We start from the raw sequence: 144,179 nt of genomic DNA, 5'->3' as shown, positions 1-144,179 counted from the left end.
AGAGTAATGTATATTGCCAGTCTGTAGAATAACTTGAGTTTTCCACCCATAAAATACTGTATATTATTTGCCTGTGCTGTAGTGTGCTTCCTTGGACAATGTGCCTTGCCAAACTATTGACTGATGTGTTATTGCCACTCAATGGAGCAGCAAGTGTTGCCACTGTAACAGGATGGTTGGCCGACAGCTAGTGCAAATCTGTGAAACATTGTTTGATACCAGTATTGGAGTAACATAAATCACCAGTCAATGGGGCAGTATATATTGCCACTTTGTGGAATCGTGTTCACTACCAGACCCAGTATTTTGAAATGCCAGTCTATTAAGGATGAATCTTATTCTCCTGTAAGCAAAGATTTAGCACTTAGTTGATGGTGGTACAACTGTACGTGTTGACATCAATGGAATTAGAGTGAGTCATTTATGTTCTATTGTTTATTATAAGCACATAGAATCCTAGAATCCCTACAGTGCAGAAGGAGGCCATTTGGCCCATCGAGTCTGCACCAACCACAATCCCACCCAGTCCCTATTCCCGTAACCCCACTTATTTACCCTGCTAATCCCCTGACACTAAAGTCAATTTAGCATGGCCAATCAATCTAACCCGCACAGCTTTGGACTGTGGGAGGAAACCAGAGTATCCTGAGGAAACCCACACAGACACGGGGAGAATGTGCAAACTCCACACAGACAGTGACCTGAGGCCGGAATTGAACCCAGGTGCTGTGAGGCAGCAGTGCTAACCACTGTGCCACAGTGCCACATATCTGACACTTCTGAATTTGTATCTCATTGAGTGTTAAAATGCGCTGGAAATTAAAAAAAATAAATGCAATCTATTTAAACTTCATTTCAAGGTTTGCACTGGACATTCATCCTTTGAAGTTGTGAGATGAATTATTGGAACAGGAGATTTTGGGCAGGTCGTATTCTTGAAAATTCCACAGCATGTTCACAGTATAGTAGATATTACAGTAATAATCCAAACTTTCACAATGGAATTACTACAGCTCTGTATTTGTATCACCATAAATAATAGCATCATTGAGTTTATAATCCCATCATTATTCCTTGAACTGTTTACAAGGACATTAAAATGATTGAGCGGAAAAACACCGCTCCTTTGTGATAATATAGAAACATAGAAACTAGAAGCAGGAGTAGGCCATTCGGCCCTTCGCACCTGTTCCGGCATTCACTTTGATCATGGCTGATCATCAAATTCAATAACCTGATCCCACCTTCCCCTCATATCCCTTGCTCCCTTTAGCCCCAAGAGCTATATCTAATTTCTTCTTGAAATCAGACAATGTTTTGGCCTCAGCTACTTTCTGTGGTAGTGAATTCCAGAGATTCACCATTCTCTGGGTGAAGAAATTTCTCTTCACCTCAGTTCTAAAAGGTTTGTGGACTCCCCACCATTGAGGACATTCTTTCTGAATCTACCCTGTCTAATCCTGTTAGAATTTTCTAAATTTCTCTGAGATTCTCTCTCATACTTCTAAACTCCAGTGAATACAATCCTAACTGACTTAGTCTCTCCCCATATAACAGACCTGCCATCCTAGGAATCAGCCTGGTAAACCTTCACTGCACTCCCTCTATAGCAAGGACATCCTTCCTCAGGTAAGGACACCAAAACTGCGCACAATACTCCAGGTGTGGCCTCACCAATGCCCTATACAATTGCAGCAAAACATCCCTATTCCTATTCTCAAATCCTCTTGCTATGAAGGCCAACATACCATTTGCCTTATGAGAAAATGCTGGAAAATCTCAGCAGGTCTGGCAGCATCTGTAAGGAGAGAAAAGAGCTGACATTTCGAGTCCAGATGACCCTTTGTCAAAGCTAAAAGGCAGAGAAAATGGGAGCAATCTATACTGTAGGGTGAGGGAACAGAGGGAAGAGTTTGAGATTCCAGTATCCGCAGTAATTTACTTTCATACCATTTGCCTTCTTCACTGTCTGCTATACCTGCATGCTTACTTTGAGCGATTGGTGCACGAAGATACCAAGGTCTTTCTAAGTATCCAACTCTCTCTATTTACACCCATTCCAATAACAATCTGCCTTCCAATTTTTGCTAGCAAAGTGGAGAGTGGGTGTGAGATAAGGGCAGCTTGGATAAAATAGTAAACAAGAGGGATTACAAGGCAGAAATCAAAAATGATACTGGTGTAGCTTTGCCCCAGACTCCCTGACTGCAGATCATGAACACAGCAAACCATAACCATTCTCCAGATCTTGGCCTACTAAAGAGCACCATCCCTGATCTGTGCGCATTCTTCAATATGTTGATGGTCTGCTTGATCACTGCTAACATCTGCTGGAAATATGGCATTGCTGTTGGGCTTTAATGTAAGGTTTCTGACGGATGTCATCACCAAGTTTACAGTGTCACCTAGCAACCATCCGTGAAGTCTGCCTCCAGGTCTGAAGAGAGCAGAGAGCTTGGAATGCCGCCATCCTGGGAATTTTGTGCACATCTGCAGAAACAGAGTTCTGTGATTGTACAACAGCTGTACATTGTCGGATTGGAAGCCCTTGCGGTTGAATAGTCACCCTGGTTGCTCCAGATTGCCGCAGGAGTGGAGGAGGGGAAAAGTTGCGCATTGGACAGCAGCAGGTAACAGGTGGCCATTTGGTCCAGCAGGCAGCAGGTCTTCTTCACGGAGGCTACAGATGACTGCCACCACCTGATGTGATAGCCTCAGCTTCCTGAGACATTAACATTCAGATAGATCATAGAATCATAGAATCCGACAGTGCAGATGGAGGCCATTCAGCCCATCGGGTCCGCACCGACCACAATCACACCTAGGCTCTATCCCGATAACCCCATGCACTTACCCTAGCTTGTCCCCCTGACACTAAAGAGCAATTTATCATGGCCAATCTACCTAACCTGCACATCTTTGGACTTTGGGAGTAAACTGGACCACCTGGAGGAAACCCACACAGACATGGGAAGAACGTGCACAGACAGTGACCCAAGCTGGGAATCGAACCCGGGTCCCTGACGCTGTGAGGCAGCAGTGCTAATCACTGGGCCATGGAAGCTGGTCCTCTGGTTGTAGACTGTGTTTGGTATGAGATGAACCTGTCGCAGGTCCCTCCTCTGCTGTCCAACTACAAGTGAGTGACCGGCAGAATTCAGGTGCTCCTGTTACTGGTCGCCTTCACGCTCATGTGAAGTCCAATCTAATGCTGGATAAGCAGTATTCATTTCAGGTCTGAGAAAACCTTCATGCAGTAAGTAACCTAACGCCAAAAGTACTGTTAACAGATCCTTTTCCACTCGCAGTTAGGAGCAGCTGTGAGTATTGGGTATTTATGTTCATATTTTCATGAAAGTGATTCAGCCCCGTCAATTCCTGCTGTGCATTCACCTGGCTTTCATTGGCCAGTTTCCAGGAAGCTGGAAAACCCATGGACCTGCTGTTCAACTCAAAAGTGTCTTGAAATAACGCTGGAACTGAATGATTCATGTATGTAATTGACAGCCTACCTCTCCGATGGGATTGTGTGCACTCAAATGGGATGCTGAAGCTGCCAGGTTTATCTCAGGGTCCAGATGACTGGGGGCTGAACTGAGGCAAGGACTGTCCAATCCAGCAGGTAAATGTTTTTCCTGCACTGATTTCAGATGGCCCTGTCTGGACCAAAGGTGATGAAGTGGAGTTGGTTGACAGCTTCAAGTTTCTAAGTGTCCAGATCATCAACAATCTGTCCTGACCCCTCCACGCTGACACTATAGTTAAGAAAGCCCAACAACTCCTCTACTTTCTCAGAAGGCAAAGGAATTTTGGCATGTCCGCTACAACTCACATCAAATGTTACAGATGCACCATAGAAAGCGTTCTTTTCAGATGCATCACAGCTTGGTATGGCTCCTGCTCTGACCAAAACCGCAAGAAGCGACAAAGGGTTGTGAACGAAGCCCAGTCCATCACGCAAACCAGCCTCCCATCCATTGACTCCTTCTACACTTCTCGCTACCTCAGAAAAGCAGCCAGCATAATTGAGGATCCCACGCACTCCGGACATTCTCTCTTCCACCTTCTTCCGTCGGGAAAAAGATAAAAAAGTCTGAAATCACGTACCAATGACTCAACCGGGGCGGCCGGTGGCACAGTGGTTAGCACTACTGCCTCACAGCGCCAGGGATCCAGCTTCAATTCCCAGCTTGGATCACTGTGTGGAGCTTGCACGTTCTTCTCATGTCTGCGTGGGTTTCCTCTGGGTGCTCCGGTTTCCTCCCACAGACCCAAAGATGTGCTGGTTAGTTGGATTGGCCATGCTAAAATTCTCCCTCAGTGTACCCAAACAGATGCTGGAGTGTGGCGACTGGGAATTTTCACAGTGACTTCATTGCAGTGTTAATGTAAGGCTACTTGTGACAATAAGTAAACTAAAGAACAGCTTCTTTCCTGCTACCATCAGATTTTTGAATGGTCCTATCACGTATTAAGCTGATCTTTCTCTTCACCCTTTTGGTAACTGTAACATTATATTCTGCACCCTCTCTTTTTCTTTTCCCCTATGTACTCTGTGAACGGTATGCTTTGTCTGTATAGCGTGCTAGAAACAATACTTTTCACTTTATCCCAATACATGTGACTATAATAAATCAATCAATCGATCAATCAGTAGGTGTTCATTGCTCCAAATCGTCCATCCCAGGGCCGACACTTCTGCCCCACTCAAGCTCCATCCCAGGCAATCTCTCCTCCTGCGATCTGCTGTCCATGATTTATTCCCTCCTCCCTCCCCCATCACAAGATTCCCTCTCCGTCCTCTCCCTTCCGCCACTGGCATTTCCCCCTGATGGTTGGCCAGCCCCTCCATCTCACCAACTGCCAGCAGGAAAACAAATTCAAATGAGATCCTGTCGTTAAATTCGAGGACCCCTCCACCTTCCCCAGATTCCCTGGGATTGCCAGCCACTGAAAGTCAACCCCATTCTCTGCCTATGAATAGACAGACCAATAATGGTCCCTTTGTTTGTCTAAGTTGACTGGGTTTGACAACACATTGTGAATTGTGGGTAAGAAAAATTCTGCTTGTGGTATCTCAGCTATGGGAGAAAATTTGAGCTATTTAAAAACCCAAGCGATGACAAAGTGATATTTGTGTTACTGAAATCGGTTGTCATTTTTCATGGTTATTTAACACAACGTAACAAAATTATGAGACTATCTGGTGCTGTGTGTTATTGTCCATTCACTGTTGTTGGCAGATACAAAGTTCCTCGCAGTCAACAACCCTCCCAAGCACAAAGAACCATAAATGACTTTCAAAATTTTTGTGGGTCTTGCAATCTGTTGTCAGAATCTAATGTTCCAGTCTCCTCAACATGCAGAGTCAGTTCAATGCCTCATATGAATCATAGCAAAAATATGCAGACACACAGAACTGGCTCTGTATTAATGCACCCATATTCCATTGGCCTCTTGTGTTGACATAGTACAGGATTATCTAAGTTTATGTTTATACACAGGATCATTTAACCCAGCCTATATTGACTGGTAGTGACTTATTTCTCTGCTGTGATATCATTCTCTGACCGGAAGATATTTACAGAGTACATCATAACAGAAGGGTTCCGGCTTTGTCCTAAATGGATGGCAGAAGATGATAATCCAAGGGTGAAGGACAGAGCCTATCCTATCCTTCAGGGCTCCGGTTGAGTGTTAGTTCTCCCTGGACATGTGCACAGAAAGTATTGACACTGCTTGTGGTCCTCTTTGACAATCATCAAGGATCCTAAGTTACATGAGTTCAGACAATCGCAGGCCCACAGCCGGGAAAATGAATGTAATTCATGAATTGGCCTCAACTCACACCTGGCCGATTCCACTCAGACACATTGAGAGAGGGCACAGAAGGTTCAAATCATAGAATCTTACAGTACAGAAGGAGGCCACTTGGCCCATCAAGTCTGCACCAACCACAACCCACCCAGGCCCTATCCCCATAACCCCATGTATTTACCCTCCCAGTCTTCCTGACACTAAGGGGCAATTTAGCATGGCCAATCAACCTAACCCACACATCTTTGGACTGTGGGAGGAAACCGGAGCACCCGGAGGAAATCCACGCAGACACGGGGAGAATGTGCAAACTCCACACGGATAGTGTCCCAAGACGGGAATCGAACCCGGGGTCCCTGGCGCTGTGAGGGAGCAGTGCTAACCACTGTGTCACCGTGCTGCCTTAATGTTCAAGTATAATATGAAAACAGCAGGGATGGAGCAGGGGGCTGAAGTGGGAGCTGAGAGATAATAGTCAGCGTATTATTCATGGAGGGGGGAGCAGGGGAGGGGAGCAAGCAGCTCACGAAAGCAAAATTTGCGCGAAACTGACTCGCTGAACGTGAGCCCAACCTGCAGCCATAATGTACTGTGGCTGGGCTAAATTGACTGCCAGTGGGACTCACTCCTCCCTCGTCTCCCTGGGTTGGAAGTCCCATCCCTATGAGCTGCCAAATAATCAGATTGGTTGGCAGCTCCAGCAGTCTTGGCAGCATCAAGAGCACATTAATGGGCACGGCTGGTACTGCAAACAAGCCCAAGAACATGGTCCATGAATCCTGGAGAGCCAGGGCCCTTAGGCAGGGAGGATTTTGGGCAGTTTGGGGAGGGGGGCCGGGGTGAGAGTGATGCGTTCTGTAGATTAGGCAGATAGAAGGAAAGGAGGGGGGCTAATATCTTAGTGGGGGCTGCCTCCCAATGTACAAAGAGCACCCGCACAGATAGTGTCTCACTACACACCCCTCCCCACCCCCCCAAAACAAGTGCCCTTTTCAAAGGTTTTTAAGAAGATGGCTTGCCTACCCTACTGCCTATACAAACCATGTTATGGCATGGGAAGTGCATTATCGGGGTCAATTGACTTGTTAACAAGCGCAATTGACCCTGAATTATTTCTTTAAATTAGGTGGGCTGATTGCTGATTTTGTGCCCACCCACCATGTTTCCGTCGAGGTACTTCTGGAATTTGGCAATTAAAACCATACAGTTTGCCAGCACAGATCTCTGGCAGGCTCCTGGCTGTTTAGCAATGACCCCAACCATTAGAACTTTGACTTGCAGTGCTACCTGCAACAACATGGGAAATATCTCAACCTGCCAGTCGAAGGGCTACCTACCAGAGTCCCATTCATCAGTCGAGCTAGTCAATGCCCAACGGTGCCCTGGAGAACTAACAATGCCTGGAATACCTAGAATTGGATTGGATTACCTAGCTTGTGGGTGGCACGGTGGCACAATGGTTAGCACTGCTGCCTCCCAACAGGGCTTCCTCCCACAGTCCAGAGATGTACAGGTTAGGTGGATTGGCCTCACTAAATTGCTCCTTATGGAATCCCTACAGTACAGAAGGAGATCATTCGGCCCATCGAACCTGCACCGACAAACAATCCCACCCAGGCCCTATCCCCGTAAACTCATGTATTTAACATGCTAGTCCCCCTGACACTAAAGGGCAATTTTAGCATGGTCAATTCACCTAAGCTGCACATATTTGGATTGTGAGAGGAAACTGGAGCACCCAGAGGATACCCATGCGGACATGAGGAGAACGTGCAAACTCCACACAGACAGTCACCCAAGGCCGGAATTGAACCTGGGTCCTTGGTGCTGTGAAGCAGCACTGCTAACCACTGCGCCACCGTGCTGCCCTTAGTGTCCGAGGATATGTAAGGTAAATATGTGGGGTTACGGGGATAGGGCCTGGGTAGGATGGTCTGACAGACAGTTGGTGCAGACTCGATGGGCCAAATGGCCTCCTTCTGCACTGTAGGCATTCTATGATTCTATGATTTGTTGCCTGGTGTTGCCTCAGTCCCATCAGCAGACGTGTCATCTTGGAGAGACTCCTGTTTTCCAATGCCACAGGAGTTGACTAAGGCAGTACTTCTTGGCAGCGACCAATATTATATAGGATCACAACAGCGGAGAGATTAGTCATCAGATGTTCCAGTCTGCTCCAACCTGCACTGCTATTTTTAACCATTGGACCGCTGGGATTAAATCTTTAAAAGTTCTTCAACATGTAATATATTTGTGTGGTTACTACTTTGCTGCCATAAGTTTTAAAAATAGTATTTTGTTTTTATATGCACATGAAATAAAATAGATTAAAAATGAATTTAAGCAAAAATGTAAATGTTTGGCTACTTCCCAAAAACAAAACTAAGAAGCGGGATTTTGTGACTTGACTAACTTGCTGGTACCCATTTAATACGTGGGGCTACGCAGATAGGGCTTGGGTGGGATTGTTGTCAGTGCAGGCTCGATGGGCTGAATGGCACTTTAGGGATTCTATAATATCGGTACAATTGGGCGAGGTCCCCCTGTTTCTTATCATTCCAAATGGGACATCCCAAACTGTTTGTAACCTGCAAATGTGTAGTGGATGTTCTTCACCTGTGACAGTAGAACTGGAACATCAGGCTAGCACACCGACCAAGATTGAAGTTGGATTTTCACCCCTTTTCTTGTTTATTCTTGGAAGGGGAGATACACAAACATGTCCTTTGACTAAAAACTGCTTTCCTTCAAAACACATGTACCCACATTTTGGGATATAAGTAATGGGAGATGGTATCTGCTGAGATGGTAATCAGCCTCCATTATCTCCACAGGATATTACTGTTCCGTGTTTGTATTGCATCTCTTCTTTTGAAGTGTCTCTGTCTGAAAAGGGTATGACATAATTTATCATCTTGCATTTAGCCAAAAAATCATTTGCCTTCGTAATCATTTGCTGCTAATTAAATTTACAAGAGAGCATCCACTATCGGCTGTCCTTTAGCCTGGGGATGATGTCTAATCCGGGCTTTGAGTTTCTTTTATGGATCTGCAGGTGACTGATCAGGCCAATTCTTGGCTCACAGAGTTTTGAGCACATGGGGCAGGATGTCCCATGAGTTTGCGGGATCCAGATTTGCTTCCTTTTCTTTTCTTCTCTGCCGCTGCTGTACCCTCAGTGTTAAAGTGACTTGAAGCATGATGCTGATTGATGAACAAGTTGGTGCCATTTTGAGCAATTGGCAGCAAGCTCCTCCCAGTCATTAAAGTCAATGCTGCAAATAGAGTTTCACATGGCTGGGATTTCCACCCCTACCTCCTGCCACCCCATTCCCGGGGCATGTTTTCCAGCAGTGGAGGGCAGATCACCATTGATTTCCGGCAGGATCTTCCACTCCTGCTGAGATTTATGGCATTTTGTACGGCTGGTCTGTCCCACCACCCTCAAACCCACCAAACTCGCTATGAGGAGCAGTGGGGGGGCGGGGGGGCGGGGGGGGGGCGGGGAGGAGGGGGGGCATTGCCTTCAGCATGACTGGAAGATCCCACCAGACAGAAAGGGCTGGAAAATCCAGCCCAATGTCTTTGAAGCGTTTTATTTGCCTTCCCCTTACCCCTCTGGCTCTAAGAGTTGAGAAAATGAGACTCAACAAAGAACAAAGAAAATTATAGCACAGGAACAGGCCCTTCGGCCCTCCAAGCCTGCACCGGCCATACTGTCCGACTGAACTAAAATCCCCTACCCTTCAGGGGACCTTATCCCTCTATTCCCATCCTATTCACGTATTTGTCAAGAGGCTCCTTAAAAGTCACTATCATATTTGCAGATACGATAGCGAGTTTTAAGGGGCATCTTTTTGCAGATACAATCAAGGCCTGGCAGAGAAATACTTTTAATCTGGAGACAGTGTCCCGTCCATCACAGTTGATTTTGCAGGAGTTTTGCCTGAAAGGAGTATAATTCAGCTACTTCCAGCTTATATGGACAGAGATTTTAGCTCTGTGCTTTTTTAGTTTTTTGTTAAACAGAAGACTAGTGGTTTAACTGGATCTAAATTCTCGGTTGGAGTTTTCGGACTCATCTAAACTGGGACTGTGTCCAAAAATGTTGATGCTAAACTTGTACCTTCTTGCATCTGTCAAATCCGACATCTACGAGCAAATCTATTTGTCAAACTTAGCAAAGTTTCTATGGTTGGCCTCCGCTGAAGGTTGTCAGTTTGAAACTTTACCACAATTGCAGCTGTCCCAGCTTATGAGCTCAGCCCAAGGAATGGTGTGTGTTATGATGTATTACTGCTTTCCCCCATCCTCTGAGCCAGTATGTGTGAAGTGCATGTTACATCTGCTGGTACTGGCCCACTGTCTGAGAAATGTGTAACCCTGGGCTAAAATAAATAAAGGTAATCGGAGCAATGCCTTGATGAGTCATGTTGGAACTTGGCCATTTGTGGTACACTCTCTTGATTAAGTGTAAAGATTTTATTAATAGATGAAGCCATCCTCCTGTCACCCTTTCTCCGACCATCACCTCCCCGCATCCCCAAAAAAGGCCAAATCTGGGTAGTTTTCAACACCTTTGTTGAATTTCCGTGAGAAAATAAGGATCATACTTCCAAGCCCACTGAGTGTGCGCGTGCGTGTGTGTGTATGTGTGTGCGTGAATGTGTGCGTGTATCCGCATGTGTGTGTGTGTGTATGTGCGTGTATGTGTGTGTGTGAGTGCGTGTGTGCGTGTGTGAGTGGGAGAGAGTGCGTGTGTATGTGCGTGTGTTTGAGTGTATGTGTATGACTCTGTGTGTGTGTGTGCGTGAGAGAGAAGGAGAGAGTGAAGCACTTATTATTTCTCCACTTTTTGCAGTCTAAGCATGTTCACAGAGGGACGACTTGATGAATGGATGTTGAATGAATGACTTGCAGACGGTTTTGCCTTTACCGTCTCAGCAAATATGGAGAAAAGGCATGTTGAGTATGCAGACGAAATGGATCCTTGCTATTTGAGAATACTCCTGGAGGTTGCTGTTCTGTGCTATTTATTGACGAACGTCACAGAGCCCAGTCTGGAGTTTGTATATGTGGCAGTGCAGGTGACATGAGAGTTAATGATTTTCAGATTCAGTTTGGATTCAGCATTTAACCAGTAGGGCTTTTTTAACTCCTGCTTAGATGGTACGGAAAAAAATAATAGAACTTCGGCAAGATATTCAGGTGCTCTGCAACCATGGCCCCCACATGAGGGAGCCAACACCTTCAAGAGAGGAAAGGAAGATGTTGAAGAAAATTGAAGATAAAAACTGTGAAGACTGTGGGGGTGATCTTACCAGCCGTTCATGCCACGCTCCCACTGCAGCGAGGTCGGAGAATTTGGCGCCCAACCAAATCTGCGTTCACTGCAGTGGGATGAGAAAATCCCGTCGGCGTGAACGGCCGTAACATTCCGGCCTGTGAGACACTGGCCGAAATTTTTCAGCCATTCCCGCGGCCGGTGACCCTTTGCCGTGGGTTCCCTGGCAACAGAGGGTGCAAACAATGGAAAAACCCATTGACAGCCGCCGGCCAATGGCGGCTGCCACCCCTGGCACAGAAGCACCATGAGGGCAGGAAGAAAATCCCACCCTTTAGAAAGATTGTGAAAACTAAATGGAAGGGGCATGAACATTACCTACACGGGGAACCCTATTCATTGACTGTATTTCCATTGAACATGATGTCTTGGTGATTTTGATGCTGGAGCTTATTAACATGCCATTCCTGCACTCCTTGCCCAGAAAGTGTGTTAAGAGCAACTGATGAGCTCCAGAAAATCAAATGATCCATAGCTGCCTCCCAGCACTCAGGTAAGTGGATCCTGAGGAGTCTAGAGTAGGCAAGGTTGGAGGCAGGTAAGGGGTGGTGGTGGACATGGAGCTTGGAGTAGGGGTATGCCTAAAGTTTCCTTGGGAGCATTAGGAAAAACATCCTCCTGACACAAAAAAGAGTGATAACCTCACATAAATATGCCTGAAGAAGGCCTCTTCAGCTTTCCAATCACCTTCGCCTTGTGGATAAGGCAGTTTTCTTGCTCTGGTCAAAGTTACAATTACCACTGGGGCCTGATAATGTCATTGGGCCCTCGTTTCATATAGAACTCCACTAACGTTCTGTGGGTTGCCTGTTCCTTACTCCAGAAATATCAGTTAAAATAGGGTGGCATGGTGGCACAATGGTTAGCACTGCTGCCTTACAGTGCCAGGGACACGGGTTTGATTCCCGGCTTGGGCCACTGCCTGTGCAGAGTCTTCACATTCTCCCCGTGTCTGCGTGGGTTTCCTCCAGTTGCTCCGGTTTTCTCCCACAGTCCCACGTGTTGGTTAGAAGCATTGGCCATGTTAAATTCTCCCTCAGTGTACCCGAACAGATGCCTGAGTGCGGCAACTAGAGGATTTTCACAATAACTTCATTTGCAATGTTAATGTAAGCCTACTTGTGACACTAATAAATAAACTAAACTAAAATTGGAAATGTTGGGATCTGGATGACTTTCTCATAGAAAGAATCATAGAAACCCTACAGTCCAGAAAGAGGCCATTTGGCCCATCGAGTCTGCACCGACCACAATCCCACCCAGGCGCTACCCCTATATCCCTACATATTTTACCCGCTAATCCCTCTAACCTACGCATCTCAAGAGACTAAGGGGCAATTTTTAGCATGGCCAATCAACCTAAGCCGCACATCTTTGGACTTTCTGGACATTTTAAGTGCCCAGTTTCTAATAAGCAGATAAGACAATCTCCACACCCTAATTTAACAGTAGCACAGACCTCTACACACACATACACACACACACACACACACACAGTACAACATTCACATGCACACATATGATGTCCAAAGATGTGTCGGTTAGGGGGATTGGCCATGCTAAATTGCCCCTTAGTGTTTAGGGAACCAGCTAGGGTAAATGCATGGGGTTGTGGGGATGGGGCCTGGGTGGGATTGTGGTCGGTGCAGACTCGATGGGCTGAATGGCCTCCTTCTGCACTGTAGGATTCTATTCTATCTATACAGTCATTATGACAAAGAAATTCTACCAAAACTAATTGATTAATGAGTTCACATTTGCAAAATAAAAATTGCTGAAAAGAATTGATGATTGAAGACTTTCAAAATGGCTTCAATTTTATGCCATACTTATTAATATCCACACTCCAGAGCGCTGTTTCCTTTGTAAGCTCTTCCTTTAAGTACTGCAGTAAACTATTCAATGTATCAGCAAAGGGAACAACAGCCAGTCTGGCTCAATTTTCAGCTAATATCACAATTTCTATAGAGACCAATTTGTAGTCAATTTGTACCTGTTCTGCCACAGGTCTGGCCTTTATAACCCAGTGTTGCTATTTACCTTGCAGTTGGTAATACTGATTAGTTTAGAAATTATAGTCTTTGCACTGTGGAAAGGTTAACTGACATTGTTTAAGGATTTGGAAACCTATTAAATAGGCTTGTTAACCTCCATCCCCCCACTCACCGCCTGCCACCACCACACACTCTACTGTTTCCTGGAGCTCTGCACTTCAATATTCACCTGGCAGCAGAATCAACAATCCACAAAACCAACCTTGTGAACAACAATGAGATATCTAAAGAGCCGAAACAGCCCAGGGCATCCATTTAACAAGCAACGTTATTGAAGAATGGAGTGTTGCAGCCAAAGAAAAGTCAGGCTTAGTGACTAGGCCTTAACTGGCAGGAATTAGGAGTCGGGAGTTGACAGGTAAACTCTATGGCCCTGGTTTTACCAGCACGGCGATTTCAGGGTGGGCGAGACTCGCAGAACGGCATTCCCCATGGGCCTCGGCCCCAATCTTACAAGCCTTGGGCAGCCGTGCCAGTAAAATCAGGGCCTATTGATGGAATTCTCCCATCCCGAATGTGGTGGATTTGATTGTGGGCGGGAGTGGATCATCCAGCAGGAGCCAAAGAGTAGGAAACCTGCCCCTGTAAAATCACGGGGGCGATTCTCCCCCAAAAATTCCAAGTGTCGAATTCGCAAAAAAACTGGAGTAAATCCTGCTGGTTTTTTCAGCGGGATTTTCAAAATGAATCCCCCCACACTCTGTGCACCGCAGAGTGCCTCAGTGTGAATCTCGCAAAGAGGTCGGCAGCATAATGCTGAGTGGGCCACTGCGCATGCGTTGATCTGTCAGTGCTGAGATCGGTGTATGTGCAGCGGTCCCTGTCTGACAGCCTCCCGATCGCTGGCCAGCCCCACAACCCTTGCATCTCCAGCCCTCTCACCTCCACTTCATGGCCTGATTGCTGGCCACCTGGACGTTTCTGGCCCCAACCCCGACCACCCCCCACCGCCCCATGTCAACTCTGATCTCTCTCCCTCATCCTGATCCCAACCCCCACCCCACCGACAGCCCTGACACCCCCCCCCCCCCCCCAACCCCAACAGTCCCAACCTGGAGCCCCAAAAGCCCAGCAAGCTGCCCCCACCCCAATGGCCAGCCCTGGTCGCTGGCCTCCCTCCCTCTGTCACTCAGCCCAAAGTGCAGAGTGGCAGCGGGACCCCATACCCCCACCCAGAGGCTCTGCCCCCATCCAGCGGTGCCCTATCAGGCCCTGCCCCATTATGCCCCAACCCCTTGGCACTGCCCTATGCCCTGCTGGGCCCAGGGGCCCTCCAGTGTTCCTGGGTTGGATCAGTATGGCGCCTGGGGTTGGTGAGAACAGGGGTCTCCTTCCCCCTAGAGACACACAGCAGTGTCTATCTGGACAGCACTGTGCTGTGGGACTCAAGCAGCCACCGCAATAAAGGTCCAAAGTTCAACTGGGGTTGGAGTGCAAGGTGAGGCTGGGGGAGGAATTGGGCGGTGGGGTGGAGGGGGGGGAGGTGGTGGGGGCAGGTGATGGGGTGGTACTGGCCTATAATGAAGACAAGGGGGAGGACAATGTGGAACGAATGAAGGGTGAGTCGGGAGGGGTGCTGGAGGCGAGGGTTCACAATGGTAGGCAGAGGGGTAAGGAGGTGGCTGAAGAAGGTGAACAATGGAAGGCAGAGCGAAGGCTGAGTGGAGGGAAGCTGCATGCAAAGCTCATAACAGGGGGGTCAAAGGAATATCACACTGTTTATAGAAATAGGGATGGACAAAGACTCCAGATGCAGTGCGTAGAGGCCCAAGGAGTGCATAGGTGCCTTATAGATGATGGGCTTGGGGGAGGATGATTGAATCACGGAACAGACATCTTCTTTCGGCTGTTAGCCTTTTCCCTCTGGGTTGCTGACATAGTCTGGTGAACATGATGTGGAGATGCTGGCGTTGGATTGGGGTAAACACAGTAAGAGTTTGAACAACACCAGGTTAAAGTCCAACAGGTTTATTTGGTAGCAAATGCCATTAGCTTTCGGAGTGCTGCTCCTTCGTCAGATGGAGTGGATATCTGCTCTCAAATAGGGCATACAGAAACACAAAATCAAGTTACAGAATACTGATTAGAATGCGAATCTCTACAGCCAACCAGGTTTTAAAGATACAGACAATGTGAGTGGAGGGAGCATTAAGCACAGGTTAAAGAGATGTGTATTGTCTCCAGACAGGACAGCCAGTGAGATTCTGCAAGTCCAGCCTCTGATCTTTGGGTAAGTGTTCTCCAAGGCAGCCTTCACGACACATGACAGTGCAGAGTCGCTGAGCAGAAACTGATAGAAAATTCCGCACACATGAGGACGGCCTAAACCGGGATCTTGGGTTCATGTCACATTATCAGTAATCCCCATAGCTTGCCTCCTGGACTTGCAGAATCTCACTGGCTGTCCTGTCTGGGGACAATACACATCTCTTTAACCTGTGCTGAATGCTCCCTCCACTCACATTGTCTGTATCTTTAAGACCTGGTTGGCTGTAGAAATTTGCATTCTAATCAGTATTCTGTAACTTGATTTTGTGTCTCTGTGCCCTGTTTGAGAGCAGATTTCCACTCCATCTGACGAAGGAGCAGCGCTCCGAAAGCTAATGGCATTTGCTACCAAATAAACCTGTTGGACTTTAACCTGGTGTTGTTAAAACTCTTACATAGTCTGGTGAAGACAGCTGGGCTGGAGAGAGTGATATGAGTGTGCTGGACTGGTGTTTAAATATGGCACCGGAACCATCGAACACGACAACTGAGGGCGGGCGGACAAATCAGCTGCCGGCCCACCAAGAGAGTCGGAGGGGAACTCGCTTGTGCATAATTAATGAGGTTTCAAGCGCAGAATCTGGTACAGGATCCTGCTATTCTGACCAGCGGGAAAGGCACCACCGGAGCTGCCTGTCTCCCGACAAATTTAGTCTCAAAGGAAGGGGTTGGGGGCTGGGGAGAGGGTCTCTGCTCTGTGAGACAAGGGGCAAACCACGGACCTGAAGCTCGCGAGGGAGTGAACACAATAAGAAGTCTCACAACACCAGGTTAAAGTCCAACAGGTTTATTCACTAGCTTTCGGAACAAGCTGTTCCTTCGTCAGGTGAGTGGGAGTTGTGTTCACACACAGGGCATATAAAGACACAAACTCAATTTACAAAATAATGGTTGGAATGCGAGTCTTTACAGGTAATCAAGTCTTAAAGGTACAGACAATGTGAGTGGAGAGAGGGTTAAGCACAGGTTAAAGAGATGTGTATTGTCTCCAGCCGGAACAGCGAGTGAGATTTTGCAAGCCCAGGCAAGTCATGGGGGTTACAGATAGTGTGACATGAACCCAAGATCCCCGTTGAGGCCGTCCTCATGTGTGCGGAACGTGACTATCAGTCTCTGCTCAGCGACTCTGCGTTGTCGTGTGTTGTGAAGGCCGCCTTGGAGAACGCTTACCCGAAGATCAGAGGTCGAATGCCCGTGACCGCTGAAGTGTTCCCCAACAGGAAGAGAACACTCTTGCCTGGTGATTGTCGAGCGGTGTTCATTCATCCGTTGTCGTAGCGTCTGCATGGTCTCCCCAATGTACCATGCCTCGGGACATCCTTTCCTGCAGCGTATCAGGTAGACAACATTGGCCGAGTTGCAAGAGTATGTACCGTGTACCTGATGGATGGTGTTCTCACGTGAGATGATGGCATCCGTGTCGATGATCCGGCACGTCTTGCAGAGGTTGCTGTGGCAGGGTTGTGTGGTGTGGTGGTCACTGTTCTCCTGAAGGCTGGGTAGTTTGCTGCGGACAATGGTCTGTTTGAGGTTGTGCGGTTGTTTGAAGGCAAGAAGTGGGGGTGTGGGGATGGCCTTGGCGAGATGTTCGTCTTCATCAATGACATGTTGAAGGCTCCGGAGAAGATGTCGTAGTTGCTCCGCTCCGGGGAAGTACTGGACGACGAAGGGTACTCTGTCCGCCGTGTCCCGTGTTTGTCTTCTGAGGAGGTCGGTGCGGTTTTTCGCTGTGGCGCGTCGGAACTGTCGATCGATGAGTCGAGCACCATATCCTGTTCTTATGAGGGCATCTTTCAGCATCTGGAGGTGTCTGTTGCGATCTTCCTCATCTGAGCAGATCCTGTGGATATGGAGGGCTTGTCCATAGGGGATGGCTTCTTTAACGTGTTTAGGGTGGAAGCTGGAGAAGTGGAGCATCGTGAGGTTATCCGTGGGCTTGCGGTACATTGAAGTGCTGAGGTGACCGTCCTTGATGGAGATGCGTGTGTCCAAGAATGGCCATGAGGGAGATGATGACAGAAAGGATGAATCCATTGTCGATGAGTTGTAAGGGTTAAATTTTCGATTCGGTCTGTTATCAGACGTATGAATCGCGATGGTGCAGTCACCTCATGAGGGACTGAGGCCAGTAGACAAACTTCATGCTGCCTTTTCAACTCAATGATGTGGAATTCAGCTAATCTCTGAACACACTGTGGGAGCCCAGGTCGATTTTTTTGCTAGCCTGGTCAAAACTAATCTGCGCTTCTTAAAGGTAGCTGCATCTTTGAAAAAGGAGGCACATTCCTACCTCAGCAGCTGGTGGAACTGTTTCTAAAAGTGTTTCAGAGAAGGACTAAAAATACAAATAGTGGGACTCAGGCTGGGGAAAGGGCTCCCAAGTTCACTGGTGGAGGGATTAGTCTCGGAGATGCAGAGAGGTCATTTTCTACAGGAGGTCTGGAGGCCCTTCAGGCACATATTGCAAATGAGAGCAGAAGGCAAGGAATCTAGCCCAAAGAACCAGGTTTCAGTTCCAGAAGAAGGAGAATAACCTCACGAGGGTGATCAAGGTCAGTGAATGCATTTTCAAATGCTAGCGCTGACACATTTCGCCACTGACCTGACCCACTGTTTGTTGTGCTACACAACCCATTGCTCATCTATCAGCAATCAGGACTCAAGACTAATATTCCAAGGTTCCATCTCACCCTTTTACATTTACCAATGCCACCAACCTCATATCCACACCTTGCACCTATCACACACCTCCCAGCTATGGCAGGCACATCACCCAGACACTTTACACCACAATCACTGACATTATTTCCTCCCTCTTGCAGCACGTAACAATGCGGGGGGGGGGGGGGGGGGGGCGCAGGGAGGGCAGCAGAGAACCAGCAGGGGACAGGCATGCCTACATCTTTGATTTGATCTGATTTGATTTATTATTGTCACATGCATTAACATACAGTGAAAAGTATTGTTGCTTGCGTGCTATACAGACAAAACATACCGTTCATAGAGAAGGAAACGAGAGTGCAGAATGTAGTGTTACAATCATAGCTAGGGTACAGAGGTACAACTTAATGCAAGGTAAGTCCATTCAAAAGTCTGACAGCGGCAGGGAAGAAGCTGTTCTTGAGTTGATTGGTACGTGACCTCAGACTTTTGTATTTTTTCCCGACGGAAGGAGGTGGAAGAGAGCATGTCCGGGGTGCGTGGAGTCCTTAATTATGCTGGCTGCTTTGCCGAGGCAGTGGGAAGTGTAGACAGACTCAATGGATGGGAGGCTGGTTTGCGTGATGGATTGGGCTACTTTCACGACCTTTTATAGTTCCTTGCAGTCTTGGGCAGAGCAGGAGCCATACCAAGCTGTGATACAACCAGAAAGAATGCTTTCTTGAAGCCATCCAAGATGGACTGAGCCATCTTGGAGGAGATGCATCTATGACTGATTGGGCTAGCAGAGATTGAAGTCATTTTATAATGATCGTCACTGGGAACATCCAGAATGATGTTACACTCCTGACTGACACACCTTCTCAAATCCCACTTCATCCTCATCTTGCTCTCTGGCCTGAAGTGCTGTGAATATGAGCTGTTGCCTGAAGGAAACCCATGCAGACATGGGGAAAATGTGCAAACTCCGCACAGACAGTGAGCCAAGCTGGGAATCGCACACAGGTCCCTGGCGCTGTGAGGCAGCAGTGCTAACCACTGTGCCGCCCCCGAGAGTTGGGATCTGCCTGTGGTGAGTTATTAGGCACCAGTGGGCTGTAGCCAGAACCAGGGGGAAAAGATAGTGTTTGTCTGCCAACTCCCTAGCGGATAAGATTGCAGCCAGATTCTGTTGCAGGGACTCAGGTGAGGAGGGCAATGGGGCAGCATGCAGAGAAAGGTGGATGGGCATGCACACAGCATGCTTGGTGCAGTGCCAAGGAGAATGGAAGAATCCAGCTCCAACTTGGTACAAGGCTTTGCGCAGATCTAGGAGGCCAAATCTTTCCCATGTAGAAGTGGTGACCAACTTGCCATTTACAGACCCAAATGTGACTCAGGGTGTCCTCGCTCGAGGTGATGAGTGGCTTGGAAGGGAATTTCCAAGTGGAGATGTTCCCAGCTATCTGCTGCCCTTGTCCTTCTCGATGATAGTGGTTGTGGATTCGGAAGGTGCTGCCTCGGTTCCTGCAATGCATCTTGTAGATGGCCGGCATGGTGGCACAATGGTTAGCACTGCTGCCTCACAGCGCCAGGGACCTGTGTTCATTTCTGGCCTCGGGTCACTGTCTGTGTGGAGTTTACATGTTCTCCCCGTGTCTGCGTGGGTTTCCTCCGGGTGCTCCGGTTTCCTTCCACATTCAAAGATGTGCAGGTTAGGTTGATTGGCCATGCTAAACTGACCCTTAGTGTCATGGGGATCAGAAGGTAAATAAGTTGGGTAATGGGGATAGGGCCTTGTGGGATTGTTGTCGGTGCAGACTCAATGGCCCGAATGGCCTCCTTCTGCACTGTAGGGATTCTATGATGATGCACATGGCTGCCACTGTTCATCGGTGGTGGAGGAATTGAATGTTTGTGCAAAGGGCAGCAATCAAACGGGTTGCTTTGTTCTCGATGGTGTCGAGCTTCTTGAGGGTTGTTGGAGCTGCACCCATTCAGGAAAGTGGAGAGCATTTCATTATGCTCCTGACTTCTGCCTTGTAGATGATGGACAGACTTTGGGGAGTTTGGAAGCGAGTTATTCGCCACAGAACTCTTGGCGCAATCTTACTGCCCGTTCATGCCACGTTCCCGCTGCAGCGAGCTCGGAGAATTTGGAATGTGGATGGGCATGCACATAGCATGCTTGGTGCAGTGGTGTTAGCCAAGCCTCTGTTCACTACGTCGAAATAGGAAAATCACGCCGACGTGAACAATGGTGAGATTCCGGCTCTAGCCTTTGACCTGCTCTAGTAGCCACAGTATTTTTGCTCGTCCAGTTCAGTTTCTGGTCAATGGTAATCCCCAGAATGTTGTTAGTGGGGGATTCAGCGATGATAATGCTGTTGGATATCAGGGATGATGGTTTGATCTTCTCTTGTTGGAGACAGTCATTGCTTGGTACTTGTGTGGCATGAGTATTACTTGCCACTTGTCAGCCCAAGCCTGGATATTGTCCAGTTCTTGCTGCATTTGGACATAGACAGCTTCAACATCGGAGGAGTCGCGAATGGTGCTGAACATTGTGCAGTCATCAGTGAACATCCCCACTTCTGACCTTATGATGGAAGAAAGGTCGTTGATGGAGAGGCTGAAGGTGGTTTATATCTCTGCTGAATGACTAGCAAAGCTCATGATGGTTTAGGCAATATAGTGATTGGGAGTGAAAATGGTTTCTTGTTGTTTCTCTAGGTTCATCAATGAACAGGTCAGGTTTCTTTTCATCCAGGCATGTGAGACCAAGATGTAAGCCTCAGATGGAGTCTCCATGTCATCGAATCATAAAATCCCTACAGTGCAGAATGAGACCATTCGGCCCATCGAATCTACACCGACCACAATCCCACTCAGGCCCGATCCCCATAATCCCACGTATTTACCCTTCTAATCCCCTGACACTAAGGGACAATTTAGCATTGGCCAATCCACCTAACCTGCACATCCTTGGACTATCATTCATCCCACGGAATGGACATGGGGACAGTATCTTCACTTACCTTGGTCTAATTTGCGAGGCTATTGAGTCTCTGTGTGGCATGTTTTGAGATGGGGCAGAGGTTGAATTTATGTCACTTCCTGCATGCTTCAAAGTCTGAAGCCTCCTCTCTTCAGGTTTGATCCCCTCAACCTCATTACTCCCAGAGCATCCATCAATACAGGAGGAAATCAGGGAGGAGACCTCCCTGTTGGTGACCATGCTCCCCATCCCCAGCTGTTCCTTCCTTACTCATTGCTGCCTTGTTCTGCTGCTATCCCCCAGCAAAACTGTGCACCTCTTTAATCCTCTGCTGTGCACCCGTGAATTTCTTTGCAGTTCAACGGTGTGCAGGCACTTCCATACTTCCCTGATGTTCAGGTCATTTGAATGGCTTAGTGGTGGGGTCATTTACGTGGAATTAAGTCTTGCTCTGCAACTAATCCATGAATGGGAAAAGGATCCATTTGAATTTCATAAAAATCTGGAATTAAAAGTCTAATGATGTCTATGAAACCATTATTAAGTGACAATGGGAGACAGTGGTGTAGTGGTTTTGTCACTTGACTTTCAATCCAGAGATGCAGGGTAATTCTCTGGTGACCTGGGTTCGAATCCTGCCACGGCAGATGGTGAAATTTGAATCCAATAACAATCTGAAATTAAAAGTCTAGCGATGACCATGAAACCATTGCTAACTGTTGTTAAAAGCCCATCAGGTTCACTAATGTCCTTCAGGGAAGGAAATCTGCCAATCTTGTCTGGTTAGGCCTACATGTGACTCCAGATCTACAGCAATGCAGTTGATTCTTAATACTCATTTCAAGGACTGCTGGGGATGGACAGTGATGCCCACATCCTGTGAATGAATTTTTAAAAATCCCAAATGTCTGGAAACCAAGCTCCCCACTTTCCATTGGGTGTGAGCTCTTAAAGATTTGCATGACAAAAATTGGCAAGTGGTCTTTGCATCTTTTATTCTTTGCACTGTTACTTCTAAAAAAGTTCATTCACTACTTGTTTGAGTAAGGAAGAGCATCCTTTCTCTCTGTCAGTGGAGGATTCTGCTTCATGCTTCAGTTGTGGTAGGCACAGCACAAAGTTCTTGGTGTTCAGGTCAGTGGTGGGTCCAATTACTGGTGGATTCATGGTGGTTGAGTGATTACATGCTCTGGTAACTGTCGTGGTGTGTGGGCTAGGGGTGGTGGGCAGGTATGCCTCTGATCCATGTTGGTCTGGTAGGAATGAGGTGCAGAATGCATTTAGTGTGGTCTGAAAGAGCAGAAATTATTGAGGAGACATTGGCTGAAGCATGATAAATATCTCAAATTTTAGGGCTTCTGAAGTTGAAACCATGCAAATAGCTCAAATTCCCATTTCTAATTAGGGCTGAATAGCAGTGTTAGGAACAATTCAAGAATGTGCCATAAATGTGGCTTCAGACTTGCAGAAACTGCAGAAAACTGAAATAATTTGATATCTTTGTTCCTCTTAAACTGGCACAAGACTGGGAACGGTTAGAAAAGGCTGAGACTAACATTATAGGTCTGAAACTGAGTTACTGTTTTTATCGATTGTTGCCTTGTGCTCCCAATGATCCGCGTGGACCAGATGTGCCCATCACGTACAGATGCAAAACACTGCAGATGTTGCAAATCTGAAACAAAAACAGGAAATTAAAGTTTATTTATTAGTGTCACAAGTAGGCTTGCGTGAGCACCGCAATGAAGTTACTGTGAAAATCCCCTGGTCGCCACACTCCTGCACCTGTTCTGGTACACTGAGGGAGAATTTAACATGGCCAATGTAACCTAACCCACACACCTTTCAGACTGTGGGAGGAAACCGGAGCACCCAGAGGAAACCCACGCAGACACAGGGAGAACGTGCAGACTCCACACAGACAGTGACCCAAGCCAGGAATCGAACCCGGGTCCCTGGTGTGTGAGGCAGCAGTGCTAACCACTGTGCCGTCCTGGAAATGCACAGCATCAGTGGAGACAAAAATGCGATTAATGGGTTCGATTTTATCAGTCCAAGATAGCGGGATTGGGGGAGGGGTGGGGAGGCCAGTAAGATAGTATGGAGCTGCATGAGAACCTCTCCAAGGAAGCGGGAAGCCTACTTATGTTATCTAAGGCCCTATTACTGACTATTTTATGGGGTTTCCAGCAGAGGTCCCCTATTGTATGGGGAGGTTAGCAGCTTCTTGGAGGCAGCCTCCTCTAGATACTCCAGGGAGCCATTGGACTTTGAGCTGCAAGCTCCGCATTGTGGGGGGTGGGAGCTTTGGGCAGGAAAGGCAGGGCCCACACCCCCAATAATGCCTCCCCCTGGAGGGGGTTCTCCCTGCGAATGGTGGAGCCCTTGGCCATCCTGAATTTTAATTTGCACTTACCACAACGAGGCTCCCCCCCTTCTTCTCCCTCCCCACCCCCACCCCCTCCTTTCCGGATTCTCCAACCTTCCCTCATCAGTGACTCCTTCTCCTGGTGGGGTTGCTGTAGTTTTAGAGGGACCATAGAACCATAGAAAATTACAGCTCAGAAACAGGCCTTTTGGCCCTTCTTGTCTGTGCCGAACCATTTTATGCCTAGTCCCACTGACCTGCACTTGGACCATATCCCTCCACACCCCTCTCATCCATGAACCTGTCCAAGTTTTTCTTAAATGTTAAAAGTGACCCCGCATTTACCACTTTATCCGGCAGCTCATTCCACACTCCCACCACGCTCTGCGTGAAGAAGCCCCCCCTAATATTCCCTTTAAACTTTTCTCCTTTCACCCTTAACCCATGCCCTCTGGGTTTTTTTCTCCCCTAGCCTCAGCGGAAAAAGCCTGCTTGCATTCACTCTATCTATACCCATCAAAATCTTATACACCTCTATCAAATCTCCCCTCAATCTTCTACGCTCCAGGGAATAAAGTCCCAACCTATTCAATCTCTCTCTGTAACTCAGCTTCTCAAGTCCCGGCAACATCCTTGTGAACCTTCTCTGCACTCTTTCAACCTTATTCACATCCTTCCTGTAACTAGGTGACCAAAACTGTACACAATACTCCAAATTCGGCCTCACCAATGCCTTATATAACCTTACCATAACACTCCAACTTTTATACTCGATACTCCGATTTATAAAGGCCAATGTACCAAAGGCACTCTTTACGACCCTATCCACCTGTGGCGTCACTTTTAGGGAATTCGGTACCTGTATTCCCAGATCCCTCTGTTCAACTGCACTCTTCAGAGTCCTACCATTTACCCTGTACGTTCTTCTTTGGTTTGTCCTTCCAAAGTGTAATATCTCACACTTGTCTGCGTTAAATTCCATTTGCCATTTTTCAGCCCATTTTTCTAGTTGGTCCAAATCCCTCTGCAAGCTTTGAAAACCTTCCTCACTGTCCACTACACCTCCAATCTTTGTATCATCAGCCCTCTGATTAGACAGTGGATCCTCAGGCGGCCAGTTAGATGGCGCACTGTCAGCAAGTATGACTCAGGACCCACATTTTGTCCCAGGGTTCCTTAAAACCGGTGCTCAAATCCAGCCCAATGTTTCAGGTCAACAAACTGTCAATATGCAAATTAAATGCAACAATCCAACCAATCTATCTTTAGATTTCAACTTCTCATGGCAAATACAGTGATTATCTGTGAGACCTACATCAAATATTAGTGGTCAGGTTTGCAGAATGGGTATGTCAACATTGTTTAGAGTTTAAAGTTTATTTATTAGTGTCACAAGTAGGCTTACATTAACACTGCGATGAAGTTACTGTGAAATTCCCCGAGTCGCCACACTCCGGTGCCTGTACGGGTACACTGAGGGAGAATTCAGCACGGCCAATACACCTAACCAGCCTTTCGGACTGTGGGAGGAAACCGGAGCACCCGAAGGAAACCCACGCAGATACAGGGAGGATGTGCAAACTCCACACAGACAGTCACTCAAGCCAGGAATCGAACCTGGGTCCCTGGCGCTGTGAGGCAGCAGTGTCACCGTGCCGCCCCATTGTACATTGTAAAGAGGACTGGGGTCGAGACTTCCTCTGACGGAGGAATCAGACCACTGCTTTTGAGCACATGTTCTTGAATTCTGCCCTGTTCAGTCAACCTGTTCGTGTTTCTATTTCAGACCCACAGCTACTTTTTCTTTTGTCTCTGTGGTTTTAATTTCCCTGATTGCTCTTCTTATGTTCTGATGTCAACATTAGCTGGGACTTTCCGACCCTGCTGTGGCGGGACTCGCTGCCAACCAAACATTGGGCCCTGCCTTTCGATGGGACTGGAAGATCACGGCTGTGGGCTGGGGTCACAAAATCCCAGCCACCATCTCTGCCATCTTTCACCTCCTGTTTCTCTTTTTAATTTCACCCATTCTTCTCTCATGTATTTTTCATTACCCTATCTTGTCATAGATCTGCCTTGTACAGATGCAGTAATAAGTCCTTAGAGGCAGACTTTCCTTCACCAAAATCCCTTTATTTACAAGTCTGGCAACAGCATATAGAGTGCTTTCTGTTAGTCATCTACACTAGGAGTCCCAGAGGAATTGACACTCCTGATTATGATGTGGAGATGCCGGAGTTGGACTGGGGTGGGCTCAGTGAGAAGTCTCACAACACCAGGTTAAGGTCCAACAGGTTTATTTGCTATCACGAGCTTTCAGAGTGCTGCTCCTTCCTCAGGTGACTCAACTGAGGTGGATCACCCGAGGAAGGAGCAGCACTCCGAAAGCTCGCGATAGCAAATAAATCTGTTGGACTTTAACCTGATGTTATGAGACTTCTTACTGTGCCCACTCCTGGTGAAGTATAAAGCAAGAGGCTCCCTGATTGGCCTATCAATTTGGCCCTTAATCAGGGAGTTCATACTCTAACAGGCCCACCTCAATTGCCTGATTAAAGTCTTCACAGATCATAAAATCATACAGTAGAGAACAGGCCCTTCAGCCCATCGAGTCTGCATCGATATAAGAACATAATAACATAAGAAATAGGAGCAGGAGTAGGCCATCTAGCCCCTCGAGCCTGCCCCGGCATTCAATAAGATCATGGTTGATCTGAAGTGAATCAGTTCCACTTACCCGCCTGCTCCCCATAACCCTTAATTCCCCTATCGATCAGAAATCCATCTATCCGTGACTTAAATATATTCAACGAGGTAGCCTCCACCACTTCAGTGGGCAGAGAATTCCAGAGATTCACCACCCTCTGAGAGAAGAAGTTCCTCCTCAACTCTGTCCTAAACTGACCCCCCTTTATTTTGAGGCTGTGCCCTCTAGTTCTGGTTTCCTTTCTAAGTGGAAAGAATCTCTCCACTTCTACCCCATCCAGACCTTTCATTATCTTATATGCGTCTATAAGATCCCCCCTCAACCTTCTAAACTCCAATGAGTACAAACCTAATCTGCTCAATCTCTCCTCATAATCTACACCCCTCATCTCCGGTATCAACCTGGTGAACCTTCTCTGCACTCCCTCCAAGGCCAATATATCCTTTCACAAGTAAGGGGACCAAAACTGCACTCAGTATTCCAGCTGCGGCCTCACCAATGCCTTGTACAGATGCAGCAAGACTTCTCTGCTTTTATATTCTATCCCCCTCGCGATAAATGCCAACATCCCATTTGCTTTCTTGATCACCTGTTGTACCTGCAGACTGAGTTTTTGCGACTCATGCACAAGGACCCCCAGGTCCCTTTGCACAGTAGCATGTTGTAATTTTTTTCCATTTAAATAATAATCCAATTTTCTATTATTTCTTCCATAGTGAATAACCTCGCATTTGCCAACGTTATACTCCATCTGCCAGATCCTCGCCCACTCACTCAGCCTTTCCAAATCTCTCTGCAGACCTTCCGCTTCCTCCATGCAATTCACTTTCCCACTTATCTTCGTGTCGTCAGCAAACTTTGTTACCCTACACTCAGTCGCCTCCTCCAGATCATCTATGTAAATAGTAAACAGTTGAGGCCCCAGTACCAATCCCTGCGGCATGCCACTAGTCACCATCTGCCAACCAGAAAAGCACCCATTTATTCCAACTCTCTGCTTCCTGTTGGATAGCCAATCCCCAATCCACGCTAACACCAACTCCGTGTGCCCCAACCTTCTGCAGCAACCTTTTGTGAGTCGCCTTATCGAATGCCTTTTGGAAATCCAAGAACACCACATCTTCCGGTTCCTCTCCGTCAACCGATACATGTGAAACACCTGACCTCCCACCTAATCCCATTTTGCAGCACTCGGTCCATTGCCTTGTCCCTTTAGAACACTTCCTATTCTTACCGTTTCCACTTGTGATGAAGGGTTAGGTCCAAAAGGTTAACTCACCTATTCTCTCGGCACAAGCTGTCCGATCTGCTGAGCGTTTCCAGCACGTTCTATTTCTGTTTCAAATTTCCAGCAATGGCAGTTTCTTTTGTGTCTTTGTCCAGGTTTTTAACTTCTATCTCTAGCATTTCACCATGGTGAAGAATTTGCTTGGATCAGCTTCATTAATGGCTGTCATAGCTGTGAAAGCTTAAATTTGGCCAGCTCAATGCCTTCTAATTCTGAAAAGCTCAACTAAGCTCAGCTTCCTTAACCCTTTCTCAGGACTCAGTTTGTTGGAGCCAAGCAGCCCTGCTGTTTCTGCTCAAGGTTAGCAATCTGCTTCTTACAATTAGGTGACCAGAACTTTGCACAGAGTTCCCAGCTGGGATTTGACCCATCCCTTGGCAAATAAATAAATAGGGCATATTTTTACGGCTGGCGGGATTGAGCCTTCACATGTGGATGACATGAGCAGTGATATTCAGCCAGCAGGAATGGAGAATTTGAGTCATAGAATCCTTACAGTGCAGAAGGAGGCCATTTGGCCCATTGTGCCTACACCAACAATAATCCGACCTAGGCCCCATCCCCTTAACCCCATGTATTTACCCTGACACTAAGGGGCAATCTAGCATGGCCAATCCACCTAACCTGTACATCTTTGGGCTGTGGAAGGAATTCGGAGCACCCGGAGGAAACCCACGCAGACACGAGGAGAATATGGAAACTCCGCACAGGCAATCACCCAAGGCCGGAATTGAACCCGGATCCCTGGCGCTGCGAGGCAGCCAAGCTTAATGACCGTGCCGCCAAACTTGCATTTGTTCAGCCAAATCTCCATTCACTGCAGCAGAATCCGGCCCAGTAAGTTGGAAAGTGGGATCCTTCCTTGGTTTGCTTCGCATACAACTTTCTGGTTAACCGCTGAGGCCAGCTAAACGTGCTGCTACATACAATATGTGGGAGCCTGCATCAAAGATTAATATGTATTTATATTAGGTACATCATGATCTTTAGGTTAACATCGTGTTGTGTGGTCTGTATACCCATCTGGAATGGGTATGAAGAAGCTTTATATGCGGTGGAGCATGTCAAAGGTCAGACTCGGTTCATTTTCGGTTTGGTAATACCTTTCTAAGCAGCAGGGACTTCTCAACATTTACTTTTCTTCTTGATTTCTGAAAATATTTTTCAATATTTATTTTTAGCCGGCCCTTTTCTGCTTCACGAAATACATGGGGAAAGTTTGTGTTGTAATAAAACCACTGGACTGCAGAATGAAGTCGGCAGCATTGGCAAGAATTCAACAAAACAGATTAAAAGAAGACAAGATGTACGAAGGGGGTATTTGATACAAACTTTCCCATGGCTCAGGAAACAACAAGGCTTCCAAGTGTGATATGAGAGAAAAAGCTTCTTCCATACAGCGAGTGGTTGGGATCTGGAATGCACTGCCTGGAAGTGTGGTGAAGGCAGGTTCGGTTGAGGCACTCAAGAGGTCACGAGATGGTTACTTGAATAGAAAAAAATGTACAGGGGTATGGGGAAAAGGCAGGGAAACGGCACTAAGTCATGATGCTCGTTTGGAGAGCCAGTGCAGATGTGATGGGCCAAATGGCCTTCTTCTGCACTGTAACAATTCTGTGATTCTGTAAAGTACAAAATATGAACATTCAAATTAGCAACAGCAGTTGGTCTTTGGTCCCTCAGGCCTGCCTCGCACAGTCCTTTTGATTTGATTTTTGATTTTTTAAAAATTCACATGTATTGGTATACAGTGAAAAGTATTGTTTCTTGCTTGCTATACAGACGAAGCATGCCGTTCATAGAGAAGGAAAGAAGAGAGTGCAGAATGTAGTGTTACAGTCATAGCTAGGGTGTAGAGAAAGATCAACTTAATGCGAGGTAGGCCCATTCAAAAGTCTGATGGCAACAGGGAAGAAGCTGTTCTGATTGTGGCCTGAACTCCACATTCAGCCTCGCCCCCACCGATCACCTTTGAATCCTTTGTTAGTCAAGAGTCTATCTACCTCAGCTTTAAAACTATCCGGTGACCCTGCCTCCACCGTCCTCTGGGAAAGAGTATCGACAAAAGTCAGAGTCCCGTGGTTTTGAGTGGCAGTATTTCATAGCTGAAGTGGAAAAGATGGAAGAAGGCACAGCAAAGAGATCAGCAATCACAAGGATTGGACCGGCCTGACTCACCCATCTGCCACCAAACATATCTGCAAGTCTTAACACAGTTCCTTTGCTGTGGTCAAGGGTAATGGACTCTGCAGGCTCTGGGTTAGCATAAATCCAGCTGCAGTGCTGTGCCTTGAGTTGTCAGGGAAAACGCAGTTACTCTGCACATAAGATGGCAGCAAGGCCCATCGGCACCTCAATTTGACTGCCTCCAGCTCTTCTTTCTGGGTTGTTTGACAAGTCCAAATCAGCTATAAACACCAAGCATAAACAGAAATTGAGAACCACAGAAGTCTGAAAACACATACCAACACACTCAAGAACAGCTTCTTCCCTGCTGCCATCAGACTTTTGAATGGGCCTATCACACATTAAGCTGAACTTTCTCGACACCCTATTGGTGACTGTAACTCTATATTCTGCGCCCATCTTTTCCTTCTCTCCTATGTACCCTATGAATGGTGTGTTTTGTCTGTAACAGCTTGCAAAAAAACAATACTTTTCACTGTATCCCAATACATGTGACAATAATAATTCTATTCAATGCAATTCAATTCTCAAATGTGGATCCCTGAGCAATATCCGTACTCTCTTAACAACCCCCTCCCCTGCCTTGAATATTTTGTGACAGGCTACCTGTGAGACACCATGTTATGAAGATCCACATACACCGACTGCATTTCCTTTATCGATCCATTTGGTCACTTCTTTCAAAAAATCTTAATAAATTTGTCACGCATGACTTGCCGTAGTCTTGCTGTTCTTGATTAATCTGTGCATTTTAAAATGCACAATAATTTTAATTATGTATTGAAGAGTTTACCCATTCCTTCCATTACACTATCATTTTCATTTTCCATATTTATTCTTGGAATACTTCGAGGTAGATGTTGGCATTCTGGTAATACTGCTGGACTAGTAATCCAGAGGCCCAGGCTAATACTCTGTGTTGGGTTCAAATCCCACCATGGCAGCTGGTGGGAATGTAAATTCAATTAATAAATCTGAAATTAAAAACTAGGTGGCCATTGTCCATTGTTGTAACAACCCATCTGGTTCACTAATGTCCTTTGGGGGAGGTAATCTGCTGTCCTTATCTGGTCTGCATGGTGGCACAATGGTTAGCACTGCTGCCTCACAGTGCCAGGGACCTGGGTTCAATTCCGGCCTCGGGTCACTGTCTGTGTGGAAGTTGCACATTCTCCCCATGTCTGCGTGGGTTTTCTCCGGGTGCTCCGGTTTCCAGTCCAAAGATGTGCGGGTTAGGTTGATTAGCCATGCTAAATTGATCCTAGTGTCAGGGAGATTAGCAGGGTAAATATGTGGGGTTACAGGAATAGGGTCTGGGTGGGATTGTGGTCGGTGCAGACTCGATGGGCTGAATGGCCTCCTTCTGCACTGTAGGGATTCTATGATTCTAGCTGCAACGCACAAATCAGGAACGTGATGGAATATTCTCTATTTGCCTGTAAGAGTTCAGCCCCAACACACTCAAGAAGTTCAACACCATTCAGGACAGAGCAGTCCACTTGAATTGCACCCCATCCACCATGTTCAACATCCACTCCATCCACCACCAACAAACAGTGGCAGCAGTGTGTGCCATCTACAAGGTACACTACAGCAACTCACCAAGGCTTCTCCAACCGCATCTTCCAAACCAGGGCAGCAGATGCATGGGAACAGCACCACTGCCTGCAAGATCCTTTGCAAGCCACACACCAACCTGACTGAAAACTGCACTGACACTGGGTCAAAATCCTGGAACTCTCTCTGGAACAGCATTGGGGGTGTACCTACACGACATGGACTGCAGCGATCCGAGCAGAAAGCTCACCACCACCTTCTCAAAGGCAACTAGGGATGGGCAATAAATGCCCTAGTCAGTGACGCCCACATCCCTTGAGAGAATTTTTTTTAAATTGGGCATTGCTGACGATACCAGCATTTATTTCCCTTGACAAGGTGATGGCTGGCCTTCTTGAACTGCTGTATCCTGTAAAGTGCAGATGCTCCCACAATGCTGTCAAGTAGTAAGTTCTCAGATTTTAAGCTGGTGATTTTAGTTTCGGGACTGCATCGCCTCATGGATTCTTCACTCCCTTTGTGAAAAGAGATGTTACATATATTATTATCCAGTCCCCCAGTACAATTCGTATACTATCATCTTCTTCCATACAGCAGCCAAACGCCATGGTTTCTCACAGGAGATGAACAGCAGCAGTGAAGTGCTTCAGGCAATCCAAAATGCTGTCTTTCCAGCTTAGAACAACTTGAAGGTTAAATGGAAGGAGAGCTTTTTTAATTAGTGCAGAAGAAGGCCATTCGGCCCATCAAGTCTGCACCGACCCACAATCCCACCCAGGCCCTATTCCCATAACCCCACATATTTACCCTGTTAATCCCCTAGCACTGGGAGCAATTTAGCATGGCCAATCAACCTAACCCGCACGCACATCTTCGGACTGTGGGAGGAAATCGGAGCACCCAGAGATAACTCACGCAGACACGGGGAGAACATGCAAACTCCACAAGGACAGTGACCCAAGGCTGGAATTGAACTCGGGTCCCTGGTGCTGTGAGGCAGCAGTGCTAAATATTGTGCCATCATGCCGCTGCTGAGTGGGTGAGTATTGCTAAGAGGGAAGGAAGAATAGTGAGTGGCTTGACCACTAAGCAGCTTTGGGCATGGGGTGGTAAAGCATTGGCAAATAAGGATAACAAGTTGGATGGTGGAGACAGGGTGGCGCCCCATGAGCTGAGGCCCTGCAGCCGACAGAGAGTCAGAGGAAAGCAACATTAAGGTCTGGTGAGGCTATTGGGATAAATAACATTGCGAAAGACAGATCTCAAATCAATCAATAAAGGTTAGAGGAAGGGGAGAGGAGGGGCCAAATGGGATGAGTTAAACCTTATCGTATGCAATCTAAATGTCCACAGTTCCAGAAATGGATTTGAATTTTATGAACCTTTATTAGAATTAGAGCCCTGTATTGAGTGTTAGAAAAAGTCAGCAGATGCTTATTGCTAAAATAGTTTGTTACGTTTGTGCCTTTGAATAGATTAAATTTGGCATCGTCCCAGATGACCATAGGCTGTTCTCCCCTTTTCTGGTGAATTAACCTGAGAATCACCACACCTCAGGAAAGGGGCAAGGTTGAGAAAATGCAGCATTCATAGATAACTGCAGCTGGTACGGGAATTAAACCAGCACTCTTGGTGTCACTCTGCATCACAAATCAGCTGTCCAGCGAACTGAGCTAAACCAATCACATGCTGGTCACTAGTGGCGGGTTCCTCTGGTCCCGCTGCTGTCAATGGGAATTCCCACACTGCCAGGAAATGTGTAACAAAGGGTGTGCTGCCGGCGGGACAGGGAATCCTGCCAGCATGAACAGGTGGAGAACTCCAGCCCACGTATTTATGGGCCTTGTCTGGTGAAAATGTTTGAACTTATAAAGCTTCTTGTGGAAAATCGTTGGTCTTAAAACAAGGAGAATATACTTTACTTTCTTGGGTGGAGTAAGGTTGGGTCAGGGTTCAGCTTTGCAAAGTACAAAAGCAAACGTGTGTGTTTGTGAGCCAAACAATGTCCTTCCACATTCACTAATCTGTACCGTATAGGCATCCGTATTCTTGAGAAAATTCCCCATTCCATTAAGACAAACGGGGGTGTTGGGGGGGGTGGGGGGGAGGGGGGGGGCGGTGGGAACGACTGAAGGAATCAAGATTTCCTAACTGAAAGTGAAGGGAAACATTAGAGTTTTTTAAAAAAAAACGTCTGCTTTTATGAGAATTACATTTGTTAAAGCTGCAACTTGCGTGCACCAAAGGAGCAAGTAGTCTGCAGAGTTAATAGACTGAGTTCACATGTTGCATGTGGGTGGGTAAAATGCCTTCATGTCTGGTTCAGTGGCTTTCGTTCACATCACTGAATCAAGATGTGAGATATTATCTCGCTGTCGATTAATCACTTTTTTTTCTCTCTCTCTCTGTTGCTCTTGGAAGGAACTTGGAAGGAAAGCTCGCATCTTTTCAAAGCCAAATCATTTATCAGGGTCTGAAGCCCAAAGCTATTCCATTCAGAAAGCACATGTTTGGCTGTAAAGGGTGTGCTGGAATGCACTAATGGCTTTGTAGCTTTTAAAGAGGCGGAACTCAATCCTGGTATCCTTTGCCTTGGGCTTTATGGGACTTTCCAAAACTAAAAGCGACCAGATGGTTCGACATTAAAAATAACCAGAGAAAATTAAACTGAATGTCAACGCTTAACAAAACATCTACAGTAAATTCCACAGCCGACTAAACACAATACTCCTTATAACTCCGGGTCAGTAAGCTAAATCTTGTGGTCAGTCAGTAGAACCATCTGGAAAATGAATTAAGTTTTCACATGGGTTTCTTACAGCTCTCGTTCTCATCTCTGAAACTTGCTTAAGAAAACAGGCACTGACTTGTTTGTGAAACTGCATATTCTGACAGTTCGGTTGAGTACTGGAATTAATACTCTGAATTGGGTTTAAAGTATGAACAATTATGTGGCATTCCTTGTGCTTCAAAAAAAACCCAGCAGTTCTTGTTTTTAATTTTGCATGTGTGGTGTACGAGGTGGAAAGTGATTAAAGATGACAACTACACTGGGAAGTAATCCTATTTAAATGGATTGGTTTCTGGAGAGAGAATGGTAAAATTTCTTTTTTAGCCTAAGACAGTTATAGCAATAGTTTCAGAAACATTTGTTTCCCAGACGCAAAAAAATAGTCTTACAAAATAATCACATTAATGATTGTACCTTTTTTAATTCATAGATTCAAAATCAATTCAATGCCATCAAATTGTTAATAATCTGGGTCACCTCAAATCTTACCCCAGGCCGGGATTTTTCCCCTCATTGGCAAAGGCTGAGGTCAGGCGGGAAAAGCGGCGTTGAAGCCGCCGACGGCAATGGTGGCTTTTTCCGCCATATTGTGCCAAACCTTGAAACAAAATGGCAGTCACGTGTTCCGTGCCGTACTGCAGATCTCCGGGTGTTGGATGTTATCTCCCGCCCCGCCAGCAAATCAGACACCCGAAGATAGAAAGAAAGAATGAAATACCTACAGTGTAGAGGAGGCCATTTGGCCCATTGTGTCTACACCGACTCTCTGACAGAGTATCTGACCCAGGCCCTCTCCTCCACCCTATTCCCCTTAACCCTACATGTTTACCCAATCCATCTAACCTTGAGACACTAAGGGACAATTTAGCATGCTCAACCCACCTAACTTGCACAACTTTAGACTCTGGGAGGAAACCGGAGCACCCGGAGGCAACCCACGCAGAGACGGGGAGAACGTGCAGACTCCGCACAGACAGTCACCCGAGACTGAAATTGAACCCCGGTCCCTGGCACTGTGAGGCAGCAGTGTTAACCACTGGGCCTTTAATAATTTTTAAAGGCTGTCCCAGTGCACAGCTAGCAAACCAGTTCACCCAGTTCTCCCTGTCAGTCCTTGGCACTACTCTGGCATCAAGCTGGCACTATGCTGGCATCAAGATGGTATCACCCAAACATTTCCAACATCCATCCTGTTTTGCTTTTGCATCATCAATATTTCACCAGCCATAAATAAAATAATGCCAATTGTTGCTTGATCGGGCTTCAAACGGAAAGGTTTGAGAAATCCTCTAAAGGATTTGTACGCAAAGGAACAATGGTGATCAGTAGTGTTTGGACATTTTATTGAGGTGGACAGAGACACCACCACCCTGCTCCTCCCCATCAGAGTGTGGCAACTAGGGGAATTTCACAGGAACTTCATTGCAGTGTGAATGTAAGCCTACTTGTGACTAATAAATAAACTTTACTTTACTTTTACACTCAGATAACGCTCAGACAGCAGTGGATATTTCACTTGCTCAGAGGTTATCACGAACACCAGGGTCATTTGCAGCCATTGGACAATGCAACCCATTGAACAGTAATGCGCTGTGAGTGAATTCTATCCCTACATTTGATGGATGCCAGGACCTCTGCAGGCAAACACTGTTCCTAATGATTGCATTTGAGTGGAGTCCTGAGAGTGAGTTGTCCAGTGAGCAGCAGTTTCATAGAATCTCCCAACTAAAACACAGCAAGGCACGGTGGTGCACTGGTTTTCCACTGCTGCCTCACATCGTCAGGGACTCGAGTTCAATTCCGGCCTCGGAGCACTCTCTGTGTGGAGTTTGCACATTCTCCCCATATCTGCGTGGGTTTCCTCCAGGTGCTCTGGTTTCCTCCCACAGTCCAAAGAGGGTTAGATGGATTGGCCGTGCTCAATTACCCCTTAGTGTCAAAGGGATTATCAGGGTTAATATATGAAGTTACAGGGATAGGGCCTGGGTAGGATTGTTGTCAGTGTGGGCTCGTTGGGCCAAATGGGCCTTCTTCAGCACTGTAGGGATTCTATCCTTTCCTCCAGATTTTCTTTCTTGTGTTCTCCATTGGACCTTTCACTTTGTTATGGCATATCATGAGTAACAGCATTCCTTTTTGTCTGCACGCATCGGAAGCCTATTTAACTGGAATTCCCTCCCTAAACCTGTCTGCATCTCTCTCACTCTCTGTTTCCTCCTTTTCAAATACTCTTTCAAATGTACCTCTTTGATTAATAGGTCACCCCTTCTAATTTCTCCTGGCGTGACTCGTTCAGATTTTGTTTGATGTTTTGGAGCACTTTGCGATATGGACAGCTTTAGAAATGCAAGTTGTTGTAATTATTATTGTCGGATTTTGCAGGACAAACCAATCCACCCAGGTTCGATTCCCAGCTTGGGTCACTGTCCGTGTGGAGTTTGCACACAATCTCCCCGTGTCTGTGTGGGTTTCCTCCGGGTGCTCCAGTTTCCTCCCAAAGATGTGCGCATTAGATAGATTAACTATACTAAATTGTCCAATATTGTCAGGGGGATTAGCAGGGTAAATATATGGGGTTACAGGGATAGGACCTGGGTCGGATCGTGGTCGGTGTGGGTTCGATGGGCCGAATGGCGCTGTGGGGATTCTATGATTCATGGTACTTCCAGTGCACATCGCCAGTCAGAAGTAGGAAGTGATTTCTGCCTTTCCTGAAGCTGAATGGTTCATCCCTATAAGGAGAATTTCCACACGACTGGAGAATGCCAGATTTTTGACTTCACGTTAATTGTTTCCTCCCATCCATCTCAAATAAATTTCACTCCACGCAGATCACAATTTCTTGTTGATTTTGGTTTCATTAAAAGAAACCTGAATCATTTACTCAGCAGTTAACTGACTCGGCAGTTGAAATGGAAATTGACCTTGCGAGCGTAGTTGTAGCATTTTGATTGTTTTGCCTTCTTTAACTTACCATTGCGATTGAGGATATTCACAGGAGGTATCTCCATTAAACAGAAAAAAACACACAAAAAGCTCATTCCGTGAAGCCACTCAAGCAGCTGAATGTTAGGCTTGCTGTACAGTATTACAAAACTCCCAGGTGCTGACTCTGCTAGGTCAGCTGCCTTCACTTTGATCTCGGAACAATGTGTGACCCACCACCTCCAAAAGCTTCCCAAGCCAACAGCACAGTCGCTTGTCAATTGCCCTGATGAGCTGGAAAACCGCATTTGTTATGTCTTCATGATTATGTTTCCATTCAGGATGGGGGTAGTGATGTGGGCACGTAGAAGGATTGTTGTCTCACTTGACACACATTCGGAAATTGCATTGCAAAGACACATTTCCCGCTCATCTTCCTGGAGCAAGTGGAGACAGACCTCTGGGGCTCAGCTGACAGTGAAGTTTTAAACTTTGTTTATTAGTGTCACAAGTAGGCTTACATTAACACTGCAATGAAATTACTGTGAAAATCCCCTAGTCGCCAAACACCGGCGCCTATTCGGATACACTGAGAGAGAATCTATCATGGCCAATGCACCTAACCAGCACGTCTTTCGAACCGTGGGAGGAAACTGGAGCACCCGGAGGAAACCCATGCAGACACGGGGAGAACGTGCAGACTCCACACAGACAGTGACCCAAGCTGGGAATCGAACCCAGGTCCCTGGAGCTGTGAGGCAGCAGAGCTAACCACTGTGCCACCGTGAAGTTGCCTCAGAAAATGATTTTGGCTTACACGTTTCCTATGGCTTTTCCTCAACCTTTCTGCTGAGGGAAATTTTCCCCTCCTCATTTTTCCGCTAGTCGATGCAATCCATTCATTAGTTAGTTATCTTGCATTATGGTGAAAGGTCTTTTGCTTCCACATTTATTTTTGGCAGAATAGACGAACATTCATTGAGAATTGACTTTTTCTTTTAGGAATATCTGTTAATATTTTTCATTTTGCCTTTTCCAACTAAGCAACTAGATTTGGTTCATCCAAGAAAGGCCAATCTACCTGTCAAAGACAAGGGTACAATAGTGTAGTGTAATGTCTACCTTGGGCTATCAGCATTGGCAGCATTGTTACCTCTGAGTCAGAAGGTTGTGGGTTCAAGCCCCACTCTAATGCATGAGCATAAAAATCTAAGCTGACAGTCCAGTGTGGTACTAGGGGAGTGCTGCACTGTTGAAGATGCTGTCTCTCAGATACAACATTAAACTCTTCTCTCAGGTAGATTGAAAACAGTCTAATGGCGCTTTTTGAAAAGAAAAGAGCAGATGAATTATCCCTAGTATTGCGACCATCGCATTACTAAATAAAAACAGATTATTTGTTTTTGTCATATGATAACCGTAATCTTCCCGTCCCACCCCCCCATGAGAATTGTAGCAGGTGGGGGGGAGTGTAACAGGTGGCGGGGGGGGGGGGGGGGGGGGGGCGGGGGGAGAGGGGTGGGGAGCATGGGGCAGACCATTCAAAGGTCGTTGACCTCAGGCTGGATTTTCCGGATTTGGGGCGAGCGTGGCCAGAAGATTCTACCTGTTGTCTTTGGGAGCATGCCATGGGCGGAATCTTCCCATATTTTTTCCAGAGTGTCAGACTCTGACTGAAAGCTCTCCAGCTGCACGGTGCAGTTTTTAGACCAGATTTTCTGGCACTCAGTGGGTGCTGTGTCGCGCCGTCACTCTGGTGAGACAGGGTCTGATAGAGCCACCAAGGCCGGGTCCATAGAGATTGGGTGGGGGGGCCATCTTTAAAGGGTGCGCCATACAGCACAGAAAGTAAATGTCCCCCCTCCCCAATTGACATGACAGACCCCCCCCCCCCCCCAACTTACAGGAATTGGGCATGCATTGCTGCTCCCCCCACCCCCCCCCCCCCTCACCCCCTATAGCACAAGCAACGGGGAACTCTCAGCTCCCCAACAAAGATAATGGGAACCACCCACTCCCCACAATGGGGCTACCCAGAGAGTCCACCCCCTGGCACTGCCCTCTTCGAGGCGTTCAGTCATAATCTGTGTTTTGGGATGTCTCCACCTTGCTTGTGTTGCATCTCACCGCTCAGTCAGTGTGGAAGCAGTATAAAAACCTGGTTAAAATTACCTGATTACCTGTAAAAACTCACATTCCAACCATTATCTTGTAAATTGAGTTTGTGTCTTTATATGCCCTGTTTGTGAACAGAGCTCCCACTCACCTGATGAAGGGGCAGCGCTCCGAAAGCGAGGGGCTTTTGCTACCAAATAAACCTGTTGGACTTTAACCTGGTGTTGTGAGGCTTCTTACTGTGTTTACCCCAGTCCAACGCCGCATCTCCACATCACGGTTAAAATGACCATCCCAGTCTGAGTTAAATATCAACTCACTGGGCTATTCTGAAATGATTTACATGCAGCCGGCAAGGATGGCTTTTTTTTTCTCTGAACTGCTAAGTAGCATCTGGGAAAAAGCTTCAAGGGATTAAAAAAAAAGTACACAATACTCTGAGGGAAATGAAACTTGAAACTGGCTAGACAAGCGGACATCATGAGCAGCTGAGTCAGACTACGGGAACTGAACAAATAGTCCATGTGGATGTCTGGCAAACTCAAATGTTCATGATTGTACACCTCATCTGGTAGGCAGTGAGTCATTGGTCACATGGGGTGCTACAATAAGGAGAGTTTATAACCAGCTCCAGGAAAAGATCACCACATGTGAATGATCACACAGGTGAAAGCAGTTAAATGTACACCATTCAGCTGCTTACATTCACTTTAGCTATACACAATGCAAAGTGCTAAACATGGGTCACATAGAATAGAAATCCTACAGTACAGGAGGAGGCCATTCGGCCCATCAAGTCTGCAGCGACTCTCTGACAGACCATCTTACCCAGGCCCTCTCCCCCATCCTATTCCCATAACCCCACACGTTTACCATCTAACAATCCCATCTAATCTACCCACTCATCTTTGGACACCAAGGCGCAACTTAACATGGCCAATCCACCTAACCTGCACATCTTTGGACTATGGGAGGAAACTGGAGCACTCGGAGGAAACCCACGCAGACAATGGGAGAATGAGTAAACTCCATACAGTCACCTGAGGCCGGGATCGAACACGGGTCCCTGGAGCTGTGAGGCAGCAGTGCTATCCACTGTGCCGCAATGCCATAACTGTTTATGACTATTTCTAGCAGCATAAAGTTGCAGTTTTCACTTAAAGAATTGGGTAAACACATTTTTTTTTCTTCATTTAGACTAGGCGCATGAGAAGATTTATTCAATGGTAGAAAGCTTGAAGATATCAGCAGCAGACCTCTGTGCATACGCTGTGCTCAAAAGCAAATGTGAAACTAAGACTAGAAAACATGCCACACTCCCCTTCTTGTGATGCCATGCTGCTATTACTTAAAGGCACATTACAATATCTTTTGCCTGCGCAGAGTCAAGGGGGGAGGATGATTCCCCCATCTGCAGCGGGCTGAGTGAATCGCATGTTGCCCGATTCGTGGGATTTGCGCATGCATTCCCAACACACACGCATCTCCCAGCGGCGGATATCCAACGCAGTCGGGACCACGCTGGAAACCGGTGGGAACAGCAGATAAGTCATTTAAATCTATTTTTAATCTTATTCAAAGGTGATTATCGGGCCCTGGACTGAAGTCTCCGGGCCCGATAGCATCTCCCATCCCGCCAGTACAACTTCACTCCGGCGGAGTTCAGACTAGCTCCCCACTTTCAGGGGAACTAGCGGCCCAACCCCGCTGGAGTGAAGGGAGGGAACAATCAAGGCCCCACAGAAGGTCGGGCGATAGGAGGGTGATGTCGCCTGGGCATGGGCACCATGGCACTTCCAGCCTTTGCCCCTGGCCTTCCCCAAGGGGCAAAGTGCCCATGCCCAGGGGGCACCTTGGCAGTACTCATTGGACATGGGACAGTGCCAAGGGGGCGGAGCCTATTGTAGGCAGGGCCCTAGAGATGGGGACAACTGGGGGCAGGACCTAGGGGGTCCCACTGCCACTCTGCATTGGGATCGATCGGGGCTAAAGGGAGGCCAGCGATCGGGGCGGGTAGTGGGCTGCGGGTGGGGGTGCCTGCCGGGGGTTCTGCCTCCTGTGGGGGTGGGGGGGAATCTGCCGGGGTAGGGGTTTGTCACTGCTGGGGGAGGGGCTGGAGACCAGGGCGCTCCTAGACGGGGTGGGGGTCGGGGCTGGCCTGGGAATGCTCGTGGGGACTGCGATCGGGCCGTGGGGGAGTCGGGAGTCCCGGCATTGGCCAGCGATCGGACTGGTCAGCAAACTACAGTCTGTCAGTTCGGGGCCTCTGCACATGCGCAGAGTTCCGGAACTGTCAGACTCCGGCGTGAATAGGCCCCGCCCCCCTGAGCTTTTGCTGATATTCACGATTGTGATCTCTGCATTGCACAGAGTGTGGGAGATTCAAGTGTGAACTCCCACTGAAAAAACAATCATGGTTTACACCAGTTCTACTGCGAATTCAGCACTTGGAACTTTTTTGGGAGAACCTCCCCCAAGGGCACCGTCTCACCAAGTGTACAGTCCCCCTTTGTCCTGCAGTCCTCTTTTAGGGCCAGGATGATGCTTTGGACATAGCCATAACTAGCCTTCCACAGTGTACCCACTATTATGTTTGAGGTCTACTTACAGACTATAACGAGACCATGAGGTAAGGAGGTGTAAATCATACAGGAACGGTGTATACAATGTTGTAACAGTAGCACAATCAGTACAAGACTAGCAAACCTCACCCAGGGTGGAGCTGGTGTCCTTGATCACCTGACTCACTCTCTTAAAGGGTCATATGCCCAATGACATACATAACACTCACCTCTCTCCCTATGTTCAATAACTGACAGCTTCCAAAACCAATGTGCCTCTTTAGGTATCCCTGCCTCCCCCTTCAACAAGCTCTGTTTAGGTTTACTTGGTCTCAGTAGGGCGGAGAACAGATTCCTTTCCTGTCTTTACCCTCTGCCCTGGTGATTATTGCCTGCACCAGGATCACCGTGACATTGACATGCCTCTTATGTGTCCACCTGAAAGAATTGATGAGGGCTTGGTTTAAACATCTCATCCTAAAGGTGGATGATAGAACACCACTGCCCATCCAGATGAGCTACCTGTATAAGATAGGGTAGGTTTGTTCCACTGACACCTTAGCAACCTGATCCCAGAATATGTAACTACAATCATATTAGGTTTACTTCATTAATGGATGTTCCTGTGAATTCTGCGTGATTGCTTAACTGCACCAAGGTAAAAATATAGACACACAAGAATAAGTCATGTAACTTCTGGCACAAACTCACCAACCTGAAACACTAACTCTATTTCTCTTTCCACTGCCAGGCCTGCTAAGAATTTCCTTTTTTATTTCAGATTTCCAACATCTGCTGTGTTTTGCTTTTGAAGAAGTTTTGTGGTCCCTCATGCATTTAGACCTCTCGCAGAGGCTAGTTTTATACAACGAGTTTTATACACTTCCTCTTTTCTTCCCCATATGTTATCAATCCTCTTTTTAAATGTATTTCTTGATAAAATTGCCAGGATGTTTTTGAATGGGATAATTGAATCAGCATTAATCATCACTGCTGGTAAAGAGTTCCACATTCGGTTAACTCTTTCAACCTCCCTTGTTGTGAATCTACCTTGAGGTTGTGACTTTATTTTAAACCTCTCGACTGCCTTTTAAAGGATTGATATATCTGCTGGGTTGGATTGCTTTGATCCTCCTCTGTTTTGAGAAATTTTCGATACCTCTTTTTTTATCCTCCTTTCCAAAGTATTTTACTTCCCACTTTCCTATCTTCAAACTGCAGCTGCCACTTGTCTCCCCAATCTCACTGACAATGTCCTCTTGTAGTTTCCTGAATTCTACCCGACAGTTTGCTTGTTTCTGGAAGTTTGGTATCACCGTCTTGAAATTAGCTGGGGCTCAGTGCTATGCAACTGGTCATAGGATCATAGAAACCCTACAGTGCAGGAGGAGGCCATTCGGCCAATTGAGTCGGCACCGACAACAATCCCACCCAGGCCCTATCCCCGTAACCCCACATATTTACCCCACTAATCCCTCTAACCTACCATCCCGGGACACTAAGGGGCAATTTAGCATGGCCAATGCACGTAACCAGCACGTCTTTTGGACGGTGGGAGGAAACCAGGGCACCTGGAGGGAACTCATGCAGACACAGGGAGAATGTGCAAACTTCACACAGACAGTTATCCAAGCTGAGAATCAAATCCAGGTCCCTGGAGCTGTGAGGCAGCAGTGCTGAACACTGTGCCACTGTGCCACCAAATTGCCACCATGTCGCAATCACGGTGTGTGATTAAAATCCAGAGGCTCGAGATAGTAACTTGGAAATGCCAAGTGACCCTCGGCAGATCAGCTTCTGATTCCATTGTCAAGAGCTCCAGTTTTCCAATCCTAATAATGATCAAAAAATAACCAAGCCAATCCAGAAATAGTCACTGCGATTGTCTACAATCCTGAGCAAAGCAACAGCGGAATGGAATACCTGTATTATTAACCTGTAAACATGATGAATTTTCTCTTTCGAGAGGTACTAATTTGGGAAAGGTCAGCTGGACAATCCTTTTTTAAAAAATGTTATTCCTTTCTCAGAGTTACAAAGCCAATGCGCAGCGTGGACAGGGCAAGTCCTTAATCCATCTCCTTGTTTGTGCCAAAAAACCAATTCAAATTCAAATTGAACCCAATTCATTGTCCCCTCAAAAGAGACATACCAGATCCAAGCTGACAAAAACAGGCATTATACCTAATCTCATGCTGCCCACCATCTATAAGACACAAGTCAGGAGTGTGATGGAATACTCCCCACTTGCCTGGATGGGTGCAACTCCAACAACACTCAACAGGCTTGACACCATCCAGGCCAAAGCAACCCACTTGTTTGGCATCACATCCACAAACATCCACTCCCTCCACCACAGCAGCAGCAGTGTGTACTATCTACAAGATACACTGCAGAAATTCATCAAAGATCCTTAGACAGCACCTTCCAAACCCACAATCACTTCCATCTAAAAGGACAAGGAGAGCAGATACATGAGAACACCACCAGCTAGAAGTTCCCCTCCAAACACTCACTGTCCTGATTTGGAACTATATCGCTGTTCCTTCACAGTCGCTGGGTCAAAATCCTGGAATTCCCTCCCTAACGGCATTGTGGGTCAACACACAGCACTGCAGCGTTTCAAGAAGGCAGCTCACCACCACCTGCTCAAGGGCAACTAGGGATGGGCAATAAATGCTGGCCAGCCAGCGACGCCCATGTCCCACGAATGAATAAAAAAAACACTTGAGGGTGAATTTTCCCGTTCTGCTCGCCACGGGAATCATAGCAGGCGAGGGGCGGACCGTGGAAAGGTGCGTTGACCTCAGGTGGGATTTTCCAGTTTTGGGGAGAACACGGCTGGAAAACTCCATCATTGATCTTGGCCAATTGGGACAGCGAGACAGTTAGTCCACAGTGGAATGGTGGTGCCCTCAGGGCCTGGTCACGTACTGCACTCTGGTCACCAATATGTATTTAACAGCTTATATTTCTCGTCACGTGGCCTACTAGACAGCCGATCAAAAAAAATTACTTGCTATTTTCCTGATGCTCCAGGCATCTCCAAAATGAATGTAAGAATTTATTAAGTTTCAACATAACCCAAACAAGTCTGTAATTTTTTACAGACCTGTAAATTTCAATTTCAAATGATTTATGGGAGATAACTATCAACTTAATGTACGTCTAAAACAGTTTCAGTTTCTTTCCTGATAAGGTTCACAAAAGTGCCGACAATTTTATTTCTCTTCATTGTTAGAAACCAGCCCCACAGAGATGAAAGGAGTTAATTTAGTTTTATATTAAGACAAATATCAACATAAAAGACAACGCAATCATTTACAGGAATAGGACCATGTCTGGTTTTACTTTGCAGCAACAAGTATTTAATGGTTGAAAGCAGGTCTCTGAGGTTCACCCCATTACATTGAAATTGAAATGGACTGTGCTTCAGATCTGTATGTTATTACACACAGAGAACAATGCCCTTGCTTTCCATAAGCAAGAAATATTTTTTGCTTGTTGGAAAGTACAAGTGCTGTGTCAGATACTCACGTCTCCCGCTCTTCCACACACACACACCAGTTGTTAATTGCAGTAAATGCGTACCGCTGCCTGATCCATGGGCGGATTTTCCGCTTTTGGTTCAAAGTGTTGTCTCAGGTGGGAAAAGCTTTTCCTGCACTGCTGCCTCACAGCGACAGGGACCCGGGTTCGATTCCCGGCTTGGGTCTCTGTCTGTGTGGAGTCTGCACGTTCTCCCCATGTCTGCGTGGGTTTCCTCCGAGTGCTCAGGTTTCCTCCCACAGTCCGAAAGATGTGCTGGTTAGGTGAGTTGGCCGTGCTACATTCTCCATCAGTGTACCCGAACAGGCGCCGGAGCGTGGCAACTAGGGGATTTTCACAGTAACTTCATTGCAGTGTTAATGTAAGCCTACTTGTGACACTAATTTAAAAAAAAGCTTCTTGAGACCCGTCGGCTGCCCTGCTTTACCCACGCAAGCTGTCAGCAACCTTGGCTTTCAAGAGATTGGCACGCTGCAGTAAAGATAAAAAAATGAACCCTCCCCCACCCACAGGCATGGGACTACCCGCACAGGCACGGGCCTCCCCCACGTCCCAGGGAAACCCCCAACCCCGAACCTACCCAACAAAAGCTCCCCCTTCCCCTCCAGGCAATGCCCCAATGGAAATTCCTGGCCCATATCTTTGTTACCTCCAGGCTGATCTATTTCCGTGCTGTGTTGGCCAGCCACCCACCTTCCACTCTCCATATACTTGAGTTCTGTACTAGTTCACATCCAGTTCCCTTCAGCCAACAACCCTAAGGTTGCTAGTCCTACATTGTCTCCCAGTCTGGTTGTGCTTTGGGGCTGCATATTATGATGGGGGGGCCAGATGGCCCGGCCGAACTGCATGTGAGCCCAATGGATCTGTGAGAGACGAATCCAGGGTCTTGGACAAGAAGGGTTTGGGAGTTCAGGGAGGAAGGAAGGGAGGTGGGGTGGGTGGGATTGGCGTGTTTCACCCCACATTTTAAAAACGGCTGCGGGGGGTCACCTTCTTGTTGAAGCACCCTCCCAGTTATTTACCTTTTATTATGGCAGGATGCTTCTCTGAGGCTTGAAGGCCTCTGATTGACTCTTTAGCTTCGAGAGCTCACCCATTGCTCTTAACTGGGTATGAAACTGTCTCCACGCCATTTAAAGAGACACCTCAACCAAAATCCCAGTGAGCAATCGTTTCCCCCTCCATGCCTCAGGACAGTCTGGGCGACCCAGAAATAGTCCCGCTTCCATCCTCAAAATGAAAATGCAGCCCTGGATATTTTTGCCAGATGAAGGGAAGTATCACAACGGGGAACCTGTGCTGACCCACACTGCCTCTCTAGAACGCTTGTTCTTTATTCTTCATTATGTGTATGTTTTCATGATTAGCTGCATCAATAAAATTTGGATGAAATAACATGTGTCCTGTAAAAGTGTTTGTTTCCCAAACATATATTATAAAAGATATATTCCAAATGTCGGAGTATCGTAGTTGGTTTCTCCTATGATGGTAATTATTAATAATGAGCCGACCTGCAATCATTTAGCTGCAATTACAGAGTGTTTTTGATTGTGTTTAAATCCTGCAGATGGTTCTTGCAAAAATCGAGGCATGTTTTTGGAAACGACGAGATAAAATTAGGGAAAATCCACATTAATCAGATCACAGGATCTGCGCTCCCATGTGGCAGCTTGATGTAATCATTTCACGCAGCCTGCATTTTTCCATATGATCCATTAAATGGTCCAGGTGTGGTAATGTGGCCAATGGAAAGTTTCCACTCTTGAGAAATATAGAGAGGAACAGAAAGGGCAGTTCAGTTTCTGGGATTTGTGGCTGATGGACAGGATGCTCTTCTCTTAAGAATGCTGTAATTTGTCTGCTCATTTTACTGGCAAAAAGGTACCTCATCTATGTATGGATGAGGTTCCTTGGCTGAGAATAACTGTGAAGCTGCATGCAACCATCCAAACAGCAAGTGGACCAAGTGTTCCCACTTCAGAGCCACACTCCAATGCCTTGCTTGCAGTGCTACATGTTGAAAATTGTATTGAATGTTGTCCATTGAATGTCAAGGGACGCCTGTCAGATTCTGTCTTGCTGGAAATGGTCATTGCCTTGCACTTGTGCCACTTATTAGCCCAAGTCTGAATGTTGTATTGAAAACTCATTTATAGGCAACGCTTCAGCGAACAAATAGACTTGCTCTTACCTAGCCCTCATCACGACCACTGGATGGCTTAAAGCCAATGAAGTACGCAAACCATCACGCAAATCAGCCTCCCATCCATTGGCCCCATCTACATTTCCTGCTGCCTCGGGGAAAAGCAGCCAGCATAATCAAGGATCGCACGCACCCTGGACATTCTCTCTTCCACCTTCCGTCGAGAAAAAGATACGAAAGTCTGAAGTCACGTACCAACTGACTCAAGAACAGCTTCTTCCCTTGCTGCCGTCAGACTTTTGAATGGACCTATCTTATATTAAGCCCATCTTTCCCTGCACCCTAGCTATGACTGTAACACTACATTCTGCACCCTCTCCTTTCCTTCTCTATGAAGGGTATGCTTTGTCTGTATAGCGCGCAAGAAACAATACTTCTCACTTCATACCAATACATGTGACAATAATAAATCAAATCAAATCAAAGAACACTTTCTGGACAGCTGTCACTGCTGTGAATTTGGAAGATGTGCTTTTCTCTGCCTTCATTGAAATATGCCAGTGTTTGATTCCACCATGGGAGGCATCTTAACATTTTAGTCCCTGCTGCAATTGCAGGAATGTATCCACATCAGAAATCTGACCCCTCGGTGCTCACACTTCATGGTTGCTCTTTCCCAGAGCAAACCATTTAACAGCCCACCTCTGGGTTCCCCAACCAAACCCCATGGGCGGGCAATTGCTTAATGCAACAACAGAGGACCTCTGTTTAAAGGGGCCACTCGCTTTGGCAGCACTGCTGAGAGGAAAACGGTCAGGATCGCGGATGCAAGTAACGGAAAGGCTGTCCTCCCGCTTCACATGACTCATCCCTGGGTGTGAGAGGATCCCGAGGCGTCCTCGGAGAAGGAGCTGCGGTCTGAAGATGCACCGTCATATGCACCATCTGCCATCACTGTAACATTCACCTCGCTGGCTCACCTCTCCGGGCAGCATACGCCATCACGTGTGAGCAGCAGAGGCAGAGACATCAGCGGAGAGTCCCTGTTGAAGGGCGGAGGACACTCCCAGCCCTGCTCAACTAGGCACAGATACTGAACCTTGGGAGAGGGTAGGGGTGGGGTGGGGGGTGGGGAGGGAGTGGGTGGATGTTGTGAAACAGGAAATGTGCGTGCATGTGTCAGAACCTCTGGAGACTGTACACAGACAAAGCACAGTTGGGAATGAGGGAATTCATGCTTAAAATAGTCTTTCCACCAGTCCCATGAGTACCCTGCTTCACTCACAACTCACCCCTGGGAAAGTTGCAAGAGGACCATTGGATCCTGCTATGATGTCATTTTTCCAAACTCTCCCAGCCTGTTCACCTCCAACCTACTGCCTGAGAAAATTCTACACAACTTCTTATTCAATACCGTCGGGAAGGTGGTAATTGTATGTCTAGCTGTTCTCAATCACAGCTCCTGTTCTGAAAACAGCAAGGACAGAGTTCCAATCTGGAAAGGCCCCTAACTTCCAAAAGTAACAAACACTGGAGCAATGCACAGAACTATCACCCTGAGTGCACCTTATAGATGGTATACGCTGCCACCACTCTGCATTGGAGGGGGTGAGTGTTTAAGTTAATGGATGGGATGCCAATCAAACAGGCTGTTTTCTCCTGGAAGTTGTTATGCTTGTTGTTGGAGCCGCACTCGTCCGAGAGTGTTCCATCACACTCCTGACTTGTGCCTTGCAGTTGGTAAACAGGCTTTGGGGAGTCAGGAGGTGAGTTACTGTCCACAGGATTCCGAGCCTCGGACCTGTTCTTGTAGCCACAGTAGTTGTATGTATGGTTATGCCATTGAATGTCATGGGACGCCTGTCAGATTCTGTCTTGCTGGAAATGGTCATTGCCTTGCACTTGTGCCACTTATTAGCCCAAGTCTGAATGTTGTCCATGTCTTGCTGTATATGGGAATGGACTGCTTCAGTGTCTGAGGAGTCACAAATGGTGCTGAACATTGCGCAATCATCAGCAAACATTTCTACCTCTGACCCTATGATGGGAGCCATGATGTGGAGATGCCGGCGTTGGACTGGGGTGAACACAGTAAGAAGTCTCACAACACCTGGTTAAAGTCCAACAGGTTTATTTGGTAGCAAATACCATAAGCTTTCGGAGCGCTGCTCCTCGAAGGAGCAGCGCTCCGAAAGCTTACGGTATTTGCTACCAAATAAACCTGTTGGACTTTAACCTGGTGTTGTGAGACTTCTTCCTATGATGGGAAGGCCATTGATGAAGCAGCTGAACTGAGGACACGGCAAGGAACTCCTGCAGCGATATCCTGTAACTGAGATAAATAGCCTCCAATAACCATAGTCACCTTCCATTATCTTCGGTATGACTCCAGCCAGTGAAGATATTCCTCCCTGATTCCATAGGCCAAAAGGAACAGCGAGGGATATGCTACTATAAGCATGATATTAGAAGTAGTATCTAAAGTGGGTCAGGAATTTAGAAGAGTCTAGTGGAATCTGGATTTTATGGCAAAAGAAATGGAAAACAAAAGTCCAGCTGTAACATTGAATCTACATAAAACTTTAATAAGATTACAGAGTGAGTATGGTGCATAGTTTTGGGTTCCACATTATAGGAAAGTTGGAAACAATAAAGTGGATACAGCATTGATACACTAGAACCCTACCTAGCCAGAGTGGATAGAAAAAAGGCATTAAAATCAGGGATGTTTCTTTTTGTCAGAATCATAGAATCCCCACAGTGCAGGAGGAGGCCATTCGGCCCATCAAGTCTGCACCAACCACATTCCCACCCAGGCCCTATTCCCACAACCCCTCATATTTATGCTGCTAATCCCCCTGATCCTAGGGACAAATTAACATGGCCAATCAACCTACCCCGCACACCTTTGGACTGTGGGAGGAAACTCACACAGACTCAGGGAGAATGTGCAAATACCACACAGACAGTGACCCGAGGCTGGAATTGAACCCGGGTCCCTGGTGCTGCGAGGCAGCAGTGCTAACCACTGTGCCACGTGCCACCCGCACCAGCGGGGTGTTTAATATTACGAAAGATGGAGAGAGGATTGTTTCTCCAGTGGTTGAAGGTTCTCGAATGAGAAGACATCGATATAAGATTGTGGTGAACCATCGCTGGTTACCACTGGGGGTTGTTCCTATGTTACTGTTGGGTTAGGGTGTTGTCACTGTGGGGGTTGTATAATGTTGTTGGGTTAGGGTGTTTACCTGTGGTAAATGTTGTTATGGCACATCCCGGTCGGGCCCCGCCTCTGGGGGAGAGGTATAAGACCCTCTGCTCCGGCAGGACCCCTCCAGTCTGAACTGGTGTACTCGTGTTAGTTAGTTCCATTGTTTGCTAATAAAAGCCTTCAATAGCTGAAGCCTTGTTCCACGTGCTTGATTGTCGCGCATCAATTTTATTAGCAAACATAAAACTCTCAACAGTAAAAAGGGAGTATGGAACAAATATTAAAACCAGAACGTCTGGCGCTGGACCCACGTGCAGTCGGTGCCGCTAACACCTTCGACCACTGGTGGAAGTGTTTCGAAGACTACCTGGCAGCCTCTGTAGCTGTTACTACAGACAACGACAAACTCCAGGTCCTCCACGCAAGGGTAAGCGACACGATTTATCTTGCGATTCGTGCGGCCACCACTTACCCGAGGGCCATCGAGCTCTTGAAGAAACGATACACGAGACCACCCAACGAGATACACGCTCGTTACCTCCTCGCTACACGACGTCGGCAGTCGGGCGAAACCATGGAGGACTACGCCAATGAGCTCTTGCAGCTTGCCAGGGGTTGCGATTGTAAAGACGTATCAGCAGAACAATATATGTACGACCTCGCCCGAGATGCGTTCGTAGCAGGGGTAGGGTCCTCGTACATCCGGCTTAAGTTACTGGAGAAAGGGAACCTCAACTTGACCCAAGCGATGGAGATGGCTGAGATGCTGGAAGCAGCGTCGAAAAGCTTGGCTCTGTACCCCGAAGACCACGTGGAGACAACGTGGCAAGAGCAAACACAAATCCCTCCTCGCCCCACGGGCCCGCGCTCCCATATCGATCCGACGACGGCGGCAGCTCCAGGTGGCCAGCGATGCTATTTTTGCGGCGGGGCCAAGCATTCACGGCAACAGTGTCCTGCAAAAACGGCAATCTGCAGCCAGTGTGGTAAAAAGGGCCACTATGCTAAAGTTTGCAGGTCGAAGCCCAAAAACGGCAGTGCAGCCTGTGACCCTCCAGAGCGGAGACAATCTCCTTCGGCGTCGCAGTACCCACGAGGTCCGACCACGTGCGAATCCAGGACGGCGCCATCGTGGCTGACGGAGGAGGAGGAAGACCACCAGGAGTCGCTACGTTTGGCGCCCTCACCCACGTGCGATTCATGGGGGCGGCCATCATGGTCCACGACGACTAGGAGCGACCAGCAGGGGTCCTCAGCATCAACCTCGGCTGCATGCAGTGACGCCCAGGGGCCAACGGTGGCGTCGATCTCTCTGGACCAGACAAAGCATCACAGACTTGATAATTCCATGATGAACATCAAGGTAAATGGTCGTACTGTGTATTGTCTGTTTGACAGTGGGAGCACCGAGAGTTTTATTCACCCTGACACTGCTAAAAGGTGTGGACTCCGGGTTCTACCTGCCAAACAGACAATTTCCATGGCATCACGGTCCCGGTCTGTACCGATCCAAGGACGGTGTATGGTAACCGTAGAGGTACAGGGCACAATTTACGAGCAATACAGGCTCCTTGTGTTACCGCACCTTTGTGCGCCAATTCTCCTCGGACTAAATTTTATGGTCCACATGAAGAGTGTGATCCTACAGTACGGTGGGCCACTCCCTTCACTGGCAGTAGGGAATCAGCCGCAGCCTCCAAATTGCCCAAAGCGCCCCGCATGCAATCTTTCCACACTAAAAATCACCACACCTTCCTTATTTAAGAATCTGGTACCAGGCTGCAAGCCCATCGCTACTAAGAGTAGGCGTTACAGCGCTGAAGACCGGATCTTTATCAGATCTGAGGTTCAGCGGCTCCTCAAGGAAGGGATCATACAGGCCAGTGCTAGTCCGTGGAGAGCGCAGGTCGTGGTGGTTAAAAGCGGGAACAAACCTCGGATGGTCATCGACTACAGTCAGACCATTAACCGTTATACGCAGCTGGATGCGTATCCTCTCCCGCGCATTTCTGATATGGTCAATCAGATTGCGCAGTACCGAGTGTTCTCTACCATAGACCTTAAGTCCGCCTACCATCAACTCCCCATCCGCCCAGAGGACCGACAATACACGGCTTTTGAGGCGGATGGTCGTCTATACCATTTTCTCAGGGTTCCATTTGGTGTCACCAATGGGGTCTCGGTCTTCCAGCGTGCTATGGACCGAATGGTGGACCAGAACGGGTTGCGGGCTACCTTCCCGTACCTGGATAACGTCACCATCTGCGGCCATGACCAGCAGGACCATGACACGAATCTCCAACACTTCCTGCGCACTGCATCTCGCCTGAATCTGACCTATAACAGGGAGAAGTGCGTATTCCGTACGCGCAGGTTAGCTATCCTTGGATACGTGGTGGAAAACGGGGTCATTGGCCCTGATCCAGACCATATGCGCCCCCTTACTGAACTTCCCTTGCCCGCTAGCACAAAAGCACTGAGGAGATGCCTCGGTTTCTTTTCATATTATGCGCAGTGGGTCCCCAACTACGCGGACAAAGCTCGTCCGCTCATCAAGTCCGCGACCTTCCCACTCACGCCGGAGGCCCAATTGGCCTTCAAGGCTTTGAAAAGCGACATTGCGAAAGCCACGATGCATGCAGTGGATGAATCCATCCCTTTCCAGGTGGAGAGTGATGCATCTGATTTCGCCCTAGCCGCCACACTAAACCAGGCAGGCAGGCCCGTCGCGTTCTTTTCCCGCACCCTTCAAGGCCCCGAAATTCGGCACTCAGCGGTGGAGAAGGAGGCTCAGGCCATTGTGGAGGCCGTCAGACACTGGCGCCATTACCTGGCGGGGAAGCGGTTCACTCTGATCACGGATCAACGATCTGTGGCGTTTATGTTCAGTAACACGCAGAGGGGCAAGATCAAGAACGATAAGATCTTGCGGTGGAGAATTGAGCTCTCCACCTATAATTACGATATTATGTATCGTCCAGGGAAGCTCAATGAGCCCTCGGATGCCCTCTCGCGCGGAACATGCGCCATCATGCAGGAGGACCGCTTGAAGGCCCTCCACAATGACCTGTGCCATCCTGGAGTCACCCGACTCTACCACTTCGTAAAAGCCCGCAACCTGCCCTACTCGGTGGAGGATGTCAGGTCAGTGACGAGAAGCTGTCGGATTTGCGCGGAATGCAAACCGCACTTTTATCGACCGGACCGGGCACAATTGGTCAAGGCCACTCGCCCCTTCGAGAGGCTGAGTGTGGATTTTAAAGGCCCCCTTCCCTCAACGGACCGGAATGTCTATTTTCTCAATATAATAGATGAGTACTCCCGGTTCCCATTTGTTGTCCCCTGTGCGGACACGTCGACTGCCACAGTGATTAAGGCATTCAGTGATCTTTTTACCCTGTTCGGGTACCCCTGCTACATACATAGCGACAGGGGCTCGTCGTTCATGAGCAACGACTTGAGGCAATTCCTACTCTCATACGGGATTGCCTCTAGTAGAACCACGAGCTACAACCCTAGGGGTAACGGACAGGTGGAAAGGGAGAATGCTACAGTCTGGAAGGCTGTCCTACTGGCGCTGAAATCCAGGGGCCTTCCAGTCTCCCGTTGGCAGGAGGTCCTTCCAAATGCGCTTCATTCCATCCGCTCCCTCCTGTGTACGGCAACCAATGCTACTCCCCACGAGAGGATGTTCTCATTCCCTCGGAAGTCGTCCTCGGGGATCTCATTACCAGCCTGGTTGACGTACCCAGGACCCGTCCTTCTGCGGCGACATGTGAGGGCCCGCAGGTCCGACCCCTTGGTCGAACCGGTCCAACTCCTCCACGCCAACCCTCAGTATGCCTATGTGGCATATCCTGACGGGCGAGAGGACACAGTCTCCATTCGAGACCTGGCGCCCGCAGGGGACGTAGCAACTCCTGTCACTCCCATACCCCCTGTCACGAATCCCCTATCACTTATTTCTTCCCCAGACGTGGCGTGGTCAGCACCGGGACCAGTGCATAACAGTTATACTCCCATGTACAGCTTGCCTGAGACTCGGAGATCGGCGCCACCACAGAAGGTTCCAGGATCCCCTGCACCATCGCCTCACCAGGGTCAACCGGCCCGGGAGTCCTCGAGGGGACAGCCGGACGCTGTTTTGGAGAGAACGCCACCGCAAGCACCTGCTCCGGTGTCGCAACCGGTGTTGAGGAGATCACAGCGACGGTGCGGTCCTCCAGACCGTCTGGACTTGTGAATTTTGTACATATATGACCTGTTTTTGCACCCCGCCGGCCTTTGTTTTTAAAGGAGGGGTGAATGTGGTGAACCATCGTTGGTTACCACTGGGGGTTGTTCCTATGTTACTGTTGGGTTAGGGTGTTGTCACTGTGGGGGTTGTATAATGTTGTTGGGTTAGGGTGTTTACCTGTGGTAAATGTTGTTATGGCACATCCCGGTCGGGCCCCGCCTCCGGGGGAGAGGTATAAGACCCTCTGCTCCGGCAGGACCCCTCCAGTCTGAACTGGTGTACTCGTGTTAGTTAGTTCCATTGTTTGCTAATAAAAGCCTTCAATAGCTGAAGCCTTGTTCCACGTGCTTGATTGTCGCGCATCAAAGATTGAACGTGAAAGATTTGGACAAGGTACAAGGAAACTCGATTTCACCAGATGGCTATGGGGAATATACTCCAGCACATACATCGAGCTGTTGCACTGCAATTTGTAATTTTTATGTAATTCACAGAGAGTTGTCTGTAGCAAGTCTGGTAAAGTTGCAAATAAGAATCTCGCACATACACAGCTTACTGTTGTTGACAGATTTGTCCCACAGCTTAAATTCAGTGCAACAGATATCAGTGTCAATCTATTTCCATCACAGAAGCGTTATGATCAAGTAACAATATTCTGACATCCATTTTGCCATAATGAGTTCTGAGGACTTGAGAATCACTAACTTTATACAGCGGTCTTTACTGCGCCGATGAATTCACAAGAATAACTTGGTGCTGAGAAATCGGAGCACTGTTTTAAAGCAGGGCAGAACTTCCTTCTTACTTGTATGTCCAACTTCTGTATTTACAGAGTTTAAATTCTATTTTAAATCACATAGAACCAGCCCAAGGACAATGTCAAATGAAGGGTGAATGAACATGCGGTGTATATTAATGTAAGTGGAGATTCTGTAAATAATCAGGACATGCGGTACCCTCGCTGTACCTTAACCATATCAGATAAGCTCTCAGAGCCTCGGTTTTATTATTTAGTAATGCTTAACTATTTTCCACTGTGTTGTGGAGTGATGCTGTTTTAAATCGCCAGCCCGTCGTGAGAGGTTTCCTCAGTTGATGTAATTGCTGCTTGCGTGGATAATCATTAACGTTGCATTTGTATCACAACATTTAGTATTGGAGGAAAACATGGTAATGGATGCCTCCATTTTATTTTATCTCGATTGGACTCAGCTTCCATTCTACCCACGCATGGTAACAATGTTCACCTGTATGGGCCAGCTCTCAACTTTAAGCTCTGACTCTGGTCAGAAGCCGTTATGCTGACTACTTTATAGCTAGTGATCTGAAATATACCCGACGATGCCAACAGGGCCAGCCAAAACACCAGTAGGTAAAATGCATGACTAAATTACTTCAACCAGAAGCAGATTTAAGCTAACATCGTGGTCTTGCAATCAAAATATTTTGAACCACTATTCCTGGTTGTGGTGTATTTTACAGGAGGTTGGGGTTCTACAAATTCATCATGAGGTAGAATGTTTCCCTGATTCCAGCAATAATTTTGGCCGTGATCTTCCCAAATCGGGATTAAGTGCCCATGCCAGCGGGAAAGTGCTTCCCGATTTCTGGACCGTGTACCATGAGGATCAGTGAGGGGTTGGGGGGGGTGGTGGGGGAGGTGGTGGGGTTTGATCTGCTGGACAATGGAGCTCCTACACCTCAATCCGGAGGCAATGAGAGCCTCCCTGCTCTGACGTCTCTGTTTTGGACCCTGGCCGCTGGATACTCAGCCCCTCGGCATCCTCCTCTTCCTCCTCCGTGTCATCCTGGTACTCCTCCTCTGGCGAGGCTGTGTGTTCCTCCTCCACCATGTTGCCCTGCTGTTGTACGTGCCACCCTCTAGGGTATATTGTAGCGCCCCTCCAGAGCAGTCCAAACAGCAGAACCGCATGTTGAGGAGGCCAATGCAGTTCTCGATGATGCTCTTGGTGGTCGAGTGAGCCTCATGGTAATGGGTTTCCCCCTTGGTCTGGGACATCCAGGCAGGCAATAGGTAGCCCTTGTCCACCACTAACCATCCCCTCGGCTGAGGGTGACGGTCGAACATTTCGGATGTCTCTGACTGTCCAAGGATGTAGGAGTCGTGCACCCTCCCAGGATAGTGTTCTACAGATGTGCATAATGTTCAGGAGGTAGTCGCACCCCAGCTGGATGTTCATGGAGTGGAATTCCTTCCTGTTAATGAAGGATACCCTTTTTCGAGATGGAGCATCAAGGTTGACATGGAGGCCATCTATTGCCCCCTGGGCCTGGGGCATCCCGCCGCTGGCAGAGAATCCTTCAGCCCGGACGTCCTGGTGGGCCTGGTCCAGATGGAAGGTGATGTAATCAGATGCCCGGGCACACAGGGCACCCGTCACTTCACAGAGGTTTGAGAAATTCCACCCAGGTCCCCAGTCGAGCCCTGGAACAATCTAGATAGAAATTCAAGGCAGCTGTGATCTTCATGGCCACTGGACGCGGGTGTCCTCCTCCTCCTCTTCTAGAGCCAGGTGAGATTAAACCTGGCACAGATGCTGCACCATCTTGCTATGAAGGCACAGTCTTCAGCGGCACATGTTGTCCGACAGCTCATTGAATGCCCAGTGCCTCCTGTACAGCCGTGGCCTATATTAGGGCTGTCTTCCTACCCCCTCCTCGACCTGATGGGTGGCTGGCACCAGAGCCTCTGCAGCGGCCCCCTGATGTCTGTGGTCTGGCTTCTGTGGTGTTGGGTCAGGCATGGGTTGGCTCTGGTGCTGTCCCCAATGCCTATCTGCCTTGGCAGCAGACAATACCATAAAGACCAGCTGGCCTGGCTGCAAGCCAAAATCCTTTCTCTGTGGGGGGAATGGAGAAGGGGAGTGAGAGAGAGAGACAGAGACACTCAGCGTTGCCAAGCACCGTGTTGCCCTTAAGTCCTCCCGTATCCCTGAGTCTTGTGGTGTTTGAAGACCGAGGAACCCTCTCCGTCGCAGCTGACCAATGCAGCTTGCAGGGTCCCAGCCATTGGCCCCTGCTCCCTCAGACCTGCCCGTGGCCTCTTGATCAGGTGATCCCTAACCTCACTGGACGCCATCAAACTCCAAACTGCAGTGCGGCCACTCAAGGAACAGGCAAGTTTTCCACTCATGCCTGGCTGATACGCACCTTCCCCCCCCCCCCCCCCCCCACCCCCCGCCCCCCGCCCCCCCCCGACCCCAAGAAAGCATTCCATAACTCCCACCTCCACAGGACAATCCCCCCTCCCCAGGTGACATGGCGGCCACTCCTTGGTTTGAACCCTCACTAACGCTGCCATCCACATGGAGAATCCGTGTCCACAGCAACAAGGTCCTCACGATGGGCTTTGCTGAGCTCCTCTTGTGTTTCCCTGGAAGCGCAGTGGAGGGTGGCTCATGGAGGGGCCCTGGCACCTTCCTGTGTGAGCTTGTGTGCTGGACAAGTGAAGCCACTGCTGAGGAGTAACGGGCATCACTGTGAATGTGGGACCACCTCCCGAAATGTGGTCACCTCTTGGTCTTGGCACTGCCAGCAGCAATTGTCAATGATCAACAAGATTAAACCCATAGCCTTTTTAAAGAAAATCTTTAGTACATGCAGTTTATAAGGATAAATATATGAAGGCACTAACTCATTCTGGAATATAATTCTACAATTCCAGCCTGGCCTATCCCAAACAGCCACCCCTCATTCAGGTCTCAGGCGAGACCAGACATTCCTGCCCGAGGTCAATGAAGATTTCCGTTGTCGGGCCCGCGCTGATTCCGTGGTGGGCGAGGTGTAGAGTTCCGGCCAATGATTGTTATTGAAATTACGAAGACTTTTTGGTAAAAGCGAATATGGAAAGACACTGGGAGCAATCTGCAGCTCGCGTTCACCGTCCGTTAACCTGCCATCCCCCAGGACCGACATCCCAGTATGGAGGACCAGCAGCGCTGTACCTTCAGCAGCATCACCACTAATGGTGGCCATCACTGAGGCTTCAGCTTCAGGGAGAGGGCACCTCAACAGCCGGGTGCCCTCGAAGAGCGTTGAAGTAGATTTGAAGGCAGCCAGAATCACGGAGCCAGGCCCAGGTAACGGTTGTGTGGCACCAGCGATGCTGCTGCCATGAGGATGGCCTTTTCCACCAGGTGGGGGAACCTCAGTGGGCAGTAGCGTGCCCACAGAGGAGAGAGCCTCCATTCAGTCCGTTGGGAGGCCACCAGGTTTGACAGGGCAGTCTGCCGATAAGGCAGTGGGTCCTCTTGATGCAGGGAAAATGTCCACCTGAGGGGGAAAGTGGCTCTTACCTCAATTGGCTTCTCAGTAGACATCCAAACCGCCATTGTTCTCAGCACTGGCAATGTGGCAGAATGGTAGGAAGATGTCGAGCCCCTCCCAATGCCTTTCCCCACCACACTGCCAGTCCTCCCCCCTCACAGACCGTCCCCAAAGAGCCCGGAAAATTCCAGCACTTGTCTTCATTGTAAGGTTATAAATATAGTCAGAAAGCTTTTGCTTGTAATACATGATATATATGAATGATTTGGAAGAAGGTGTAACTGGTGTTATCAGCAAGTTTGCGGATGACACAAAGATGGCTGGACTTGCGGATAGCGATGAACATTGTCGGACAATACAGCAGGATATAGATAGGCTGGAAAATTGAGCGGAGAAATGGCAGATGGAATTTAATCCAGATAAATGCGAAGTGATGCACTTTGGAAGAACTAATGTAGGGGGGAGTTATACAATAAATGGCAGAGCCATCAAGAGTATAGAAACACAGAGGGACCTAGGTGTGCAAGTCCACAAATCCTTGAAGGTGGCAGCACAGGTGGAGAAGGTGGTGAAGAAGGCATATGGTATGCTTGCCTTTATAGGACGGGGTATAGAGTATAAAAGCTGGAGTCTGATGTTGCAGCTGTATAGAACGCTGGTTAGGCCACATTTGGAGTATAGTGTCCAGTTCTGGTCGCCGCACTACCAGAAGGGCGTGGAGGCTTTAGAGAGAGTGCAGAGAAAGTTTACCAAGATGTTGCCTGATATGGAGGGTCTTAACTATGAGGAGAGATTTAGTAAACTGGGCTTGTTCTCCCTGGAAAGACGGAGAATGAGGGGAGACCTAATAGAGATGTACAAAATTATGAAGGGTATAGATAGGGTGAACAGTGGGAAGCTTTTTCCCAGGTCGGAGGTGACGATCACGAGGGGTCACGGGCTCAAGGTGAGAGGGGCGAGGTATAACCCTGATATCTGAGGGACGTTTTTTACACAGAGAGTGGTGGGGGCCTGGAATGCGCTGCCAAGTAGGGTGGTGGAGGCAGACACACTGGCATCGTTTAAGACTTAACTGGATAGTCACATGAGCAGTCTGGGAATGGAGGGATACAAACGAATGGTCTACTTGGACCAATGAGCGGCACAGGCTTGGAGGGCCAAAGGGCCTGTTTCCTGTGCTGTACTGTTCTTTGTTCTATAACCATCAATGTCATCTTACAATATAATATTTTAGCTATCTTCTTCTTATCACAGTTCTGTGATTATATCTTCAGCTATAAAGCTATCGGAACAATAGCCCTTCTGTATCTGTGCTGTATATTATGTTACACGAATGTGTTGTGACAAGCACAATGTCAGAGGATCAAAGATGCTAAATTGCACTTTTGTCACGGTGGCATGCTTTACGCTTGTGAAAAAACATGAATTAAAGAAACCAAATCCCACCTAAATAACATGTCAGTCTAGAAAACAGCGAATTAAATGCAAAAAGTGGCAGTAAATTGTAGTATTGCTGCTGAGTGGAGTTTCAGCGTGAATGATGCAGTTCAGGCTGCCCTGTTACAGAGAGGAAAGCCATAAAGCCTCGAATTATCGAGGTCATGTCAGGGATTGAAGAGACAGGAGATGCTGGGGGTATTTCTGGTCGAATGAAGAAGGATAGCAGCAGACTTAATGGGTGGGATTTTGCGGCCTCGTTCGGGCGAGATCGGAAATTCCCACCCGAGGTCAACAGAGATTTCTGTTGTCGGACCCTCGCGCGCGCCAATTCCGTGACGGGCGAGGTGATAGAGTTCCGGCCAATGACTGCTATTGAAATTACGAAGGCATTTTGGTAAGAGCGAATATGGAAAGATCCTGGGAGCAATCTGGAGCCTGCGTCCACCGTCCGTGCGAATGTGGGGGAGGGGAGGGGACTCATAATCCGGAAGTGGCACTTCTCGACGGTGAGTTCATGATTTTGGATCTTACCCGCCCCTCGCCAGCGAGGTCATTAGGTTCACACTCATAATGGGCATAAACCTGCTTTACATTCATTTGAATATATTTAAATGTTATTAACCCGCCCCCCTCGCCAGACATCACTCCCCCTCCCCTGCCGTATGTTGACACTGGGTCAACGTGATGTCATGTCAGTGTGGTTTTACAACAGATTTACACAGACGTGAACCTGGCATGTGTGGAGGGGGGGGTGGGGAGGATCTTCCCGAGTGGATAAAGGTAAATATAGCCCCCAAGAGAGAGGGACATGTCCAGGCAGGCCCTAACAGTGCCCCCTGCATTGTTTCATGCCATAGGTTGGCACTGCCAGGTTGGTGGAGTCCGCTGTGAGGAGGTTTATTATACAGGTTACCCTCGGGGCGCCTTTTAAAGATGGCGCCCTGATCTCAGTGCAGCCAGATTTTGCTGCCGTGTTTAGGCCTTGATTTTTTTTTGGCAGAATGTTGTAAGATCTGGAGAGAAAACCGTCGGGTTTCTCTGGAGAGAAACACGCCAATTTCCTCGCAGGAAACCATTTTTTTTGGTAATTTTTTCACCATTCCGTGGTTGGGGAGTCATTCACAAGGGGTCATCAATTTAAAAAGTTAGCACGAAGAGCATAAAAAGAGCTATTGGAGACATTACAAAATGGGCTGCTAAAGCACTGGTGAATGGTTGAGGCAGAGACCTTTGTGTATTTTTAAGGGGAAGATGAACAAATATGTGAAACAGAGGAAAACATAGGGTTTCCAGGAAAGGCGTGGTGGAACAATGGTTAGCACTATTGCCTCACAGCACCAGGGACCCGGGTTCAATTCTGGCCTCGGGTCAGTGTCTGTCTGGAGTTTGCACATTCTCCCCGTGTCTGCGTGGGTTTCTCCCGGGTGCTCTGGTTTCTCCCCACAGTCCAAAGATGTGTTGGGTTAGGTTGATTGGCCATGCAAAATTGCCCCTTAGTAGCAGGGTAAACAGATGGGGTTATGGGGATAGGGCCTGGGTGGGATTCTTGTTGGTGCAGGCTCAATGGGCTGAATGGCCTCCTTCTGCATTGTAGGGATTCTATTCTATTCTATAAAAGAATGGCAGTGGAATTAGACTTCAATTGTTTGAGCAAAGAGCCAGCACAGATATTACGGGCTAAATGGCCAATGTTGTAAATTTTTGGCTTCTAATCATAAAATAAAGGTTTCATATGCAACAAAAAATTGCCTTAATATCTGGATATTGTTAAACATCGGTACTCACAATTCCTGCCATTTACCTTGTTAATTTGACAGGAGAAGCTCAAATAAATAAGTCTTTCCTTCAGCTTGCAAGTGATACTGAGATTTGAGATCCATTTAAGAATGAACCGTTCTGGCTTGAGATAGCTCCCCCTCAAACATCTTATCCAAACATTCCTCACATACAGGAATAATTGGCATTCACTTACAACACTGTGCTTATTATTTTGCCTGCCTTTGCCTCACCCAAAATGATAAGTTAGAAAGCATGCAGATTACTTGGTGCACAAACGGCACGCATCGTAGTCCAAGGAAAAAAAACCTCCCAGGTCTGCATTGACAGGATTGCAATAAAAGGAATTAATTCATGTGCCGTAGTAATAACAGTTGAGATTTGTGAAGGAGTATAATAGGCTGAAACAAGCCACAGCTTTAAGTTGCACACAGGTTTCTGACAAACGTAAACAGCAGAGATTGATAGAACGAATGGTGCAGTAATGCTGAACATTGGGACAGCAACATATAGAGCTCTATGAGGGCATGTGTCTAATCTCCGAAATCTACTCAGCTCCTGACCTTCCTGACACTGCGATGGAGTGGCACAAATTTGAAGCTGCACTGTGTAGGTGTGAGGGAATGATGAAAGAGGATAAATCAGGAAGGTTCTCATTGCTGGGCTGTTCCCTCGTGCCTCCTGGTACCTGGGACAAAGTAACATTAACAAAAGGGGCTTTGAATAGACTTTTCTTTCAGTCAGTCAAGTGTCGAATGCAAGGAAAACTCGTGTTTAAGAGTCTGTGAACTAATTTACTGATGAATCTACACTTGGCAGGCTTCTGTTAGACCATCGCATTTCGCACTCTTTCCTGTGGCTCAGCCGGTCGTATTCTCCCTTCTATGTCAGAAGGTTGTAGGTTTAAGCGGTTATTGGATAAGCACATGGAGCACACCAGGATGATAGGGAGTGGGATAGCTTGATCTCGGTTTCAGATAAAGCTCGGCACAACATCGTGGGCCGAAGGGCCTGTTCTGTGCTGTACTGTTCTATGTTTCTATGTTCTATGTTCAAATCTCACTCCAGGACTTGAGCACAAGATTTAATGCAGACACTCCAATGCAGCGCTGAGGGAGTGCTGCATCCTTGGAGGTGCTGCCTTTCAGATCAAATGATAAACCAAAGCCATACTTGCTCTCTCAGGGGAACACAAAAAAATCCCATGGCCTGATTTTGAAGAAGAGCAAGGGAGTTATCCACACTGTCCTGACAAATACCTATCCCTCAATCAATAACACAAAAGCAGATTATCTGATCGTTATTCCATGTTGCTTGTGGGAGCTTGCTGTGTATAGATAGGTGCTTTGTTTCTCATGTTACAACAGAATTTTCCTGTTCCACCCACCACGAGAATCAAAGCGGGTGAGGAGTGGACCATGGAAAGGTCCGTTGACTTCAGGCGGGATTTTCCAGTTTCAGGGCAAGCACAGCCAAAAAATCCCGCCCGGTGACAACCTTTCAATTTTTTTCATTGGCTGCAAGATGCCTTGGGGACATCTTATGCTCATGAAAGATGCTGTATAAATGCAAGTATTTCTTTAACGTAAATCCAGATTTGACCATTTGGTTTGGTAGAGCCTTAGAAATATTAGCATACAGAGGGATCTAGGTGTGCAGATCTACAGTTCTGTGAAGGTGGCAATTCAGGTGGACAAGGTGACCAAGAAGGTATATGGCATGCTGGCCTTCATTGGTTGGGGAGTTGAGTATAGGAATTGGAAAATCATGTTGCAGTTGTATAAGACTTTGGTTAGGCCGCATTTGGAGTATTGTGTACAATTCTGGTCGCCACACTACTGGAAGGATGTTGATGCATTGGAAAGGGTACAGAAGAGATTCACCAGGATGTTGCCTGGGGGTTTGGAGGATATGGACTATGAAGAAAGGTTGAACAAACTTGGATTGTTTTCATTGGAGCGTCGGAGGATGAATGGGGACCTGATAGAGGTTTACAAGATTATGGGAGGCTTGGGTAGAGTGGACAGTCAGAGTCTTTTTCCCAGGGTTGAAGGGTCATTTACTCGGGGGCATAGGTTGAGAGAGAGAGGGGAAAAGTTTAAAGAGATGGAAGGCTGGTGAATGCCTGGAATGTGCTGTCGGAGGAGGTGGTGGAAGCAGATTCTATAAAGTTCAAGAGGCATCTGGATAGAGACTTGAATAGACAGGCAATAGAGGGATATGGACCACATCGAGGCAAAAAAATATTAGATTAGAGAGGCATCTGTGTCGGGACAGACTTGATGGGCCAAAGGGCCTGTCCCTGTGCTGTACTGTTCTTTGTTTGTTCTTTGTTCAGAAAGTTTTGGTGTATGTTGGCAGAGCTAAAGTTCTGGGATCTCAGTTGTGCTCAACTGTGGAGTTTAACAAACTAAAACCATGCAGGATACAATGCAGAGTATAAACTTTCCACTGTGTATCCAGCTAAGACTATTCATTAGTGAACTGGCTTGCATAAAGGTCACAGAGCCTGCACAGAGCATTGATTTAGATTTACGATTTCTGTTGAGAAGCATCTTGGAGATATCTTTCCCCCCAGAATGTGATGTGTGTGTGTCTCTCTCTCTTATTGCTCATTGGCTGTTATGAGTGTCCCACAGCATGATAAATGCAGTTCCTCACAAGCAACATAATTCATCACAAAGTGTCCAGACCACAGTATAACCCAATTATGATCCTATATTACAACAGTGACAACACTTCAAAATTGGCTGTAAAGTACTTTGGGATGCCTGCAGGTTGTGAAAGATGCTACATAAAGAAAGGCTGCATGAGCAGAACCATCGAACCCCTACAGTGCAGAAGGAGGCCATTTGACCCATCATGTCTGCAACAACTCTCCAAAGTAGCATCTTAAGCCCATCCTCCACCCCAACCCTGTAACCATGGCTAATTCCCCTTTCCTACACAGTTTGGGACACTGAGGGAGAATTTAGCATGGCCAATCCACCAAACCTGCACATCTTTGGACTGTGGGAGGAAACTGGAGCACCCGGAGGAAACCCACGTAGACACGGGGAGAACGTGCAAACTCCACACAGACAGTGACCCGAGGCTGGACTCGAATCCGGGTCCCTGGTGCTGTGAGGCAGCAGTGCTGACCACTGTGCCACCATGCTGTCCTCAAGCAAGCAAGCATGATCAAGTATTTTCTTTCCCTTAGAATTGTTGCCCCTCACCTCAGTTTCCTGATCAGAAATGTGACAGGCCCTTTGCCTTCAATGTGGGGAAGAAGCTACTCGAAGCAATTTATGTCATACCTTGATAAGTGAGGTATCAAATTCTGTACTTCATACCAGGCTAAATCGGCAGCAACTGCATTATCCAGGTTGTCTGGTGAAGGGATTTAGCAAAGTGATACACCTGTCACGACCAGCTCTCTTTGTACCGGGTGTTGTGAAAGGTAGGGGTAGGTTAAAATCCTCTCTGTTGCAAAATCAATCCACAGATTACTTTATGTTGGAGACTCAGGATCAGCGGAAATCCTTCTGCTGCTTGCCTAGAAGATGAAGGAGAATATGGGCTGGAGATACTTTATATGCCATTGATTTAACCACTGCACAAACTCCTTTGTCATTCACGAGGCAGCATGGTGGCACAGTAGCTAGCACTGCTGCCTCACAGTGCCAGGGACCCAGGTTCAATTCCCGGATTGGGTCACTGTCTGTGTGGAGTCGGCACGGGTTTCCTCCGGGTGCTCCGGTTTACTCCCACAGTCCAAAGATGTGCGGGTTAGGTTGATTGGCCATGCTAAATTGCCCCTTAGTTTCCCAGAATGTGTCGGTTAGAGGGATTAGCGAGGGAAATATGTGGGGTTGTTGGCCCTGGATGGCCCTGGGTGGGATTGTTGTCGGTGCAGACTCGATGGGCTGAATGGCCTCCTTCTGCACTGTAGGGATTCTATGAAAGGCCATAACACTTTTTAATCCCTTCTACGTGTGAGCCAAGTGTGCTGGTGAGGTCATCATCCAATGAGATTCTCAGGTACAAATACAAATCCAACAACGTGAATAGTTGCCCTCTACATTTTCCAATCAATACATGTTCTGAATGAAATACTAGCTTTTGCCAATGCACTCTCAAAGCATCCAGGACCAGGTGAATCGTACATCGCACTAGCCTCGCAAAACTCAATGAGTTCCTACTGGGACTTGTGATAATCTGCAATGTCAGGTAAAGCTGTAACCTGTCCCCCACAAAGAGTAAAATCCAAGCCACTCCTTTCTGATTACTTTGCCAGTCTCTCATATACATGTCACACCAACCTCAAGAACCATAGAATTCAGCAAGAGACCTCATGAAATTGTCCCCTTTCTTGTAGTCAGTAAACAAGGAGTACGCCCTGGAATGCCAATGGCATGCATACATCAAAAACAATCCTACTCTTCCCTCCCCACCTGTATTAGCTTTAGAAATACAATATACCAGTCACACTGATTGTGTTAACATTGGCTAGGCAACATAGTGTCGTTCTGACTTCTAATCAAAGCGACTCGCAAAGCAGTACACCACAGCTGACCCGTTTTCCTAATGTTCCTGCAGGTGGAGTCTTTATCATAACCTATTGGGTCAGATACCAATTCAGTAAAATGTGTTTTCTAAATCCCAAAGATGCATTCATGCATTTACCGGAGAGAGCACTTAACTTGTCAATCACTGGCACCAACCTGGTGGAACCCCTTTGACAAAGGGTAATGACAGTCTTCCATCCAGTAGAAAAAGAATGTAGGATTATTTTTGTGCAATTTGCACTCTCAAGATGAACACAACTCATTCCAACTTTGACTCGCCAATAATCATAGAGTTTTACAGTGCAGCAGGAAACCAGTGAGCACATTGTGCATGTGATAGTTCTTTGCAAGAGCTATGCTATTAGTCCCACTCCTGCTCCCACTTTTCCTCATAGCTCTGCAATAACTCTCCTGACTTACCTGAGTGTGCCTTTGCGGCAGCCCCTAATTGCTCTGAAGACTCGTACCACTCAAAATCTCACGTCAAATCATGTGACTGATGATTTTGTTTGGAATAATTCAACTCTGGAACTTGATGCAGATTTACTTTGTGGTTTTTTTTTGCTTTTGCCTTGTATAACATGTATATATTGTCATCTCACTGTGGGGTGATGCAGTGATTAGCACTGCTGCTTCATGGTACCAGGGACCCAAGTTCAATTCCAGGCTTGAGTCACTGCCTGTGTGGAGTCTGCACCTTCTCCCCGTGTCTGCGTGGGTTTCCTCCGGGTGCTCCGGTTTCCTCCCACAGTCCTAAAGACGTGCTGGTTAGGTGCATTGACCATGCTGAGCTCTCCCTCAGGGTACCCGAACAGGCGCCAGAGCGTGGCGACGAGGGGATTTTCACAGTAATTTCATTGCAGTGTTAGTGTAAGTCTACTTGTGACACTAATAAGAAAAACTTCAACTCTATTCTCATGTCTGGAATGTCCAAACCACAGCTGAGGATAACCATTGGTAAAGCAATGCAAAGAACTGCTTAAGCCGATTAGTGACAAAACTTGGACATTTTCCTGAGGAGATGTGGACACATGCACCTTCCACTCAGATGTTGAATTATAAATAATCAGAGTGAGTTGAGCACCTTTCCCGCTCTGGATTTTCTTCATTTGTTTCAAAACTATGCCAGACAGATACAGAGTTAGACTTCGTCAATGAATATTTTATTTTTCTTCTTTTGTAATTCGAATATTTGCTTTTTTTTAAAATTACTATTCAGTTTGGGGAAGAAACAAGGTTTGTTAAATTTTCTCCCCCCACACTGGGCGGCACGGTGGCACAGTGGTTAGCACTGCTGTCTCACAGCGCCAGGGACCGGGGTTTGATTCCCAGCTTGGGTCACTGTCTGTGCATAGTCTGCACGTTCTCCCCGTGTCTGTGTGGGTTTCCTCCGGGTGCTCTGATTTCCTCCCACAGTCTGAAAGACTTGCTGGTTAGGTGCTTTGGCTGTGCTAAATTCTCCCTCAATGTACCCAAACAGGCGCTGGAGTGTGGGATTTTTACAGTAACTTCTTTGCAGTGTTAATGTAAGCCTACTTGTGACAATAATAATTTTTTTAAAAATGAGTCCCTATATATAAGTGGTACTCAGAATATGACCCAGGAGATATTGATGTTCAACTTCCCTTTGCCCGTGATCCTCTGCAAATCTCCTGGTCCATTTCCAGGCCTCTGTTCTCAGTCTACCTGGTTGTAGAATAGCAGGGAATCAGTACTGCTGCCTTTGCTTCTTCTGTTATACAGCACAAAGAGGAAAAGGTCTGTTGTGAGAAGATAAATCTGATGGAAAGGAAACGCCATCATGCAAAGTGACCAAGGGTCACAAAACTTTTTAGACATTCTTCGTTTTCTGGGGAGAGAAGCAGTGCCCCAGACTGCCAATGAATTTCTACACTTGAATACAAAAACAGAAAATGCTGGAAAATCTCAGCAGGTCTGTCAGCATCTGAGGAGAGAGAATAGAGCCAACGTTTCGAGTCTTGATCACCCTTCATCAGATTCCAGCATCCACAGTCGTTTGCTTTTCTTCCAAACTTTGACATTTGTTTCCGTGATATTTCTGAAAGAAAATGTCTGCTTGGTTCAGCACTCTCACCTCTGAGTCAGAAGTTTGCAGGTTCAAGACTCATGCCAGGGACTTGACTGCAGAATCTGTAGGCTGACACTTCAGTCTGGCACTGAGGGAGTGCTGAAGTGATGAAGGTGTCACGACCTCTCAAGAGGGACATTGAACAAAGATCCCTGTTTGCTTGTTCAGTTTTTTTTTTAAAAACTCATGGACACAATTTGAAGAGGAACAGAGGGAGGTACTCATATTGTTCCAGTCAATATTTATTCCATGTGTACTACCAAGAAAACAACCTGGTTATTTATGTCGCTGTTGTTCCTGGAATCATATTGTGCTGGCCTACAAAACAAGTGACGATACTTCAAAGCAGATTTATTGTCTATGAAACACTTTGGATATCTCAAATGTTTTGATGAAGTTTTACCTACTCTATGGGCAGAATTTTCCCATCCCATTTTTGTGGGACATGGACCATAAACATGTCCGTTGACCGCGGGCAGGATTTTCCGACCATGGGGCAAGACCGGCCGGAAAATCCCGCCCAATGAGTGACTATGAGTCAATATATAGTTTTTCTTGAAACTATTTATTTTGAACTATTTACATCCAAGACCTCACGGTAAGTACTTTGGATGCAGACTGTTGTCTCTTTCTCCCTTGGAGCTTCTTGGTTACTTGACCCCTGATGGCATGCTTGCATTCTCATTAACATCATTGTCTAATTAACATAACTTGTAACCCTTTACTGTACGCCAAGAGTGGAAAAGGCACACTCCAAATGCATATCTTTCTGTCACAGATGGATCAGTGGGTGTAAATAGAAATTTCAAGAGATTGTGAATCAAACTGACACAATCTCACCATAAATCCAACAGCTTTACCACCACAAACCTAACCTCAAACAATGCAAAGTGATTTAAAACAGTTACCACCCCAGAATTGGTCAGACTAGGTCAGCTGCAGGCCAGAAGGAAGCATTGTGGCACAGTGGTAGCGCTCTTACTGCGGAACCAGAAGCTTCGGGTTTGAGTCCAATGCCAGGGCTTGTTGGCCATGGATGGAGCATTCAACGCGGTTTGATGGGCTGATAATCAGCTCAGAAATCCTTCCACCACTTCCCCCACTATTCCCCAAAGGCTAATAAAACAGTATGGGTGTGAAGACTCCCAGTAAGTGCGATCGCATGCAAATTTGGCTAAACTGACCTCATGAGAGTTCAATGTAATTTCAATTGAATTAATAGAATCATAGAACCTCTACAGTGCAGAAGCAGACCATTTGGCCTGTCGAGTCTGCACCGACCTTCCAACAGAGTATCCGACACAGACCCTAACCCTGTAACTCAAGTATTTACCCCACTAATCTCCCTAACCTACACATCCTGGGACTCAAAGGGGCAATTTAACATGGCTAATCCAACTAGCCTGCACATCTGTGGACTGTGGGAGGAAACCGGAGCACCTAGAGGAAACCTACACAGACACAGGCCAACATGCAAACTCCACACAGACAGTCACCTAAGGCCAGAATTGAACCGTGGTCCCTGGCACTGTGAGGCAGCAGTGGTAACTACTGTGCCACCGTACCACCCCAAAAAATAAAATGAATTGATCAATTTTCTGTCCCAGCTTTGCCCACCACTGAACGAATATGGTAGAAATTCTAGCAAGCGCTTGAGTTCTTGATACACTGTCAGAGCTGGCTAAATGGACAAGCAAGCTGCAGGATAATTGGACCGGATCTGACTCGGACCAGTTAGCTTACAGCAGGGCATCTCCTGTTGATAGTCTAACTCCTGACTGGGGAGTCTAGATGAGGGTGTTTGGTCTAATTCTATACCTTGGCTGTATGACAATGGATCTCGCGCTCCAACCCTCAGAGCCACTCGACTGGTCTCTGATTGGCTTCTGGAGTGCATGGCACCATGTTCCAAAAGGTGCCAGCTCAGATACTCAGCAAATCCAAACAATTCCTAAAATATATTCTTACATAACTGTATCAAGGCACAATCGTCAATAAGCAACATACTTGGGCTACACTACAGCAAGTGATTCACATCTGCAGGTCATGTGCTCCCTCCTTCAATCATATTTCATTGGATGAAAAAGAATTAGTTCAAATCTGCAAAAACCACTCAAGTCTTGAGGAGTAATTTTACAATATTGTGCCTGGTGTGGAACCTAGCCAGCTCTGACAGTGTATCAACAACTCGAGCGCTTGCTAGAACTTCGAATGTACACGTTCAGTAGTGGGCAAAGCCGGGACAGAAAATTGATAAATTAATGTTGCTTTCTGGGACAGGCACGGTGGCACAGTGGTTAGCATTGCTGCCTCACAGCACCAGGGACCCGGGTTCGATTCCGGCCTTTTGGCAACTGCCTGAGTGGAGTTTGCCTGTTCTCCCCGTGTCTGCGTGGGTTCCCTCTGGGTGCTCCCACAATCCAAAGATGTGCAGGTTAGGTGGGTTGGCCATGCTAAATCGGCCCTTAGAGTCCCAAGATGTGTAAGTCAGGGGGATTAGTGCAGTAAATACGTCACAGGGTTAGAGTCTGTGTGGGATACTCTGTTGGAGAGTCAGTGCAGACCCGATGGGCTGAATGGCCTGCTTCTGCAATGTCGGGATTGTATGATTCTATGAATTCCATTGAAATCACATTTACTCTCATTAGGTCAGTTTAGCCAAATGAGTGGCCATAGTAAGGGCCATAATCAACCCTTACTGAGGATCAGTGCACTGTAGAATAATCTTACAGTCTTTACGGGACAAATGACTAGGACTGTTCCAAACAACTTCAGGAATTGCGATAGAGAAAAAAAAAATGGCTTGGAGAGACATAGGATGAGAGGAGATCTAATAGAGGTATATAAGATGCTGAGAGGCATAGATCGGGTGGACTCTCAGAGGCTTTTTCCCAGGGTGGAAATGGCTGCTACGAGAGGACAGAGGTTTAAGGTGCTGGGGGGTAGGTACAGGGGAAATGTTAGGGGGAAGTTTTTCACACAGAGGGTGGTGGGCGAGTGGAATCGGCTGCCGGCAGTGGTGGTGGAGGCAAACTCAATAGGGTCTTTTAAGAGACTCCTGGATGAGTGCATGGGACTTAATAGGATGGAGGGTTATAGGTAGGCCTAAAAGGCAGGGATATGTTCGGCACAACATGTGGGGCCGAAGGGCCTGTTTTGTGCTGTAGTTTTCTATGTTTCTATGTTATCAATCCCAACGTCGAGGACCTGGGAGGAGCAGAATGGCGGTGAGTGTAAATGTTGTGCCAGAATGTATTTGTGCCAGAATATAATTGTTAGCTCTTTATTAAATATCCTTCTGGTATGAGGGGGAAAGAGAAAAGAAATCGCATGCCTCGTTCCATAATATGCTTCCTTTTTCTCAATTTTGTTTGAGGGCTGCCGTTAGGCTCCTTGACTAATAGAATCGACAGCCTTGCTTCGTGGCAAAAGAAAATCGCTCACCTCCAACGTCTTTTTACAAATCACCTCTCCTTCAGTCTGTTAGGATTGAGCAATCGACCTACTTCCACGCCCAACTCCGAAGCAAAGAAAGAAACCTTTCAATTGGCCTGGGGTGCAGCCATAGATAAAGTTACAAGCCGCCATGTGATTTATGAGGCTTCTGACAGCCACACCCAAATAATCTGAGTAAGACTTAATTTGCAAATGAAGGATTTCTGACAGCCTTGCTCAGTTCTCTCGGTTTTGCTCGCAGCAAGATGACACACATACTGTAAGCCCATGCTGTGTAAAGTTATTATAAAGAAACGGTAGGTTGGACAAATAAAAGATTCCATGGGTGTAACTGTCGATTGCAGCCAGCGCCTGTGGCACAATTATTTCAAATAGTGTTAGAATCAGAACTGATGATTCATACACATGAAGCAAGAATTAATGGTTACCAGCAGCACAGAATGTTCCAGAACACACGGCAAGACATGTTCAAGGCTCTACCAGGCACCCAGTGCCAGATACAGCAAATTATTTATCCGGTAATGATGGGCTCCAGGCACATGCTCTCTACTTCTCTTAAAAGCACAGTGGTTAGCACTGCTGCTTCACAGCCAGGGGCCCAGGTTCGATTCCCGGTTTGGGTCACTGTCTGCGTGGGGTTTGCACGTTCTCCCCGTGCCTGCGTGGGTTTCCTCCGGGTGCTCCGGTTTCCTCCCACATTCTGAAAGGCGTGCTGGTTAGGTGCATTGACCCAAACAGGCGCCGGACTGTGGCAACCAGGGGAATTTCACAGTAACTTCATTGCAGTGTTAATGTAAGCCTTACTTGAGACTAATAAATAAACTAACTTTAAAATGGGTATAACTAACTGTCACCACTGAGGTACCCTCCATATTGATTGCACTCACATAGAATATCAATAATTGCTCCTGAGAGAAAGAAAAATCTCTGCAATGTCAGTCCAGATGACACACATACAATATCAATTACCCTACTGGCTTCAGGCCTCATCTCGAAACCAGCTCAATTTTCTACTCACTAGTAAAGGGCAAAAGAAAACTACTTTCCGTTAAAAAAACCCAGCCTGCGGACAGACAACTTTCCCTTCAGTGCACCTAAATTATTTTAGTTATTCGCTGTTGTCTGCTAATAAGAAATGGGGAGGGTGGTCTGCTAATCATTCACTCTTAAGTTCAACGCAGTGAGAGGTGACACGACACCAGGTTATAGTCCAACAGGTTTCTCCGAAACCACACGCTTTCGGAGCACTGCTCCTTTGTCAGGTGAAGTTCAACAGAAGGTCAGGAGATTTATCTGGGATTTTTTGCACTTTTGTCCAATCAGGAAAACTCATACACCTCATGCATTTTATTCTACCTTTAACTGATTTTGCCTCAGTCAATTGTTCTCCCTTTTACCCCAGAAAACGTTAGCTCCCTTCAATTGTTACAGTCGTTTAGACATCGTTTTCCCTTCCGTACCTTACCAAAGTGACCATCATTTCATGTATGAGCCTCAACAGTGACTATCAGGAAGCCATTCGATAGGGAGGGAACATGGCATTGAGTTCAGTCCTAAACAAATGCCCAAATATGTTTCCGAGAAAGGGTGTGGATATCCTGAGCAATGTTCTCCACCTTAACTGGGAGGCATTAACATTAATTACCAACATGATCTCTTCAGTTCAGTTTTGCAGACTATGGGGCGGGTTTTCCCACTCACCCGCCATAGGAATCGTAGCGGGCGAGGGATGGACCATGGAAAGGTCCATTGATCACGGGCAGGATTTTCCAGTTTCAGGGCGAGCACGGTGGCACAGTGGTTAGTACTGCTGCCTCACAGCGCCAGGGACCCGGGTTCAATTCCAGCCTCGGCTGACCGTGTAGAGTGTGCACGCTCTCCCCGTGTCTGTGTGGGTTTCCTCCGGGTGCTCCGATTTACTCCCACAGTTCAAAGATGTGCAGGTTGGGTGGATTGGACATGGTAAATTGTCCAAGATGCATAGGTTAGATGGGATTATCATGGGAAATGTGTGGGATTACAGGGATAAGGTGGGGGAGAGGGTCTGGGTAAGATACTCTGCACTCACGATGGGCTTTTTCTGCACCATACGGATTGTATGATTCTATGAATCAAAAATTTGCATTAAAAATGAAATCACTAAAACTGTAAAAGCAGCAAAATACATCTGGTCTACAGCAGTGCAACCAACCCTTGAAGTGGTCTTGACAGTGATATTGCCATCAGCTTAATAACTCACTTTAATTACTTTAATAAATGATGATTGAAACACCATTTAAACCAATTATTAAGGATGGTCCAAACTGCTTGAAGCCAAAATGGCATTTTCTACATAATTGTGTTCTTTGTATTTAATAAACCTTAATGGAAGTGTCCTTAAATAATAATTAGTTTGTTTATTCAACTGAGCAATGCCTCTTGCAAGCAAACTCCTTAGATCTACAAAGAAATCTGCAAGAGCAGGAGAAAGGTGCAGAGTACAGCTGAAGTCAAATTGGGAAGGATTTCAGTGGAAGGTGGATTGGAGAAACAGGTAGCAAAGCAGGGGACGCTACTCAGATCAGAATTGTTTGGAGTCTCAGAAATACAGGGTGGGATTTTCCACCCCCCACCCCTCCCCCCCGGCGGTGTGTTTTCCGGTGACAGAAGAAGCTCGCCACTGGCCACCGTGGGATCTTCTGGTTCCATTAATGCCTATGCCATTTTGCATGGCTCGTTCGCCTTGCCCATAAGGAACCTCCTGTCGAGGGTCCGCCATCGCTGGGACGGGGAAATCCCACTTGCGGGAAGGTCCGGAAAATCCCCACCCACCGTGTCCTTTGGATGTTATGAAACTTGCCCTGTGGTGTTGTTCGAAACGATACAGATCCACAAAGATGGCAAATTTTATCCCAATGCTGTGCTAAGTTGATAAAGCTGTGGCAATGTTGACCTTCTCTTTAGTGTCCCTGGATTAATGAGGTTTGGTGTGGGAGGGGGGGCGGGGGGGCGGGGGCGGCGGCGATGGGTGAGGAAATGAACCAAAGATGCCATTGGCAAAGGTTGCAGAGGTTGCAGATTCCTGTGGAAACTTATCTTAGCGTATCACTGCTTTTGGGAGAGAAAGAGAAAGAATTGGAGGCAAAACAACTCGTTGGTGTATGTACTTCCTCCCCTACAATTATTATAATAAATATTCATGAGAATAAGTCCAAGTTAGGGCTTAATGGAAGACATGGATCAGTCAGAACATGTCTGCAAAAATGAAAACAACAGCTACATTCCTGCATGATCAAAGTAACTCGAATTGAAAAGACAATACACCGGGGAGGATGATTTCTGATCCGACTTAAACCCCTTCCACTCTGGATTTATTTTACCCCTCTTTTTGTGTGTCTTATACCTTTTCACTGCCTGAATGTGATGATCTTTGTACATAATCAAATAGTTTGTACACCTTTACAGTTTTATAAAACTATTAAAGTCATTAAACCCTTCTTGGAGTTCAACATATTGCAACATCATACTTTCCTGTTGTATTCCCTGTTTCATTCTGGTGTGGAGATGCCGGTGTTGCACTGGGGTGGGCACAGTAAGAGGTCTCACAACACCAGGTTAAAGTCCAGCAGGTTTATTTGGTATCACGAGCTTTTGGAGCGCTGCTCCTTCATCAGGTGAGTGGAACTCACCTGGTGAAGGAGCTGCGTTCTGAAAGCTCGTGATTCCAAATAGACCTGTTGGACTTTAACCTGGTGTTTTGAGACTTCTTACTGTTTTATTCTGTTTAGCTTTCCAAAGGTGCGCCCAGATCCCAGTTCCTATTTTGATGAAGATCTATATTGCCCTACCTACCTTTTTAATAGATTCTGATCAACTTGTATTTCTCCAGCATCTTCTGCTTTGCTATCCAGATGGAATATTCCATTTCCAACCCCTCCCCCTCGCAGCGGGTTTAATAGTTGTGGGAATTTGGTGGGGGGGAGATGTGGGATGGTAGTAATGGCTGGGGGCAATATGGTGCGAGCGGAAAATTCAGTTTCTCGCCAGCATAAACTGAGGATGGGAATGTGTTCTCCTGCTCGCCAGGGCAGCTCACCGTTGCCGCCAGAGACTGTGATGGAACAGTTTTTCCCCTCTTGTGTAGCCACTGCCAAAGCTCACCCATGGCTACAGTGTTGGAGTACAACTTGGCGCATACCTGGGGCAGAAACTGGGCATTCTGTTGGAGTAGGTTCTGTGGCGTCCATCACCACCCCACGGAGACATGTGCACAAGTCAGCAGAACTTCATCAAGAGCAGGCGGTCAGACTCCTCCACCCCATGTGCCACTCTGTGGAGCGCCTCCAACACCTGATGTTCCCTCGTCTCCTGATCTTCCCCAGCATCTCAGGCAGGGCCCATCCCAGAGGCTCATTATCTGACTCAGACGTTTCATAGAATCCCTACACTGCAGAAGGTGGCCATTCGGCCCATCGAGCCTATGCCGACCACAATTCCACCCAGGCCCTATTTCCGTAACCCTCATTTACTCTCCTGGTTCCCCTGACACTAGGGTCAATTTAGCATGGCTAATCAACCTCACCCGCACATCTTTGGACTGTGGGGGAAACACCAGAACATGCGGAGGAAACCCATGCAGACATGGGGAGAATGTGCAAACACCACACAGATAGTGACCCAAGCCAAGAATCGAACCCGGAACCCTGGCGCTGTGAGGTAGCAGTGCTAACCATTGTGCCGCCGTGCCGCCCTCACCATGTCAACATCACTAATGCCTCTTCCTCATTAGCCCTCTGAGTGTGAGTGAGTTTGACCCTGACTCCTCCTGCTGTGAACACATGTCCGTATGGTGACCACCTGAATGTGAGACCCAGCCTGAACTGGATTGAATACCCTCCAAAATGTGTGTCTCTGGGCTCGTGAGGAGACTGCTGTGACCACGCTGCAGGTGCACTTTCTTCCTCCTCCCCAATACCCTCGGTCCTGTGTGGGCTGGAGGACCTGCTGGACAAAGTTTCCTTTTTTGGCCTTCCCCTCTCCCCGCTGGCAGCTGTAAATGAGACAGCAGAGAGCGAGTGATTACAGGAGCTGCCTCCAACTTGACCCTTAGGTTTCTGTGTGACATGCCTGGTGGCCACCCAATGACCTCTCCAGCTCTGTGGGTTCGTTCTGGTTCTTCCCCTGTCAGCTGGTCTGCCCACTCCTCAAAGTCAGTCAGATGTTTCAGGTCAGGCTGACCCGCTCTGTCCTCTCTCAGTCTCTCACTCTCTCTCTCTCCTGATGCCTCAACTTTTCCTGCACAAAGGGAGAAGATGGTGTTCAGAGTAATTGGGCTTCGGTATCTTTCTCAAATTTCCGGTCTTACAAATAACCCTCTGCATCGTGTGCCATGTGATTGATGCAGGTTGTCCACAAGGTTTCTGGGACAGCATCCTCCAGAGCAGTAAACCCATGGAGATAGCAGGCTCACAGAGGCTTGTCATTAGTGGTGACCTCAACACTTTCCCCCCCACCCCTATTCCCAGGCAGCATCTGAGCTCTGTGTGTGCAAGGGTCGGGAACTCAGAGTGGCCTCCCCACCTGCAGACTAGGTGAACTGCAGCGGGGCTATGAGGCATCACCTTATCACACTGAATAGCTCTTTTATGCAGGGGCCGCATGGATGGTGTCCTTGTCCCTGGGGTCTATGTCCCCTTCACCATTCAGTGAGATGAGCAGTTGAGGGTTCATTTACCCTAGCGGAGCAGATGAGGTTATTCATCCCTTTGCAGCATTGCAGGGCAGTCCTCTGGTGCAGGCCGTGGTCACTGACCACTCTGGACACTGCCTCCCATGCCGGGTTGGTCTAACAGCTTAACCTCCTCTTTCCATCCTCTGAGAAGTGGCCGCCCCTCCTGGACCTACAGTGCAGTGAGAAGGACCTCCAAGAAATCTGGTGGCCAGAGCTCCTTGTGATTGGCAAGCCATCTCCTCCTTCAATGGGAGCTTGTTGACCTTCAGGCATCTTTTAAATATGGCGCCCAGATACAGTATCCAGCCCACCCTGCCACAAAAAAATCGTGAAATCCCCGGCTGGCCTCATGCAATATGGTGTGAATTCCCAACAGACTCCATGGCAGGAAGCATTCCCGATTCCCACCCCCATCCCTGAATGGAAAATTCCACCCTCTTGTGTTGGGATATGATTGTGCTATAGCTGATGCTCCCACTAGCCCAGCACCACATTTTGGAAACTTAGTTTAGTTTGGTTTAGTTTATTTATTAGTGTCGCGAGTAGGTTTACATTAACACTGCAATGAAGTTACTTACTGTGAAAATCCCCTAGTTGCCACACTCCGGCACCTGTTCGGGTACACTGAGGGAGAATTTAGCATTGCCAATGCACTAAATCAACAAGTCTTTCAGACTGTGGGAGGAAACTGGAGCACCCGGATGAAACCCACGCAGACACGGGGAGAACGTGCAGACTCCGTACAAACGGTGACCCAAGCCGGGAATCGAACCCGGGTCCCTGGCACTGTGAGGCAGCAGTGCTAACCACTGTGCCTGCTAATTTGCCGTTTCCAATTCTTTGATCAATTTGAAATATAAGCAAAAATGCAGCAACCCGAATAGGGTTTGAGTGAGAACGTTAGAGAGGAACACTTTGGGAGTTCAGATGGAGAAGTGATTGAGTGTGATGTCATTGCAAGAGCGAACATGCCGTTGCACAATCCAATCTGGACAGAGCTGATGGGACATTGAACAAGAGGCCTTTCGAAACCCTTGCTTTATTTATAATGTGTAAGCGCTGTGTATAATCCGACTTAAATTGTTCATTGCAGCGCATACCATTGCAGCCAAAAGCTTCTTTATCCTCTCCATAGCAACTACATAATCTGTAAACAAAGTAAGACATCTTGGCGAGTAACAAAAGTCAATATTGGATTTGCTGTACCTCTGTGCATTGTGTCAAGAAGTGTTATTAGAATGCTTCTTGTCTTGAGTTACCTTTTACTGACTTGGTTATCCAGTGATTGGCATTACTTAAACTTTACCTTTTTGTACTTTCAACAAAGGAGTCTCAGCCAGGCTTTTGTTAAGACTGGTTCTTTTGGTATGCCTTTGCACTGTGTAAATACAAAGCAGGAAACTGTAGAGAGAAATATTTGCCTAAGATTAGCAGAGACTTGTTCCTTCTTAATGTATTCCAAACACTGCAATTTACCCACAAGCTTGAAGAAACTGTTGTGTTTAAAAGGTCTTTTTCTTCCTTTGTCACAACTGGGCTTTGCCATCCTGTGCAAGAGAGGTTTAAACATCCTTGCATGCTTCAATTTTATCCTTCTCTCCTCCCCGTCCCAACCCCTCCCCACCCTTAACCTTCATCTTGTATTATCTCACTATTGGAGTAGTCCTCCAGGACCTTGTCCAAGTGGGTATTATTTACATGTGAACCAGGGATGTGAAGTTTTTGGGTCATTCCACTGTGCAAGGCATCACTATTATGTCTCATCAGGTCACAGGCCTGACATGTTAACTTGATTTCTCTCTCCTCAGATGCTGCCAGACTTGCTGAGTGTTTCCAGCGTTTTCTATTTCTACTGAATTTTAGCGATCAGTGTGCATGGACCCCTCAATCTCTTTGAATGTCCACTGTTTCTAATTTGTCACCATTTAAATAGTACTTGAATCTATCCTTTTAGGGTCCAAAATGGATAAACTTACATTAGCCTGAGTTGACATCCAGCTGACAGCCACATCTTTGCCCATTCACTTAATCTGTCTTTTTATAATGATATTTTCCTGTCTACATTACTTGTTCTGACATTAATCTTTGTGTCATTGAAAGACTGGGATGCAAGACTTTCTATTGTGTTATCTACCTGACAAATAAATATAGCTCAGATCCCAGCACAAATCCTTGTGAGAAGCCACTACTTTTCAATCCATGTCCATTATTCCTGCTCCCTGGCTTCCGCTCCCTAACTGATGTCCTAACCAGGCCAATTCCACGAGCTACGATTTTAGCTTTTTTAGAACCTTCTAGATTGCTTTCTGGAAGACCATTCAAACTGCGTCCATAAACATCCTCCTATTGACTTCCTCAAAACCAATTGGACTCTGTAGACATGACGTATCTGATGCGCTATCAATAAGGCGAAAGACTACCGATATGCCAATATAAGTGCAGGCTTTTATTCACAACAGAATCAGGAGCAGATCCCAACAAATAACCAACCTGGACTGAACAAGGGGGAGGAGACAGCCACCTTTATACTAGGTGCCGAGGGGAGGAACCAAACTGGAAGGGGATGTGTCCAGGTATGACAAACACACACAACGGTGGTCCATATAGGACAAAGGCACAACTGAGGTCCACCACATTCACCCCTTCCTTTTAAAAAAACAACACGGGGTGAAGCGGAAACAATATTACAAGTTCAGACGAACCGGTGGCTTGATCCGCCGTCGCGATCGTCGTAATGCAGGTCGCAGAGTCGTCCGAGCAGGGAGCGATGTCGGCCCAGGCTCCGTACAGTGAGCGTCGAGAGAAGGCGCTGGGTGGTGTGAAGCGGACCGATCCGTCGTCCTGTCCAGTCGTCGGGTACTGCGTGGCGACGGCTCCGGCGACTCAAGCGAGCTGTACATAGGGGCGAGAGGAGTGAGCAGTGGCCCTGGTGGCGTATGGGGAACAGTGGAAACCGGAGCTGGGGGGTGGGGGGCTGCAACAGGCTCTGGGCGCACTACATTGGAGACAGGGACTGAGGGAGGAAGAGGCATAGCAGTCTCCGAATGGACGACACCAGGGACTGTGGGGCGGAAGGACGTGGTGACCTCAGGGGCACCCACGGGTGCCAAGTCACGGACAGAAACCGTGTCCTCCCGCCCATCAGGGTACGCTATGTAAGCATATTGGGGATTAGCGTGGAGCAATTGGACCTCCTCGACCAAGGGATCTGCCTTATGGGTCCGGACATGCTTCCGAAGCAGGACGGGTCCCGGGGAAATCAGCCAATCCGGGAGCGAAGTACCCGAGGAGGACTTCCTGGGAAACGAAAACATCTGCTCGTGAGGGGTCGTATTGGTTGCTGTGCACAAGAGTGACCTAATGGAATGGAATGCGTCCGGAAGGACGTCTTGCCAACGGCTGACTGGAAGGCCCCTAGACTGTAACGCTAATAGAACGGCCTTCCAGACAGTTGCGTTCTCCTGCTCGACTTGACCATTGCCCCTGGGGTTATAGCTAGTGGTGCGGCTGGAGGCAACGCCTTTGGCGAGCAGGTACTGCCTCAGCTCGTCACTCATGAAAGAGGATCCGCGATCGCTATGGACATAGGCTGGGAAGCCGAACAGGATGAAGAGCTTGTTCAGGGTCTGAATCACTGTAGCCGTGGTCATGTCCGAGCAGGGGAAGGCAAAAGGGAAACGTGAGTATTCGTCAATGATATTCAGGAAATAAACATTGCGGTTAGAGGAGGGGAGGGGGCCTTTAAAGTCAATGCTAAGGCGCTCAAACGCGCGAGTGGCCTTTACAAGGTGCGCCCTACCTGGACAGTAGAACTGCGGTTTGCACTCAGCGCAGACCCTGCATTGCCTGGTAATCGTCCGGACTTCCTCAAGGGAGAAGGGCAGGTTACGGGACTTGACAAAATGGAAAAGTCTGGTGACACCCGGATGACAGAGGTCGTTATGGAGGGACTGTAGCTGGTCTAGTTGGGCGCTGGTGCATGATCCACGGGACAGGGCATCTGGGGGCTCATTGAGCTTCCCGGGCCGGTACATGATGTCATATCTGTAGGTGGAGAGCTCAATCCTCCACCACAAGATCTTGTCATTCTTAATCTTGCCCTTTTGCCTGGTATTAAACAGGAAGGCAACTGACCGCTGGTCTGTAATTAAGGTGAATCGTTGGCCCGCGAGATAATGGGGCCAGTGCCGGACGGCTTCCACGATGGCCTGGGCCTCCTTCTCGACTGAGGAGTGTCGAACCTCAGGGCCTTGTAAGGTCCGGGAAAAGAAGGCCACCAGGCGGCCCCTCTGGTTAAGGGTGGCGGCTAGGGCAAAGTCAGACGCATCACTTTCCACTTGGAATGGGATGGATTCGTCCACAGCGTGCATTGCGGCCTTCGCGATGTCTGCTTTGATGTCGTCGAAGGCCCGACGGGCCTCCTCCGCCAGGGGAAAAGAGGTCGATTTTAGGAGCGGACGGGCTTTATCTGCGTAACAGGGAACCCACTGGGCATAATAGGAGAAGAAGCCCAGGCATCTCCTCAGTGCTTTGAGGGTAGTAGGGAGGGGAAGCTGCATAAGGGGATGCATACGGGCTGGGTCGGGGCCAAGGACACCATTTTCTATCACGTACCCAAGGATGGCGAGGCGGCGTGTCCGAAAAACACACTTCGCCTCATTATATGTGAGGTTCAGGAGAGTGGCCGTACGAAGGAATTTTTGTAGGTTGGCATCATGATCCTGCAGGTCATGGCCGCAGATGGTGACGTTATCCAGACACGGGAAAGTGGCCCGTAGCCCATGCTAGTCTACCATTTGATCCATGGCCCGCTGGAAGACTGAGACCCCATTGGTGACACCAAAGGGAACTCGGAGGAACTGGTAGAGGCGGCCATCCGCCTCAAAGGCAGTATATGGGCGATCCTCCGAGCGGATAGGGAGCTGGTGGTAAGCCGATTTCAAATCAATCGTCGAGAAAACCCTATAGTGCGCGATGCAGTTGACTATGTCCCCGATACGGGGAAGAGGATACGCATCTAGTTGAGTATACCTATTTATGGTCTGGCTGTAGTCAATCACCATGCGGTGTTTCTCCCCCGATTTAATTACGACCACTTGCGCCCTCCAGGGGCTGGTGCTGTCCTGGATAATCCCTTCTTGGAGCAACCGTTGTAGCTCGGACCGAATGAAGGCCCGGTCATCCGCACTATAGCGCCTACTCTTGGTGGCTATAGGCCTACAATCCGGGGTGAGGTTATCAAATAAGGGGGGGGGTGATCTTGAGGGTCGAGAGACTGCAGGTGGTGCGCGAGGGGCGCTGCCGTGACGGCGCCTTGCAGACGGAGAGCGGGGGATAAGGGCCATCATACTGCAGGGTGACGCTCCTCTGATGGCTGAGGAAATCTAACCCCAGCAGTACAGCTGCGCAGAGTCGCGGCAGCACGAGGAGCCGAAAACGCTCGTAGACTGTGCCCTGTACCGTCAGCATCACCAAGCAGCACCCGAGGACCTCCACCGAGTGGGAATTCGAGGCCATGGAGATGGTCTGGCTCCAGGGTCGCACGGGAAGGGCACATTGACGCACTGTGCGAGGGTGTATAAAACTTTCTGTGCTTCCACAGTCAAACAGGCAGTTTTCTGCATGACCATTTACCTTGATCTCCATTATTGACGTGGAGAGTTGATGAGGCTGCGACTGGTCCAGGCAAATCGATGCCACCGTTGAATTAAAGAAGAATCCATCTTCGTCGCCGTCTGATGATGTCATGGATGAAGCTTCCTGCTCAGCGCGTCTTGATGCCAGTCTCAAAGATGGCAACTCCCGCACTTCCGGTGACCGCATCAAAGATGGTGATTCCCGCGCTTCTGGTGACCGCATCAAAGATGGCGATTCCCGCACTTCCAGTGACCGCATCAAAGATGGCGATTCGCGCGCAGCCGCCGCCTGCATTAAAGATGGCTGCGCCCGCGGAGCACACATGGCGCCACAAGGCTTCGGAAGCGGCTTTGCTCGGCAGACTTTAACGAAGTGGCCTAGCTTACCGCATCCGGAGCAAATCGTGTCCTTCGCCGGGCAGCAACGCCGAGGGTGCTTAGGTAGGCCACAAAAGTAACATTTGGGCCCCGCCGGAACAGCCGTCACGGTGGAGCCGTCGGTGGAACGGGATGCAAGGTAAGACCCGAGATTATGGGAGGCTGCTTCTAGCGTTTCAGCCATCGTGGCTGTTCTTCGGAGATCTAGGTCATCTTGTTCCAGCAGACGCTGCCGGATGTATGTAGACTCAATGCCCGCAACGTCGGCATCGCGGATCAGGTCCTCCGTGTTCTGAGCTGCTGTAACAGCCTTACAGTCACAAGCTCGAGCTAGGACCTGCAGGGCGCGCAAAAATTGGGTGCACGATTCTCCTGGTTGCTGCTTGCGGGTAGTTAGGAGATGTCTGGCGTAAACCACGTTAGGGCTCTTTTGGAACTGCCCTTTTAGGAGTTCGATAGCGTCCGCGTAAGTAGCAGCGTCCCGGAAGATTCCATAGACAGCTTCGCTTACCCGGGCGCGGAGCACGTGGAGTTTAGCAGCATCGGTGTCGATGGCCGCAGCGGTGTCGACGAATGCTTCGAAGCAGTCCAACCAATGATCAAATTTATCAGAGGCTCCAACCTCTTGAGGGTCTAATGCTAACTTGTCAGGTTTTAGAAACTGCTCCATACTGGTAACTGTTGTGAATTAAATTGATGCGCTATCAATAAGGCGAAAGACTACCGATATGCCAATATAAGTGCAGGCTTTTATTCACAACAGAATCAGGAGCAGATCCCAACAAATAACCAACCTGGACTGAACAAGGGGGAGGAGACAGCCACCTTTATACTAGGTGCCGAGGGGAGGAACCAAACTGGAAAGGGATGTGTCCAGGTATGACAAGCACACTCAACAGTGGTCCATATAGGACAAAGGCACAACTGAGGTCCACCACAGTATCTTTTAAAAGTCTCTAATCTGTTCAGATTTCTCCGAGTGCTCACTTTGACTTTAATGATAGACTCCAATAACTTGCCCGCAACCGGTGTTAGATGAACATGCCTATGGTTCCCTGGATTCTCACTCCGTTTTCTTGAATAAAGGAATTACATTCATATTCTCTGTCACAATGACTGTAGTACACCAGTCACTCTCATCCTCTTGCACCTCTGCATTCCTCGATGTGGTCGATCTGACCAAATCGATGGGAGTTCATATAAATGCTCTTGAAAGATGGATAAGTTCTATTTAAGTGTCATTATCTGAAGTTTTTAAAATCCCCCACTCATTAAACATTATGTTGAAGCTGTCAATGAGAGTTTTAAAAGTCCTTCTGCTGAACGACCATGATTAACATGCCATCTGGTGTAGGTTAGAACAAAACATTGCCATTGGATCATGCTTTTTCAAAGTCAGTTCCCCAAGGGCTATGAATGCTTAGCTGAGTTTCAAAACTACTATTTCTCAGCGCTGATTTTCTGAGTTCAGTTTGATTGACTGTTTAAATAGATAAAGGAATAGATGTATTGATGTGAGGTGTGAGCAGAATTTTTTTATATCAGAAATTAAGCACTTGAGAAGTTTTTGAATGGATTTCTTGAATAGGCTTTTTCACTATCAATTGTGTCTGAGTGAAAGCTGTATTACATTGATGGAAGTTTAGTTTTTTCATCTCCATATGGCTCCATATAAGGTTGCAATAAGGTGGACACATGGCTATGAAGGGTGCATGGGATATTAGTTGGCATGGGAATATGAGGGGGTATGTGGGTGGTTGGGGGACATGGCATGAGTTGACATGGAGGTGGGTAACATAAGGGTGTGAGGAGCTAAGGGGGTGGAGACTGAGGGGGTATGAATGGTGATGGCTAGAGGACCTAGCAGTGTCTTAAACAACTGGGGAAAAGTTCTTAAGAACTGAGGAGGGCCTTATAGCCAGCCCACTTTGGCACCTACCCACCCGTATTGTCAACTAGGATTCGATTCTGGGGTTTGGTGGGCACAAATGTGACCCTACCCCCACCTCCCCAGAGTAAAACATTGGCTCTAAGGGGGTTATTGAGCTGAGTCTGTCATGTCAGGAAATTCCCTGATCTGAGCTACCTTCCTCAGAAGCTAAACTCTGACCTTTCATCTCTGTGCTCATTGGCCTCCATTAACGACCAGTCTTGTCCCAGGTGGCAGTGGTCATGGATTTGAGAGATGCCACAGATTAAAAGAAGCCCTAATGAAAAAAGAATCTGCATTTCTATAGTGCCTTTTATGGCCACAGAATGCCCCAGCATGCCTTACAACTGATGTAATATTTTTGAATTGCAGTAACTGTTGTAATGTGGGAACCACAGAAGCCAATTTGTGTACAGCACAAAGCTCCCACAAACAGCAATGTGATATTAAGCAGATTATTGATTTTTGTCAAGTTGATTTGAGGGATAATATTGGGAAGGACACTACGGTTCTTCAAACTAGTGCCATGGGATATCTAGGATCAATTGAGAGGGTAGATAGGACCTTAGTTTAATATGTCATCTGAAATATTTCTAAAAGTGCAATTCTCCCTCAGTATTATACTGGACTGACAGCCTTGCTTTTTCTTCTGTGCTCAAGTCTAGATGTGGGACTTGATCCCACAGTCTTCTGATTCTGAGGCAAGAATGCTACCAACTATGGCTGACATAGTTGGTGAGTTACAGCAATGCATCAACAGTAGACAGTGCAGTTATGGGACATTAACAGTGGAGAGGGTGGATGTTTAGACGAGAGGCTGAAGTGCCAATTCAGTGGACTTTTCTTTCTTGGATGGTGTCAAGCATCTTGACTGTTGGGAGAGTATTCCATCACAATTCTGACCTGTGCCTTGTACATGATGGAGAGAACCATTTAACTTACAATACCCAACCTCTCACCTGCTCTAGTCGCCATGGCATTTATTTGGTTGGCCCAGTTGGCTTTCTGGCCAACGATGACCCCCCTCAGGATATTGATGGTGGACGACTCAGTGAAGGGAATGCCATTGAATGCGAAGAGGGAGTGATTGGGCTCTCTCCTGTTGGAGATTGTCACTGTCTGGCACTTGTATAGCATTAATGTTCCTTGTCACTTATCAACCCAAATCTGGATGTTGTCCAGGTCTTGCTGCATGCAGGCACGGACTGTTTCATTTTCTGAAGAGTTGGTGAAAGGAATGGAACTCTTGAATTCCTCCTTAAAATTCCTCCTCTTTCTGCCTGAACCATTCCCTGGTAACAGCCATTATCTTTTTGAGTGAAAAACATTTCCCCTTCCTCATAACCTCCTTATTTTTAATGTGTGTCCCCTGAACTGAAAAAGGAAGTTGATTTCCGAACGTGATATCCAAATAAGATACGGGAGACAAGTTCAGTGCAGTATTAGGATGATTCAAGTTTGTTCTGTTCGTATGATGCATTGTCTCATTTTCCTTCCTTAACTTTGTGCAGAGGAAATAAGATAGCATATTTCTGCAAAACCCACGGACAAACAAAATCCTCATTGGACCTGTGCAGCATAAAAGGACATTCAGCCCATTATGTCTGTTTTAGCTCAGTGTCAGAGGTATCAGTTGGAGTCAATTCCCTTCTCTTTCCCCAAAACTATGCTTTTTTTTTTCATTTTAAAGAGGAATTCAATTTTGTATTGAACATTACGGTTGAATCTTCTTCCACCACCGTTTTTAAACAGTCCAGTGGATTAAATAAAATTTTGTTCCTCCTGGTTTTTAATCCGATCATTTTAAATCTCTGATTCCTGACTGTCCTGCCAGCACAAACAGTTTCATCCTATCTACTCTATCAAAACTCCAGAAATGCAAGCTATACTAAAAGTTTATTTCTTCATTAGTTCCTTCTAGGTTTACATTAACACTGCAATGAAGTTACTGTGAAAATCCCCGAGTGCCTCTGGCACCTGTTCAGATACACTGAGGAAGAGTTCAGCACGGCCAATCCACCTAACCAGCACATCTTTCGGACTGTGGGAGGAAACCAGAGCACCCGGAGGAAACCTACGCAGACACAGGGAGAATGTGCAAACTCCACAAAGACAGTGACCCAAGCCGGGAATCGAACCCAGGTCTCTGGCACTATGAGGCAGCAGTGCTAACCACTGTGCCACTCTGCTGCCCCATGAGTTTTGTTATGAATGAATACTGAGGAATTTTTTATGTCATTATCATTGCAGCTGCATCAGAATTGATCAGATTCAGTTACCTATGTTTACCTTGGTCGTTGGCAAGTCAAGGGCCTAGAAAATTGCCAATTGCTGAGTAAAAGTTCAATGTGTAGTAACTCTGGAAATTGGCTGTTTTCCCCACAGTTTCAATGAAAATATAACAGTTCTGTCACTATTTTTTTCACTGTCTACAATCTGATCTCCTGATGTACTTTTTTCCTGCCTCCCTCAATTCATACATTAAACACCATTCCTTGTCTAGGTGTTTGATTAGCTGGCCTGCAAAAAGAAAGACTTTTTATGGTGCTTTTCAGGACAATGGATGTCGCAAAGCACTTTACAACCAATGACATACTTGTGAAGTTGTGAAGGGCGGCACGGTGGCACAGTGGTTAGCACTGCTGCTTCACAGCTCCAGGGTCCTGGGTTCGATTCCCGGCTTGGGTCACTGTCTGTGTGGAGTTTGCACATTCTCCTCGTGTCTGCGTGGGTTTCCTCCGGGTGCTCCGGTTTCCTCCCACAGTCCAAAGATGTGCGGGTTAGGTTGATTGGCCGTGCTAAAAATTGCCCCTTAGAGTCCTGAGATGTGTAGGTTAGAGGGATTGTAATGTAATGTTGTCATTTATCTCAAGAGGCTTGGAATACAAAAGCAGGGATGTACTTCTGAGGCTTTATAAAGCACTGGTTAGGCCCCATTTGGAGTACTGTGAGCAATTTTGGGCCCCACACCTCAGGAAGGACATACTGGCACTGGAGCGGGTCCAGCGGAGATTCACACGGATGATCCCAGGAATGGTAGGCCTGACATACGATGAACGTCTGAGGATCGTGGGATTATATTCATTGGAGTTTAGGAGGTTGAGGGGAGATCTGATAGAAACTTACAAGATAATGAACGGCTTAGATAGGATGGACGTAGGGAAGTTGTTTCCATTAACAGGGGAGACTAGGACGCGGGGGCACAGCCTTAGAATAAAAGGGAGTCACTTTAGAACAGAGATGAGGAGAAATTTCTTCAGCCAGAGAGTGGTGGGTCTGTGGAATTCATTGCCACAGAGGGCTGTGGAGGCCGAGACGTTGAGCGTCTTCAAGACAGAAATTGATAAATTCTTGATTTCTCGAGGAATTAAGGGCTATGGGGAGAGAGCGGGTAAATGGAGTTGAAATCAACCATGATTGAATGGTGGAGTGGACTCGATGGGCCGAATGGCCTTACTTCCGCTCCTATGTCTTATGGTCTTATGGTCTTATGGATTAGCGGGTAAATATGTGGGGGTAGGGCCTGGTTGTGGTCGGTGCAGACTCGATGGGCTGAATGGCCTCCTTCTGCACTGTAGGGTTTCTATGATCTATGAAGTGCAGAAACTGTTGTAATGTAGGAAACACAGCAGCCAATTTGAATATATTGAACTCCCAAAGACAGCAATGTGATCAAGACTAGCTAATCAGTTTTTGCCGTGTTGTTTGAGGGATAGATAATGGCCAGGACACCAGGGACACCTCCCCTGTTCTCCTTCAAAATAGGGCCATGGGATCTTTTGCATTCGCTTAAGCAGGCAGATCGGGCCTCAGTTTAACGTCTTAGAGGAGCTATCCCCAATTGTACACCATTCTGTAAATGTTGCTGTGGAATGTTAGCCTTGATTTTTTTGCTGAAGCCTTGGGTTGGGACATGAACCCAGAAACCTGTGACTCAAAGAATGTAAGAAGTTTAACAACACCAGGTTAAAGTCCAACAGGTTTATTTGGTAGCAAAAGCCACACAAGCTTTCGAGGCTCTGAGCCCCTTCTTCAGGTGAATGCTTCTTCAAAGAATGCCCTATCAACTGAATCACAGCTGACATGTACATTAAAGTTCACAATGCCAGCACCACCAATGCTGAGAGAGAAACCTTTATGATCACGTTGATCAAGACAGATGGACATCTGAACAGCACAGATAAAGATCCCCCCCCTCCATAGAAGGTGAGGCAATTCAGTTCAGGTCTCACTCCAGACTTCTGGGAAACGTGAGGGTATGGATGCCAGCTGAGCCTGTGGAACAGTATTATATGTGACCTTCACATCCCTGGGTACACAGCAACATCAGCCTTAGAACCAATTCCCGGTTAGCACCAACTGATCACTGCTGAAATATATATGTGTGCCAGGGACCTGGCTATTGTGTGTGTGGATTTTGAATAGGGACAAGAAAAGGCTCTTCTTTGACGCCCCCCACGGTTTAATAGCCTGCTGGCATTCACAACAGGTGTCAAATAGTTCATTTGAATAGGAAACTAAAGGACCCCTGATGCTGGTGGCAGCTTACTCCATTATAATTCTGCATCTTCAACAGCGAGGGGATGATAACTGTAATGATAATGCACATCGCAAGGTCATTCTATCTTTCCTAAATTCAACAATTTCATCCTTCTTTATTGTTTTAAACAGCGTGCTGTAATACAACGTGATTTTTGTCAGTCAAACTCTGGCAACCAGCTAATATGTTCTTTCTTCTTTCGATTTGTGTAAATCAAGTAGTGACACACACACAAACACATACACGCACTCAAACACACCCATGCGCACATGCACACGCACACATGCACACGCACACTCACGCACATGCACAAACACGCACTCACACTCACACACACACATGCACACACAGAGTAAAATCATGTATTCCACTGCACATTCACAGTTCAAATAAAATAGGCTTTGATTTTGGAGGATCGGGTGCCACTATGTGCTCAAAGATCAGTCCTTTGATTTTAATGACCTGGAATTGTGTCCGGCTCAGATGGATGGAATGAATGTTTCTTCTGTTTACTAGCTGTTAATGCCTTTATATAAATTTGTTTTGAGCAGTCTCAATCCAGTTAGTCGGGCAAATGCAACTCATTCATACAAAGTCTGTGAGAAAGAAGAGGTAGAGCAGGAGGGAAATGGCCATTTTAGCGTAACAGAAGATGATCTTTTTAAGGTTGGGGTTGAAGCATCTTAGTAAGAGTTTTAACAACACCAGGTTAAAGTCCAACAGGTTTATTTGGTAGCAAATGCCATTAGCTTTCGGAGCACTGCTCCTTCGTCAGATGGAGTGGATATCAGCTCTCAAACAGGGCATACAGAGACACAAAATCAAGTTACAGAATACTGATTAGAATGCGAATCTCTACAGCCAACCAGGTCTTAAAGATACAGACAATGTGAGTGGAGGGAGCATTAAGCACAGGTTAAAGAGATGTGTATTGTCTCCAGACAGGACAGCCAGTGAGATTCTGCAAGTCCAGCCTCTGATCTTCGGGTAAGCATTCTCCAAGGCGGCCTTCATGACACACGACAGCACAGAGTCGCTGACAGAAACTGATAGCCAAGTTCCACACACATGAGGACGGCCTAAACCGGGATCTTCGGTTTATGTCACACTATCAGCAACCCCCACAGCTTGCAGAATCTCACTGGCTGTCCTGTCTAGAGACAGTACAACATCTCTTTAACCTGTGCTGAATGCTCCCTCCACTCACATTGTCTGTATCTTTAAGACCTGGTTGGTTGTAGGGATTCGCATTCAAATCAGTATTCTGTAACTTGATTTTGTGTCTCTGTATGCCCTGTTTGAGAGCAGATATCCACTCCATCTGATGAAGGAGCAGTGCTCCGAAAGCTAATGGCATTTGCTACCAAATAAACCTGTTGGACTTTAACCTGGTGTTGTTAAAACTCTTACTGTGTTTACCCCAGTCCAACGCCGGCACCTCCACATCATGAAGCATCTTGCCAGGATTATCATATGGGGAGCTGAATTTGGTTTTTGAGTTTTTGATGTTTTTACAAAGTTAAAAGCAACAATAATATTTACTTATTTACTTGATCTTAGCAGCAGTCATGGGGCTATTAGTTGGGTGCCCTTGAATTGGGAGTAAGAACATTGGTTACCTCAATTTTTATCCAGTGAATTATCCTGAAGGTGTGAGGATATTGGATAAGAGTGGGATTGGATTGGGCTGTGAAGTCCTTTCTTCCATATTTGACTAAGTTTCCTGGCAGTTGTATTGCCTCATGTCTGGAGCATGGTAATTTGGGTGATGTCCTATAAGTGACTATTGATTGTGAAAGCAGTAAGATATACCACCATTATTATATGCGGTTCGGGGGAGAGGACAGTTCTGCTCAATATGAGTCTTCATCGTGGACATATACAATATTTTCAGAAGTAACCTAGCCAATGTTCAGTTGGAGAGCAATATGCAACATAGATAATTTTCCAAACTCTGACCACAGAGTGGCACAGTGGTTAGCACTGCTGCCTCACAGCACCCGGGACCCGGGTTCGATTTAGCTTGGGTCACTGTCTGTGCAGGGTCTGCGCGTTCTCCCTGTGTCTACGTGGGTTTCTTCTGGGTGCACCGGTTTCCTCCCACAGTCCGAAAGATGTGTTGGTTAGATGAATCGGCCATGCTAAATTCTCCGAGTGTAACCGAACAGGCGCCGGAGTGTGGCGACTAGAGGATTTTCACAGTAACTTCATTGCAGTATTAATGCAAGACGACTTGTGACACTAATAAACAAAGTTTAATAATTCACTGTCAGCTGAGCCCCAGAGGTCCATCCCCTCTTGCCCCAGGAAGTTGAGTGGAAAATGTGTCTTTGCTAAGCAATTTCCCAATGTGTGTTAAGTGAGACATTTTTGCCATGCAACATCATGAACCAAACGGTGTGGCGAGGGAGAAGCCTCATGGAATTGATGCCACTTTAACTCAAGCCAGTGTCTCACAATTAATTAAAAATAAACAATACAAACCTCACGATTTGCAAAAACGAACTTGACCAAATGGAGGCTGGTTATAGAACATACATAGAACATAGAACAGGCCCTTCGGCCCACGATGTTGTGCCGAGCTTGATCTGAAACCAAGATCAAGTTATCCCACTCCCTATCATCCTGGTATGCTCCATGTGCCTATCCAATATGAATAGTTTAAACCTCTCCCTGTGAATGCGTCTCCCCTTTGAGAGAAAAAATATCTCACAAATGGCCCTAATGTCATTTGGCGCGAAGATCAATAATTTCTCCACTGAGCAATCATTGCCATTATGCAAAAGCGCACCGATAGCAACAAGTTCCACCAACATTAAATCTGATAACAAGTTTCACATCAAAAGAAGTCTCTTGTGACCAAGGTCCATTGAAATCAAATCTGATAACAGCAAGTTCTATTTGAAAGCAAGTCTGATAAGAACAATATTAATAAATGGCAGCGCAGAAGAGAAATACAAAAGGCAAACGAAAGGTCAGCGACCTGAAACGTTGGGCGGAATTCTCCCTTCTCGGGATTCAGTCCCGTGGCGGGGATGGGGGCGGAAACATGGAGTATTTCCCGCTGCAGAGACCGGCAGGAAAACATGCCAAATCTTCCGGCACAGACCTCATTTGGAGGAAGTGGGGCAGCACTGAGGCACAGTGGTTAGCACTGCTGCCTCACAGTGCCAGGGACCCGGGTTCGATTCCAGTCTCGGGTGACTGTCTGTGTGGAGTTTGCACATTCTCCCCGTGTCTGTATGGGTTTCCTCCGGGTGCTCCGGTTTCCTCCCACAGTCCAAAGATGTGCGGGATAGGTTAATTGGCCATGCTAAATTGCCCCTTAGTGTCAGGGGACGAGCAAGGTAAATATGAGGGGTTATGGGAATAGGACCTGGGTGGGATTGTGGTCGGCGCAGACTCGATGGGCCGAAAGGCCTCCTTCTGCACTGTAGGGATTCTATGATTCTATTCTAATAATGCAACCGATGGTTTCGGGCTGTATCTTTTGATGAGGCAGGGCTGATGGCACACAGCTCCCTGCCTCTCTGAGTGCCAAATTGAAAAGGTGCCCAACAGCAATGACCCATTATTGGGGAAAGAAAGTTGACCTCTTGAAAATGAAGCTGGATCTCTGGGAGCATTCTGAGTCCGGAGGATGCACCCCACCCCCCTCTGGGTCACCGAATCTTGAAGGTCAATCTGCTGGTGCTGTTTTGGGGTCCAGGGTTACTTTACTGATGTCCTCCTTCCTGAACACCGAAGGCAGTCCCAGGCATCGGTCAGGTAAATCCCGGCATCTGCACGCCACCCCATCACAAACGTGCTTCACGCCAGAGTGTTTTCCTACTGGCACCGCAGAGAATCAGGCCTGAGTGGTCGGGCCTTCTCCTGCATTCCATCTGTGAGATACAAATGAGATCCACGTCAGTCGCCAGTGGGTTTCCCGACCCACCATGGCAGACATCAGCAGAAGATCCTGCTTTCAATTCACGCCAATGTAAAATTGATGTTTATGGCCTCCCACCAAATTCCGTCCTTATCTACTTCCAATTGTTTTTGAAAAGCAATTATAAACACTTCATGCACAGAACTCATTCCCTTGCTGTCCTGAAGGCAACAACTCAATCCAGTGTAGGTTGCTGGAGCCTTGCTTTCCCATTGAACTTGCCAGCAAGGACTTGGGAGAATTCTGCCTGTTAACTGTGTTTCTGTATCCACTGTTGCTGCCTGACCTGTTAAGTGTTCCCAACATTTTCCACTGTTACTCCAGATTTTCAGCATCTGCGGCTTTTGTGGCAGTTTAGGGTTAACTGCTGTACTTAAGTGGTTAATCATAGAATCCATAGAATCTCCACAGCATGGAAGGAGGCCATTTGGCCCATTGAGTCTACGCCTACTCTCTGAAAGAGCATCTTACCCAGGTTCAATCTCCTACCCTATCCCCGCAATCCCACAAATTAACCATGACTAATCCATCTAACCTACACATCCTTGGGCGCTGAGGGGCAATTTAGCATGGCCAATCCACCTAACCTGCACATCTTTGGACTCCAGGAGGAAACCATAGCACCCGCTGGAAACCAATGCAGACACAGGGAGAACGTGCAAACTCCACACAGACAGTGACCCGAGGCTAATGAATGAGTCTAACAAACATCTCGAGGAAGCACTGAGGGCAGATAGTGCAGATTTGAGAGGGAACTGGTTGGACATTGTGGAGGGAAAGAACTGTAGGTTTTGAGAGAGCATAGCCTACTTTTCAAACTTTGGAATTGGAATTGGAGACTACATTTGCCTCTTCTGGATCGAGACATTTGTAAATCATTATATTCATTTGTAAAATGCTTCATTCAAGGGAGCCTTGAACTAACCTGTTCCCAATAAGTTCTCGGCCATAAGTATAGCATTATGTATAAGTATGACAACTGGCAAAAGAAACCACTATTTAAAAGAAACATAAATCATACTTTTAAAAATGGATCCCAAATGTTCAACATATTTAAACCTCAAATATTTATCTTCAATACAATCGCCAGAATTGTCTGTGGTATCCTCTGAAAGTATTTAAATTACCAAATATTATTTGGAGAGTAATTAATCTATCACTTCAAACAGCCAACTAACTAATTTTTCCCTTTCCCTCTCTATTTATGAAGTGTTGCAGCCAGTTTTAGCTCTTGAACTTGGTGAACTCAACGAAGGCTAGAGATTGAATCTGGAACCTTTCCGGTCTGTATGACTCTGCCACTCATTTGCTGAGCTCACAGTTACCGAGGAGTGACTGCCATTATTATGCGGACATTTTTCATGTTTCTCCCTCTACTATTTTTATCTTTTACCCTCTCCCCACCTTGCCACATCAACAACTTGTGTTGGTTTCCAGGTCCAGTAACACCTCAGAACTAAAATGATCAGCCTTGGGTCCAATTTCCTCCATGACCTTACCCTCTCTATCTCTGTAACTTCCTCCAGTCCTCAGATTTCTCTGTTTCTTCAATTCCGCCTTCTTTTTCATCCCCAATTTCCTTTGTTTCGCCATTGGTAGTTGTGCCATCGATTGCCTGAGCCCCAGACTCCGAATTCTCTCCCTTGACAAATCCCTTCACCTCACATCTCTCTTCCTCCTCCTTAAAATCCACCTCTTTTACCAAGCTTTTGCTCATTTGACCTCTTTTTTTTCAGCTTGCATGAAATTCTGTCAGATAATGCTCCTAGGAAATGACTTGAAACATTTTGCTCTATTAAGAAGGTGTAAGTGCAAATCATTGCGTCACTAGGACAACTTTAGCCTCATTCTACCACTGCTTCAGTACAGTTGAAAATTAAAAGATGGCGGGATTTTCCGGTCACGCTCACCCCAAAAGCGGAAAATCTCGCCCGTGGTCAACGGATCTTTCAATGGTCTGCTCCTCACCCGGTACGATTCCTGTGGCAGGCGGAACGGGAAAATTTGCCCCAATATCTTTGAGGTGAGCCTCCTTCTGTTTCTATTTTCCCTTCTTTCATGATACTTGTACCCAGGATGGCACTGCTGAGATCCATGACTTGTCAGATAATAAACAATGGCTATAAAATGGAGTCTGCCTCTTTTATGTGCAATGTTCTTCAACCCCAACACATCATTCTTTTAAATAATGTAATTCAATGGAATATGTAGTGGTCAGGAACAAACATTACTTATTTGCCCCCAAAGTTCTTTTGATTTCTGGAAGGAAATTGTTGCTTCAGCATATTGTCAGCATACTAAATTTTAGCTAAGTTAATTACTAGCCATCATAGTAAACAAAAGGGCCTAGGCCTGAATTTCAGTTAAGATGGAAAGTCTCTCAGTCGTTACAAAAATGGCTGCAGAGGCCTGGATCCAGACATACTGCCACTGAACACAGCAACTACCATTATCACAGCGGGGGTTCCAAATTGCACCTTCATGGTTCACAGAGGCAGCTGGTCATGTACAGTATTCATGTCAGATTTTTATCAGCTAGGAGTGGGAAACACTGCAGATTAGACCTGGTAGAAGGAGGTCTAAAGTTTGCAGAGTCACTTGGATAGATGGGCTACCCTTTTGGAGAGGTAAGGTATCTTTTTGCAAATAGTGTCAGGACCTGGGGGATGTTACGTATCCTTTGGGAAAGGGAAGGTGTCATTTGGGATTGTCAAAGGTAAACATAAACATGCATTTAAAAAGTACATAAACTCATTGCAACTATCAAACCTATTGGAACTGACAAAAGGCACTGTCAAAAGGAAGTCAAGCTGTGAAGGCATTTAAAACTCCTGCACTTTAAATATTTAAGAAATAAATGATCTGCAGCATTTAAAAAGTACACCGATACATTCATGTAAACCTGAGGGATAACCTTGTTGGATTAATGCTGTTTAACTTATTTCACAACTCCCATTAGCATAGGGGGATTAAAGGAAGACAAATGTAACAAATGTTTTTTTACCAACGAGAGATTTTTTTGAAATAGTAAATGCTTCAATAGACACTTAATAACTGTAATTTATCTCATCTCAACAGGGGTCCTGAAGTCTGCCTATGTTAGATTGTGAGTGAGTTGACATGGTAAGTGCAAGGGCAAAGGATGGTCATTTGGGGAATTGGGTTGGTAAAGTTGGCACTAAGTTGACACAGGGGCTATGAAGGGTGATGGGGTTGAGTGGGGGGCACGAGGTGCGAGGGGCTGGTATGGATGGAGCAGGGGGAGTGTGGGTGCAATGAGGTGTATAACAGATTTTATCTTTTATTGTTAATATTCCACAAAGTACTGGCGCACAGAGGCAGACATTTTGCCTGTCCTCTTCCAGCAGCCTCTGTGCTCGTTCCGATGTTGTTAGCCATGACTCCCAATTTCATCTTCCCGCCACAGCCCAACCCAAAAATCCAATCTTCTTTTTTAAAATTTATTCATGGGCATCATTGGCTGGCCAGCATTTATTGCCCATCCCTAGTTGCCCGAGGGCAGTTGAGAGTCAACCACAATTGCTGTGGCTCTGGAGTCACATGTAGGCCAGACCAGGTAAAGATGGCAGATTTCCTTCCCTAAAGGACATTAATGAACCAGGTGGGTTTTTCCGACAATCGACAATGGTGTCATGGTCATCAGTAGATTCTTAATTCCAGATATTTTTTACTGAATTCAAATTTCATCATCTGCTGTAGTGGGAATTGAACCCGGGCCCCCAGAACATTAGCTGAATTTCTGGATCAATAGTCTAGTGATAATACCACTAGGCCATTGTCTCCCCTTCTGTGGCACTTTCTCTTGGGTCAGGTTTGTGGAGCCAGGAATTGTCCCGACAATGTGCTCCCAGATCCAGGGGTGAAAATTCAGGCCCTAGATTTTCACTAGTTTGCTGACAATTCCTCCGAAGTTTGCAGATGAGTTTGGGTGGAGCTTTGAACCATGACCTCATTTTGGAAAAGCAGTGCCATTTTGCACCAGATTGCTTGTTGCTCCATGTGGATACTCCACCCTCATTTTTTTTCTCTCCAATATCTAGCCTTCCATTCAGCTGGCTCCAGTTCCACATGTTGTTGCAAATCCTCCAGTATCCTATCCAAGTTGGCATCATTTATGTGGGCCTACACGGTGACCTATGGCAAATTTATTCATTCATTGTGAGTGCAATGGTGCGCTGTGAAAAACTTCATTAGTGAACAAAAGGAGACTTACTTTGTGAGCTTCAAGAGTAGCAACATGTTTGCATCTGGCTTTAAAATACCTCTGTCTGAGGGAATTCCTCACCCGAGGGTGATTCCCCATTCTTGAGTCCCAAGTGGTCACCTAGGCCAGGTGACCCATCACCTACTATGTTGCTCTTATAGGGACAACCACCACAGTAAAGTGGCAGCATGGCTGAACCCTGATTCATCCACAAATATGTAGTTTTCAACAGGATTACCCTGTAATGATCAAATCTGGGTGCCCTACTTGAATTATTTCACTGCAATAATCTCTCCCTCAATGTCAACAAAATGAAAGAGATTGTCATCGACTTCAGGAAGCGGAGTGGAGAACATGCCTCTGTCTACATCAATGGGGATGAAGTAGAGAGTGTCAAGAGCTTCAGGTTTTTAGGTGTCCAGATCACCAACAACCTGTCCTGGTCCCCCCATGCCGACACTATAGTTAAGAAAGCCCACCAACGCCTCTACTTTCTCAGAAGACTAAGACAATGGCCTAGTGGTATTATCAGCTATAACTCTCAGCAACTTTTACAGATGCACCATAGAAAGCATTCTTTCGAGTTGTATCACAACTTGGTATGGCTCCTGCTCTGCCCAAGACAGCAAGAAACTACAAAAAGTCGTGAATGTAGCCCAATCCATCACGCAAACCAGCCTCCCATCCATTGACTCTGTCTACACTTCCCGATGCCTCGGCAAAGCAGCCAGCATAATTAAAGATCCCACGCACCCCGGACATTCTCTCTTCTACCTTCTTCCTTCAGGAAAAAGATACAAAAGTCTGAGGTCACGTGCCAACCGACTCAAGAACAGCTTCTTCCCTGCTGCTGTCAGACTTTCGAATGGACTTACCTTGCACTAAGTTGATCTTTCTCTACACCCTAGCTATGCATTCTCTTGTTTCCTTCTCTATGAACGGTATGTTTTGTCTGTATCGCGCGCAAGAACAATACTTTTCACTGTATGTTAATGCATGTGACAATAATAAATCAAATCAAATAAATCAAATCAAATCAAATCTCTTTAGTTTAGGGATACTGAAGCTCAAAATTGACCTGACTGATGTCCAAACCTAAATAAAGTAAGTACTTAAATGGGGGTTTAGACTATAACTTAGTGCTGCACTTCACAATGCATTTATTGATTGATCCATCGAGGTGGAGATGCCAATAGTACGTATGCAGTAGACTGTTCCAATGTAGGTGTCCTAGGCTGAGTCTTAGCCACAATCCTACCATTCAACCCTGTACAAAATGCAGTATGAAAGGTTCTATCCAATTTTAAACTTTTAGACACTGCGCTTTCATTACTAATGGATTAGCTTTCCAATTTTAAAGTAATCTGCTACCGCAGTTATTTTTAAAGTAAATAGCTTAAAGTAATTTCCTGTGGCTTGTATTTGGAGTTTCAGTAACCCGGGAAACTTGCTACAACATGTAGCACAATTTCCCAGCATCCTGCAGTGTTGGAGTGACAAACAATCTAGTCTCAAATCATGGCTCGCTTTGTTATCATTGGTAATATTCCAAGACACAAGGGGTCAGTCCTTGTTGGGAACCTCACGTGGTTGGAGAAGCAGGCTCAGTCTCATGTGTCAAAACTAAACTTTTAGACAACATTAGAACATTTTGTTAAGTCTGTACAGTGGTTAGCGCTGCTGCCTCACAGTGCCAGGGACGAATTCGGGGTTCAATTGCGGCCTTGGGTCACTGTCTGTGTGGAGTTTGCACATTCTCCCCATGTCTGCGTGTGTTTCCTCCGGGTGCTCCGGTTTCCTCCCACAGTCCAAAGGTGTGCAGTTTAGGTGCATTGGCCAAGCTAAATTGCCCCTCAGTGTCCCAAGATGTTTAGGTTAGATGGATTAGTGGGGTAAATGCATGGGGTTACAGGGATAGGGCCCGGGTAAGATTTTTAAAAAGGTGGGTCGGTGCAGACCCGATGGGCTGAATGGCCTCCTTCTGCACTGTGGGGAATTCTACATTGAATTAAACAAATTGTCCGAGATTGACCATTCTCTTTTTCTGTGGGCTGGGTTTTCCAGTCCCTTTGCCTGATGGGATCTTCCAGTCTCTGTCCACAGAGATTTAAATGGCTCTGTTGCAGGGAAACCTGCCACAACAGGGCTGGAAAACTCTGGCCTTTGTCTGAAGCTGGAAAAATATAATTGTGAACATCTGAATTCCTGAGACCATAAAATTCTATTCAAAACAACTTTTTGAACAAAATAATTGCCTCTTAATTAGGGGGAAAGTTTTCTCAGCTCAGCATGGTGACATCCTAAAAATAGCAGGAGATGTTCCATGTTCTGGTGTGGTATTCATTTAGAGAATGCCTACCATTCTAACTTAGATTGTCAGGCCAAAATGTTGTGTTAAATGAACAAGGAGGCTAAGTAGCAGCTGAACAAAGTTATGGTTCAGCCTATACCTGGCCATGCAGTCACCCATTGCTATTTTTACCATTAATATGACCGATCTGTAACTCACGGTGGCACAGTGGTTGGCACTGCTGCCTCACAGCGCCGGGGACCCAGGTTTGATTCCAGGCTTGGGTTACTGTCCGTGTGCTGTCTGCACCTTCTCCCCGTGGCTCCGGGTGCTCCGGTTTCCTCCCACAGATCAGCCATGATCTTATTGAATGGCGGGGCAGGCTCGAGGGGCTAGATGGCCTACTCCTGCTCCTATTTCTTATGTTCTTAGGTTCACAGTACGAAAGGCATGCTGGTTAGGTGCATTGGCCATGCTAAATTCTACCTCAGTGTACCCGAACAGGCGCCGGAGTGTGGCGACTAGGGGATTTTCACAGTAACTTCATTGCAGTGTTAATGTAAGCCTACTTGTGACACTAATAAGTAAACTTAATCTTAAAACTTAATCTTAATAAGGGATGATTGAATGTCAAGGATAATTTCTGTTACCTCGATACCATTCTCGGACAGAATGCCACAGTCTTTTAGAATATCTGAGCCAGCTCGTTGGTGAAGTCAAGCAGAGACGCGAGTAGGAACAAAGAGTTGGCTTGCCAATATAGGTAACTATACAAAACCTCACCACCCTGAGATATGGAAAAGAGCCATGAATCTGCATTTGTTGTCACATCCAACGACCTGACCATTGCCGTTTGTGCTTACCAGACTGTTGATAGTTTTCCCAAAGCCACAATCCGAATATCACAAGGAAAGTGTACACCAAAAGCCACCTTAAGGAATATCACAAGGAAAGTGTACACCAAAAGCCACCTTAAGATGCTGCAATATAAACCTTGACAAGTGGAAAGACATAGCCACAAGCTGATTACAATGGCGTCATGTTGACTTGGTTGATTTCAGTGAATTTAAGGCTGTGAGGTTACATCTGACTGCCAGGGGCCTGTGATATGGAAGCCAACTCACCTCTCTGCCTCCTCTGCCTTTCAATATGATGTGTGCAACAGTATGTTTGTGTCCAGGGAGGTTGGCTGTCCCATCGATGCACCCACAACAACTGAGACTCATCTGTCAATTCGATGGAAGGCACCATCAATGTTGACTAAAACAGCAATCAGGTGAAATTTCCTTGCAATATGCTCCTAATATTATCCATAGAATAGAATCCCTACAGTACAGAAGGAGGCTATTCGGTCCATCGAGTCTGTACTGAGCACAATCCCACCCAGGCCCTATCCCCCGTAACCCCACACATTTACCCTGCTAATCCCCCTGACACTAGGGTCAATGTAGCATGACCAATCAACCTAACCCACACACCTTTGAACTGTGGGAGGAAACCAGAACACCCAGAGGAAACCCACACAGACACGGGGGAGAACGTGCAAACTCCACACAGACACTGACCCGAGACCAGAATTGAACCCGGGTCCCTGGTGCTGGGAGACAGCAGTGCTAACCACTGTGCCACAGTGCTGCTCTGGTAAGCATAGTGGCTGATAGTATAGCCCATAGCATCCAAAGTTCTCAGGTCAAGAACTTGTACACTGACTGTGTGCAATGCTCACTTTGGCCTCATGTACCTTTTAAATTTATTTTAATGTGTTCATGGCATGTGGATGTCACTGGTACATTTATTGTCCATCCCTAATTTCCTTTGAGAAAATGACGGTTAGGCACTTTCTGGTAACCCACATGGTGTGGGTGCAGCGACAGTTCTCTTGAGGAGGAAGTTCCAAAATTTTGACCAAGTGACGGTGGAGGGAAAACAATATATTTCTGCATCTGTGACTTGGAGTGGAATTTGCAGTTGCTGGTATGACATTGCCTAGAGGAATTCAAGCAGCAATGTTCTCCAACAAGCACTACTATCTTCCTTTGTGTTGCAGGCTGTGGAGCATCTTCCCCCTGATTGCTATTGACTATCATTTTGCTAGGACTCTTTGATTCCACACTCAGTCAAGTGCTGCCTTTATGTCAAGGAGTTACTCTCACCCAAGATGTATCACGACACTGGGCAACCATTAGACTCATGAAAAGCATTTGAATTTTCTTCCTAAGTCAGCCACTCCTTCTAATGGGCCCTACATTCGCAAGGAAACCTTGGGTCCACAGATCCAAAAGATTATTGTGAAAGTTTTTTTGATGACTTTTTAGGACAATATCAGCCATTCACCAATATAGAGTCATAGAATTCCACAGTGCAGAAAGTGGCCATTCAGCCCATCAAGTCTGCACCAACTATCTGTCAGAGCATCTTACCCAGGCCTTATCCCCATAACCCCAGGTATTCACCCCGCTAATCTCCCTACCCATACTGGGACATTAAGGGGCAATTTAGCAAGGCCAATCAACCTAACCTGCACATCTTTGGACTGTGGAAGGAAACTGGAGCACCCGGAGGAAAAACACGCAGATGCGGGGAGAATGTGCAAACTCAACACAGACAGTCACTTAGGGCCGGAATTGAACCAGGGTCTTTGGCGCTATGAAGCAGCAGTGTAACAACTGTGCCACCGTGCCGCCCTTAATATCTGGGCCGGAATTTTACCGCCCCGCCCGCCACGGGAATCGGAGTGGGTGAGGGGCGGACAATGGGAAGGTCCAATTACCTCAGCTGGGATTTTACTCTTTCGGGATGAGTGGGGCTGTAAAATCCCGCCCATGGTGTCTGACACTCTGACTCTTGATCCTCAAGGTGTTTGTTGTTCATAGTGCTTTAGCAGCTGGGAGTGTGACAGCAATATGTAAATGAATTGACCTGACATTATTGGAGAAGCTCACTGAGTGGGATGTAGATACACAGAATTACGTAGAAGCAGTGATCCTGGTCCCATAATGACCAGAGGGAATCATAGAATCGAATAATAGAATCCCTACAGTGCAAAGGAAGGCCATTCGGGGCCCATTGAGTCAGAAACCCACCCAGGCCTTATCCACATAATCCCTATTTACCCCCGCCGGTCCTCCTGACACGAAGGGGCAAATTAGCATGGCCAGTCAACCTAACCTGCACATCTTTGGACTGTGGGAGGAAACCGGAGCACCCAGAGGAAACTCACACAGATAGGGGGAAAGTGTGCAAACTCCACATGGACAGTCACTTGAGGCCGGAATTGAACCCGGGTCCCTGACGCTGTGAGGCAGCAGTGCTAACTACGAACGTCTCCTGTTCTCATTTGATAATTTGTCTCCATGAGGTGAGGGGGATACTCATTTTTATTTCTGTAGCAAGTATCAACGCCACTCTGTGACTGACATTCTGTCTAATTCCCATGATGTGAAGATTAAAATGAAGGTACACTTTTAACTCAACTGATGACCTCTTTTCTAGCAAATTTTAATGTTGAAATGTTGCAGCAGCTTTCAAACACTTCAGCTGCATTAGAAGCTGCCACTGAAACCCTGGAAGTATTTTGTTAAGAATATGGGGGACTGAGATAAGGATTTCAGAAGGAGAATAGTTTTCTTAACTTCAAGGAATATTTTGTCAGAGGGTTACCAAAATCCAATAGGAATAGGAATGATTCCTTCAATAGGAATTATTTGTGGTTTGCATAAGTTGCAATGTCATATACAGGCCATTGGCACAGACTGCGATGTCTCATTTCTTGTATATCTGACATCAACCTTTACCCTGATGTTTCACCCTTCTTCCAAAAGAAAAGTCATTTTGTTTTAGAAAGACATATCCATAAGTGAGCTCACTTTGGCTCTGTCAAGGGTATTTTAACTGAAGTTAGTAGAAGCTAAAAGGTCCTCTGAACAGTCAGAGGTTCACTAGTTTCAGAATGTTTGTCCTGTTTCCTTCAAACTTTTCCATTCCATTACTTACGTCAAAAGCACTTCCTAAAATCTGTGCGATGCCATTTGCAGCCTAAGGCCAATGTACTTGATTGCTTGTAACGTAGAATAGTTTCAAGTTTTCCTTAATTTTCATGTTTCTTTCATTGCTTCCTTTTCTTTATGAAAAGATGAGAGACTTATGTATGTTGATTCTACAGGACAACCCCAAGTTGAGTCATAGAAGAATAGAATCAAAGTATCCCTACAGTTCAGAAGGAGGCTAGTCGGCCCATTGAGTCTGCACCGACCCACTTATTAAAAATCTTACCGAGGCCCTATCCCCATATATTAGTGGGGATAGGGCCTGGGTGAGATTTTTTAAAAGTGGGTCATTAATCTCCCAAACATACACATCTTGGGACACTAAGCAAGGCAATTTAGCATGGTCAATCATAGAATCATAGAAATCATAGAAACCCTACAGTGCAGAAGGAGGCCATTCGGCCCATCGAGTCTGCACCGACCACAATCCCACCCAGGCCCTACCCCCACGTAGTTACCCGCTAATCCCTCTAACCTACGCATTTTAGGATTCTAAGGGGCAATTTGTTTTTAACCTGGCCAATCAACCTAACCCGCACATCTTTGGACTGTGGTAGGAAACTGTAGCACCCAAAGGAAACCCACACAGACATGGGGAAAATGTGCAAACTCCACGCAGTCACCCAAGGCCGGAATTGAACCCGGGTCCCTGGCATGGTGAGGTAGCAGTGCTAACCATTGTGCTACCATGCCACCCACAAAACCAACTGGCCAATTCTCAAGGGTAGACCAGAAAATGGTGCGTATTCGAAAAACCTATCTTGGACTTGAAAACCTGTAGATTGGAGGAAAAGGAAAACAGCGAGAAAGGGAGGTTTCCCATTTGGAGGGGTTAGGAAAGGTTAAATGTAAACCTGCCAGGTTGATTACCATGCAATTTCTCTACATTAGTGTGGGTACAAATCCCATTCCAAATACACATAATAAGAACATAAGGTTGTAAGAAATAGGAGCAGTGGGGTAAGTCCTCGAGCCTGCACTGACTCTTAATATAATCATAGAAATCATAGAAACCCTACAGTACAGAAAGAGGCCATTCGAGTCTGCACCGACCACAATCCCACCCAGGCCCTACCCCCATATCCCGACATATTTTACCCACTAATCCCTCTAATCTACGCATCCCAGGACACTAAGGGGCAATTTTAGCTTGGCCAATCAACCTAACCAGCACATCTTTGGACTGTGGGAGGAAACCGGAGCACCCGGAGGAAACCCACGCAGACACGAGGAGAATGTACAAACTCCACACAGACAGTGACCCAAGCCGGGAATCGAACCCAGGCCCCTGGAGCTGTGAAGCAGCAGTGCTAACCACTGTGCTACCGTGCCGATCACTGGCCTTAACTCCACTTTCCTGGCCATTCCCCACATCACTTGATTCTCTGAGACCAAAAATGCCTGCCGCACTCCTGGCTGATCAAATACCACCCCGCCACCAAATTCACCCTGGGGGGAAGAGTATTCAATTACACCCTCTGTTACACTGTAGCCTGAATCTTGTTTTTAAAATATATCACCCACGTGCTGACTTAGTTAGGTCACTGGAGATGCAGTCATCAAGATGGTGGTGAAAGAGGAGACAATTTGTTCCAGTTTTTCTTTATTGGTTGACCTAATGCAGTTATAAAACTATAAAACAGGCAGTGATGATGCAACCAATGGTCAGACTCCTTAACATAAACATTGAGACAAATCATTTGTCCATTAGCCTTGACTATGAAAGAATTATGCCATTGGTACATCACAGAATTTGGAATGATTTATTTTATATACCAACGGATAGAGTAGCATTTTAAAAATTAAGGCCTCTATAGGGTAGCATTTTAAAAATTAAGGCATTTAGGGCAGCACACTGGCACAGTGATTAGCACTGCTGCCTCACAGTGCCAGGAACCCGGGTTCAATTCTGGCCTCAGGTCATTGTCTGCGTGGAGATTTGCACATTCTCCCAGTATATGCATGGGTTGACTCTGGGTGCTCTGGTTTCCTCCCACAATCCAAAAACGTGCAGGTTAGGTTGATTGGCCATGCTAAATTGGCCCTCAGTGTCAGGGGGCCGGTGGGGTAAATGTATGGGGTTCAGGAGTGTAGGCCTGGGTGGGATTGTTGTTGGTGCAGGCTCGATGGGCCAAGTGGCTTCCTTCTGCACCGCAGGGATTCTATATTGTCCATTTTCCAAACTTACTCGAAGCAGTTCTCCTTCCATAAACCTAGGCAATTTAAATTAGACACTGATTTTCTTCAACTTGTTTTACAATATATAAAAACTCCCAAAAGATATGTTTCCACAATCTAAAAGCCTAACCACCTCCATGGGTTTGGATAACTGATTGCCCTTCGCAGTGATTTCATTCATTCTGCACAAGTATATGTGAGTCTCTCCCTTCTTTAGCAAACTTGCATCAACCCCTCCGAGGAACACAGGATCAGTGTGAGGGAGAGAGAGAGCTACTGTCATGCGCTGAGACCCTACTCTATGCTAAGCAAACACATGGAGGATAGAGCATGCCAAGTCAGCTCAGTACCCAATGCTGCCAAATTTCACATACTAGTGATGCCAAAGGTAGCTTTGAGTGAATGTTTTCTTGCTGACCATACTTCACATATCCATTTCAGGTTTATGGAATCGCTCTTTAATAACATGGCATCTTGAGGTTTTTTAAACCAATGTTCCTTAGGGGTGCACTCCCTGATCCGTCCACATCTTTTTCCATAAACCAGTGGTCTTGAACATAACCAAACATCCTGATTGAAATAAGTGAAGATGTTGTCCTTTGTGTGAGCTGCAAGTTGCTATGCTCTGAATCATTCATTTGGATTTGTTGTTACATAAACAAACCCTATACCTGAAAGTGGTGTGGATGATATGTCTACTTACATCAGTGTACAATAAGGAGCCACTTTGAGATAAAGAACCACAGTCTTGAATTACAGCATCCATGTTGTAGGAGGTGTGTACACTATTTCCACTGTGGTTAATTGAGAACACATTCATTTAAAATAAATGTCACTAGAACAATAATTATAAAGAAATAGCAGAGACTTGTCAGGATCTTTTATCCTGTTCCAATCATTTGAAGGACAAAGTAATTGTGTACTTCAGCTTTAAGCCTTAATTTTTTATCGTTCTCATAAAATATAAACGGCTTAGCAAACGATGCCTGAACGTGGTAGATAAAGTGGGCTGGAATTCTGCAGAAAGGCATTCTGGCTGTTAATCTCCGTCCTCTGAGTGCTTGGTTTCCCTGTGCTTATCTTCACAGATTCAGTCAGAGAGGAAGCAACATGAACTATACCAGTGGAGTCTTGGGTTTACCCATACTACTGAACACAAGTGAACGTGCTGTATAAGTTAGCAGGATACTGGAATGCTTTCACACTCAGTAAAGTGCATCATATGTTCCACCGACAGCAATAACAACCTGTAAATCCCACACTCTAGCACCATTTTAACATGGCCAATCCACCTAACCTGCACCTCTTTGGAGTGTGGGAGGAAACCGGAGCACCTGGAGGACTGCCACACAGACATGCGGAGAAGGTGCAAACTCCGCACAGACAGCCACTCAAGGTGGGTATTGAACCTGGGTCCCCGGCGCCGTGAGGCAGCTGTGCTAACCACTGTGCCACCGTGCCGCCCCCAAGTAAATTTTTCACGTTGCTTTTTCTTTCGCCCATTTGCCAATTTCCCTCTTTTCATCCCTCGCCCTCCCTGTCCCCCCTCGACTGTTTCGATCGTGTTGCCTCTTTGTTGGGCTCACATTCCACAGGCACCAACCAGCCTCAGGAACCTTGTCCAAATACCAAAGAGTGGCTGGTACGGTGCAACCAGAACCCAGCATGGATCACTGCCTTCAGGAGTGGCGGGTGCAAAATTGAATTTTAAAAATAAGTTTCAAGTTGCTTTCTTTGGCTTATTTAGTCACGTTTCATACCCCAAAGATGCGCTGGGGAGCACACCCACCACCCATCATCCCCCCGCACCCCCCTGCACCCTACTCCCCCACCTCCACCAAAGGTTACCGGGTAAACGTTCCACAGCAATTCCCCAGGAAGTCCAAACTTGCATCCGGCAATCGCTTACTTGGAACCATCCGATAAATTGCAAATTTGAGTTGGTTCTGACTGTATCACTCAGGAAGAGCTTGAAACATTAAAACCACTTTTAACTTCTGGGTAACAATAGTAGTGTCCCATTCCAACTTCCATGGGACTAACCCCCCCCCCCCCCTCCCCACCACCCTCCCCAACCCCATGAAACTCCCCCCAGCCAAACACAGGACTCTCCCACCACTCTCCAATACGCAGCCCTGTGACTCCCTGTTGACCTGATCCCCCAATTCCCCGTCACCCACAGCCCACCCTGATTACTCCCCTGGACCGACCATGTGACTCTCCCCACCACCCACCTCCCAACATGGCTGACAGGGGCATAACGTACATACCTTCGACTCTCCTGGATTTGACTGTAGGGCTTGACAACCCGTTACCCTGGAGTGATGGAGCCCGGCAAAAGTTGGAAATCAGGCAGGATAGGAGTGGCTTCATTTGAAGGAAAGAAACTCGGGCCGGGCGGGCAACCTGACTCGATTACCGCTCCATCGGATGTTATGGGCCACAAACACATTTTTATGCTGGAGGAAGATGGACCCTCACAAAAGTTGAACAATGTGATAGTAAGACAGAATCAGGGAAAGGGTTGTTTAAAAAAACATATATCACAAAGCCTTGTCTCATAATTAATTCCCATTTAAACAATGGGTGGGATTTTCTGAGGTTAACAGACCTTTAAATGGTGTGCCGAATTCTCTGCCCCGCCCATTACGAAGCCATAGCAGCTAAGATAGGAAATTTCCGGCTAATGTCGACAAAACCTGGCTAGCATTTTATCAAACATTAAATGCCGATACAATCAATGTTCAATGACCCCTTGAAAAAGATCATAGAAACCCTACAGTGCAGAAGGAGGCCATTCGACCCATCGAGTCTGCACTGACAGAGCATCCCACCCAGGCCCTATCCCCGTAATCCCACATATTTATCCCGCCAATCCCCCTACGTCTTGGGACACTAAGGGGCATTTTAGCATTGCCAATCCACCCACCTGGAGGGTGGGAGGAAACCAAAGCACCCAGAGGAAACCCACGCAGACACGGGAAGAATATGCAAACTCCACATAAACAGTCACCCAAGTGGGGATTGAACCCGGATCCCCGGTGCTGTGAGGCAGCTGTGCCAACCACTGTGCCACTGTGCCGTCCCACGTAAATTTTTCATGTTTGCTTTTACTTTCGCCCATTTGCCAATTTCTCTCTTTTCATCCCTCACCCTCCCCGTCCCCCCTCGACTGTTTTGGTCGTGTTGCCTCTTTGTTGGGCTCACATTCCACGGGCACCAACCAGCCTCAGGAACCTTGTCCAAGTACCAAAGAGTGGCTGGCACGATGCAACCAGAATCCAGCATGGATCACTGCCTTCAGGAGTGGCGGGCGCAAAATTGAATTTTAAAAATAAGATTCAAGTTGCTTTCTTTGGCTTACTTAGTCGTGTTTCATACCAGTTTTCATAGCACCTTCTGATAGGATCAACTTTTCTTCAGACATAATGCTGCAAAAATTGGCCTGGTTTCAAGTGGAATTGTTTTGGCAAATTCTCTGAGCGCACTTGTGTTCATTTTCAATCAATAATTTATGACCAGTTTAGTTCACATCTGCAATCTCAGAGACTATAGAATTACAGGAGCATAAAGAAAATCAATCAGGGAGCAAAGAGTTGGAGCTAAAAAGGGCTTATTTTTGGCACATGTTTATGTTATGAAACTGCTTTTTGGCACACTTTGAGATGCAGCACTTAGAAAAACTGCTGCAAAGGATGTAAAAGTTCAGTGAAACGCGCTGTAAGTTTGCCTGTGACCGTGGTATTTCTCAGGGATCTGCAGTTCCATTCATCTAATGGAACTTTAACTGCTGGGCGATGGGAAAGGAAAACACACGCACCTAACAGTAATTTTTCACACTGCTGTTTGTTTTCTCCAGTCTTTGGATGCCTGTACTGAACTTTCAGCTATGCAGTGCTCAAGACAAGTAACATTCCCAGCTCCAGTTCCCAGTGGCCCTTCACTTTGCAGACTCAAGACGTGTACAGAAAAAGGCTGAAGATATTCCATAAGGCTCGCGCCAATTTGTGGCATGAAATGCATCTGTTGTTGCTGCCATTCCCATACTGAAGTAATGGGCTATATAGGTTAAACAGTGATAACTATAAACAAGTTTCAAAATATCACAAAAAAAAATAGAAACAGGACAGAAACATTGAAACATAGAAACTAGAATCAGGAATAAGCCATTCGGCCCTTCGAGCCTGCTCGGCCATTCATTTTGATCATGGCTGATCATCGAATTCAATATCCTGATTCCCCCTTTCCCCCCATATCCTTTGATCCTTTTAGCCCCAAGAGCTATCTCTAATTTCTTTTTGAAATCACACAACGTTTTGGCCTCCACTACTTTCTGTGAATTCCATACATTCTCTACGCCTTTCTTTCTCAGAAGACTAAGAAAATTTGGCATGTCAGCTACAACTCTCACCAACTTTTACAGATGCACCATAGAAAGTATTCTTTCTAGTTGCAGCACAGCTTGGTATGGCTCCTGCTCTGTCCAAGACCACAAGGAACTACAAAAGGTCATGAATGTAGCCCAATCCATCACACAAACCAGCCTCCCATCCATTGACTCTGTCTACACTTCCCGCGGCCTCGGCAAAGCAGCCAGCATAATTAAGGGCCCCACGCACCCCGGACATTCTCTCTTCCACCTTTTTCCGTCGGGAAAAAGATACAAAAGTCTGAGGTCACGTACCAACAGACTCAAGAACAGCTTCTTCCCTGTTGTTGTCAGACTTTTGAATGGACCTACCTAACATTAAGTGGATTTTTCTCTACACCCTAGCTATGACTGTAACACTACATTCTACACGATCTCCTTTCCTTCTCTATGAACGGTATGTTTTGTCTGTATAGCGCGCAAGAAACAATGCTTTACACTGTACGTGTAATACATGTGACAATAATAAATCAAATCAAATCAAATCAAACATTCACCACCATCTGGGTGAAGAAATTTCTCGTCACCTCAGTCCTTAAGGGTTTACCTCTTATCCTCAAACTATGACCCCTAATTCTGGACTCCCCCACCATCTGAGACATTCTGTTAAAAAAAGCAGAAAAGTCCTATATCAGATATAGGATCAAGTTTATCCTATAGCTATCATGTTAGCATTCAACATTACTTGGGCCAATCCTAATGTTCTTATCCCTCTCACTCTGCCTGTCAAATTACTACTGTTCTTGATTTCTTAAATTTGATTTTCATTCTTATCCATTTATTTCTTTTGCCTCTACCGTGCTTGTTTATTCTGAAGTGTTAAAGTTAAAGATTACTTATTAGTGTCACAAGTAGGTTTACATTAACACTGTAATGAAGTTACCATGAGAATCCCTAGTCACCTCTGTCCGATGTCTGTTTGGGTAGAATTTAGCATGGCCAATGCACCTAACCAGCACGCCATTTGGGCTGTGGGAGGAAACCCATGCAGATGGGGAGAATGCACAGACTCCACACAGGCAGTGATCCAAGCAGTGAATCAAACCTAGGTCCCTGGAGCTGTGAGGCAACAGTGCTAACCACTGTGCCACTGTGCCATAGTGGTTGAGATAAACCACTCAATATTTTGAATATCTATGAGCTCAAATGTCTCCACCTAACTTTTTTCCATGTTGTAACTTCCATGCTCCTCTAATCTAGCAGTTCATTCCACTTGCATTTATCATAGTGATGCGTGATTAATTCACTCGGGAGGCTAGGACGTACCCGGGAATAAAGGCTTTTATTCACAACAAGAATAGAGCATACTGCTTAACAATACTATCCCAGACTAAGGGCTACTAGGAAGTAGCAGTGACCTTTATACCCCTGTAAGAAGGCGGAGCCAAACGGAGTGTACCACAGAACAATGCTAACAGGTGGAACACCCCAACCCTAACCCCAACAGTAACAAGAGTAACATATGTACAAGTACCCATAGTGGTAACCATCTATGGTTCACCACACATAGAATCATAGAAACCCTACAATGTAGAAGGAGGCCATTCGGCCCATCAAGTCTACACCGACCACAATCCCACCCAGGCCCTACCCCCATATCCCTACATATTTACCCGCTAATCCCTCTAACCTACCCATCTCAAGACACTAAGGAGCAATTTTAGCACGGCCAATCAACCTAACCCGCACATCCTTGGACTGTGGGAGGAAACCAGAGCACCCGGAGGAAACCCACGCAGACACGAGGAGAATGTGCAAACTCCACACAGACAGTGACCCAAGCCGGGAATCGAACCCAGGTCCCTGGAGCTGTGAAGCAGCAGTGCTAACCACTGTGCTACCGTGCCACCATTTAGGTCCAGACTTGTTGATCTTGTTGCTAACCTTTGCCATGTAAATGTATCTTTTGTGTGATATAACAAACGATGACTAGAAACCGCACTCTGAACCTGATCTGACCCCTGTACCGTAAAGCCTGTTCATAAGCATTGTAGTGTTATATTTGACATACATCAGGATGTTCTATTCACTACTTAAGTTGCTTCATATCGAATAAGACGTGTCTATTGACCAACCCCTCCTCCCCCCGCCGTGTTAATTCTGTTTCATTCTTAGGGTACGAATGACTCATTTTTCTGTGGTGAGACTTCACAATTGAGTGTTAACCTATTGCATGTCAGCCCGACTGTAGAATGCATTTTCAAATCACATTAAGAAAGATGGGAAGGATCTGTTGTTACAGCGCAGTCAAATTCTGACAAAGGCGCAACCAGATTCTCAAGAAATGGCTGGCATGTCTGAGGGTTTCTTACTGCATCTATCAGGTTACAAATCCCTGTGTGAGATCTCAATGAACCAGTGAGTAATTCAATCTCAAATAGCCACTAAAACATACTGAACAAATAAATAGTGTGATTTGATTTGATTTGATTTATTATTCTCTCATGTATTAACATACAATGAAAAGTATTGATTCTTGCGCGCTACACAGTCAAAGCACACCGTTCATAGAGAAGGAAACGAGAGAGTGCAGGATGAAATGTTACAGTCATAGCTAGGGTGTAGAGAAAGATCAACTTAATGCAAGGTAAGTCCATTCAAAAGTCTGACAGCAGCAGGGAAGAAGCTGTTCTTGAGTCGGTTGGTACGTGACATCAGACTTTTGTATCTTTTTCCCGAAGGAAGAAGAAGGAAGAGAGAATGTCCGGGGACGCGTGGGCTCCTTAATTACGCTGGCTGCTTTGCCGAGGCTGCGGGAAGTGCAGACAGAGTCAATGGATGGGAGGCTGGTTTGCGTGATGGATTGGGCTACATTCATGACCTTTTGTAGTTCCTTGCGGTCTTGAGCAGAGCAGGAGCCATACCAAGCTGTGAGACAACCAGAAAGAATGCTTTCTATTGTGCATCTGTAAAAGTTGGTGAGAGTCGTAGCTGACATGCCAAATTTCCTTAGTCTTCTGCATAAGAATGGTTAAATATGCTGCCTCCACTCTTTTTCACATATGCATCATGGAAATGACATAATTAAATTGAAGAGTCAGATTGGATTTATTTTTTTTAAGTGAAGTCTCAATATAACATGGTTAACAGAAGCTAGTCACCAAAAATCAAATAGAGAATTTGGAAGAAATCTATTTATCCAGAGAGAGGTGGGAATGTGCAACTTGTTGCCACAGGCAGTAATTGAGGTGAATTGTATAAATGCGCTTAACAAAACGTTAGATAACCATCTGAGGGAAAAGGAATAGAGGATTATAACTGATTGAGCGAGATGTGGACATGTGAGACCTTGGCCCAAATTTCCGTGGGGATATAAGGGATCTCTGACTTAGCCAGAATGGTGCTGGAATTCCAATTGTAGACGTCCCATCTCCAAAAAGCAGTAGCCACCATGTTTGCTGGGGGAAAGAGCTGGGGAGGATGGACATGGAGGGTGCATGTTGTAGTTTGCACATCCAGGATTCATGGAGGCAGCTGCATATGTGAAAGTGCAGCTGCCTTTGAACAGATACAATGTTCATTCGTGCAAAACACGGCTACTGGTTTTTGGACATTTGAGCGAAAAGTCCAAATCAGCCGGATTCATTTGGAGAGTTAGGGTATCCTTTTGCAGCGTAACATGTCCTTTTGGATAGGTCCAGGGACCCCTTTGCAAGATGTAAAGTGTCCTTTGGGAGTAATCAATTGTCCGTTGGGATTGTTAAAAGTAGATAAGAATGTGCACAAAAGGTGGATAAGCTCAATGGACGTGTCAAGCTGTCAAGGCATTTAAATCTCCTGCCATTTAAAAAAACAGCTTGCTGTGACTACTTGCAATTTCACTTGCTGTGTGTTGACCTACATTTGAGAGTTATCATTATAGATTAGTGCTGCTTGCTTTACTCCACGACCTTTTATTATCACTATGGAGGACTTGGTTCAGAGTTTGGTTGACAACTCCAAGTAGTTATAAAGTGTTTGATGTGACCTAAGGTTACAAATTGTTGTTTTGACATTGGATTGATGACTTGAAGGAACTTAAATGTATGCAATGGATTTTTATCATTAAAAGTGTTTTTAAACAGTGAAGTCATCAATAAACATTTAATTCCTTCCGAATGTGGCTCCTGAGTTCTGGCTTTGGATACTGGGTGAGTTGACATGGAGGGTGTAAGTGTAAAGATGATGGGTTGAGGGTCATGGGTTGATGTGAGCTGGCACTAAGTTGGCATAAGGGCTATTAAGGGCTGTGGGAATACATTGAGGCGTATAGATTAGCCTAGAGCATATGAAGGGCCATAGGGGGCATGGGGCGCAAAGTAGCATAAGTTGGCATGGATAGGCAAAGGGAGTGTGTGGTAAGTCAAGGGGGTGTGAGGAATCAGAGTTAGAGGGTTGTATTTTGAGTTTTTTACAGCTGGCAGCCCCTAGGGTTGTCTCCCCACTGTTTCCACGGGCAATGGGACAGACTCCTATTAACACTCCTATTTACACAACTACTGGGTTTTGGACATTTGAGCGAAAAGTCCAAATCAGCCGGATCCCACAAAAATCAGCCACATCCCACCTCCAACCGGGATGAAAACAAAAACATTTGGGACACCTTTTCCTGTTTGGACTTGTGCCATTGCAAATTTTCTCAACTCTGCACTTGCGATTCGGGAGCTAAAATTGGGCCCGTAGGCCCAGATGCACCATAAACCCCAGCAATGACTGGCTGGACTGAATGGCCTGTTTCTGTGCTGTCTATTTTATGTAAACATTAAGAATAATAACCAGGAAGTTTCCATAATGGTCAGCAACTGCAAGTGATTTCTGATAACATCAACTATGTTTCAATGCTAAAACCCTGCTTGGAGCTCACTTCAAACTATAATTGTCTCACAATAAGATCCACTGGATCTTATTGTGGATCCAATCCACTGGGCAACATGGTGGCACAGTGGTGAGCACTGCTGCCTCACAGCGCCGGGGACCCGGGTTCGATTCCCGGCTTGTGCGGGAATCAAACACGTTCTCCCCGTGTTTGTTTGGGTTTCTTCCGGATGCTCTGGTTTCCTCCCACCATCCAAAAGATGTGTGCTGGTTAGGTGCATTGACCATGCTTAATTCTCCCTCAGCGTGCCTGAACAGGCATCGGAGTCTGCCGACTCGGGGATTTTCACAATAACTTCATTGCAGTGTTAATGTAAGCCTACTTATGACACTAATAAATAAACCTTAAACTGCTGAAATTATTAAAGGTGAGGCTTTAAACACAATACCTGGTCGAAAAGCTGGTGCTGGCTTCAAACCTGGAACTTTATTGATCTTTAGGCTGAGGTACATGAATCTGTACTGAGCTACAGATGAGGTAAGGAAGGGAAAATTTGAATTTACATTACGAGTTCACACTGTCCCGAAGCACCTCATAACTCATTAAATGGATTTTCCTTTGAAAACCGAATAACTGTAGAATTCTGGGATAAAACCCCTGCAATGGCAGGGCAGGTAAATATGCAGGTGAGTGCATTACCTGATGTGCTGCCAGATCAAACTAATCAGGGCACATATTAATCATAGAACATAGAACAGTACAGCACAGAACAGGCCCTTCGGCCCACAATGTTGTGCCGAGCCTTGGCCTTCACTTTAGTGGTGACGGATTATTTGACACTTACTAATGAGCAGTGTTGCTTTAGCTGCCCAGTTATGCTCCAATGTCAAAAGAATGCAGGCAAATTCCCCCTTTTAAAAAATAATCAGCACAGTGTGATGGGAGTTGATTTTAATGCCAAACAAAATGGTTAGAGATTGGTGTTGGATTCCCCTCACGGACAGCTATATGGCAGCACGGTGGCACAGTAGTTAGCACCGCTGTCTCACAGCATCAGGGATGCGGATTCGATTCCCAGCTTGGATCACAGTCTGTACAGAGTCTGCACGCTCTCCCCGTGTCTGCATGGGTTCCCACTGGGTGCTCCGGTTTCCTCCCACAGTCCAAAAGATGTGCTGGTTAGGTGCATTGGCCATGCTAAATTCTCCCTCGGTGTACCCGAACAAGCGCCAGAGTGCTGTGACTAGGGGATTTTCACAGTAATTTCACTGCAGTGGTAGTGTAATCCTACTTGTGACAGTAATAAATCAACTTTATTGTTGTAGGTTATTAGGCATGGCAACTTTTAGCTCATCCCAGCACTGCAGTAAGAATATTGTATAATATCAGCTGCTCTGCAATAAGCCCAGTTGTTTCTTGTAACCTTTTGGATAAGGAGCAAAGAGGGTATCAATCAGTGCCTGAGGACAGAGAGCGCACCTTCAAAATGTACTGACAGAGGGTAAGCTATCCCCCCTCATTAAGGAACATTGGATTGGGGGGCTCCAGCTGAACAGACTGGCAAACGCTATGACCTCCCACGGAAGATGTGCAGATTCACTTCACACCGCACACAGCCTTACCTTTGACAGTAAGCTTTTGTATGACTGGGACATTCCAGGCATCCACACGGGTATTATCCATTACGTTGTACAGTTCTGCATGGGAGATATCACAAAAGCCTTGCATGAGCAGGTGCTGAGGCAGTTCAGTTTTGGCACAGCCCAGACCAACAGCAGAACAAAGCCCAGTTATATCAAATGGGTTTCCGATGCTCCATAAATCCAATGGCCGATGTGAAGAGGGAAGGATACCATTCACTCAGTGTGCAATTGATGTGAGGGCTGAAGAACATTCTGGACAACATAGCTCATGTTTCACAGAGAGCAGAATAATCAAGCATGTCTGAGCTATTTGAAACAGGTGATAGATTGGATGGTTGATCTATGGGAAATGTGTCCCAGATGCATTAAATCCCTGATTATTGACTTCTCGGCCGAATCCGAGGGCTGCAAACACAGATTGGGTAGAATCAGGCAGATGGCTGTCCTGGGCCACCGACAAGAGTGCACACTTGGGAGTCTAATGGAGGCCTTTGCAGGATGCTTCAGAGAAGCTGAACAAACTGATGTTGATACAATGGACTGGATTTTTGCTCACGGGTCGGACGGGCAGAGGTGGGAGAATTCCAAGTTCTGCGAGTCTCACCTGTGTGCCCACAGGTCAGATTTTTGATACTTAGGGAGAGGACTTGATAGGAAAGGAGGCTTATCGCCCCCCCCCCCCCCGGGGGGAGTGTGGAAGCTTCCTGATGCAGAGGTGGGCTGGGCAGAAGGCCTACCTCTATTCTCCAGCACTGTGATAATTTTTTTTAAAAGAATGAATAAAACAAAACACAGCCCTCCAGACCTCACCCTTTCCACACACTCCCCTTGCTCCGTCCATGCCAACATATGCCCCCAACCACCCCCATGGCCCCTCATCTCCACTGTGTCCCCACATTCCATTTCCCTTTGTAGTCATATGCCAACTCATGCCAACCCATGCCTCCCCACCCAACACCCTTTGCCACTACCTCCAACTCACTTAATATCTTTTGACATTTTCTTGACAGTTTTGACAGTTTCGTGAGAGCTTTGCCAGCTTTGATGGTTACTTGGCAGCTGGACAGTTCTTTGACAGCTTGACAGTTCCAACAAGTTTATGGACGGACTTTTTTATGCACGATCATGTTTACTTGTTCGGAACTCATCTTACCTGGTCTAATCTAGCGGCTCCAGGTTTCTCACTTCTGGCCTACCAAAATCTCACTTCAATGGAGATAGCTGGTGAGTTAATTAGCCAGGTACCTGTGTGAAACATGCTCATGCCAGAACGTTGGCCCGACTCCACTACTGCCCACGTGAAAATGGAAGGTGCCATGTTTGCGTATGGGGCATTCATGGGATCTGCTGCATCATGGTGCAGCTTTCAGCTCTCTCTCAAGCCTAAGAATGAGCACCAGCGTCAGTGAGCCAGGCCTGAAGCTCCAGGATACTCCAGCCACTAAGATTCACAAGCAGGCAGAAGATTTACACTTTCCTTTTTTTAATGTTGCTAAGAGTAACAGATAAATAATGGGATGTACATGAAGAAACACAATGGCCGGTTCTGCACCTTGGCACTCCCAGCTGGAAGCGCGTCTCACAAAATTGCAGATGTCAGGAGGTCACGGTATAGGTTGAGAGGCGGTAGGCTGAAAACTGAGATGAGGAGGAACTGCTTCTCGCAGAGGGTGGTGATTTTGTGGAACTCGCTGCCCCATAGTGCAATGGAGCCCGAATCATTAAATGGTTTCAAGAGGGAGATAGACATATTTCTAATAAAAAAGGGGTCAAAGGGATATGGGAAACAGGTAGGAAGGTGGATTTGAGACCAGGAGGAGATCAACCATGATCTAATTGAATGGCGGAGCAGGCTCGAAGGGCTGAATTTGCCTACTTCTGCTCCTAATTCCAATGTTCCTATGTGAAGCTTGTGATCTTCTGCCTGTGAATGGATAAGGAAGGACGGGTTAAGAGCCTGAGACACAAGAGAGTGCGCTTCCCACTTGGGAGTGTCAACTTGAAGAATCAGCCCAAAAGTTCCATTTCTGTAGATGCATGCAGGAAGCAACCTACATTTCAAATTTCAGAGCTTACTTTGCATTCTGTTCATTTTTGTTGTTGAAAAGGGGCGACACGGTGGCACAGTGGTTAGTTAGCACTGCTGCCTCACAGTGCCAGGGTTCAATTCCAGCCTCGGGTCACACTCCAAAGATGTGCGGGTTAGGTGGATTGGCCGTGATAAATTACCCCTGAGTGTCAGGGGGTTTAGCTAGGGTAAACACATGGGGTTATGGGAATAAGGCCTGGGTGGGATTGTTGTCGGTGCAGGCTCGATGGGCCAAATGGCCTCCTTCTGCACTGTAGGGATTCTATGATTCTATTAAAACACGACAATGCAGAGCTTCATAAATCGTTATACTTTGTTTCCCTCTGGAAAGTGTGAACGCCTACAGAGCATTGCCTGCTGCTGATGAACCTCAGATACTGCTTCAAGGTTATTCATCTTTAAAACAGGTCGAGTCAGAGGCCAGTAATGTAGATTGCTGCAGCACCTCGGGGCCCCTTCAGTTCAACTATTTAATCCCCGTGCCCTCTTTGGGGCATCTCTGGCGATGGTATGGACTGTGACGACCTTTCATGAAGCAGGTCATTCACCCGTTGGGGGCGTCTTTCAACATAACTGCCACTCATCTGCTTGGTTATTTATTCCAAAACACCAGAACCTCTGGGTCCACGCTCCGGGAGCAATTCTTCTTCTTAACCCCCACTACCACTCTCATGTTTCTGCACCTGGAAAACATCAGTGATATAAGGATGAACAGTCTAAAGAAATTACACACACACACACACACACACACACACACACACACGGCACACACACACACATGCACACACACACACGGCACACACACACACATGCACACACACACACACACACGTGTGCACACATACACACACACGCGCACGCACGCACGCACGCACGCATACACACACACGGCACACACATGCACACACATACACACACATGCACGCACACATACACACACACGCACACATGCACATGCACACACATGCATGCACGTACACACACACGCATGCACACGCACATACACGCACGCATGCACACGCACACATGCACACACACGCATGCGCACACACATGCATGTGCACATACACACACACATACACACACATACACACACACACACACGTGCACATACACACACACGTACGCACACATGCACATATACACACACATACACACATACCCACATACACACACACACACACACACCCACACGCACATGCACACACACACATACACATACACACACACACACACACACACGACACAATTATCTCAATACAATACAGCCAGAAAATGAGTGTACTTTCGGAGAACGGATACAGAGGCCATCTTGAGGAATCCAACTTTCCCTGTCGGAAAACCAATCTCATTCCCAATTATTACTCATCTGTAAAAATTCAAATATCCACAAATGCAATCTAAAAGAATATCTGGTACACAAACAATAGAAATCAAGGCATTCCTCAAAATAATCAAAGAAACGTTCTCTGTTTTATAATAGCAAGTTGGGGGGAAAATGAAAGCGATTTGAGTCTGCAAGTGTCCACATCTAAAACAGTACGAAGTCTCACAACACCAGGTTAAAGTCCAACAGGTTTGTTTGGAATCACGAGCTTTCGGAGCGCATCTCCTCACCTGATGAAGGAGCAGCATTTTGAAAGCTCGTAATTCCAAATAAACCTGTTGGATTTTAACCTGGTGTTGTGAGACGTCTTACTGTGCCCACCCCAGTCCACCTCCACATTATCAGATCCAAAAGAAGCGTCTAACATTGTAGGCGTTGAATTGAGGAGTTGATTGAAATGTGGCATCCAGTGTGTTTGGTTTATGCTGGCACTGGTCCTGCCTCAAGTACAGTTACCCTGCAGCCTGCTCAATGGGGATAATTTTCAACCTAGCTTCCTGGGTGGTAACCAGGCACAGCAGGTTCCCCACTGGTGTACATGGGAGCATAGGAATTAGGAGCAGAAGTATGCAAATTTAGCCCTCCCAGCTTGCTCTGCCATTCAATCAGATCATGGCTGATCTCTTCCTGGTCTCAGATCCACTCCCTACCTGTCCCCCATTTCCCCTTATCGCTTTTTTAAAATTCGAAAACCCACCGCAATTCTCATCCTATTGACTTCAATCAGATGAAAATCTAGCAGTGGGCAGGTGTCCGACAGTGCCAGTCTGCTGCCCAGGTGGCAAAGCTGAAAGTTAACCCTCAATGTTGAATTATCTCCAGAGCGCCCTGTCTTCTGCCCATTGCCTCTGCTCCCTGCCCTACACGGTGCAATCCAGCCGTTCTGTTCCCAAAGAATTGGTTATTTACCCTCATCTTTCTAAACAAAAGGGAGGCACGGTGGCACAGTGGTTGGCACCGCTGCCTCACAGTGCCAGGCACCCAGGTTCGATTCCCGGCTTGGGTCACTGCCTGTGTGCGGTCTGCACATTCTCTCCGTATCTGCTCGGGTTTCTTCCAAGTTTCCTCCCACAGTCCAAAAGACGTGCTGGTTAGAACAAAGAACAAAGTACAGTACAGCACAGGAACAGGCCCTTCGGCCCTCCATGCCTGCGCTGATCACGATGCTTGCCTAAACTGAAACCATATGCACTTACGGACTCCATGTTCTTCCATTCCCATCCTATTCATGTATTAATCTAATTGCCCCATAAATGCTGCTATCGCACCTGCTCCTACCATCTCCCCGGGCAGCGCATTCCAGACATTCACCACCCTCTGTGTAAAAAACCCGGCTCACACATCTCCTCTAAACTTTTCCCCACGCACCTTAAACCTGTGTCCCCTAGTACTTGACTTTTCTACCCTAGGAAAGAGCATCTGACTATCTCAGGTGCATTGTTAAATAAAACAAAAGAAAATCTTTTCCCTCGGTGTACCGGAACAGTCACTGGAGTGCGATGGCTAGGAGATTTTCACAGTAACCTCATTGCAATGTTAAAAATGTAAGGCTACTTGTGACACCAATGAATAAAGGAACTTTAAAAAACAAAAGGAACAATTGGCTGTGGATTCCAGTGATTGGAAATCCCCACAGAAGGTTGTATTTTCCTTGCAATAGGAACCACCCAACTGCAGTCAGGTTGTCAAAGCACAAACTCATTGGCAGATGAGACAGTGACTGAGTCTGCTTCATTGTGAAATAGAATTGGCTTCAGTGTAAACAGGTGTTGGACATTCAGGGCCAAGTCACTGACACACTTGGTAGGGTTTTAGTTTTGTTCTTACTTTATGGGAGTGAGCGCTAGTCTTTGTTCCGTATCACTTCACCTCCCTTATTGGAAATCACGTCACAGGCTGCAATTCATCTGGTAGACTGTTGCCTTTATGCTACAGTAGATTCCTTTTGTGCTGAATCACTGTCCTGAAACCTTAAACCAAAACTGTCTTTGTGTTCATATTTATTACACTTCTTTACATTGCATGAGTAATGTTGCCGAGTGGGGGGCAGGGGGTGGGGGGGAGGGGGTGGGAGTGGGGGGGTGGAGGGGATAACTATTGTTAATGATTGAAAACTTTCTAACAGTCGCCATTTTGCTTCAGCAAATATGTATTATATCCTGGCAGCTTTAGAACTAGCCACGCTGCTGTTGTTTTTTTCTTTGGGATTGTGTAGAGTTTTTGTTTTGTTTGGATGTTTTATGATCTCCATAAAAAACATTGTTCTCTTCACGACTGTGACATTATTCTCTTGCAAAGCCCCAGAGGTGGGACCTCTGTCCACCGGATCCCCTGACGCACCAACACACCAGGGGATGCAGGATCAGTAATAAATACCCATTGGTGTTGCAATCGCGTGATTGCCGTATCACAGGAGTTCAACGTTTTAAAGCTTATTTATTAGTGTCACAAGTAGGCTTACATTAACACCGTAATGAAGTTACTGTGAAAATCTGCTAATCGCCACACGCCGGCGGCATGGTAGCACAGTGGTTAGCACTGCTGCTTCACAGCTCCAGGGACCTGGGTTCGATTCCCGGCTTGGGTCACTGTCTGTGTGGAGTTTGCACATTCTCCTCGTGTCTGCGTGGGTTTCCTCTGAGTGCTCCGGTTTCCTCCCACAGTCCAAAGATGTGCGGGTTAGGTTGATTGGCCATGCTAAAAAATGCCCCTTAGTGTCCTGAGATGCGTAGGTTAGAGGGATTAACAGGGAAATATGTAGGGATATAGGGGTACGGCCTGGGTGGGATTGTGATCGGTGCAGACTCGATGGGCCAAATGGCCTCTTTCTGCACTGCAGGGTTTCTATGTTTCTATGTTATTCGGGTACACTGAGGGAGAATTTAGCATGGCCAGTGTGCCTAACCAGCATGTCTGTCAGACTGTGGGAGGAAACCAGAGCACCCGGAGGAAACTCACACAGACACGGGAGAACATGCAGACTTTGCACAGATAGTGACCCAAGCCGGGAATCGAACCCGGGTCCCTGGCGCTGTGAGACAGCAGCGCTAACCGCTGTGCCACCGTGTGAAAATCTTACATGGCAGGTCTTTCAAAAGCTGGGAGAGATGAAGGATTCCATCAGATGGTTGAGGAAGCAGCAGGCAAATGCTGAACATATTTCAACAATGAGTTAACTGCCAGTGATGGTGACTCATGTCAGATGCATGCCTTGGTAAATGAAGGATCTGTCAGAGGGGGCCCCAGTCAGGAGTGGTGCACTGCGAGGAGAATGAAACAAAAAACACAAAATGAAACCAGTGCTGATCTACGTGCAGCCCTGGATGATATGCACTTTGCTTTGCCCCACCCCAACGATACTGGCTGCTCATGAAGGCATAAAAGGTATTTGTGTCAACAACGGTGATAATGAGGATGCTGAGGAGGAAGAGGATGATAAGGATAAAGTCACACAGGAGTTACGCAACCAAGTCCCCACTCCACATTTTTGCTGCTTCAAGCTGACATCAATTATTTTCTTCCTTCAGTGTACCAACTCAGATGAGGGAATGAGGAAGTGTCAGTGAGGTTTGCCACTGGGTGATTCACAGAGCATTGAACTGGAATTGTAGTGAGGAGGTGAAATCTCTTGGCGTGGGATAAGGAAAAGACGGGGGTCAGAATTCTCCGACCTCGCCCACGGCTGGGATTCTCGCCAGCAACGGTGGTGGGGCGTAGGGCATTGGGGAATTCCGACCCACCTGTGGGTTCTGAGTTGTGAGACTAAAAAGCTTTGAATACTCGCTGAGGGGGGATATCGCCCTCCCTGTGCGGGGTCAAAGATCAGTGTGTGAGGTCTCCAGCAAAGGACACACACAATGGACAGGGTTGTCCCCGTGGTGTGTTTCATGGCAGCAGCGGAGGCAGCCCGCCATTGGTCGGCAGTGGGATCTTTTGGTCCCGCCACCATTGTTTGCACCCTTCCCTGCAGCGGGGTGGGGGGCTTTGCTGTTTGCGGAACTGGAAGACCCCACTGGCAGAAACAGCTGGAAAATTCTGGCCAATGTGGATATTGAGTGAAAGAAACCACTAGGGATAAGATGGCGGCCGAAAACTCCAGTGTCATAGAGTCATAGCGGTTTACAGCATGGAAACAGGCCTTTCAGCCCAACTTGTCCATGCCACCCAGTTTTTATCACTAAGCTAATCCCAATTGCCCGCATTTGGCCCATATCCCTCTCTACCCACCTTACCCATGTAACTGTCTAAATGCTTTTTAAAAGACAAAATTGTACCCGCCTCGACTACTGCCTCTGGCAGCTCGTTCAAGGCACTCACCGCCCTCTGAGTGAAAATTTGCCCCCCCCGGACCCTTTTGTATCTCTCCCCTCTCACCTTAAACACATGCTCTCTAGTTTTAGACTCCCCTACTAGTGTCTGCGTTGCTTTTCATTGCCAGTGGTGTTCAGGCAGATAGTTCTGGCTGTACATAGTTGGCACAACACTTCACAAGACTGCACCCGCAGACCCTGAGGTGATCTACATCGCCTGTGAATTCTTGCAGAGGGTGGAGTTACTTACAACCTGAACCTCCTCCAATCCTGATTCTCCTCCTTTCCTTCATTCTGCTCTTTTTCCTCTTGCATTCCAACTGGCAACAAAGGGGCTGCTCTTTGGGGATAACACGGCAATGGCTTTGACCTGTGGGTGTAGTCTCTGTCATTCCTGAACTCTGTAAGAAGTCTCACAACACCAGGTTAAAGCCCAACAGGTTTATTTGGTAGCAAAAGCCACTAGCTTTTGGAACAGGCTGTTCCTTCGTCAGGTGGGTGGGAGTTCTGATCACAAAGACACAAACTCAATTTACATGAATAATGATTGGAATGCGAGTCTTCACAGCTAATCAAGTCTTAAAGGTACAGGCAATGTGAGTGGAGGGAGCATTAAGCACAGGTTAAAGAGATGTGTATTGTCTCCAGTCAGGACAGCTAGTGAGATTATGCACATCCAGGCAAGTTGTGGGGGTTACAGATAGTGTGACATGATCCCAATATCCTGGTTGAGGCCGTCCTCATGTGTGCGGAACCTGGCTATCAGTCTCTGCTCAGCGACTCTGCGCTGTCGTGTGTCGTGAAGGCCGCCTTGGAGAACGCTTACCCGGGGATCAGAGGCCGAATGCCCGTGACCGCTGAAGTGCTCCCCAACGGGAAGAGAACAGTCTTGCCTGGTGATTGTCGAGCGGTGTTCATTCATCCGTTGTCGTAGCGTCTGCATGGTTTCCCCAATGTACCATGCCTCGGGACATCCGTGGCAATGATAAATTGCCCCTTGGTGTCCCAAGATGTGTAGGTTAGGTGGATTAGCCATTGCAAATGTGCAGAGTAATGGAGATGGAGGGGGGAGGGGAAGCTGTGTAAGATGCTGAGTCAGTGCAGACTCGATGGGCTGAATGGCCTCCTTCTGCACTGTAGAAATTCTATAATTCTAATTCGATAGTGGGACTGTTGCAACATTGGCAAAGTGCATCCTCACTAATTTCACAACTAACCCCATTACAGTCAGACCCTGAATGGTAAATTAGGGGAGTCAAGTTTTATCCCTTCTCATGTGGTCATAACAGCCAGTGAGACTGGAACTTTGTTAGCTGTGGTGTGGCCACAGTTGTGGCCCTCTGTGGAGGGTTGACCCTCTGTGGAGGTTCCTTTAATTGCCACCATATCTTTGTTCAAAGGCCTGCCAAAACCCTAGAGAAATGGTATTAACAGCATTTACTTATGTCTTTGAGGTTTCCACAGAACTTCCACTGAAATTACAGCAGATAATCAGCAAAACCCATCCAGACATTCAACCATGTGTCTACAAAATGTTTCAGCTGAGAATTTTTTTTAAGTATCTGCATGAGTGAAGTTGAAAGATAAAGCCAGGAGTGGGTTTTAAAACATATGTCTGATTTTGATCAAATGTTATCGCTAGTCTAAATATTCCCTTATTTATATTACTCATGGCCAGTGTTGACCTTGAAACATTGAATCAGATGAGTTTGGCACCGATTTCCTCTTTTGCTGTGAGCTGGGTCCACAGATGCATTGTGGGAGAACATCTGGCAACAATGATCATAACGTTATCAGATTTCGGTTGATGGCCAAATCACTGCTGCAGATAATTTAATGCTAATATTAGATTTTAGATTATTTAAATTTGTGAGAATTAGCTAGGACTTGGATAAAGTTGAGTAGGGGATGATAGGAGGTAGGGATAAACATAATGCAAATGACAAATGAATGACAGTCGGACCAATACTTGAGGTAATAGAAGCCATTTTAAAAATCTCATATTAAAAAGAAAGTTGTATAGTGCAACTAAGGATGACAAAATCTTTCAGCTCAGCCAAAAGATCAATGGTAAACAGGATTATGAATAGATTCATAGAATCCCTTGATGCGCGATTAATCCACTCGGGAGGCTAGATTGTACCCGGGAATAAAGGCTTTTATTCGCAACAAGAATAGAGCACACTGCTTAACAATACAATCCCAGACTAAAGGGTCTCTAGGAAGTGCAGTGACCTTTATACTCCTATAGGAAGGCGGAGCCAAACGGAGTGTACCACAGAACAATGCTAACAGGTGGAACACCCCAACCCTAACCCCAACAGTAACAAGAGTAACATATGTACAAGTACCCATAGTGATAACCATCTATGGTTCAGTACCCATAGTGGTAACCATCTATAGTTCAGTACCCATAGTGGTAACCATCTATGGTTCACCACATCCCTACAGTGCAGAAGGAGGCCATTTGAGCTATTGAGTCTGTACCGACCACAATTCCACCCATGCCCTATCCCCCTAACCGAATGCATTTACCCTGCTAATCCCCCTTGCACTAAGGGTCAATTTATCATGGCCAATCCGCCTAACCTGCACATCTTTGGAGTGTAGGAGGAAACCGGAGCACCTGGAGGAAACCTACGCAGACACGGTGAGATCGGACAAATTCCACCCAGTCACCTGAGACAGGAATTGACCCAGGTCTCTGGTGCTGTGAGGTAGCAGTGCTAACCACCGTGCCACTGTGCCGACATTTTGTATTAATAGATGTAGTGGTGATAGCAAAGCCTTCTTTAGTTACATTTTGTGAGGAGAGAGTGAGATATTAGACTCAGTATAGTGCCAGTTCTTTCAGTTCTGAATGCCCTTCAAGCTCCAAAATGGCATCTGTGGCAAGACACTTAAAGGACAAATTGCACTAGATGTCTTATTGATGCAGGTATTAGCACACATTAGCATTGTGTCCATATCCCATCAACAAATACAAAAAAAAATTAAAATGACACTTGATCAGATTTGAATGGGGAAGGAATAGTTAAGAGCCCCTCTCCATTTTACCTTGCTCAGTCCTCCCTGCAAATTGGTTTCCACCAGGTGGCAAGAGTTAAAATCAAGGCAGTCTTGATCAAACTATATTAGTCTTCATAGTAGGTGATATATGGAGCATCTAATCCTTCTGAGTCCCACCTCATAAGTATTAAAATAAAGACACCACATGGGTTCAAATCTACAAAACATGTGGGCCCATGGTTTGTACTTTGCATACAACTACCAGTTCGGGTGCATATTACACTCAAAGGCTGGAACTCTCCCATTCTGCCCGCCACTGGAATTTTAGCGGGCGGGTTGCGGAGAATGTGAAATGCCATCGGGTGGGAATTTCCGGCTTTTAGACCAGCGCGGCTGGAGAATTCCGCCCAAAATTGGGTGATTTTTTTTTCCCTCGAGGTTCCATTTAAATTCATTTGCATAAAAATAATTCCTTCATATACTTCGGAGTAGTAACCTCATGCAGTTTTACTAATACAACTGAAAACAGGCTGCTTTCAAAAAATATTTGTTTTATCTTGGTGTACTGTAATGAATTTCTTCATAAACATTAAATAGAAAGGTGCCCATAAGTGTCCTTGAACCTAAATTTTAAAAAGCTTCATTTTAAGAGCCTCCTGAAGGCCAGCAAACAGACACAATTAAAGGACATTTGCAACGATAGTTAGTTCACCGTGGACAGGACCTGCTTCTAGTAGGGGTGCGATCTTACCGGCCGTTCACACCCCACGACCACTGCAGCGAGGACGGAGAATTTTGCGCCCAGGCAAATCTCTGTTCACTGCAGCGAGACAGAGAATCCCGTCATTGAAAACGGTTGTAAGATTCCGGCCAACGTCTTTTAAACTAGCTGAAATTTGATTTGCACTGGACATAACAACTAGCACTTGAAATTCCTTGATCCTTTCCGCTTCTTTGGTTGAATTGCATTAGGGAAGGGGTAAAAATGTGCAATTTAGTAGAAACCAGGCCCTGATATTTTATTACCTGTATTTGACACAATACAGCAGCATTGGCTGCAGCTTTGTCCATTGTCTACTGTACGGCCCATCCTACTTATCAACGAACTTTACAACAGCAACTCTCATTTGTAGAGTGATCGGCGTCCAGCAGAAATATGTACAAATGTTTTAGTCAGAAATCTTTCGGTTGGGCAGCACGGTGGCACCGTGGTTAGCACTGCTGCCTCACAGCACCAGGGACTCAGGTTCGATTCCCGGTTGGGTCACTGTCTGTGTGGAGTTTGCACATTCTCCCTGTGTCTGCATGGGTTTCCTCCGGGTGCTCCGGTTTCCTCCCACAGTCCAAAGATGTGCGGGTAAGGTTGATTGGCCATGCTAAAATTGTCCATAGTGTCAGGGGGATTAGCAGGATAAATACATGGGGATTGGGCCTGGGTGGGATTGTGGTTGGTGCAGACTTGATGGGCCGAATGGACTCCTTCTGCACTGTAGGGATTCTATGGTTTGGTGGCTAACTTGGGATACAAGACAACTGTGGTGCCCTTACCATCCCAGCTGAGGTCAACCAGTTCGGAACAAGACCTATGAACTGTGAACATGATTCCTTTTTGGGTAAACTCACTAAGCCACCAGAGGCTCCAGAGAAATAAAGATCAATGTCTCCAAGAAATAACAAGCACAAATGAAATGACATCGGAGGTACAGGATTTATAGAACTGTTATTGCCTACTATCCAATGTTTGAAGTGCAACTATAATTTTCAGAAAAGATGTGGATTGCATAAACGTCCTTGAAGATACTTCATGGAAACTCTTTATTCCCCAAGTCTAATCATCATGTTTTATAATCCATCGAGAAAAGGAACTGAACAGCTCAGGCACTCCAGCACAGCAGTTAGCTAACTGCTGGAAGAGTATATGTACTTTTCAAACACAGAGCCGTCAATGTATTATGATTAGGGCTGGCTCTACTAAGCTCTGTGGATGCTGTTGTTTCAAATCACACACTGGCTGGAGGAACTGAAAGAGAGACAGATGGATGTCTATCAGAATTAGCACAGCTAGCTGCATTTTATTGTCCTAAAACCCCCTTCATATTTCATTGTTTTGTTTTGGCTGGAAATACTTTTCAAGTGTGGAATAAATATCCCTCTGGCGTGTGGGATTGAGATAGTGCTAGGCACATGATTCCACCATAGTTCCTCCCCAATCTATGAAGCATTGAAGTAAAAGTAACAGAATGCTACTTTGCTCTGTAGCTCTATATCCTTCCTTCTCTGTGTAGCAACCCCTTACAAAACAAATGTCCTCCCTGTTACTGCGCTCTGTCTGATTTATTAGTAAGAAGTTTAACAACACCAGGTTAAAGTCCAACAGGTTTATTTGGTAGCAAAAGCCACACAAGCTTTCGAGGCTCTGAGCCCCTTCTTCAGGTGAGTTCCACCCCCAGTTATGGTGGAGCATCGTGCACTCGGTACCGACAAATGGCTCATTAAGCCCATTAATCTCGTTCATCCATTCATGCGCGTCACTAATTAGATGACGAGGCATTTGGCTATTTAGAAACACTCAAAGAGTGCACAGTTCGAGTCTTTACGTCGCTCGTCGACGTTTTTGTCTACCTCCAGTGGGACCACAGTCAAGGGCCCACCGATCTTAATTGAGGAACGTGAGCTGGAGTCAGCTGATGGTCACAAAGTATGTTTCTCACAAGTCATCCCAGATCTAATTGGGCTTAATGAGCCATTTGTCGGTACCGAGTGCACGATGCTCCACCATAACTGGGGGTGGAACTCACCTGAAGAAGGGGCTCAGAGCCTCGAAAGCTTGTGTGGCTTTTGCTACCAAATAAACCTGTTGGACTTTAACCTGGTGTTGTTAAACTTCTTACTGTGTTTACCCCAGTCCAACGCCGGCATCTCCACATCATGATTTATTAGTCACAGTCTGTTTAAGTTTTCTAACTTCCACTTCTAAAAGGTTGAGCAGTGAGTGACTGAATGTCTTGTTGGCCCATTCAGCCATTTGGTTCCTGTTCAACAATGCTTGCTAATTACATTTAATAGCAGCTATTAGCTGTAGTCGACATTGATTATTTCCTGGTGCAACTGCTTTCTTTATTGCACCTTTGTCACCTTTTTAATGCTGCACCACATTTGTGATCTGTTGGTGTTGGCTAAGGTATTTGAGCTCAGCTTAAGTAGAATCAATGGCTATCACTCTCTGTCTGTTAGCATTCGTGAAGAAAGAACATGACTAAAGAAAGTGGACAGTGCAACGTTGCAAAAATATCCAGATTTATCGTTGCCTGTTGCACTTTTTGCCATGTTGCTTTTTCCTTGTCATTGAGCAATCCAGGCAGTAGCTGCCAGTGGCAGAGGAAACTCCATCCACAAGACCAGCCTCCCATCCTTTGACTCTTCCCGCTGCCTCGGAAAAGTAGCCAGCATGATTAAGGACCCCACGCACCCCGGACATTCTCTCTTCCACTTTCTTCCATTGGGAAAAAGATACAAAAGTCTGAGATCACGTATCAACCGACTCAAGAACATCTTCTTCCCTGCTGCCATCAGACTTTTGAATGGACCTACCTTGCATTAAGTTGTTCTTTCTCTACACCCTAGCTATGACTGTAACACTATATTCTGCACTCGTTCCTTTCCTCCTCTACGAATGGTATGCTTTGTCTGTGTGGCGCGCAAGAAACAATACTTTTCACTGTATACTAATAGATGTGACAATAATAAATCAAATCAAATCAAATCAAAAACCTGATCCATCAGCAAGAGTAGTAAAACACAGTGCAATAGACAGCACATTTAGATACATGCTTGCAACCCTCAAGATACAACAGTCATCTGGACATGTGCTTGAAACCCATGCTCAATAAACCAGATCAATAGCAAACCACTTAAATACAACAGTCCCTGATGAACTTAACTTGCTTCATCCTCAGCATTTTATATCAATCATCCCAACTTTTAACCCTTGCACTCTGGCACAGGAATGTCCAGTGTGTTTTGCCCTGGGTACCTCCTCTATGCATGGAGGAAGTGGATGATGAATAACTAATGAGTCTGACTCTGCTCTGAGGGTTAGAAGTGGTTCTTGACTCTGATATCGATGTGATGGCTGTCCGGCCTTGAGTGCAACACATGCAACACATCACCATTGGTGTGTTAGAGCACAAAATGCTGGAAAAACTCAGCATTGGAGCAGATCAATGAAGTAAACTCTCCTGTGAGACATTTCCATCATTCGATTCAGTTCCTGCCATCATTCTGCTTTGGGATATTCCCTCAGTACAGCCAGAATAGACTACTAGATTGCTGAAGCCTGTACTATCTGACTCTCCACATTTTGAATGCAGAGAAGACTACTTTAGATTCGAGCTCAAAGTCTTTAGACGACCAGTTACAGTTGTTAGCGAGTAATGCCTTGACCAAGGCCGCTCCAGTACAGAAGGCCATAGTGTGGCCTTGTCCTCCATTATGGTGAATAGCTTGGCAGATAGTCATATTGCTCTGAACAGATGCATATTGTGGAATCCCTGTGCATATTCTCAAAATGTCCAGGTTGATTAATAAACTCTGAGATGACTGGACAAACTAATATTCACTTACCAATCTGGACTTGGACATGCAGCACTGGATACCAATCTGGAATAAGAAACTGGGTACATTTTTCCTCATCTCCTGAACTGAAGGGAATGGAAAGAAATAGGGGCCAAAAATCTCCTGTCTTGCCCTCTGCAGGAATCATAGCGGGCAAGACAGAAAATTTAGTGGACCATTCAAAGGTCCGTTGCACTTGGGTGGGAATTTGAGGTCACATACCAACTGACTCAAGGACAGCTTCTTCCTTGCTGTCATCAAACTTTTGAATGGACCTACCTTATATTAAGCTGATCTTTCTCAATACCCTAGTTGTGACTGTAACACTACATCCTGCACCCTCTCCTTTCCTTCTTTATGAACAGTATGCTTTGTCTGTATATCGCACAAGAAACAATACTTTTCACTGTATACTAATACATGTGACAATAATAAATCAAATCAAATCAAGTTTTCGGTCTTGGGACGCATGCGGCTAGAGGATCCTGCCCAGGGTAAATTTTAACCTAATCCTCCTGTCAGGTGATCCACAGGATCTTGGTAGAAGGCTGATTTTCTATTCTGTTCAATATTACTCTCTGTGGATTTCTACAAACTAGAAAACCAGGTAGGGTGTAAAACCAACATTGCATTCAATCCTGTTGGTTACCCAACTGCGGCGGGTGGATATGTTAAAATTGTTCCGTGTAATTCTCCAGGCACAGGGTCAGCTGGGACCTGTTAATCCAGAGCACGAATCAAACCTGTAACCTTTAGTCCCTATAGAAGAGTGTAACTGTCGGATGGGTTATAGTAACCCTATAGAGTGGCACACGCCAGACCAGATTCAACCCCAAGTGTACACTGCGTGAGCACTGCCACAACACCATCGTCACTACAATTGATCTCAGTGTTCCTGGATCTGGTAGAGGAATAGATTTCAATTAAAATTGTACATGCATGGAGAGTGGATTGATCTCGACAGAGATGCTTGACAAGTAATTTGCCAATGTGCAATGATAATTTACATTTACAAAGTGCTTTTAACATAGTTAAATGTCTTGAGGTGTTTCTCTGGACTGTTCTGAAACAAAAGAAGTCACCACAAACCAATGATGGAGAGATTAGTGGCACATGACCAAATGCTTGATCAGAGAGGCAAGTAAGAAAGATCTTAGAGGAAGATAGAGAGGCAGTGAGGTATACAAGTTTGGGAAGAGAATTCCAGAACTTAATGCTGAGACAGCTGAAGGCACAATCTCAAATGGTAGGAAGTGAGGAATGTTCAAGAAGCCAATATCAGAGGAATTCAGATCTCTTGTAGGGTTGTAGGGCTATGAAAGGTTCCAGAGGTTGAAAAGGGCAAGGTCCAGGAGGGATTTGAACAAGACGATGAGGATGTTCAAGAGAGGAGGACAAAAAAGCAAACTAGAGCCCATATTTTAACTAGAGATGTGTGGCCAATGTGATGAACATCAAACCCACCAACATGAAGCCTGAGCCATTTGAACTTCCAGCTTTTATTTTAAGAAGTTAGGCCTGACTCCCACCTCAACTTGATGATCAATGATGTGGCTCCAGTGGATGGGAAGAGGTGAAGGTAACTGGAGGCTGCTACTGAAAGCCCAAAGAAACCTTCTTCAGCACAGAAAATGAAGGTAATGGAGGAGGCAACATGTTCTGGACGAGCATCAGAAGCCAGGGGAAAATTAGACCCAAGTCAGCCTAATGGAGACCAGAGGAGCAGAAATGCTGACAGGGAAACCTTTATAAAAGATTAAGAGCTCTCTTCCTGACATTTTCCTTGTGGTACTAAATTTCTTTGATGAAGCTGACAAGACAAGGGGACATGTAGGCCGGAATTATACCACCCTGCCCGCCACGGGAATCGGAGCGGATGAGGGCCAGACAATGGAAAGGCCTGTTGACCTCCAGTGAGGTTTTACTGTTTCAAGATGAGCGAGGCTGTAAAATTCCACCCACGCAGTCATAGAGTTATACGGTGCAGAATAGGCCCTTTGGACTTCAAGTCCGCAGCGACAATATCTACCACGAAAGGCGCGCTCAGCCATTTTCCTGCACTTGTCCCATATCCTTGAATATTGTATTTCAAGTGCTCATCGAAATATTTTTTATAGGTTATAAGGTGTCCGACCTCCACTACCTTCCCAGGCAGTGCATTCCAGATTCCCACCACCCTCTGACTGAAAAAGTTGTTTTCAAGTCCCCTCTGAATCTTCTGCCCCTTATCTTACAACTATGTCCCCTCGTGATTGACCCCTCAACCAAAGGGAACAGCTGTTCCCTACTCACTCTGTCCATATCTCTCTATATGCCTTGATTGAATGCCGCACTGCTAATATTATAAACCCTGAAATGTTCCATTCTCCCTGAGCATGGCGGGGAGATGTGATGGGGGTGGGGGCTTGCGATCAATGTTTAAGAGTGTAAAAAACATTCATGTGGCTGGCCTGCAAAACTCCTGATTTATTGAGAATGACTCAATTATATGTGCCCACAACTGACAGCACTTTATTTGGTTTGAGTTATTGCAGTTAGTGTTCGTTGCAGGTGGAGGGGTTCCAGATTAAAATCTGATATATGTTTTCTTTTGGTCTTTCAGCCAGTTAATAATAAGTCATAACGTTTGAACGTATCTAAGCATATCTTGCGCATGCAGATGTTGACATCAGATGTAATGGTATCCTGTTTGCGGTTTGTTGGCCACAAGAATCTTCAGGACGTGAACCCAATGGATTTTGTAAGGTCTTTGGGAGGGCACTTAATTTCAAACACTTCTTCGGAAAATCCAGCATGTCCACTCTTAGTGGTGTGGAGGAGGGAATGGGAATTATGGGTCCCCTCCTCAACCCGGCATGGTTTCACAGTGGTCAGCACTGCTGCCTCACAGTGCCGGGGACCCAGGTTTGATTCCCAGCTTGGGTCACTGTCTGTGTGGAGTTTGTACATTCTCCCCGTGTGTGCATGGTTCCCTCCCACAGTCCAAAGATGTGCGGGTTATGTAGATTGACCATGTTAAATTGCCCCTTGGTGTCATGGGGACTAGCTAGGATAAATTGGTCATGGGGATAGGGCCTGGGTGGATTGTGGTCGGTGCAGACTCGATGGACGGAATGGCTTCCTTCTGCACTGTAGAGATTCTAAGATTCTATAACCCTACTCCATGGTCAATTGAGAGCATTTCTGAAATAATTCTCTCTCTCTTCATTGATCCAAGTTATTGGTCCAGCCAGAAGACCTCACTTTCACCCTTCTGAAGGAGTCATCTGATTTGGTCAAACTAGCTTCAAAGATCCATGGTCCTTCTTCACTGGCCTTGCACTGAGGCAGTTCCCGGAACCTCTCTTCAATTCCTAACTGGCAAATGGTAAAGGGGAGTGTGAGACACCAGAGAGAGGGATGAATTACCCCAGCCTTGGCTCAGTGGTGCCTCGTTTTGAGCCCCACCAGAGAGACTTGGGCTCATATGATCCAGACGGATACATTCATGCAGTGGTGAGGGAGTGCCCCAAGATGTGTAGGTTAGGGGGATTAGCAGGGTAAATATGTGGGGTTATGGGAAAGGGCCTGGTGGGATCCTCTGTCGAAGAGTCGGTGCACACTCAATGGGCCGAATGGCCTCCTTCTGCACTATAGGGATTCTATGATCCTATGAAATTGTTCAAACTTCCTGCAGTTCATTCTGAGTTAGGCGTGTTTTTAATGTAATTTTCCACAGAATATTTGCCTTAATACAGACACATGGGACTGAGCATTGGAACTGTGGCTCCGCTGCCTCTGGTTGGCGGGCCCACCATGTAGTCGTTTAACGGCCAACTGGAAACAACAGGAACACCACTTAAGGAAGCCGCTGACCAGTCAGAGGCTGGCAACTCTCCAGCCCTCCAGTTATGGCAGTGCCACTTGGAGAAATGACCATCACCGGTGCTTCAGGGAGGCCTGCGGGAAGACATGCTGCATTGGAACCAGACCAGAGGTAAGTCTGGGGAAGACCTTGGCTGGGTCCCTCTGATAGGCTTAGGGGGCCTATTAAGTAGGCACCCACCCACCCCTGTGTACCATTAGCCCACACAGTGAAAACTGCCAGGCTGGATGCTTGGCATGGGCATTGCCTGCCACTGGTTAAATGCAAGCGGTGGCAGAGGTGCTGAAGTGGCCACTATTTGAAACAAATTGCAGTAAAGATGAGTGGGTAGAGGGTATAGCATCGATTAGAGCATTCCAGCCATCACGCCTCCCCACACCACTTGCCAACCTGCTGCTGGGGAATCTTAAAACCCAGCCCATAGCTTAGCTTTAATCTGAAGTTCTGCCAAAATGATCATGGAAGAGTTCATGGAATCATAGAATCCCTACAGTGCAGAAGGAGACCATTCAGCCCATTTAACCTGCAGAGGCAACAATCCTACTCAGCCCCTATCCCCGTAAACCTATGTATTTACCCTGCTAATTTATTAATTTTCAAGTTTGCTGACGACACCACCGTAGTGGGTCGGATCTCAAATAATGACGAGACAGAGTACAGGAATGAGATAAAGAATCTGGTGAACTGTTGCGGCAACAACAATCTCTCCCTCAATGTCAACAAAATGAAGGAGATTGTCATCGACTTCAGGAAGCGTAAAGGAGAACATGCCCCTGTCTACATCAATGGGGACGAAGTGGAAAGGGTCGAGAGCTTCAAGTTTTTAAGTTTCCAGATCACCAGCAACCTGTCTTGGTCCCCTCATGCCTACACTATAGTTAAGAAAGCCCATCAATGCCTCTACTTTCTCAGAAGACTAAAGAAATTTGGCATGTCAGCTACGACTCTCAGCAACTTTTACAGATGCACCATAGAAAGCATTCTCTCTGGTTGTATCACAGCTTGGTATGGCTCCTGCTCTGCCCAAGACCACAAGGAACTACAAAAGGTCATGAATGCAGCCCAATCCATCACGCAAACCAGCCTCCCATCCATTGACTCTGTCTACACTTCCCGCTGCCACGGCAAAGCAGCCAGCATAATTAAGGACCCCATACACCCCATACATTCTCTCTTCCACCTTCTTCCGTCGGGAAAAAGATACAAAAGTCTGAGGTCACGTACCAACCGACTCAAGAACAGCTTCTTCCCTGCTGCTGTCAGACTTGTGAATGTACTTACCTTGCATTAACACCCTAGCTATGACTGTAACACTACATTCTGCACTCTTTTGTTTCCTTCTCTATGAACGGTATGCTTTGTCTGTATAGCGTGCAAGAAACAATACTTTTCACTGTATGTTAATACATGTGACAATAATAAATCAAATCAAATCAAATAATCCACCTGACCCTCGGGTCAATTTAGCATGGCCAATCCACCTAACCATCAGTTGTCGGACTGATTTCAATAATGACATTCTCCTAAAGTTATTGCACAAAGCAATGTACAAGAACAGCATCATATACACAATTACATTTCTGTGGATTCAAATCTTGACCTGACCAGTCCACTATGCGCCACAGAAGGAGTCTTCCCTTTAGGGTGCTGAATTGAAATGGCAAAGTCATGTACTGGTAATGTTCCGCACAATGTCAAACTGCTCGGTAGTGGCAGGCAGCAAACTGGCCATCAGGAGACCCTCATCTTTTTGCTTTAAGGATCCTTTTGTGTGATAAGGAACAAAGGCACTCCTCCCAACTCCGCAAGGATACATTTGTACATCTCACGATAAGCATAAATCTTACAAATTCCACACCATCCCCGTCACTTTCCTGCTCTTTTCAGGGTTCTTCAGCAAGGGTCTGATCTTGGCAACCCCCAACGAGTTACCAATCCAACCCGCCCATGTTAAATTATTTCTGCCACTTTCACGAGGGTGGCATCGGTGTTGGGGCATTCAAATGAGGCCAGAAAGTTAAACTTTTCCTGGTCTCACACTCCTAACCCTTCCCTAACCCTACAAACCAAAATATAAGGGCAAGGCAGCACAGGGGGCAACAAGGGTTGGACGTGAGCCAAACAAAAAGTGGAAGAGCACAAAGAAAAGGCGACATGTCCTCTCTCTGTTGACCCCAAAAACCTGACTTCAGGAGGGGAAGGGGAAGGCATGGTGGCACAACGGTTAGTGCTTCTGCCTCAGAGCGTCAGGGAGCCAGGTTCGATTCTGGCCTCGGGTGACTGCCTGTGCAGAGTCTGCTCGTTCTCCCCATGGGTTTCCTCTGGGTGCTCCGGTTTCCTCCCATACTCCAACGATGTGTAGTTTAGGTTGATTGGCCATCCTAAATTGCCCCTTAGTGTCAGGGGGATGAACAGGGTAAATACGTAGGTTACGAGGATAGGGACTGGGTGGGTTTGTAGTCGGTGCAAACTTGATGGGCTGAACATGATCTTTCTGCACTGTAGGGCTTCTATGAGCAGGGATTGGGTTCGATGTATCAACACCCACTTTACAAAGTAAAGTTTATTTATTAGTCACAAGTAAGGCTTACATTAACACTGCAATGAAGTTACTGTGAAAATTCCATAGTCGCCACACTCCAGCACCTGTTCGAGTACACTGAGGGAGAACTTAGCATGGTCAATACACCTAACCAGCACGTCTTCCGGACTGTAGGAGGAAACCAGGGCACTCAGAGGGAACCCATGCAGACATGGGGAGAATGTGCAGAATCCGCACAGACAATGACCCAAGCCGGGAATGGAACCCGAGTCCCTGGCACTGTTAGGCAAAAGTGTCAATACCTTTTTCGCTCATCAACCCGTTGAGGATATTCACCAAGACAATGGTCCAATGTCATCATGACAATAAGGGATAATGGGCACTTTCCCAAAATCAGAAGAGCACATGTTTTCTGACATGTATTCAGCTCAGGTCACTGAGACACTGTAGAAACGTCAAAACCATGGAGGCTGTGAGTAGCAGTAAGTTATGAGATGGGCTTGAATATCTTCAACCTTGAACAAAGGAAACTGAGACAGGATCTTATAGTAGGATAGTGAGCAGTATTTTTAATTTAAATCCACACCATTATTCCAAAGCACAAGGGGATAAGTATAAATTGGCAGAATGTCGGTTCAGGGCTAATCAATGCCTGACATAAAAGCAAATTACTATGGATGCTGGAATCTGAAACAAAAACAGAAAATGCTGGAAAATCTCAGCAGATCTGGCAGCATCTGTGGAGAGAGAATAGAGCAAATGTTTTGAGTCAGGATGACCCGCCAGCTCTGACAAAGGGCCATCCACCCTCAAAATATTGGCTCGATTCTCTCTCCACCAATGCTGTCAGACCTGTTGAGATTTTCCAGCATTTTCTGATCAATGCCTGGCCAGGTCCTCAAGGTCAGTTTTGGAGGTGCAGATGCTTGAATCATAGGTTCTCGAGGCTTCTGGACCCTTTTGTTAAACTTGACTCTTTCCAATTTCTTGTGACTCCATAGGTTAAAATAATTATCAAAAGCTTTTAAGACCTCTTCGAATTTGTCTGCTATCACATCAGCAGCAACAATTGTTCCAATTGTTCCAATAATGTATTAACTTGTTCAGCTTCTGACTTATCGTTTAATCCAGATGCAATTCTGAATCTTGAAAATCTCTTCCTCCATTGTGCCCAATTATATGTCTGATCTGGACATTCCTAGTGCCCAAATCAGTCTGGCAAGGTGAACTGAGAATCCATAGCTGTTTGAAGCTCTGAGGAGGTTTGCCTGGGATTTTGAAATTTCCATTGCAGTCATAGAGTTTTCCCGTGCCGACCAGGCTGATATCCGCTGCAGTCACTGACCCTCTTTGGTAATCGTTGGGGTGAATGGGGTCAAAGATTACGGGGAGAAAGCAGGATTAGGCTATTGAGTTAGACGATTAGCCTTGGTTGTGATGAATGGCAGAGCAGGCTCGAAGGGCCGAATGGCCTCCTCCTGCTCCTACATTCTAAGTTTCTATATTCCCAAACTTGGCAGAATTTTGCAAAGATCGCTGGAAGAAATTTTTAAGGACAGTCCATTGCTTTGGAGTATCATTTTGAGCATCCAATTTTAGTTTTTCAATTGCGACCATATGATCGCTGCGTATAATGACTCCCACCTCGGACCAAGTTATAAGTGTATCGAAATCCGTGCTCATTAACTTGGAATTTCTCCCAATGCTGCCTGCTTACTGTACCATCGATCTGAAGTTTGGGAGCCTTTTTCACTGTTCGCTCACCCTTCCCCAATCATCACCAGGTCCTTTGTTGGATTGGGACTTTTCCTGGACCACCATCTTAGCTAGCTGAACAGTTGATTTTTTGATTTGACTTGATTTATTATTGTCACATGTATTGGTATACAGTGAAAAGTATTGTTTCTTGCGCACTATACAGACAAAGCATACCATTAATAGAAAAGGAAATGGGAGGGTGCAGAATGTAGTGTTATAGGCATAGCTAGGGTGTAGAGAAAGATCAGCTTAATATAAGGTTGGTCTATTTAAAAGTCTGACAGCAGCAAGGGAGAAGATATTCTTGAGTTGGTTGGTACTTGATCTCAGACTTTTGTATCTTTTTCCCGATGGAACAAGGTGGAAGAGAGTATGTATGTGTGGGGTCCTTGATTATGCTGGCTGCTTTGCCATGACAGCAGGAAGTGTAGGAAGAGTCAATGGATGGGAGGCTGGTTTGCGTGATGGACTGAGCTTCATTCACAGCCCTTTGTAGTATCTTGCGGTCTTGATCAGAGCAGGAGCCATACCAAGCTGTGATACATCCAGAAAGAATGCTTTCTATGGTGCATCTGTAAAAGTTGATGAGAGTCGTACTGGACATGTCAAATTTCCTTAGTCTTCTGAGAAAGTAAAGGTGTTGGTGGGCTTTCTTAACTATAGCGTCAGTGTGGATTGCTTCTATACCTCAGTCTCCACATCTTCTATGGCAGACTTTTCGCAATTTTCCAACTGTCTTACCAAAGTCTTCAGTTTAGGCACCTTCTTTTCAGGTCAGATTTTCAAACTATTTTGGAGATTTTGGAGTCCTTCATTGCTGCTACCATGTTGTGTGTTGGTTGTGACTGGTGGAATGGTTGTAGAGACATAGATATGTCTTTATTGTAAGAACGTAACTATCTTCAAATATACAAAACCAGAGGTTTTCTTTCTGAACCATGAGCTTTCTCCTTCTAGATTCAGTCATGTGATTCTCTTTTCCCTCATCTTGAGGGTGGTACTGTTTCTCCAGTGCCTCTTTACCCCTTTCAGCCCTATACATCCTAATACTACACTGTCCAAAAGCAAAAACATGAAAAGCAAGATTCAAACTGCTCATGGCAAAAATAATCACAAAAGAGTCAAATGAATAAAACCCTTTTCCGCCCTCCCTCAGTTCTGAAGAAGAGTCAAATTTGACTTAAAATGTTAACTATCTCTCTCTCCCTCCACGGATGTTGCCAAACCTGTTGATATTTCCAGCATTTTCTGTTTCTATTGCTATTTTCAGAATCCACCTTCTTCCGTCGGGAAAAAGATACAAAAGTCTGAGGTCACATACCAACTGACTCAAGAACAACTTCTTCCCTGCTGCCGTCAGACTTTCGAATGGATCTGCCTAAGGCCGGAATTTTATTGACATGCCCATCCCGATTCCAGGGGCGGGCTAGGTTCAAAGAACAGCATTCTCCGTTGGCCTCGGGTGGGATTGCACAAACCTTGGGCCGACGTGCCGGTAAAATTCCGCCCTAAGTTGATCTTTCTCTACACCCCAGCTATGACTGTCACACTACATTCTGCACCCTCTCCTTTCCTTCTCCCCGATGTACTCTATGAACAATATGCCTTGTCTGTATAGCACGCAAGAAACAATACTTTTCACTGTATACTAATACATGTGACAATAATAAATCAAATCAAAGAAGTTCCCGTTAGTTTTGCAAGTGCTCTGGAAAGGAAGTAACAATCTTACATTACAGTCTTGGAAGGACCTGATCACTTTGTCTAACTGGACCAAGACCAAATTTATTCCCCTGGACTGCACTCTCTCGAAGAGTCGAAGTAATTTATTAAATCACTGACAGGATGAACCTGATTTTCTGTTGGCAGGTTTGCAAAAGTGAGGTTACAACAGTCGTCTATCACTGCTAAACACACAAATAAAACTTATTTTTATATTTTTGCTATTGAAGCTGCAAAAACAGTATTTGAAAGTGAGATCCATGAGCATACTGAAGGCGAAAAAAGTATTTTGATTGTGGTTAAAAATCCTTATGGCTCAACCATACATATAATACCAAAAATTGCAGCAAGAATTATAAGGAGAGGCTGGATAGGCTGGAACATTGTTCCCTGGAGTGTAGAAGGTTGAGGGATGACTTTATAGAGATTTATAAAATCATGAGGGGCACAGATAAGGTGAATAGTCAAGGTCTAATGAGCTGCCAGAGGAGGTGGTAGAGATGGGTATAATTACAACATTTAAAAGACATTTGGACAGATATATGGATGGGAAAGGTTTAGAGGGATATGGGCCAAACACAGGCAAATGGGACTAGTTCAGTTTAGGAAACCTGGTTGGCATGGAAGAGTTGGGCTGAAGGACCTGTTTCCGTGATGTATATCTCTCTGACTCTATGACTAAAAGTAAATGCAGTTGCTGAATCAACAGAAGTTCTATAGTATTTCAGCAAATATGCGTTTACTTAATCCTTTAGAATCATGCTATTCATTAAAGTATCATTGATATAGGG

General features: G+C 46.5%; 1 long non-coding RNA gene across 1 annotated transcript; it reads left to right on the top strand.

Moving 5' to 3' along the window:
* Positions 1-55,432: 55,432 nt before the first annotated feature.
* On the top strand, positions 55,433-100,378 carry LOC144504430 (uncharacterized). Its single transcript, XR_013499628.1, has 3 exons — positions 55,433-55,680; positions 97,565-97,609; positions 98,548-100,378. It is a non-coding gene; the product is annotated as an uncharacterized LOC144504430 (long non-coding RNA).
* Positions 100,379-144,179: the final 43,801 nt, after the last annotated feature.

Source organism: Mustelus asterias, chromosome 15, assembly GCF_964213995.1.
Source record: "Mustelus asterias chromosome 15, sMusAst1.hap1.1, whole genome shotgun sequence".
NCBI classification, from domain to species: Eukaryota; Metazoa; Chordata; class Chondrichthyes; order Carcharhiniformes; family Triakidae; genus Mustelus; species Mustelus asterias.
This window is presented reverse-complemented; position numbering and strand designations above follow the sequence as displayed.